Genomic DNA, 144,179 nt, shown 5'->3' on the forward strand with positions numbered 1-144,179 from the left:
TAATTCCAAAGATACATTCCATAGTGAAGAATATTTCTCTTCTATCACAGCGAAAGAATTTAAAAAAAAAAATTTTTTTTTAAGCTCTCCCGCCTCCATTATGACATCAAGTGACTCATCGGCAGTGGGAAAATCTTCATCCCTAACAGCCTAGCCTGGAGTCTTTCCAAATGAAGGACACATATTGCGCGAGGTTCTCCGTAACAGGTTTTTTGATTTCAAACTGCTGAACACAAAGATGCAAAATTGATCATGGCATTGTCGCATCCAATAATTTCTCTTTATTTAACATCATGTAAAAAAGATGCACTTACTGATGCCTCTAAACTAATATTTGAATAAGGAAATACTGCTAGATTCTAGGAAGGCAGTAGGATATCGGCGTTATTATCCTTCCCATTCAATAAAATGAATCTGCAATGGCAATGCGTCCTGAGTGTTTTTTTTTTTTTATATATCTATTGCCTTTCCTGCTATGATTTTTTTAGTATTAATTCCAGTCGCGGCCGATGAAATTTTTAAATGGGCATGCTGCATATACAAAATAAGAAAAATAATCATTTTTTCCTAATCAGTAACCAATTTATTAATAAGTAAATTTGCATATTAAAAAATCTGCTTTATTAAAACTATTATTTAAAAATAAATCTATTCTTCTATTTTTGCCTTGACAAAATTTTTCGATAAAAATATTTCACCCTCACCACGAACACGCACCAATAATAAAAGTTTCGTATCTCACAGAAATAACGCGCGAAATTATACAATTGATCTGTAGCGACACTGCTTAACGAGCAGTGTCGAATTCGCTTGTTATGTGCAGTGACAAGTGCAAACGAATATCGGCGAGTCTAGCCGAAACTGACACCGAACATGATAATTCCGACACTGCGTAGTACATTTGTTTTGTGATCTAAAGCGTTAATCAAACAAATTCGATTATTAACTATTCAATCAATAGTTAATAACTATTCAATCACTGTCGAAACATAAGCTGTAGCCTTTAACATGTTGTATTGCATTTATATAATGTTGTAAGCATTGTTATTATTTATAAACACAAACAAAATTTAATTTTTTCATTTTTTCCTTGAGGGTGCTGCAGTGTCGCAGTGCTTATGTACAAGCCGCCACTCATTAATTCAGCTTCGTCAAAATAAAATTGTTTTTGTAACTAAATCACAAATTTCTTGATGCCCTGAAGTACCACCACTTAAAGGTTTTGGTTGAATACTGTCCGACCACAGATCCGAGAACCTAGTCTGTTCTCGGGGGAGAAAGTAATAGGGCGATATACGAATTTGTTATCAACACGCAAATACGTGATTTATACGTAAAATTTTCCAACTGTTATACAAGGAAAATAGTTACCACTTTAAAAACTACAATGTTCATTAAAGAGAAGTTAATTTTCCAACGTATAATAATAAACAACTCATCCCACAAGACGGATTGGTTACCCTATTATCGGAATGGATTCTCCTTCTTCTGAGATGAGCATAACTGTCGAAGGTTCTCGTATCTGTGAGCGTACAGTAGTAATGTTTTCTGTTCAAAAATTTGAGGCATTTTAGTCACACATTACTCGGGCGTGCGCCTGCATACAAAGATAAAAGAAAGAAAAATTTAAATATTTATATTAAAACTTCCTCTCCATATGTTTATGCTTCTATAGTAATTATTACATTATACATGAATCCCGCTTTCTGTATAATCAACTTGCCCACACAAGTGGGCAAATGGTTATGCAAAAAGAAGGAATCTTCGTCTATTTCTTGAAATTGAAAATTTCAGACCTTGTGAAAAACACAATTCAAAAAAAAAAAAAAAAAAAAAAAAAGAAAGAAAGTTAACTGTTATTCATTAATTACAGATGTATGAAGAAGCATCGAGTCCGAAGGTATATTCCTCCTTGTCCAATTTATGAGGATGTTGTATTAAACACAGCACTGCCTAAGAGGAATACAATATAGCCTTCGGCCACTTTTTGGATTAGTTTGGCTAAAACTTACGACAACACTGTGCAGTTAAGTTGCAAGGTACATCATTTCTGTTGAACAGTAAACCCATCTCCGACTCGTTTCGCCACCTCATCTACGGTTTACCACTAATATAACTAGTTATATTAGTAGTAAACCGTTTATCTTTGTTTATTGAGCAGTTCGTGGTAATCTTCAACTCATGCTGCCATATTTTTCTTAACCTTTAGAAAAACGACAAATTTTGAATGTAGTCGCTAATCATTAGAATCTCATCTATCTTTGAAAATTTCAAAATATTAGGTACCTGTTTGATTGCCGTTAAGACACGAAACCAGTACTTGATGCCCGCAGTTTTGACGGAGGAGTTATATTAATTTTACATTGCAGTCAATAAAATATGCCACCACATAAGATTCATCTGGAAAAAACTAATCATGAAAGTAACGATGACTAGATATTAGATTATTGCAAGTCTTTCACACATTTAAACGTTATTTTTCGTTTCGATCAAACCGTACTGTACAAAGTGCATGTAGAATTTATCTCCACAAGAAAGCTCAAGTTAAATTTTCATCTGTCGATACCAACACAGTGGTTTTTAAGAACCTAACAACATCAAAACGGCACTAAATAAGTCATAAGATAACGGAAATATTTCTGCTATGACAACAGTTTGAAAAGCTGCTGGAATACAACATTGTATTAATAAAAGTTGACGCATTAGCAAGTGAGATTGCTTGGTACTGATTATTCAAAAATGTATCATATGGTGGTGATCATGTAAATAATTTGCATGTCGTTTAACTTATTGAAAATGTTAATGGTATAAATTTTTTAAAAATTTAAAAAAAAAAAAATCAACGCAGTTATTGGCTGACTCGTAGTTGTATAACTGCGGGTCAGCCAATGTTTTCTTGCATAAAATATGCAGGACAGTTGCAAATTTTATGCAGGACAACCGGATGATTTTTAGTGGATGGTGGAAATAATAGATGCATTTGTTTGAGATTTAATGAAATGAAAATGTTCAAAGAATATTTTCTCTTATGAAAATGTTCTGTGGACAGAAAAGGCAATCTCGAAGCTATTCTACAAATATGAATTAAGATTAGATTATACTGAATTTCAAAACTTTTGAAGACTGCCAAAATAAGAGAAAATGTACAGCGTAATGTTATTTGATGTGTTAAAGAAAATATATATTTGAATTATAGCTGTATATAACTCATTTCAGTATTTAATTTTATTAACATTATCTTCCTCCCCTTGTCCGGACGTGTCCTTATTTACAAGATTCGAAGTCGGTTACTCCAGTGTTATGATGGAATTAAAAGAAGACTAATCATGGGCTCTCTGCGGAGTCTCTAAAACAGTTTTGATATTCTCGGAATTTAAGACCACCAGCAATATCGGTTTGATCAAATACCATAATGAACCTCAGTAATCCCTTTTCTCAGCAATAATGTTATCTTATTGGTCATACAGGATTCTAAACTAATCCAACCATATCAAATACTTTGTGATGCTTTTCCTTCCGAACATAAAAATCTAAGTAGGAATTTTACATTTACGAGAACTGCACAAGCCAATCAACTCATTTAATAGATGGAAGAGAGGGTAAAGATATCTTAAGGTATCAACGTAGTTTAATTATTTCTAATGTAATTTGACGCTTCATTTTTGTCTGATTTACCTCGGATAAGCAATTACCACCCGTTGCTAATTGGTATGGTTCCGGGAAATGAATGCACATTCCTAACAAGTTAAAACAATCTCACTGAGGATATTCTACTGTGACGATATTTTCTAAAACACAGACTGGAGAATGCCCTCCAGCATGTTCTAACTGTTTTTAATTCTATAGTTGGAGCCCAAGTAGGATATTAGCAATTACACCTTTTGTGCAACACTTGGGGCTTAGTGGGAATATGCTGTGAGGAATATCTCAGTTCTGTGATTCATTTATAACATTTAGAGCCACAAACTTTTTGACGTTTTATACATGGACAGTGTTAAAATTTCGCAGCTGTCTTTTTAGCATATTCAAAAGAACATAGTATTATAATAGCCTTATCTTATGCTCTTGATCTAGTCAAGGTCAGAGGTTAAAAAAAAAAAAATCAAGGAAAGTCCGACCGAAAAACGCAAGCAATTAACAAACACGATACGCTGGTTTTATAACCTTAGTCGCCTTTTGATAACTGCATACAATCTCTTGACTAGCTTGCTTTCCAGTTTTTGCAAACGTAATTGTGATAAAGCGGACACTACTTGGTATTTGTTGTGGCGCAGTGTGTAGTTAAATAACATACAGTGCACGACGGCAAAACTTACTCGTTAGAACCACTTCTGGCCTCACTGTATGAGTAATTTTGTTTTTCATGGTGTAGGGCCATTTGTCAGCATTCCTCAGTTTATTTCAATTGTTCCTTGAAAGAGAGAAAATCCATTCCATGAAATTAAAATTCTGCATCAAATTAGTCTATTCGGTTTGTCCAACATGTTATAATAAATGGGCAGCATTGTTCCCAACCTCTGGTGAAAAACTCGACCTAGGACAGTTTGTTGCGGAAAATAGTCACTATATATTTATTTTGTGACTGTTTCGAAACCCCCCTCCCCACACACACACTGGTATTGTTTCTGTCAAGGAATCCATGCTCGAACTGATCAACTCCCATTTAATCTCCAGAGGTGATTTTTTTTTTCCGCCCCAGAAATTCTCAATCGGTTAGTACCTCTGAAGCTCATTCGCTGTCCTTCAGTTTGAAAGACGTAGCTTCAAATCCCGTCCAAGACAGGACACGCCTTTATACATGCATTTCAACTAAAGGCAAGTTAACTCTTTAGCACTGTATTAAGAACATCTCCTCCAATATGAGGCAGCCGTTAGAGCTTCTTTTGTCAACTGTCGGTCATAACATTGACAAACATGAAAATTATTGCAAACAGGAGGCCACATTATATGACAAACAAACCTCAAAACTGCGTTCTTTTGGGACAACAAACTCTTGTTCTAACTTTTTTTTTAAGGAATAACTCTCGTATAATTAATTTTTTTCTAAATCAGCACTCTTTTGATCAGGCGTGTGATGAGAAACAGACTGCTCTACCAAAGGGAAGTATAACATCACTCGTACTATTCACTCTTGTTTCAACGACTCTACTATAAAGAACAGTCTTTTAGATTAGAAAGAAATAAAACACAAAAATGAAATCATGGCTGGAATCAGTTTCCTATTGCACATTACAGCATATTGTGAAGTAATCCACTTCTTCTTGTATACTTTATATACACGAAGAAATGAAAAATTAGCTAACTACTGTAATTCCACTATAAGACAGTCTATTTTCATCATACCGTCGGCTGAAACTCAGTTAATCCCGAAGTAACATGGAGTTAGCTGCATTGTCTAATACTTCATGCTCCACTAACCTCGAGTTGACAAACAAAATTCCACGGAAACAAACACCATGGTTAACACCCAGTATTCCGCAATCATGATCACCCGTGTCCATCCCCTTCCAGTAACAGCATACTATTCTCCTCTCCCTCGGGGTATCGGGGCTATTGTGTTGGCGTGCCGACAGTTAATTATAGAGTGACAGTGACGTGTCTTTCTGTTCGGAAGAGGTTAGCTGAATGCCTCGTGACACCAGCAGATACACACTTAATGGCCAACACCGCATTGCTAATGGAAGGTGGTTCCTATGGAAGGTTAGAGATCCTCGGGTATGAGGGATCACTAACTCACTTGAAATCGAAGATAAATAAAGTGCACTCGGCGTGTATTTACTGTACGGATAGAGAATTTAATTAACTACTGCTATGAGGCTGGTATTTTAATGAAAAAGTTAAGTCAGCTTTATTTCCAAATTCTACGCTTCGTTCTTTTCAAATGTACTTTTTTAGATAAACGAAAATAACCAAAACTTCGGTTCATGTTTCCCATCCCTCCCTCTGTCATTCCCCTGATACAAAACATTAACTGGGGGAGAATTTATCTGTAAACTTTTTTTTTCTTTTTCTATCGATACTTAGAGCGTATCTCATTCTATATATAGTTTGTTATATTGTGTTGTTTCCTAACTCTGGTTGCTTATTTTCAGAGAATTTCTCTTCAAAAGTTTCGTGTATGTTTTTCATTCGAATTAGTTACCGCTAATAATAAAAAAAAAAAAAAAAAAAAACACAACCGCTTACGCAAGAAGCTGATGTTTTTAAAATACTGTATTTCTAATTGTGCGTTGCATTGTTGAGCACGTTGCCGTGTTTACACATTCGCGTCCATTTTCTGGTCGTCAGTTTTATTAGTATTTACTGTTTGTCTACTAGTTTGCGTGTTTACACCTGAAGAAATCCTGGATTTTTTTTCTTGGTGTCTTTAATTAAAATAATTGTTACCATCTTCCTGTTTTCTGCCTTTATAGACTTATGTATTAAGAATGTATGCATAGCACTTAATTGGTTTACATGTTTCATCTTTAGCACGTAGTTTAGATACACACACACACAAGGGAAAAAAAATGGATACAAATACCTTCTTTTTCTCAGTTTTAGAAAAGAATTCACAAATATAGCAAAAGCCAACCAGTCTCGTTGTTCTTCGTCAAATAAAAATGGTATTTTCCACAAGGTCTTTGGAATATCTTCGGCCTCCATATTCATATTCTATTTTTATCAAATAATATTAAACTATATTTTTATCAAACTATCAGAGAAATTTTATTGATAGTTTGCAGTTTATTTGTAATTAAATAGTCCACCATATTCGAAGAAAGCAAATCCGCCCAAAGAATGTTCATCGTCAATATTTGCATACGATTTTAGAGTTTTTGTGTGTGTGTGGGGGGGGGAGGAATGTAGTGCTTGTCCCTGCTTCCCTTTCTTGTTCTTCTTTATAATCGCTTTCTTTCTTTTTTTTTTTCTTTTTAATTTTCTGTTACTTACATTCATAATTACCAATTTGTAATGTTATAACTTCACGGTAAACTCCAATTCAAAACTAATGAAACACACACACACTAGCTTATTCATGTCGCTAATGATGTGTTTATGATATTTAAGATATATTATTCTATTTTATTTTATTTTAAAACCAACAATGGAGCAAAAGTAATGAGATGAGCAGCATGAGCTGTTTCCTTATGTTACGGCTTATTAATATTAGCGTTTAGCACTGACTTCACTGGTCGGGTACTCAGAACCAGTAACTCATATGCGACGGATTATGTCCTTCTCGATCCGCCACTATCTTCATTAAAACCAAGATTAAATCCCTTCCTTACTTATCGAATGCTGAGGAAAAACTAAAGTTCCTGATATTTATATGGGCATTTTCACTCCATGTGTGAAAATATTAGCTTTGAGAAAGGATATCCACTCTCTTTCACATGCAATAGCAAAGGGATAATTGTCTCTAGCATTAATTAACTGCCTCTCATTCAAAAGTAATATTAAGAGCAACTTCCAAGTAATAAATGCATTATATCTGTTTGCGAGTTGTGAAGCGGGGAAGAGTTTGTCTATCTTCACCCAGTAGAACGTCTATAGATCAGTTGGTATTGACGAAACCTTTGGAATGAAAAACCCTGATTCGAAGATGTGGCCAAGATTCAAGCCTAGCCAAGAACATCATTTGGTCTAGGACGCGGTTAACTCAATCAGAAAATGTACTTTGTAACTGAAAGCGAGTTTAAGCAGATTCATATGATAGTGGAAGGTTTTCTTGCCGTAAACAGCAGAAACAGCCAGCACAGATAATTGAGTGAGATAATATACTAGCCTCTAGTCTTAGTAGTAAAGACTAAAGGCTAGTATATTAATTCCAATTTCGACTGCAATTCCAGCCAGTGCAACTCAGTCCCACACACCAACACTTCATGATTTTGACATAATATATTGAACTGCAGAATGCTCTGATAACCCTAACACATTTCGTGTGAAGCAGTGCTGTTATATATATATATGCTGTGGAATCTATTGGCTGATGGAATGCAATATGATTTTGGTGTCAGTTTGGCAGACAACTATATGCGTTTTCCGAGACACATTTCGTCTTTCCAGTTAGAGAAAATTCGAGAATTCAGAAAAATAAAACCCCCAGCCCTGTCAAAACCTATTTGATTACTGAGCTTAATAATATATCGAGAATCTTTTCAGGCTACAGGTGGGTGGTATTTTAGGTTCTTTCCCCAATCAGGCTACGAGACCTGAGACATTCCAGCAATGCTAATTATAAGGGCATAATGACCAGCGTCGTGCCACAATACTCACTTCAGGGAAAAAAAAAAGGGGGGGGGGAAGGATTATGCGGTTCACTTCCCTTGCTGTTATTTTTTTTTTCAAATACGTCGATGCTTTTTAAAATTGGTGATGAATGCTGATAATTTAAGTGAATCACTGGTCATTTGTGGAAGTAATTTTTAGTTGAATCAAATTACTAACTCAACATACTTAATAAAACTGAAGCTTAATTCTTAATAACTACAATTCTTTATTTTTTAGCTCAGAAGATTTATCATATCCCTATGAATTCTTCAGTTAAGAATATAACATGCAGAGAGAGTAAGAGACAATAAGGTTAGTCACATAATACTTTTTCTCTCTTTATAAAGTAAATTCTGACAAACTTTGTTCCGATATTGCTTATAAAATAGACAATCGCAAATACGTTCAATAGAAAAGTCCCATTTATAGTTGGGTGAGCAGAAAAATACCCTTTCTAAATGTTATGATGATTTCGTATGTCTGTTCCTCCTTCATCACAGTTCATTGAAGTGCGCAGATGGAAAAAGCATGAAGCACACTACAATACACACACATTGCTGTCCCCTTGTCAAGCTCGCGCTAATTCAATGAAAGGGGTGGTCTAAGTGGATCCTCAGAATTCGGTGGCTGTACAATGCGGGCGTGAAGGGTTAAGCCACGACGATCCCATTGCGATTCGACAAGGGAGGGAAAGGTGTTCGTAGCTTTCATTTCAGGAAAAGGAGATACTCGAGAAGCCATTTTTGCCGAGATAGTCATTGGACACGAGAAAATTTAAAAATAGCTTTTAGTTTCTTCTTTCATTTCTTAGTCTGAATTATGAGAGCCCTATGTAAAGTAAAATCAACTTGGCTTTTGCTTAAAATTACTTTTGACCACATTTTTGTCGTATATCACAAAGAAAAAAAAAGAAACCCCCAATAAATGACTAAAATAAACGAAATAAATAAATAAAAGTGTTTAAGTAACACCTACGTTGATATATCCCAGTTGATGAACAGAGCGTTTTTATTGTTGTTGAAGTCTACTATTTGACGAGTAATTATATCGAGATAAGCACAAAATCGAGAAAAACCAACAATTCAAACTTGACTTCTTTGAAAAGAAATCAAAACTGCATTACTGCCATCTAGTGACAAATCAGAAAATTCACGTTGGCCTGTAGATGGCCAAACAAATATTTTAAAATGGTGCAATAGATCATCCCAACTATTTGAAACTGATATTGCTAAGTGACGTTAAATAAATATAGTATTAATTATATTATATACGCAAGCAACACCTGTTAGCGCACTTAGTTTAGTACTTTTCGTAGGAGAAGCTCTCCAGTATTATTGGACTAAATCAATCTATTCTTTTAATAGTTTAACGAGAAGAGAAAAAAAGTTCAAACAATTTCAACAGTAATTTTAGCCGCAGTGTAAGTGCAGAACTTGTAGAGTTCCGTGCGAAACTTGTGAGGCCCACAGTTCAACTGAAGGCACTTTGTCGCATTTGGTTTCGTGGCTGTCTAATATTGGACCCTAGTAACATGAAGCAAGATCGACTTCCCCTCCCATTTTCCCCCATCCTTTTTACCTTCTCATGTCGTTGTACAAGTATGCAGAACGACATCATGCAACGCCAAGTAATGCAAGCTGTTCGTAGAAGCTGCTTTTACTTCGTTGCGTGCATTCAGTAATGCTGCACAACCAGTGGCACTAAAAGCAGGCCAATCCTAGAAAAAAAGCACTCTCGTCGAAACGTGCATTTTAAAAGCACTCCGGGAAAAATAGCGGTCTGATTAATGAGCAGTACGGACTGTGCATGTATGAGAAAGACGTTAATAAGTTCGGAGAATTATAAAACTATTATAAACTAACCGACCCAAGTCATCGGCGACAACGTCGATACAATAAATCAGTTTTTTTTTTAAACTGATTTATTCTATCGATATATTGATGTTATTAATATTCCACTGTTGAATTGACACCCACCAACTTAACTGAACTGAGCTTCTAGACAGTGGCGAACCCAGGAAGGGGGCCAAGCCCCCCCCCCCAAAAAAAAAGGAAAAGGAAATAAACACTAGAAAATTCCAAAAATCTTTTATCTAATTAAAATTCATTTTTTTATTTATGTTGTGTCTTCTATTTCTATACTACTCTTATCATGTATTCGCGATCACTGCAGATGCTCAGTCATAGGTCGTATGCAATGCGTAGTGTGTATTCGTAAATCGTCTACTCAACTCGGCCCCCCCAAAGATTAAATCTTGAGTGCTCCCCCCCTAGATTAAATCCTGAGTGCGCCACTGCTTCTAGATATACGAGTTATAATAAAGTGGCTGATTCTTTACGTCTAAATAGCGTCTCAAAGGTGAATCTATAAATATTATGATCTATCACTTACTATTTCCAGGAATTACATTTTTTATTATTTCCGGGAATTACATTTTTTTTTTTTTTTTTACGAAAATTTGTTAATCAAGTTTAATCTATTCAAGATTACCTTTCGCAGAACGATAGCAACGACTGTATTTAAATTATTAAAATGCTGTTTTGATTTAGAAGGATAGTTTCGAAACCAATGCCATCTCCAAGATTCTGGGACACTTAGGAATAACGTTATTTGGAGTCCCCCCCCCTTCTTTTACTGTACAAGCAAATATGGAGTCAACCTTACTATACTTTACCCTGAGACGATCTTTTTATCATAAGGCAAGCATTCGTAAGGGCTGTTCCTCGTTAACAAATTACCTGATCATCTTATAGATAAGCTATCAGGACTGGCTTTTTATGAAGGCTTCTGTTAGTTTGAAATGCAAGGGGTGGGAAAAGCGCCTGGAAGTATATTGTATAATAAGGTAAAGAGTGAAGGTCAAATGCATCAGCTGCATCCCCTAGAAGGAATCATATAATGTGTCATCTTGCTATAACATAGAAGAACGACAACGTGCTCGTCAGTTAAAAAGATCGGGTTCGAATCTTGTTTGGAAATGTTTCTAAGATCATTTCAACTTAAGGTGAGTCGGAAGTGTTTATTCTTTTACGAAACTGTCTGACAAGTTAACTGGCCGAAGAACACATCGAAGACTTAATACATCCGCCTCACGGCTTGGGTTGTTTAGTCATCTTAATCCGCCATCCAAGCTAATCACGTTTAAATTGAACAGGAATATACATCTTCTCTTTAAAGAGATATGACAAAGAAATGCGTAAGTATACCAATCACAGGTGATTTATTTGCTCGATTAGCTTTAAAAGTTGATATAAGTGTTCACTGTGGAGTGTCATATTTAGAAAAACGAGTTGTCGGAAGTTAAAGCAAGTGCAGTCTGTTTTCTCGGTGATTAGGTGTTTTATTGTACGTCATAGTTGCTATTTGCAGTTAATGCAATGTGCATGTCGGCTAGAAGTGTGTGTATGCGTTCTCTCCTAATGGACTAGGTAATGTCACACACACGGACACTTAGAAAGCCTCACACTCTCCACAGTACACACTTGTATTATTTTTGAATTTTAATTTCTCGCCGTAAAATCTCGAATGTAAAGGGTGGAACTACTGTGGTGTTGTTGTTAAGATTGTATTTATGCTTTCAAGGTTGAAGTTTATTATGCACACCATGTTTTTATCTTTTCTAATGGATGGACAGATGTTCTTTCAGAAGGAGACATTTCCAAATGTATTTACCAGCACATGAAAATATGGTTTTGTACATAAGGTGGTCAAATTAATGGGAACACACGCATTCAAATCATGTGCCACAGAATATTTTGAGATGGAGTCTATCATCTGCGTAAATGATTTGGTGCAAGACATCAGCACTCAGCGTTAATTTGTTAGTCAAAGTCAAACATTTTCTGATACCTTTCAAAACATTTATTTAGACCCTAAGCGATCGTTAAACATTAGACACGAGTTAAGAAAAAGGATTCTGAATTTCTTCTTGGTCCTCAATGCTTGATACAATGCAATCGCAAATATCTGTTATGTCATGTGTATTGACGCCTGTACTGGAAAGTACATCGTATACTGAATTAAAACAAGTACAACATCGTTCACGTGGCAACAGAAGTTCTGCTTCAGCATAGTAATCGCTGAACGATTCTACTGTCAATCTGATGATATCATCGATAAAATTTATTTCGTTGTTTACTTCTGACAAGTATATTAAATAATGAGCTCAGAAAGAAGTGCCTTTCATTGTAGGCTCGTGATATCCCAAATTGCAGTGACTTGAACCAGCATTAATAGCCATTTCCACGTTGTTGGCCTGTTACTCCAAATTGGTTGAATTTTCATATATTAAAGATGAAATCTTTACGGTTAGTGATTTTTATAATTCTATCATTCGTATTTCATATCCTTCAGGAGTTTGGTTTTAAGATTAAGTACAAATAAACAGAGAAGAGACCTAGAACTATATATATGTTATTTTTTTTTTTTATTCCAATTAAGTATAATACTCTACACCTTGAAGATGTGTGAAAGTACAATACTGATGCATTCCAAAATACGATAATTCCCAATATGATAATCCCCCCCCCCCCTAAGCTTCTTATATTAGAGAATTAAATCACCGATCAAACTGATATTACGGCTTAGACTGCGTTTGGAATATTAATATCTCGAATCACGAGATATTAATTTTCCCCTATTTAATTTATTGCGATATTATGGGAGTAGAAGCAGTTCACGAAAAAAGAAGTGTGAAATCAAAACGATTACTGGAAACTTCGGTTGTCAATCTTAAATGCTTGTTTGCATTGGCAGAGGGTTAAAAAAAAAACAAAGAAGAAAAGCCTACTCCCTGTAAGGGGGAATAAAGGCTTTAGCTGATTTATTTTTTTTAAGAAAAGAAAAAGAGTAGAAAACATGAAGTTAATTTTTCTTCCTTTTATTCATGTTTATCTTTTTGTGTTGATGCATCCAATGTGCGATGATGCAAAAAATCTTGAGGAGACAGATCAACAGCTGAAATGAAATCATGGATCGCGCCTGACAACAGCATAAAAATAAATATTTTGTTTACTTATTTAACTGAAAATCAAAATTAATTTGTATTTTCAATACAGCATAAGGGAATTAAGTATAAACCACCGAAAATACATACCCCCCCCTTCTCACTTCTACATAAATACATACCTCACTTCTAAATGAACTCAGATTTATTATATTTTAAATGTTAACCTAGAAATATTTCTGAAACTTAAAATACGTATTTCGGGGGGGGGGGGCAGAAATAGTCTGTAACGTCAAATTACAACAGTTATATGTTATTTACATGGTCTCAAGGGCTTTGTAATATCATCTTATTGTCGGCCCTTTGCAGTTGGGTTGCCAATATTTCTCCTGTCGTTTGCCATGATGAGTGGGTAGAGTGCTGCCTAATGTTTCGTATATAAAAAAAAAAAAAAAAAAAAAACTTCCTACACTCTTGACTTACACTGCATAACCTTTTCCTCAAAAACATTACCGAGTATTCTTGTTGGATACTAGATGTAATCTTTTCTGCTTAGGGGTAGAAACGTCTGTAAGAACGAGTCTGTATAATTGCTAATACTACATAAATCACAAATCTTATTCTTTGAATGCTTGATACTATTCAGAAAAAAAAAGTTAACAGAAGACATTTTGCACATTCACTTGTCACTTTCCTATAGACGCTCTGTTTCTGAATTATGCCTTCTCCACAGGTATATTTTCATGAGCATTGCTCCATCAAACTTACACCGCTATACCTCCACGTTATTCTAAGCACGTGAAAACGTAAACAGCCGTTGTTCAACATGAATACGCAGGTCAGCTTAAATTTTACTGAACAGACTTTTATTCTCGTTTTTCTACCACTGTGGAGACTGCGTTTTGAGTATCGGATTAATTTTTTAATCACTTGCTCACACAGTACTCATATGTTGTAATTTTGTTTCAACCAATCGGCGTGTATGGATAATATACGCTAACCAGTCAAAATATTATAACCACCGACCTAATAGTTTATGGCTCTTGCTGCCAGAACTGCTGCAACGCGGCATTCTATAAAGCCTGTGAATGTTGCAGGGGTATGCTGCACCACGTCGAGGATTGCTTTCCGTAGATCCGAGAGTATCTGAGGGTGGAGGATTCAAACGCCAGTCTCTCGATCTGTGTAAGCCGAGAAACGTTCTAGAGATTCAAATCCGGAGAATTTGGAGGCCATGGTAATACCTGGAAGTCGCTGCCTTGCTCGGCGAAACACTTCCGAAGGATACTGTAAAAGTGGTACGGTGCGTTATCCTAGCGGAACACATCTGTGCCATTTGGGAAGATTGTTGGCATGAAGGGTTTTACCTGATTAGCCACATTGAATATGAGTAATCTCATTATTAAAATAAAAAGGTGTATATATTGTTGTAGACTTTATAAAAATATTTATTAAAAAAGATTAATTACTAATAGTGTTATTACATAAATTATTTGCAGTAAATTTTAGAACTTAAGTTTCAAATTATATATTTATTTATTATATGTTACTCAAATTCGCGAAGTTTTTTTTGGAAACCTATAATAAATTCGTACCGTGGCTAACAGTTTTTATTAACTTTGTTTATAATTTTTATTTATTTTTCACATAGTCTGGAAACTCTGCTAGAGAGACCAAACATGGAGCGTTTTCAAGCCACTTCAAATCTCCAATAAGCAAGGTGGTGGGCTTGTTGATTGGAGAACGAATACGCCAACCCCCCTCTGCCAACAAATATTTGCCTATGAATAAATAAACGTATAACTTAATAAACTTTCATATTGAAATGTTTTTATTTTGTTCCATATCATGAAACCAAGTTATTAAAATTACTGTATATCATTCACTTTTTATGAAATTTATGGGTCAGAGCTGAGGGAGAGGGATGTTTATGTATCTAATTTTAGACGGAACCTTGGGTGGATTTGGATGGTAACAAAAGGGAAACCAAGTCTAAAAAACCGGAAAGTGGCATTGCCTAATCAGAAACAATTAATAAAAGATTAATTGCACACAGCTGACCTGTTCTTGCGAATGAAAGTTTTGCAATTTAACGCTGTCGAATACTTTATTATTATGAGCCACCACAGAATAAGGTAACGACAGAACGTGATTTAGATTTCTCACTCGTTCTTAAAAAAGATCGACTCGTTTAAGAGTTCACAATTCGTGAACACTTTCTTCGCTAAACTTGCTGTCATTTCTAATATTTCCTTGCCGAAAGAAAATGCGATTTATTTATGTCGTATAATCACTTAACTGTAATTCGTTTCGAAATGCTAGGAAAACCTTTAATCTGGAATGGTCGGCCAATGGTTTTTAGTCCTCAGTTTTCATTATTTCTTGTACATTGTAACCCTTAGCCTATTCACCTCTTCTAAACACATTTCCAACCTTTCGTTGGTAGGGTTGACATTGCAAAAATTAATGATAAATATAACTATTTTCAAGAATGCAACTGCTGCTTGTGATACGCCGTATTCTTAGATACTAGGCATCACAGATGGATTATGTTGTACTGTAGGACTTCAGCCTTGGGTTGTGCATTGAAAAGCAAAATGCCTGAGTACTTTGAATAATGTCACTATCAGAACTCGAACAATGACTTTAATTTGCGAAGTAGTACTGCAACCCTTCACACGAAAAGTAAAAAGTGCCGTAGAAATGTTTCTAATTTGTATAAGTGAGGGCCATAAAGAGTTAAAAGTAAGCTGGCTTTATTAATTTTTTTTTCACGCAAAATTACTTTAATCGGGCAACTACGAAGAAAATTAGCTTCTGCACCGTACTATATCTCAGAGAACTCTCCAATGTACTCGCTAGTCATATATCACCTCCCTAATTAAGCTTAGAAGCAGCCTTGAACTGCTTAACGTTCAGTAAGAAATAGATGATCAAGTATCTCTAACGTTAGAATAACCTGAGACAACAGCCCGACTTCGTGGAATCCGATAATAGAAATGTTTTAATTACCTAACTATTTTTAACAGCGTGCTATTTTAAAAAGTGTTTTACCTTAATATTCAATCTTAGCTATGATTAATTTTAAGTACTGATCTCAGTAGATACCTTTCCACTGAGCCGAGAACATCGTCTTAACGACCATCGACAATTTTCCTAATCTGATCTCCACTTCCCTGTAGCCAACTATGGTCAGTTATTTCAGCTACTTGCAGATGTAAATGTGGGGTGATATTGTAACATCAGTTTTATCTACTGGTAAATTAACTTGGAATCCAATTTTAGATGACACAGTGGGGGAAAAAAGCAATTCCGTCTTTATCTTGGACTCCATTAGCTATGTTGAGAATTGGATCTAATTCATTGCATTTTTCATTACTCAATTTATTACTACGTTAAAGGTAGCGATAGCACACAACTTTGTTTAATACTGCGTGTGCTGACGTTCTATTTTAGTATAAAAAAAATAAAATAAAATACAAATCCACGATCTAACTGGAATTGTAGCGCACATAAAAAAATTCTTTCACCCCATTTTCGCATACGTAGTTTTTCTAATAAAATATCACGAGTTAGATCTGACCTGCATGTACGCAACAATTAAGATGACGTCATTGCACGGACTGAGTTAGGTGGTAACAGAGTTTTATGGGCAATAGAAATCAGCTATTGCGAAGGGAAAAAAAGCACGTGTCTTACAAAATACTTTTTGTCTTTCCAGTGTCTTAAATAGGGTGCAGAATAAGACGGACACATCCCTTTGTGTACTTTTCCGGCTCGTGCATCTGCCAAAGTCGTATGAGTGAGCGGCAGTGGTACATTGCATGCTACACTTCTCTCATTTCCTCGTGAATTGTTGCTAATTTAATATTTATAATTGCTCTGCCGCTTTAGTCACAGCACATCCATTTCTGCACGCCGTTACGAGTGGTCGTGTCAATTTACGGCAAGTCACGAAACGGCGAGCACTAAATAAACGAACGAACTACACAGATTAGGTACGGGTTAGGTTAAATGTTCGATAGTTTCCCACTCGCGTGAAAATACGCGGTTCATCCGTGGCATGCAATCAGAGATGGAACCTGCAGAAACTTGGAGAGAACAGCCAACCAATCCGGTTCTCTCCTCTGGGTAGGAGTGCTTTATGATTGGTTATTCTCTCATCCGTTGCCCAATTATGTGGCGTCATCTGCGATGGGAACGCGATGCTCCTCACCGCATTCTCCGTTACCAGGTGCACGAGAATAAACAGAAAAGACATCTAAGTTCCTCTAGGTGGATAAGACTGGGACTAAAAACTTTTCTTTTGTCACGATAATTTAGGACATTATTTGTATGCAGGTAATGGAATAATATATGAGTGCGGTTATTTTCTCCTTAGACGCATTGCTCATCGCGATAACAAAGCGAATCTTCCACTAGAAGGGAAGGGGTGAGCAATGCAATGAGTGCACCATTGATTTAATACGTAAAACAAACTTCATACGGAAACCCATCACTCTTTCTTTAGTTTTGCTACATTTCAGCACTCCCATAATATTATGGTGGCACGAAGGCTGCTTCATCCAAGCACGCCAAGTGTCTCATTCTTTTGTGTAATTTTATCTCCCCACCCCGCCTAGGTCTTTGTTGTTTCACTTTATTCATTTGTTTCTCTGTTCGTGCAGTGATTTGTTATTCTTGTATCTTACATTCGTTCTGTGTACATAGGCGGATAGGGGGTTAGGCACGCAGAATAAGTATTCTTTCTCCTCCTCCCCCCTAAACGGTTCAATATACAACATACCAGACTTCAGTCAAACTCCATGGTAACTGGAATTAAGTTCTGCTCTCTCGGATTATATTGTATTTAATTATTATTTATTTTGGCGTCATAATAAATGTTCATTCAGTATTTTCAGTTATCGAATAGATGTTTTTTCGTTTTGTAATTTTGCTCATAAGTTAAGTAACTGGAGTCTTCTTTGCTCACTTGGTATCGACGATGTTCTTCAGCTTCGAATCCCGTTTAGGAGGCAAAAACATTGATAAGGTCTTTTTTGACTGAAGGTGAGAGCCGGTCTCATGCAGGAAGTGAGGATTTATCACTCGGAAACTCTGGGGGGTAGGGTTCATCCTGCAAAACACACGCAGTTAACAAATAACACACTGACTTAGCTGCTATGGTCGTAAATTCGAAACAGCAAGTCACTTGAAACAACTTGTGAGTAGAACGAGACCTGAATCATCTGTATTTAGTGCTGAAATGATTTACGTATTTTTTTTTTTAAGAATGAGCAAAAAAAAAAAATCCAATTCACGAACTTTATGAAAATTCATCTGGTGCCTGTCATAGTCGAAGCAACCTGAAACATCAGCAAAGCAAAAGAATGCTGAAAAAAGACTACTACATTTTTGACAGTTTAGAAAATTTCAGTGTTTGAGACATCACTATATATAGTTACTCCCTCAAGTCGTCGAAGCCAACATGGCCACAAGCATTTTTATTTTGTTGACCAAACTTGGTTCTTTAAAGAAAACTGAGCAACATCAGCTTTATCAACATCGCAAGATCTATGACGTGAACAACTTCATTATAGCGCAGATTCCTGTAGAGACTTGTTCGCAGATCCATCGCGTCGAACATTCCACTAAACAACTATTATGAGTGCTGAAAAGTTAGCTTACTTTAATAATCCGAACACAAAATTAAATAATAAACGTGACTGAATCAGCAGTCTCGGTCCTGATAAGAACCCTGTTCTCGTCGATTAGGAAACACCGTTGTTATGTGTTTGGTGGGATTTTGAGTGCATTGTCTTCGCTGAGTTGATTTCATAAGGGAGCACCATCAGTGTCAATCCACCTCTAGTTTCAAGAATTAGAGCGATTGCTTGTTCTTCATGAGCACCAGCGCTGATCAATTATTCCTACAACAAGACAACACCAGAATGAGCATAGTACTTGGGTGGTAAGAGAAAATCAAGCAGCTGGAACGACAATGTCAATTATCAGAGTTTCCGAGTAGCTTACTAGCAGCACGGATGGTTTTAACTTTTATTCCCAAGTAAATTTCACCAACAGAAGAATAAAGCAAAATAAATAAGCCGCAAATGTCTTGAGCTTCAGAAATGAATTCTAAGCTACCTCGCGCTGAGAGGAAAATGTTTTTGCCGTTGCTTATTGCTGCAACTATCTCAGTGTTTGATATTATTTGGCATATATTTTCTCTTATCAAGAGAAACCCCAGTTGAGAATTTATGCTGTACATTACTCATGGAAAGCCTAGTTCTGAGGTTGTAAGAAGAAAAACGGGGAAGAATATCTATTTCTCACTCCTCTCTGACGAAAAGGAGGGTTTATGGTTTCAAACTTTGTACTCCACTTGCACCATCGTGATTAAACCTAATAGATCGCATCTAAATGCTCGTGGATTGAGATACTGTTCTTAAACTTGTTTATGTAACAAAATAATTAAATTTGTTGACGACTTAGATAGGTGTGATGTCATTCTTTCATATCTGAATACCAACAACAGGTTCTGCTTGTACACAAAATCAGCGTATGTTTCAGCAGTTGTCCGAAAAATCTCTTCAGATGTCATCTTTTTTATATAACTGTTTGTTACTGGAAGTTGACTAATTGCAAGTACATTAAATAATTATATGCTCAAGTAAATGAAGTAATTAATATTCTTTGTGGAGCGTATCTCTTGCTGAATGATATGGACGTTCTCATTCTTATAATAAGCAGCTTCTCTTTCTTGGGATGTATCGCACACACACACTCTAGAAAACTACCTAATGAGCAGCAGTGCACATCCAATATTGGGAGATAAAAAAAAAAGCTGCTTTCAAATACCTAGAATCTGAATATTCAGTGGAATTTATTACATGTGAAGTTCCTTTTATCAGCAACCCCTAGAGGTTCGAAAGCAAGTTTTATTTTGTACATGTGTGAGATAGATGTTTATATAACCTAATTTTCTAGTTATTCATCGACATGTGCCTGAAGTAGTGTATACAAGATGCTATTATGGTTTACATTATTAATAACTTCCTATGACGAACTTTCTCTCGCCGGGTTGGTTGACCGAGTGGTCAACCAACTGCGGGTTCGAAAAAATCACAACCACTGTATTAATATACTACAGGTTTACAACTGATCGTTGGTGGGAGTCAAAGAAAAAACCTCCGTATTAGTCTTATTTGTCAAGACTATAATATTGTCAAATCTTATATTTCGGTGTTGTAAAATATGATTCCTCCTGGCTCTTGGTCTTCCTTTGGATCTTTTGAACTGACATCAAGCACCTGTTCTGTTCACATATTCTTGTAGGTGAGCAGTGCAATGTTTGTTTCTAATATTTTAATTTTTAACATGGTTTCACTATTCATATCATCTGTTGAATTCTATAATTTTTCTCACAACTTTACTGTCTGCTTTCTAGCCTTTGATCAACTGTTTTTTTTTTTTTCTTTTTTTTTTTTTCAAAACCAATTCTCAAATTCGTAAGTTAAAACTACAGTACTTTTAACAGTGTCTTGTATGCCACTAGTTTAGTGTTTTGGCTGCGTTCTCATTTCCATATAAATTTATTGAAGTGGAGCTCCCACCATAATTCTGTTTTCTATTTCCACATTCAATTTGTTCTCTTCACTAAAAGTTGCATAATATTTCAGTAAAAATAAAATATTTCACATAAATAGCTAAAATAGTTTCCTTGTCCTATAGCCGTTTCATTGAAAATGCAATTGATATTTTTCATGTTCTGGAATATTTTCATGGTTTTTGTTGTTTCAACCAAATTTGTTACAGCAGTTTAATTTAGTTTATCTTGAAGACAAGTACCAGATTTACTTAGAGTATAACATTTGCATAAAAGTAAAGTGCTGAGTGGTATGTTTCCGTAATCCGATTGAATGCCATTCCTTTGTGATATGATCGATATGCACAATGAAAACGGGTGTATATTTTTATATAAACTTGACTTTACATGAGACTGTGTTCGTGAATCACCTTCAATTCCTTATTATATACAAGGAATTGAAGGTGATTCACGAGTTTTCTCAACTATTTTTCTTAAAGTAAATTTTATCTTGATAACCGCCGTTATTCTTTGAACTTTTTTTTTTCCAACTATCTCTTCAACAATTTCTTTCTTCCTAAGTATGCTTACATAAGTCTTATCTGGAACATTCAGTAGGAAATTTCTTCTGTAATTCTCCATTCAGTTTTATATCCCTTTTGTGCCATCATATTCCAGACTTTCTGATTGAATATCATCTACTCCAACTGCTTTCCAACATTTCAGGTTTTCAGTGGCTTTCTCTATCACAAGTTAGGGACTCCTAATTGCATTTCTCTGCAATATTTTCCGCTGTTGTTCTTTCACTCTTTCTTTCACTTTCATCATTAAGAATTAATGTTTTCTTTTGATATTTTTACTTGATCTGAAGTTTGGTTATTGTTTTCAATTTTTTTTTCTTGAATAATATTTGTACATTCAAGGAAGAAGAAAAATTCTAGAAAGTTTTTTTTTTTAAAACTTTCTTACATGTACTTCTTTTCAATATAATATTTTTATCCTACTGAAAAATTAAATGGTGATCATTGCGGTTTCAAGTACTCAGTGAACCAGTGTCGAAGATGTTTCTATTAAAGTCAATAAAACTTTTCTTATTTCTTGTGTATCTTCTCTCCCATTTGAATTTTGTAAACAAATAATAGTAATAACGACGAATACTGAATAGAAATTTAGCAGGCATTTACCGTTATTATTAGCTATACTTTATTTCCCTAAATTTCCCAAATAATTTCCATATATCTGGTATCCATTCCGTATCCTGCCGTTTAGATAACTAACAAGGATCAAATTTTTGTTTTTCTTTGTAAGCTGCCTTCCTCAATACAACCTTCTGTTGACCCATGCACACAATTCAGTCATATTGTCTAATTTTCCATTATGAAACTTGCCCACTCATTCTAAATTACTTGTCATTCAAACTCGTCCTTGTGTTGAATACTATAACATCTTCATCCGTTCCTTGATACTATTGCTTGAATATATAATCTTATATAGTTATTATTTTTTTAAAAAAAATAACGAGACCTGTGGTGCGATCATAATTAAAAGAAACACACATATTAACCACAGTGAAAATTATTTAATTGTAAATATTTCATCCGAAGTATCTTAGGACATCATCAGTACAGTAGTTTAAAACAATAATAGGAATAACATACAGTTAGGGCGCTTGATTACAATAGAATCTCATTAAACGTGCGTAACGTGCTACAGAAGTAAAAAAAAAAAAAAAATAATAATAATAATAATAAATTATTTAACACAATTTTGTATGACAATTTCCCATACTTTAGGAATAGTAAGAACGTCGTTGCGGTTTAAGTTTGGTCTGTGTAGTAGGGCTTCAGAACTTTCTTTGTATAAACGTTCATGTTTATATAAAGATCTATGTAAAAGTTTAGACTTTTCCCAATGGATCCTATGGTTTGGATTTTCAATTCCGTGTTGAGAAAGGCCAGATTTCTTGGATTTAAAAAAAAAAGGAATGTGGTCTTCGATTCGTTTCTGAACAGACCTACCTGTCTGTCGAAAGTAAAACAATTTGCATGAGCATGGAATCTCATAAACGCCAGGCAACATCAAAGGTGAGAGTTTGTCCTTAGGAGAAGGTAACAAGTTGTAAATTTGGTTGATAGGTTTGTAAGTAGTGGCAAAATTGTATTTCTTCATAATTTTAGAAAGACGTTCGGAGATGCCGTTGACGTAATGTATGAGAATCCTATGGACTTCTTCCTGTCTTCTTTGATGTGTGGAGAAGTGCCTGATGATTTTTTGAGTTGTTTTAGCATTATATCCAGACAAAATTGTGTTAATTTTTTTTTTTTTTTTTTTACTTCTGTAACACGTCACGCAAGTTTAATGAGATTCTATTATAATCATGCGCCCTAACCGTATATCATTCCTATTATTGTTTTAAACTACTGTATTGATGATGTCCTATGATACTTAGGATGAAATATTTACAACTAAATAATTTTCACTGTGGTTAATACGTGTGTTTCTTTTAATTATGAACTCACCACAGGTTTCGTTATTTTAAAAAGTTTTATTCCTTCACCGGGAAATGACGCAGAAGACAAACGTATTAGGAAAACTGATTAAAACAGGGTAAGCTACGAGCTAGAATCTCTTTTTTAATAAAGTGCAGACGTGATAATCTTATTCAAACCTTTGCAAAACTGAAGAAGCCATCAAATCTCCAGGTGCCCATAAAATCTATCAAAAAGCACGTTATTCCTTACTACTCAATCAGTTATGAGTTTCTAAGCATGAATTAGCAACAAACAATTTAAATATTACAGAACTAGAAACAGACTTGTCAAATATGTTAATTTGTTCTTGATACCAATTCATACCGAAAAATGAATTTACTTCTTCGAGATCCTAATACTTACGCCAAATTGGATTATGATCCTACAAAACGTCAACTCAGAACATTAAATAAGCTACTTAATGAAACTTCCTCCTTAGATGAGAAACAATCAAAACATTTAAGACATGCCATGCTAGACCTCCTAGAATTTATGGCTTACCTAAGCTACACAAAACTAATGTTCCACTTAGACCCGTCGTAGACTGTATCAGCAGTCGAACTTAGAAGTTATCAAGATTCTTATCTAACCTTCTCCGCCCTCACATAGGCCATTCAGTCTTTTCAATCAAAAATTCTACAGAGTTTCACACAAAAATGAAAGACATTCAACTGTCAAAAACCGACTTGTTAATCAGCTTCGACATTGTATCCCTCTTCACGAACATTCCCCATAAAGAAACAATAGAATTACTAACTCAAAAATTCCCGTCTAATATAGTTGAATTGTTTAAGTTTGTTATTGCATCAGGTTACTTCACTTGGAAAGGTTAAATTTACAAGTAAGAAGAAGAAGGAACAGCAATGGGATCTCCTTTATCACAAAACCTAGCAAACTTGTTTCTAGAACACCTTGAGGAAAAAATATTCATTTTTGAATATTTGAATTATGAATTACAACTGTTTTTAGATATAATTAACCTTCTTCATCATCGCATCAACTTTACGTTAGAAAACAAATCTCCACAGGGTATCTCCGTTTTGGATTTACACATCCAAAGAAAAGAAGACTGTTCCATTGCCACGTCTATCTTTCGCAAGCCTACATTCTCAGGTCGCTACATTCACAATTCTTCCGCTCATCATCCATCTCAGAAATCTGGCATTATTAAATCACTAGCTTCCAGAGCACACAAATTCTGCTCCTCTGAAGAATCTTTAAACCAGGAATTAGAAGTAATCAAAAATACAGCCATCCTAAATGGATATAATCCTAAAACAACCCAAAAAAATCAGTCACTTCTCCACACATCAAACAAGACAGGAAGAAGTCCATAGGATCCCATACTTTACGTCAAAGGCATCTCCGAACGTCTTTCTAAATTTATGAAGAAATACAATTTTGCCACTACTTACAAACCCATCAACCAAATTTACAAGTTGTTACCTTCTCCTAAGGACAAACTCTCACCTTTGATGTTGCCTGGCGTTTATGAGATTCCATGCTCATGCAAATTGTTTTACTTTCGACAGACAGGTAGGTCTGTTCAGAAACGCATCTCGGAACATCAAGACCACATTCGTTTTTTTAAACCCAAGAAATCTGGCCTCTGTCAACACGGGATTGAAAAACCAAACCATAGGATCCATTAGGAAAAGTCTAAACTTTTACATAGATCTTTATATAAACATGAACGTTTATACAAAGAAAGTTCTGAAGCCCTACTACACAGACCAAACTTAAACCGCAACGACGTTCTTACTATTCCTAAAGTATGGGAAATTGTCATACAAAATGGTGTTAAATAATTTTTTAAAAAATTTTTTTATTTTACTTCTGTAGCACGTTTAATGAGATTCTATTGTAATCATGATCCCTAACTGTATGTTTTTCCTATTATTGTTTTAAACTACTGTACTGATGATGTCTTAAGATACTTAGGATGAAATATTTAAAATTAAATAATTTTCACTGTGGTTAATACGTGTTTCTTTTAATTAGTTATTATTTAGTCGAATTTTAGCTGTTCTATTCTTTTTTTCAAGCACTAATTATACCAACATATTCTTCGAATTAGTGAAGTGTCTCCTTAGTATCAATTTATAAATGCGCTCTTAGCATAGATACTGTTTGAACATATATCTTCTTACTTTAAAACACACAATATTTTAAGTATTTAATGAAGAAAAAATTATTTCTCAGCCATAACACGAAATTAATTATTTAATAGATTGTTCAATCAATTGTTGAACAATGAAGAGGGAGAGCTGCTCGTTTATGGTATTATTTCCTGTAACTTCAGTTTCTGCCGTACAAGTCATTTGGTTTTGTTTGGTTAAGGAAGGTTGGCATCCCCCCCCCTTCGTGAAATGTTTGAGGTTTTTAAAGCGCTTATTCAAATCATTTTGCGATAAATCGTATTTTTGCGGTTATAAATAGAACGAAAGGAAGATTGTGTTTCTTCTTCTTCCCTGTCTTGATTGTGATGATAGAAATAATTTGCTGGCATTTCATTTATTTCAATTTGTTTAAATTTCGAATTTTTATTTTTACTAGTGGAGAATCATGAGAAAAACTTCAAAGTATACCCTATTTGATCACAAAAGAAACGAAGATATTATGAAAGAATTAAACCAAGAACCAGTAATTGAAAAAATTAAAAAATATAAACATAGATGGATGGAACACGTTTAAAGAATGAAAACAGAAAGATTACCAAAACAAGCCTTAAAGTACAAGCCATTAGGAAAAAGAAAACCAGGACGTCCTCTTAAACGATTCAACGATGACTTCAAGGCCGGAACAGGCCATACTAGGCCTAAATCCTTGATACGTATGATGATGATGATGACTAGTGGAGAATCTTTTTTGTGATTGATAACCATATTTCTGGCAATCTATAGCACGAATCTACTATAGATTGTGTGTTAAAAGTTTTTTATTACTAATTTATTTTCAGTAATTTTTGTTTATTTTATATAGAAATCTGCTGTAGAACCAAACATGGAATCTTTTTCAAGCCAATAAAGCGCCCGTCAGTAAGCGGTGTGCGTGTGTATATTTGGAAATAGTGATTTCCATAGTAAGTGTCGTGAAAATTTTGCTAATAATAAAAATTACATATTCATTCCGTCAATGGATATGCAAACTTTCAATCGCAGCATAATAAAACAAATGACTGCCAACAATAATAATCATTTTAAACTAGTGGGAGCTTTCACTTGCAGAGGCGTAGCTAGGGAGGGGCGGAGGGGGCGATCCGCCCCGGGCAGCACTTTGAACTTTTGCAGCAATTCTAAAATACACTTTGGGGAACTAATTTCCAAATATTGTAATACTACTGCAAATTTTCCTCATAATTGCTGTAAGTGTTGCTAGTTGTGAGAGGAGTTTTTCTAAATAAAATAGATTAAGAATTACCTACATTGCTGTGAAATAGACTTCGCTAATGTCATCGATGATTTTGCTAACAGAAAAGCAAGAAAAATAGCATTTTAGAATGATGAAGTTAAAAGTTTTATTTCAAAAATAAACATAGTGTTTTAATTTATTTCCCTATACGTTGTTTTGACTCTTTGTAGTATTTTTGGCGTATTGAGAGAGGCGGCAAAAGCTCTAGCTATACCACTGTTCACTTGCATAGCATTTCTCAATATGGCTGTTTTTGTTTTATTACAGAATACTTCTGTTTAATAACTGGTATAATTTAAAATGTGATAGTTTTTTATTACACAGTATAATTTATTTTTTTTAATGAAATATATATAAATTATATAATTTACTTTTTTAGTGATCTGAGTGCAGATATAATCGCATCAATATCTGCGACGCGAAACAGCGGAGCTGGGGTTCTACAAAAATATGATTTAAAGGTTTTTTTCATCTGGTGGTGGTGCGTTAGTTGATCTCATACTGAGATCAACTCGGAAACCGGAGTTTTCATCCCTCTAAATAGTTAGAAGAACACAAGCAATTAACAGACAGAATACACTGGCCTCGTAATATTAATTCCTTCGCCCATAATTCCAAAAACAGACAGCAACAACAACAAAAGTGAGTTATTCTTTTGAGGGTGTGCGTTCCCTGAAAAAATGTTTGGGGGGGGCGCTGCTATAAAATAAGAGAAACACTAAACAATTTTAGTCCGATTCAGTTGAATTTTTCGGCTTTAATATGATTAAGATGAAGAAAAATCTTGAATTGTTGATCGATTCGAGGTATGCAGGAGAACAATGTTAATTTTGTTCGGTGGGAGGCGGGGGGTAAGCGTGTTTTTCAGATTTGACTTTTCAGAATTTAAGCATGTTCTGTTTTGTTAGATACATCTTTCAAATGAATGCTATTAATCCACTAACTTTTAAACTTAGAACGGGAGTGACAACAAGTCTTTTGGGTCTTTTATAAAAACACCTCGGACTATCTACTTGGCGTCAGAATCATTGCTTTAAATAACCATCGAAATTTTGAAAGTTAGTTTCAGTGCACAAACATTGCGTTGAATCCAATAGTGATGAATATTTTTTATTCTCCTTATTTTTACGAATTACTTTTACCAGAGACATTTGAAAGAAAGGTGTCAACGTTTTCTGATTAGGATACTAGAAAAATCGTGAAATCATGATCTTTTATTATATATATTTAACAACAAAAAAAATATATATATATATATTGCATAAAGTGTAAGCAGCTCACATAATTTAATACAGAAAAACAATTTGAATATTAAAACGCATTTTAATATCAACATGTTCTCACTAAAGGATTTCGGTTTAAATCACTGTGTTTCACTTATGTTGCTCAATTAAAAAGTCAAGTAATAAAACTTGAACTGTCTTAGAAGTAGCGGAAGGATGGATAGTCAGTACCAACCACTACTATCAAACAGACTGCTCTTTGAAATTCAAATAACTGGCTAGCCCTGTCTCGTGCGGTTTCCCCATCAGTTTCATCGTGTGATGTGACTGCTTACGCTTCTTAAGAAATCATAGTGACTTATTGTTGTAGATGATAGGGGCGCTGCGTGGGTCATGATTAACGATGGCTAACCTTGATGTTTACGAGAGCTATTCTCATTTTGTAAACAACGCAGTATCTTCAAGGGTGTATTATTATTATTTTATTTTTTATTTATTTTTAAATCAACTCCACACGTTAAGGCTTGTCAATATACACATCAGTGCTATACGTCAGAAAGAAGGTATTTGTTGACGTATATCTTTGGAGAAGACAGAGTGAAGACTGTTCCAAGGAATGAAAGAGGAGAAGTTGGATTGTTTGGAATTACGGCCGAAGCAGCAGTAATTCTAAACCGCTGAAAGCCTTTAAATTGAGCGTGTTCTTGTAGCTGCTTTGCCTTTTTTTTTTTTTTTTGTTTGTTTTATTACGAGCTAGAGGAGGGCTATCCAAAATACGGCATGCGACCCGCGGTGCGATTTTGTGCGGCCCACCTGTGGGTTCTGGTTTTCACGAGCGAAAAAATAAAATAACAATTTGAACCGAATGCGTCTCAGATATTTCAATTCTATCACTCATCGATAATCTCGATGTTGTAATTTTATTTGGTGTTTTTACACCACTATATACCCACGAGTTTTTCAAATATTAGATGTATCAAAGAAGCGTTCTTACACTGTTTTGTTCTAACGCGCATGCACCGGACTCTCACGGGGAACGAGAGCGCGCAATTAGTGTTGTTCGTTTGTTCAGCTTTCGAGGTTGTGTCGCTGCTGCTCACCAAATTACTAGATACGCATTGGATGAGGCCCTCGGATTACTTAAGGTTGGACAGCCCTGAGCCAGAGGAAAAGAGTTGCTACCTCCAAGACTGGCTAATTCATCTTCAGATGAAAAAACCCTTGTAAAGATTCTTTACATCCTATACAGGAAAGAGAAGTTGTTTCGGTAAGTTTGAATCTGGACCGTAAATTATGTTGCCAGCATGTTTTTACAGCCTTGTACTTATAGAAGAGGCATAACGCAGAAAAAAAACGTCATTGAGAGAGTAAATCAATAAGAGGGGGGGGGAATGAATGATCAATTAATTTGATTGTCTTTTTCTTGATAGCAGAGTGACAACCATTCTGTGAGATATTTCAAGGTGAAATGTATGGACAGTGTTCCAAAGTTGGGTGGATTTGGTATTTACAGTGTGTTAGCAATTGTACATGTGAGAAGTAGCGTTTAGAGTAGAGAAGAATGGAGGCTGACGCTGTGGTTGAGATATGGTTTGTTCCACGAAAGGCTGGAGGTGAAAGTAAACTGAACGAGAGAACTCTTAACGTGTTTAGATCTGGATATTATCGAAAGAAAGGGGAAGTGAAATACGAACTTTCTGATGGGAAAGAGGACTAAAATTCACAAGGTTCACTTTATCTCAATAACGAATAGCATAATCAGAGTGGTGGAGCATAATATAATTGGCAAAGAGCTATGCACAAGAATTGAAGTCACTGAGAGAAGGGAATTTGCGTGCATTAGGAAGAAAGTGAGTGACGAACAATGAATGGACCAGAAAGGAAGCTAGCGAACCCAATTGTAGAGGATGGAATGCATAAGATGGAAATTTGCTTAGTAGGCATCTGTGCTAAACCCAAATTAGCCATGGGCCGAAGGTGATGAATTCATATTGCGAGTCAATAATTAGCTGGTGGCAAAGATATTGGCTGTCGATGATTCCCTGATTTTTGAGAGAACTGAAGATGAGCAGTTGCTAGACTATAGGTTTTATTCTTATCACCCTTTTTAAAATGGACTGAATATAGACTACTTTCCATGCATAAGTTTCTATGTTATGCAATGCTAATCCATAACGGTTAGGTGATTGGAAGAAGAAATATGACAGATACCAAGAGGGAAAACTGACATTTACTGCATAGTTGGAAGGATTTTTCAAAAAAAGATCGAGGGCATTTGTAGAATAATGAGGATTATTTGGTATTCTCTTAGATGAATGGACTATCAATGTTAGATCATTGCTCACAGCAAATACCAGCTTGATCCTTGGAATACGACAAGTAGAACTAGTTTCATTGTAGATGATGTAAAAGAGTTTGAAGAATTTGAGTCATCTAGCTGTGGATAGAGTGTGGTAAAGGATGGTGAAACAGGCATCGGACCCATTGACAATAATGATGATGATTAAGGCATCGATGAAGATAAATTCACTCTCTGGGTACTTGGACAGAAAGCAAGTTCTTCTGCTGGTTATCTGGAGAGCCATAAAAATGGCAAATAAATGTAACAAAGCCTAGCAAAGAAATTTTGAGTCAGAACAGATCAGGGCTTGGCCAATCTCTGATGTGGGATGCTCGAGCAAACGAGTATGTACATGAAACGCCCTTGTGACAAGACGAATTTTGTATAGTATTGTTTGGACATGTGAGGTGGATAATAGTTGTTGATGAAACTACCTGAAGAATAAAATCTGGTTTAGATAGCACATATTCATTCATATTCCTGTTAAGGCTATGAATATCATTCAATGTTGGATATGAAAATACTTTTTTTTTTTGTAAGTATTCTTTGATGTGTTTTTTAGTCGAGTTTGTGCTACTGTGGTATTTTGAATTTTTTTTTAATGCGACTCCCACCCACAAAATGTAAACCTGCAGTTCATTAGTAGCATAGGTGGACTAAGAATTTCCTCCTATTTTTTTATTATTATTATTAATTTTATGTATTATTTTTTTTAAAGGAAGTACATGATCTTGAGATCCTGGTTTAGAGACTCAACATGGAACTTTTTCAAGCCACTTGAGACCCCCAATAAGTAGAGTGGTGGTCTCACACCAAGCCATGAAATTCATATCCTACCCGAAGACAATTTCAAACAATATGGTCACCACAGGATTCGAACCCACACTCAGCTGGTTGGAGAGAAGATACACTAAACACGCGAGCAACCAAGCAGGCTTTTTACTATGTTGTGTACATTGTTGGTGTGGAGGTTGACTTAAATGAAGAGTACAGGCATACAGTAAGAGGTGAAAGACTCGGGAACTTGCTATCTACACAGAGAAGCCCATCTCTTATCCATCTGATTGCAGATTCAGTTGTTTGAATGCAGATTTGAATAATTTGTAGCCTCATAACTTCGTATGTCAGTAGCATTAGTCGATTTGGCAAACCCATCAAGGAGAAGCACTCCAATCCATTTGGCTTTTCTACTATTCATAAGTGGTCATTCATATAATTCATTTAGTTTTGAATACATGTCCGTTTGATTGGTGATGCATTTATCACTATTATTCTTATTGTTTAGTAGTTATATAATGACGATTCTTAGTATACTGTTTCTTTGCATTTTCACAAACTTCCATGGATCTTTAAAACATCCCTTTGTATTATTCTGAGATGGAAGTGAAATTGTCATTCCTTTCCAGTAATTTTGTCTTAACCGTAAACGACTAATCAACCTAAGAAGATACATGATTCCGTATGACCTCATCTGTTTCAACGATAACTCTAGCTAGCTAGCCAACCGACTAACCCAACAAAAAAGCAATGAGGACCAACTTCACCGGTTCTGCATGCCATTATTCTTCCAAATGATCACAAGTAGCCAATCGACATGGCAACCCTTTCTGGATCTTGCACTACTTTCAGTTGCCTAGAGAATGACTTATTTTACTGTTTAAAACTTCATTCTGGTTTACGCTATTTCTTAACATATAAATCCACTTAAATATACTTTATTATTTGGCCAGTCCTCACTATAATTAACTTTTTTTTTGCATCCACTACTACCCCAATTCACGCCGGAGTTTTCACAGGTATTTTTCATTACAGCCTAATTATTACACTTCATTCATGCCTTGAGATTAAAATTTATTACCCAATTTTATAAAGTTATTATATATTTGGTTACCCAAACAGTGTTTCGTTATCCATTGTTTCTTCAGATAAGTCCTGATGATGTTGCTTGGAATTACGATCAAAGCAACCAAGGCTTATAAGTCCATTGTATTTCGTCTGTTAATTAACTGCGTGTGTTTGTTGTGGCCAGTTGAAATGTAAAACTTTACCACCTCCGTACAAGAGGTCTGGAGAACGTTCATAAGCATAAGATACTAAATCCAAGGTCAAAAACATGATTTTTTTCACCCCATGAAGAATACCGTAGCTGCAATTTTTTTCTTTGAGTCATATCTCATACAGTTCATATGCAAGAAAGAATGAGTCACGTACTGAGGAAGCAGGCGGGTTAGCTGCAGTTTAGAATAATTATTTACTTTACTGACATTAATTTTGATAATTGTGCAACTATTTTGAGGATATGGTACTGTTCGAGTTTCGGCGTGTGTGTGTGTGTGGGGGGGGAGAATTTACACGCTGATTAATAAAACAATATCAGCAAAATAGCCGCTTCTAAACTGAAACGAACATGCTTTTTTAATACTTGGCTCAATTCTTTACATCTGAGATTTAAAAAAAAAAACGAGATATCACTTATTCCTTTTTTATTTTTAATCATGAAGCAAGAATGCTTCATGCCGGCAAAGGTTGGTCGATTGGTAGAGCCTCTGCTACTAATGGCTCAGTTAAGTAAGTTTGAGCGCGGTTAGTAGTTGGAAGGGATCCAATCGTTCGATGCTGTTGACACACTCTCCCTCGATGAGTCTTTGGACTCCCTGGAGGTGTCAAATAATAATAATAATAATCTGAAACAGCAGAAAACATTCAACTATTGTTTGCCTTCATCCCTCCTTTTAGATGTATCTAAAAGAGGACTACAAACAAACATTCTTCTCGAGATATCCAAGATAGACTCCACGATTGCAATAAATATCAAAAGTATAAAGCGGTCATGGAAGTAACGTCGTGGTCACCAAGAAGTTCGCCACCGAACTTAGTCTATTCGGTTTGTAGCAACGAATTCTCTGCCTTTTGTGTCGGCGGGTCCGTTTAGCAGACTTGGATAATTCCTCCTTCCTTCCCGACTAACAAGCGTTAAAACATCACAATAGGCTGTTTGGGATCGAGGTTTGGTTTCCACATCCTTAGAAGGAAAGGCCCAAGCCTTTGTGGTACTGGGTCCATTAAGAGGTGGAAGAATTTCACTGCTCTGTGTAATAACCCCACTTGATTTAATGGAAGCTATAAAAACATGTTTGGACTTTGGAATCAAGACCCAGTTTACTTTAACGCATTTCTTCCAATTTGTAACATGAGCGTTTCCAGAGGTTACCTGACATCACGAAGAGATCCAACATCTCTTTTTTTGATGGTGGTATAACTTTAAAGCTATTATTCCATAGATTGACGAACTGTGTATGTGTATGCACTGAACCTAATGGTAACGCTTTGGGTTTCCTGGTCAAAATATTTCGTTAGAAGTGACTTGCCCACTATTCTGTCAAGTGTGTGCTGTAGGACGGCCAAGTAGTAATACAATTAAAAATTGATTCATAAATAATCTGATTCAAATTTTCATACGCAGTTATAAATAATTTGCAACGTAAGCCGTTCCAAGATTGCTAACTCACCAATTCTTCACTTTCCGCAGTGGAATGAATTAATTTTATTTATATTTCTTGTAATGTATTCTTCTGATACAAACTACATAAAAAATAAAATTGAACCAATTATTTATTGATCGCGTTTGCTATCTCAAGTTGAAGGCTGTTAATCGTCATCAGCTGACGCTTTTACTTGACTTTTACACAATCTTAATCACAGCTGAGTCGCACCCTTCATTTTCTCTGCACAGAATCTCTTGAGCAGGCTAGTGTTCTAACTCCGTTGAAACAGTTCCAATGGGATATTTAAATAAGCAGTAAAAAAAAAAAGTATCGTACACCACTGTGGCATTTTGTTTTTAATTTGATCGTATTTTTTATTTATTTTTATTTTTCGGTCTAGTTTTGCTGCTACGAATTTATGAAAGTGGAATGAAATTGAAATCTTAATAAGATGAAAGCAAGTTTAGTCGTTCAGGAATCCGAATTGTTTGGTAGCTAATTTTATTGTTATCCTCCAAAAGATATTAACGTGGAAAAAATTCATCTGTTTATTTGTGGGGAGAAACTTATATTCCATATAATTACATGACTCGCCAGTTGCAAGTTTGAAAAAAAAAAAAAAAAAAATTGGTTTAATCAAGGTGTTTTTTTGTTCGCCATCTTTTTTCAGGAATTCATCTATTTGTAAATTGAGAAGGAATTAGTACGCCCATTTCATCCTGAATAGCATGCAAACTTTCAAACGTTGAAATATATGTTGCAGAATTACTATCTATTCTCACTCTCTTTCTCATACAAATTACGCTGACATCCGCTGAAGTTCATACAGAAAATCGGAAAAACTGATGTGGCCTCTCTGAGAACACATCTATTCAGTTTTCAAAATCCGTCCCCCTACTGGAAAAATACATTGTGTTGAATTGTGAGTTTCCAACTAAAGCTTTCGGTAATTTTTATAATTCTTTCGTCAAATGAATTGTACTTTCACACAAAATCGATGTAGCGCACCTCATTGGAAACAGATATGCAAAGGACGTAAGCATGCAGCTATGTTTTTATCATGGTAATCGCGAACTGAAAATTTTCGTTCCTCATGCATTAATAGGCTTATGTACGACAGAAAAATGTTCGAAAACCGCTGTCTTTTCTCCGAATGGATTAATGAACGCTGTAATAATACCAATGCTACCCCAAATCGGCTCTTTGGATAAAATAACTTGCAATGAATGAGTTTCAGGCAACTCCCACTTTCAGGTACCTTTTAGAATTTCCTGCGAATCTGCACCATTTTAACTTTTATTTAAAAAGGACAGATGAGCGGAGTGGATCTCGGGAATGGACGTGCAAGATTTCAAACGCCAGCAATTAATTTTGATAAGAAACGATATGTTTATTTCTCAAAATAATAATGTCACGCCCACGCAATTAGCTGAGTTGAGTTTTTTTCATATAAATCAGTTAACACCAGCTTGGTGTAACGTCGTGATCACCAAATATGGTTTAACATGCCAGAATACATTTCATAGAGTATAATTCAATTAATACATTCCAGTGTAAGCAGTTTCCAAACATTAAGTATTTTTATTTCTACAAAATGGATACAATATCATCTATACGCTTTCTTTAATGTGCTTAGGTATTTTGATGTTACTCTGAACAGTAATAACTGGGAAACTACGCTTCCAAGTGTACAATAGGCCTTATGTAATTAGTTATTTATTAATTTCAGTGACAATATTTTGAATCTATCATGAGGTTGAACGCTTTATCACGTGACCACAGTCGTATTTTCCACGTATTACTCTAACCCTGAGTCCTGGTACATCCTTGGTACGATGCTGCTCACACAATACAGTGTTATGTTCCTGCAAGTTATGTCCTATACCCGGGATGTAGGCAGCAGTTTCTCGCCCATTTGATAATCTTACCAATACACATTTTCGGTTTGCAGAATTAGGTTTCTTAGGTTTCTTTATGATAGTTTTCAGCACTACACCTTTCATCTGAGGACGATCATTCATCGGATGACGCCGTTTTTTCTTTGGTTTTGGTGGCCCAAGACGATGCAATTTGTGAAGAATACGCAAATCTGTGTGCCTCGGATCACCCGTATTCAATTTCCACCATTTATGTCGTACCATTTCATGTTGATATTTTGCAAAGTATTCTGTTGGTGGTTTTGGAAGAGCGACCTGCATACCATTACTTAATTTCGTTGGTGTTACAAGAAGTCGTACAGAGGGTGGCTGTACACCAGAAAACAGAACGGAAAGAAATGGGGAGGAGGGCTTCAGAAAGTTGTTGCTTTTACTTCCACATCCAGAAAGAGTTCTGTATGACGATATTCCTGTAATAAGAGACAATACAAACAATTAAGCTTTCATGAAAATTCAATAACAAATGCCAATATTAAATAGTGGCAATGCAATATATCGAAATAATCCACTAGTGTACTTTAAAAACCATATCAACAAAAGTATTCAATTTTTATTCCATTTCATTAACATCATTCTTCGTTTTCATCACATTGTGTATTTTCTAATTTGAACTAAAAATAAAACAAAACTAGCTAAAATAAAATTAAAGAGAGAGAAGGTAAACTATTTGAATATTAGGAAAATAGTGAATATTTTCTTAATATTCAAATCTGAATTCACTTATCTCACACGCTGAGTAGTATTACAATCCAAAGTATAGTACCGACTTCGTGGGATTACTGGTTTGGGAAACGTAGGCAGATAATGTCAATGTTTCTAAATAAAGTACGCAGAACCGTTCATCCATTTTAAAAGTAGGTTTCCGCATATGAATTTAGATAAAGAAGGCGTGAGAAAAGTTTATAAATTACGTAACGACAAAGCCTGGATTTTTACATCCCTCCACTTTCCCTTATAGCTTCCTCAAAAGTACCGACAACGAACAAATCTTTCGCCTGTAAATTTCACACACAAAAAAGCCAATGTTATTTTAATCTTATTTAATAAATTATTAGTAATTATTAAAATAGCATTACTTAAAGAATTTATATATAATTCTCTATTTTAATGTTTCCATCTATTTTGAAATGAAAATTCCAAAACCACTAACAGAATGCTTTGCATTCTGTTAGTGGTTTTGGAAGAACGACCTGCATATCATTGCTTAATTTCGTTGGCGTAACAGGAATCGTGTATACCAGAAAAAAGAACAGAAAGAAATGATTCCTCCATGGAACGTTTGGAAATACTACAAGGTTCACCAAAACTAATAAGTTCATCCCGGAAGATACTATTTGCATTTCATTATCCCCATAAGCAATAATAATTTTCATTTCTTTCCACACAAGATGATGCATTTCACAAAGCCATGATTATCCCAGGTTCTTCGGACATCATAAAAACTCGAAGAAAAAAAAAACAGTACTGTTAACTGCCTATTATTAGCCCAGCTAGTCTTCTGATGAAAAGAAGGAAGAAATGTTTATATCGTCCTTCTTTCGGCTCTTCTTCGCATTTATCATTAAGTGTACGTGGTTTGCAGTAAACACTATGCCTTACACCAGCTCTAAGTTATTTTAAAATGTGCTGCTGATATCACATATAAAAGGCTGATATAGTTGGTATTTTTTTATTTTTTCAAAAGTTTGGAGAGAGTGCGGTACACAACTGTCATTTCATATTCCCAAACCTTAATCGGAATGTCACTGTGTGAAATAGTACGTTCAATGATCGATATTTTTCGAGTTGCATGGTTAAAATTCGAGTTTACTGTGTCACAGTCAACTAATTCGTGAACTCTAAAAAATGGAATGCATAACGGTATTTCTTATGGCAATCTAGCATTATGGATGCGGGTAGCATTACTTGAACACTACATGTGCACCCATGTAGTGTGAGTGTAGTTACTTGATAGAGAAAGGTCGATGATTTAAAGAATAATGGATAATTTGTTGCTTTCTTGCCAGCCTGGCTGAGTGATTAACGTATTTGCTCTTCAAACCGCAGGCTGTAGGTTTGAATCCCGCCGTGGGCGTGCAAGTTTGGAAATGTCCATGGGAAATGAATTTCATCGACTGATGTGGGATCACAACTCTGTTTATTGAAGGCTTAAAAAATTTCATGTTCTTTCTCTAGAGCAAGGTTTCTGGAATATGTAAAAGTTCGTAGGAGATAGAAGCAAACTATCCAGCTTGTTGCTCCTCTTTAAGTTAAAAAAAAAAAAAAAAACAAATAAAAAAATCTCTTGCCCACCTCTGGTGCTAATCCCAAACTGTAAAGGTTTACAACCTTTCGTCTGCGAGCCACATAAAAAGTAATCGTCAACAAATTCCTGATATATACCCTCCAAGGGTGTACAGGATTTGATAGTACTACATTAAAAATTTACATCATTACTAACTTCCTATCTACGATTTTCCTCCAAATCAATCTGTTACCTGTCAAGACTCCAATATTATCAGGTCTTATACTGGATTTCTGTCTTCTAAGGCACTTTGTACCGTATCAATCCATCTATATCTTGATCTTCCACGGATTATTTTTCCTGCCAACCTGGCAGAGAACACTTGCTTTGCTAATCTTTCCTCTCACATTTTGTTTAAGTGACCAAACCACCTGAGATTAGCTCTGCTAATGCATTCCTGGATGTTAAGTTATTATGAAATAACTTGATAATGTCAAGTTATTTCTTAATATCCTCGTTTTTAATATGATATTGCCATTGAAGCCATCTGTTCATGCCCCTAATCTTTCTCAGGATTCTCATATCTGCGGTCTCTAGTCCGCAGATACGTGTTTTGCTTCTGACCCAGCTATCAGATCCATAAGTTAAATCGATTTGAACACTGTCTTGTATACATCTAATTTAGTGTTTTGGCTAATTTCTTTCTTATTCCATATAAATTTATTCAGTTGACTTCTTAACATACCAGCTTTGTTGATTCTGTTGTCTATTTCCATATTTAATTTACCATCTTCACTAAAAACCATGCCTAAGTAGCTGAAATGTTTTACTTGTTCTATAGGTTCTAAATTCACAATGCAGTTGACATTTTCAATGCTTCTGCCTATTTTCATTGTCATTTTCTTATTGCTGACCTTCATACCACATCTATTACAACAGGTATTCAATTTAGTCAGGGAATCTTGCAGACTTCTAATGGATTTATTTAGAAGTATAACATCATCAGCATAAAGCAAAGAGCCGACATTAACATCTCCAATTTTGATATCAGGTTTAATACCACTTTCCTTCATAATGTGATATATATATATATATATATATATATGAATAACAGAGGAGATAATGTACATCCTTGTCTGACACCAGATTTAACATTAAACCATCTTCCCGTACTTCCGTTAATTCTAACTACTGACTTACAACTCAAATAAAGACTAAGTATTGCTTGATATAATTCCCCACTGACAGTACACAACTGTAGCGTTTTGAATAGCTTCTCTCTTGGCACCTTGTCATAAGCATTTTCCAGATCTACAAAACTTAAATACAGATGTTTGTTATATTTCCTCTCAACTATTTGTCCTAAAGTGAAAATCTGAACTTGACAACCTTTATTTGGCCTGAATCCAGCTTGTTCTTCACCAAGCTTCTTTCCACAATCCTTCTCAACCGTTTCTCAAGTATACTGGCATAGATCTTACCAGGAACGCTCAGTAGGGAAATACCTCTGTAATTCACCCATTCAGCTTTATTTCCCTTTTTATAAAGATGGATTCTATGAGAGCTCTACTACAATCATATCTGGAATTCGTCCCTCTGAACTATGCAGTGCAGCCACTGTAAGACTTTTATACCTCCATATTTGAGCATTTCTGGTCGAATATCATCTACTCCTGCTGCCTTTCAACATTTCAGACTTTTATTGGCTTTTTCTACTTCAAGTATGGATATATATTCCTGACTGGATGCCGGGTCAGTGTTTTTTTACCACTGTGCTGTCATCACTGCTTGTTTCATTTAGCAATTTTTCGAAGTAATTACTCCACACTTCAAGGATATCTTTTCCCTCCTGTTTTCATGTCTGCTTTATTATCTCTAATTCCTTCATTTCTGAGCTTCTTCAACAATTTCCAGAATATCTTGCCACCTTCTTGATATTTATTTTCTATGTTCTTACCAAAGTCCTCTCATGACTTTTGTTCAGCCAGTTTTACACAGTGATTAGCTTTCTTACATTTGTCTCTGTCTGTATTCTAAGAGCATAAACTGACTTATTTGCCAGGAACTTTTGATATGCTTTCATCTTTTCCTTCACTGCCTCTTTAACTTCCTGTGTCCACCATGGAGTTCTGATTTTTCTATCCTTGCAGACAACCTCACCAAATGTCTCTCTGGCTGAATCAATTGATGCTTTCTTCAGGGCTTGCCACTGAATCGCCAAGGTTTGGTTCCTGTTCTTACTCGTTCAATTTTTCTTCAATAAGCTTTGTGTATTCTACTCTACAGTTCACATCTGAGAGCTGCTCAACTTTTATTCGCTTTAAAACTTTCTTACCTGTACTTCTTTTTAATATGAAATTCAATTTTATCCTGCTCAAGACTAAATGGTGATCACTTCCAATTTCAACTCCTCTGTATACTCTGGTGTCCTGAACCAAAGAGAAAACATCACTATCGACAATAACATAGTCAATGAGACTTTTCCTATTCCTTGCTTCTTCTCTCCATGTGAATTTGTGCACTTTTTTATGTTGGAACATGGTGTTAGTAATAACCAGTCCATGTCTTGAGCAGAAATACAACAGGTATTTGCCATTATTATTAGCTTTGCTATTCTCTCCAAATCTTCCCAAAATATTTTTGTGTCGGACAATCATTTCCTACTCTGCCATTTAGATTCCCAACAAGGACGAACTTTTCATTTTTCATTGTGCAGTTGCTTTCTCTAAATCCTCAAAATATTTCCCCGCTTCTGCCTTAGTAGAACCTTCTGTGGGGCCATAGGCACAAATAAGTCTCATTGTCCAGTTCCCCATTCTGAACATTTGCCCACGTGATTCTACTTGAGACTGCATTCCATTCAAGAAGGTTAGCCCATTTTGTATTTATTGCTCAGAAAGATCTCACCAGTGTTTGCCTTTTTTTTAATTTTTTTTTTTATTTCAGTCACCCCTATTATGTCGATCTGGTACTTATCGAATTCCTGAATGGCAAAGAAATGGAGCTAGCTCCATTTCTTTGCATTCAGGCTTCTTATGTTGATAGTATCGATCTTGAATTCTAGTGATGTTGAGTTGGGGTGGGTTTTAAGATTTGTTTCTAGTAGCTAACTTTTTGCTGTTTGTCCTAGTTCTCTGACGAAAACAATGAGGGCCTTGTTTAACCGGGCGACGCTCCAGCCGGCATGAAATTCTGTCATGTTGTACCATCATTTGAAATTTTGGTTTAAGCCAATAAGAATACAATTTGGTCGGCTAAATCCCAAATTGCCAGTCCAGGTAGATACCTAACAGGGTGCACCACGAGAAGGTGAGGATTGGACATTAGGTCAGAAGCCCTGGTCGGCTCTCCGCATTCCTTTAAAGGCTATGTGGAGGTCTTCTCTCAGTTATATAGCTTTGACCGTTGATATGCAGGCTAAATTGTAGTGGTCAGAAGGATCAGCATGAGGTCCTATTTGTATGTTTTGTTGAAAGAAACAGGTTTCAGAGAGGAGAAATTTTAACTTGGTCTAAGCCTGGTGGCATGACCAACCATGTCTCTCTCGTGGATTGCGCAGGATGAAGGGAGGGGATGTTTATAGGTATGGCATGAAAAACTTCTACGAAAGCATGAGACGAAACAAATGCTTGTTTCTGAAGCCCACAAGTTATAATTGTTCTGTCGGGGACGTGTCAACAAGGTAGAAACAAATGATCAGCAAGGAGATATTTGTATATCTGAATGGAGTGGTTGTTTTTAATAAACTTCATTTATTGAATGAAATTTATTTTCCTCCTGGTAAGTATGAGCTTGCAGTTGTTTTTTCACACTAGCTGTTCTCAAATTCAGATAGTATAAAAATTAAATAGTTAGATTAATTAAACCAAGTCAGAACTAAAGAATTAACTACACTTGTACCATTATACCTTCCCCCAATTATTTTAATTATATTTTAAATTCCGACTTGGTTTCGCCCATCCTAGCTCTGTAATCCTTTATTAAAGTTGAGTTCTTAGTGATTAGTATATTTATATTCACTTGGACATCGCTTTTCTTTCATTGAACGAACGAAACGTTTCATAATTGCGAGTTTGTCTAAACTGAAGGTAAAACGGCAAAACGGTGGCGGTAGAGTTCTACACCCCAGAAAACAGCACCTCCAGAGATAGAACACAAATTATTCTAGCTTCATTTGCCAAAACAACGTGGTTTTAGTTGTTATGGCTTTCATTCCAGGCAAACCATACTTCCCACCCTGAATGAACAAGTAGTAGTTAAACTGTAATTCACTCACGCTATGGTACAGTTTTTAATTTGCCGAATTTGGTATCGTTATGCATTTTACTTGCTTTAAATTTCAAAAGACTATTATATCAGGTATACATCGTCACAAAATATAATTCGAATATATCTTTTAGTATATTCCAATAAAATAGTTAATTTTATTTTTAACGATATTATTTTTCCTGTATATTTTTGGCAAAATCAGTGATCATGTATTATACATGTATCTATGACGTTCACGACAAAAATAAATATTTTACGGTTACGATTTTCAAAACATTTCATGATAACAACAGACAAAAAAAAAAAAAAAAAAAAAAAAAAAACATCTTAAAGAGAAGTAAATTCAGCATGTCTTTAGTATTTAAGTGGTCTGAATATTCCTAGGGCATGTCAGCGAGCAATATTTTTTGTTTGAGCACGTAGGTCTTTATTTTTGTGTTTAGTTCTGAGATAATCATTATGTTTATAAAAATCTTGCGCAAATAGTACAATCATTTTGTTTTATCTGGGGTTTCACAGAAGCGGCGAAAGCAGTTGTTAATAATGTTCATATGAATATTTCGCATGAAACTTTGCGATCGAGATAAATATGGAATACAACGGAGGAAATAACCCTTCTTTTTGTTATTCTGATGGTGAGGGAAACCATCAAGTATTTTCGCCCACCAGTCTTCTTCAGAGTTGCTTCATACAGCTGTTTCATCTGAATGAATATTAAACTTCCAGTGAAACAGAACAATTTAAGCATCACGATTCAGTCCCAGAGCTGAGAAATCCGTTTATTCAAGGGAGAGACGTCATGTTCTTGATACAGAATTCGTGTGAATTTGTTATATTTTTCTAAGAAAGATTCGTTAGTGTACTGGAGATATAGTAATATATTCTCACTTTTCTTTCTGAACGGGATTAGTAAATCCCTAATCACCTAATTAAGTGTTCGAGGAGCAGGGCGCCAGAAATCTCACTTCGCTGCATCCAAATAAAATTTTTCTATCACTTTATTTATAACAAAAAGGTAAACGAAGCAACAAGTCAAGGAATTAAGGTGCAGTGAATGCCTTTAAATACTTCTACTGTGATTTCAAATCCCATCAGATGTTAACCTCAAAGAAGATATTTTTGTAGGACCAAACATAAGCAAATCAAATGCAGACGCATGATCCGAACGAAAAATGACCCCCCCACAACATAAATGATTGCTTTCAAAAACAGCTGAAAATATGATCAAGAAATGCGAAATATTAGGTTCATATGAACTTGAAGGTTAATTTCTTACACTCTCATTTCGAGTGTTTCTGTGAGACTGCGGGAACAGCAAGCGAAAAACCCAGTGAAGGATTCAACCAGTGGAGAACCACTTTATTGGAAATTACAAAATGAATTCAAAATAAACATTTTCTTTTATATTAAAGACGTGTTTTAACACGTGTAGCAGAGCTCATCTTCAAGCTTCAAAACTTTTTCTTTCCATTTGTTTTCATTCTATTGTAAGAATTATTCTAAGCATTTCTTTAAAGAGTACAACCTTCAATTCATCAAATGCAACAAAAAAAAAAATCTCTTCAACTTTTTGCTAAAACACACTAACGATATAGGTTGAAAAACCTCACGTGTCTTGGATTATTATAAAAATATATGTACAACCCCTCCCCCAATCATTTTCTTCTGTTGCTAATCCATTTTATTCATAATTTAATAAAATAAAGACATGCCTGTTATATATTTTTCTAGTTTGTGAAAATTCTTAGGTGCTCCTATCCCGAAAAAAAAGTACCATTTTGAAAATCTGTGCAGTGAACTTAAACATAGTAAGTAATTCGAATGCAAACTATTCCGGCCAAGGCAGAGATAAGGCCTACTTAATTAGTTTCATTGGTCGTAACTTCTTCACACCGCCTAAACCAGGCTTGGCACAGATACTGATGAAAAATAAGTCACGTTTCAAAACTATGTGACGTCACTTAGATAACTACATTTAGTCATATATTTAAGTTACAAATTACTTCCTAAAGGTCAGGGTGTAATATAAATAATTATATTTCATAGTTAACTTTATTTCTGTCCATATCTTTTTTTTTTTTTTTTTGTTACGATCTGAACTATTACAAATTGCACCCTTTTTATTTTGCCCTATGCATAAAAAAAAAGCTACAGTTTCTGAAAGTGCAGATGAAGAGAGGAAAGAAAGAACCGGTGCCAAAGTCAACACGGTACTTACTGTGTGGACTTCAGCGTCTAAAATGCTATAATTTAAGTAAGGTTTCCGGGAAGATCGCAGCCTCTCACAACTAATGCCCTTTGGCCAGTCGCCTCTTCACCTCTCGTATCGGGTTAACCCTGATTTTAAATGAGCAAGGTACTGAATCATTTCGCTTGCAAAAAAAAAAAAAAAAGGGAACTATATCAATCTTATATTAATAACATTATCGGCTGCATCATATAACGGTCGATAAGCAGCAATGTTTAAACCGCATGGGAAGAAGTCGAGCAGAATAAATCAACTTATGACAGTTATCAACCAACTGCTTGATACTGGCAAGCTGTTTTATTCATAAACATTTGGAGGATAGCGCACTGTTTTCAGATAATCTATAACTAGGATTACGAGCACTTTTCTACTGCAATACGTAGTCTTCAATTTGGTTCTATTTACACTCATAATACTGACTCCGAACGAATCGGAGATTGGCACCCGTGTTTGTACTATGACAGTAAGCCTTAAATATATTCCACTGCTGTCTCGGAGGCCAACAGGTCAGTTCCCACATAAATGATAAAATATACTGAACAGTTGTGTTCTGCACGCGCACCACTAATGGGGTTTGCGGGATGGCTGGATAACACGTAGGCAATCGGTAGCAATGATTCTCATCGACTATGAAATTACATGCACTAACGCCAGCAGTCTTCCGGGAAATAAAGCAAACCGTGACACACGACATTAGCCAGGGCTACCTGGTGTCACTAGTAGCATTTAATTTATTTACAGCTAATGATACAACATCCTACACTCTTTTAACCTCTATAGAGTATTACAACTTGGAATACAGAGTATGATTACAGACAGCTTTTATTCAACTTTTCAGGATGGGGTGGCAACAGTACTGTTTTCTATAACAACACTGTAGAAACATGTGATATTATTCATAAGTTAAAAGTTTTTTTGAGTCATATATCAACAAATTCAATCTTTCAGCAAAATAATTCACAAAATGAAGGTTAAGAAAACAATAATTAATTGCGATTTAAATTATAGAACATATGTATTGATGGGTACAATTGTAGCAGCCAAGTACACACACGTACGAGATTTTTTTTTTATTTAAATATGACCAATTGAGGAGTTTTGCCCTGACGGGCAAAACTCCTCGATTGGTCGTATTTCTAAAGGCTATGTCTTCTTATACAGTAGCTATGGATAAGAGCTGACATGTTGTTTCGACTACGCTAATGGAGACATTAATACATACTCTTCATCTGATAAAAATATGCTCATCCACAATGGACAGTTTAGAGAGGAACAACGGATGTACACAATACGCGTGGCTGTTTGAACGCCCAACAACAATAACAACTTTATAAAAGTTTTTTTTTTCTCTTTCGATATACGAGGGGAGCTAGAAAGTTCTGATAACACCTAAAACAAAAATGATATTAAAACAACAGATATAACCACAAGAAAGAACATACTAGTAGCAGAGTTATGAAGGTAAATTATGTTTTTAAATCTTCATATATTCTATCTTGTGGTTATATCAGTTGTTTTAATATCCTTTTTGTCTAGGTGTTTATCAGAACTTTCCAGATCGCCCTAGTGCATCAATCGATCCAAGCTGCTCGATCTCGATCAAATGAAAGAATATTTTCCGAAGAAAGCGATTTAAGCGCTCCCCCCCCCCCCCCCCCCCCATCTCTGTCTTCAGTTCCAAGTTAGCATACACAATTTCATTGAATGAGTAAGAAACGTTGCTATAGTATGCGTAAACTGTTCGGCTTCTTTATATAGTTCGTATTTTGAAGTCTAAATTCGTGACAGTTTCGTTACCAAGAAACTTGACAAATACTGACAAGCATTTTTGAACTGATTGTTCTGCAAACTGTACTCCTGGCTAATTTGATATGAAAATTCAGTTTACCACTGGTATAGTTCTAACTGCGGACTCCCCACCTCATAAACAAAAGCCAAGATTTTAAAGAAAGATTCATGTAATGTGGTCCCAACGTACCTTGGATTTCTGATATGATTAATCAAATATTTATTCGTTAACTCAGTGCAAATTACTTGACATGGGCAACTCGCCAAAAGCGATTGTGGTTCGACAGCAAACCATACATTACAAACTGAGAGCACTTGCATGGAAACGAAAATCTGAACAGATCTTCAACATGTAGAGCCCTAGGCATCAATCTTGTATTGTCAGTTCATCTCGATACTGACCTGTTCGAATTAGTGCACAATAGCAGAGAGAAGGGGGGGGGGAGAGAAACAAGGATCTAAACATGCTACGACTTAAGCACCTAGTAATAATACTAAAGCACCCAGTTAAAATGTACGATATCTTGAAAACTTGCTTGTCAGTAACAAAGGCAATGAATGGAGAAAAATTCTTTGGATGTGTTTCAAATCTATTAAGTAACTAATGGAGGCTTTTACTACCCCTGTCACTGCTGATGGCAAAAGAAGCAAGGTGACAATGGCGTGCGTATACAACGTATGTGTAACGTACTTATTACAGCGTCACTTATTGCATGGAAGAAAACACCTACCTACCTCAGTCTTTTAATACCTTTCAACTAACTAAAAAGAACCTTTTAGAAAATTTGACTAACTTTCTATGCCATTTACGGTATTCACTTTCTCAGAAAAACACAACAAAAGGTCAAGAAATGACATCAATTGTTGTAATGACTTCGTGATTACACCTTTCACTTAGATTTTTTTGATGAGTGAGCCCCCCCCCCTTTCCCCACTACCACCTCATAAAATGAAGTTTTAACAGCACAAATCCTGCGCGATGCCTTCGGTGCTCAACGGAAAAGAAATTAACAGTAGGAGATCAACAAAAATAATAAAGATCCTCACAGTATACGAACATTACATTTCTGAGATAACGAAGGGCCCTGTTCTAAAAAGTGGTTTACACACACACACAGTTCTCGTATCAAAGTACAGCTGAAATTCTTGAGCGATAATCATATTGGAGTCAACCTACAAGTCTAGCAAATAACGCCCTGACTCCATTATCACAGGAACCATATCATTAACCACGTTATTACACAATATGAGACGTTATATAACTATCTTCGTTCTGTAATGTATTTTCTGTTCTCTCGCATTGAACTTAATTGTTTGTCTCCAAGACTTGTGTGTTTACTTAATGTACCTGAATTAAGTGAATTGGACAAAGCAAAGAGTGTTACATTAATAAAAAAATATTGCATGTCAATACACACACATGTATTCTAACCACACATGTGGTTAGAATTTCTTTAGTGTTTTATCGATTCGTTAAAAAATCATTCCAACTAAGCTTCCCAGATTAGCCTGCTCTTTGAAATTGGATTATCACTTTATTTTCTGGAAACACAAAGATTTAGATGCTTAAACTTCGCAGGAAAGGTAGAAGACACTAGTGCTCCTTATCTGAGTATGCTACACACCTCTGATTTCACAACACGTGCAGCTTTACAATCCTATCTCTAGCTTGTCAAATACGGCTCTTAAGACAATTTATTAGGAGGAATAAATAGTTTTATTAGTGTTGAAACTAATGAAATAACTATTATATTATTTATTTCGTAAAAAAAAAAAAAAAAAAAAAAAACAATTCTCTTCATTATATAGGCAAAGTGGATATTAGATCCAACATTATTTCAAAGCCAAATGTTTGTAGAAACTATGAAAGCTTCGTAAAAAATCCTTGGCATCGGCGTTACCTTACTTAATACGATCACAATACTAGCGATGGCTAACTGATGCAAACACACAAATATATATATTCAAAATAGAAGCCCCCCCCCTCTATTTTGAATATCCTGGTTTGGCCCAAGCCCACTGATCGAAAAGTATCTCTTTAGTATACGTAAGTTGATTTTTGCTGCTCTATACAAACATTTTTTTCAAGGTAACCTTAATTTCTGCCCTTTTTTTGCTTTAACATAACATGGGTATCATTTCTCAGGAAACATGAAACTTGGTTTTTCATTTCGCACCAGGCGTTACTTAACTTCTGATGAACTATTAACTATATAGATGTCACAAATCTAACCAATAACAGAATATTGTTATAATGACCATAACAATTCGTGATCTGTGTAGGAGAGAACAACTGACTACCTGTTCACAGCTTTCCAAACATTTAACCAGGGTTCGATTCTCTGAAATACGAGTAGTAGAAACAAACACTATATTGCCGGTCTAGATCTGCTGATCGAAGGATTATGTCATCACTACCATTCAGGTTGTGAATGTGAATAATAAAAAAGCACGTGAATAAAGCGCTATAAAATGGAACTTTAAAGTATTTTATTTTCTCTCTGACCCTAATGATTTTGTTCAGAATCGCCACAGTCATACAACAAAATTTTTTTCAAGAGCGTGTTCAAAAATTTATGACACATCAATAATGCTTTAAAACAGTCTTTTTTTCCCCCTCACTTTTCTGGCTTCAGCCCACTTGGATAAAAGTATATAACTCAGCGATCCACCAGTCCTATACCATACTCTTTACCGATAGATCATATTTTACCAACCTGAAGTGAGCTTTTATAGACAGCTGCCCCTAAGTGCAAAATCAGTCAGGAATGACTGATTTCTTTGCAATTTCTTTGCAAAGCAAGGTTCAAACCAATCAAGATCTGAAAATATTAGCTAGATATACCATTCGGTTAAGTCACGCATACGATCGGAGATGTAAAATTCTAGACTTCACTATCACTAAAGTAGATTTTGATCTCATCTCTCGCAATTCAAAGAACTTTTCCAAGAGATGGGACAAAATATGAGATAAAAGTTCAGTACACAACTTTTATTTCATACTGACTAAATTCACACAGTGGGTGATTTTATGTACCATTATACGCTCGCACATGGAGAGATATTGCGAGTTCCAAAATATCATGCATATTATTTGTATTGAAATTAAACGAATGACATAAAACGAATCATATTCTGTAAACTGTGTGTGAAAATTTACAAACAAAGATACAAATATTTATTTAGTAATAAAATTCTTTCGTGGTCCGCACTTTCAGAAAGGTTGCTTTAAAAAGATAAATAACAATGTACACAGAGTAATGTCCCTTATACGTCACACAAAACATGAGAGAGACCCTGTTAGGATCACAAAATAACACAAGTTTTAGTTTCATATAGAAAGAAAGAAAGCAAAGATAAATATGCTTTTTTTTAATTATCGACGAGATGTTTACTGTTGTACAAGGATGGTGAATATTTTATATCAGGTTGTATTTGGTTGTTTTGAGAGCCATACACGTAATGTTGACTTTCACTATCATTTAGACAAATATTTCTTACTTTTATTATTTTTTTTTTTTGTGACTGGGGTATTCTACATAAAACTTTCTGTTTCGCAGAACTCCTATAAAAATTTTAATAAAAAATTATCCCAAAGGAAATTATAACAATTAACGGCTACATGAAAATATTTTAATGTTTTTTTTTTATTAAAAAAACCCTCCGAACTATGGATGTTTATTCATATCAGTAGATGCATTTAATAAATAATTACAGTAATATTAACCGTTCACTGCATCCTACTAACTGGTGAGTAATGTCCCCTAACAACGATAGCAACCGAGATTCCCATGTCAGATCAAGAAACCGAATTGACTTCATTAATGAACGTGTTATTTTTAAGCACGGTCGAACCTGAGACGTGAAAGAAAGGAAAACTTAACAGTTCATGAAGGAACCCTAAATATAATCCCGTGAATCTATTTCTTCAAAATCGATTATAAGTTTTACCATTATTTTGCATATTATTATTCTGCTATTTAGCCTTTAAAAATTATTCCTACTGTGATGATATTACTAATACTTACATTAATAGTTTAAACTCTTTTAGTATAAAATTAATGGCCGCAATTCTTTTAAAAATCATGAAAGAGATTTTCCCGGAAATGTAAAATTATTAATTACTGTATTTACAAATAAGATGTCAAACTTTTGGAGGATCGATTTGGGAAAGAAATGTGAATAAAATATTCACATTTCAACTAAAATTCATAAATTAAAAAAAAAAAAAAAAAAAACAGTATCGTTGTATAAGAATTGAGCATATATATGCGCATAGCAAAAAAGCATAACTTTAGGGATATCTTATTGATTGCTCCCACCAGGACTAATACCATGACACCTTGGCCGATGAAAGCGATTGGTCTCTCTCCCTTGGCGACTGAAAATAATGACATAAATACCTTTTATGTTGGAAAATTATTTTCGACCTTTTTTGCTTTCTCTTTCTTATTCCCATTATTCCACAGTTCCTTATTTAATAGTGTTAAGTACATTATATTTTGTTTTTAATTCGGTTTTTCTGTTTCATGTTATATTTTTCAGTTCTGCAAAAATTGAATGGGCCCATCTCAATTATTACTGATAATTTTCTTGACAATACTCCGGCAAGGAGGGTGTAAGAATTTTTAGATCAGGAATTGGTTGGAGGGGGGGGGGGGAATTCAGAGACCGGAAAGGTTAACAGTCGCTGGGTAAATAATACTTCGTAGACATGGCCAAGTACGTAAAAAAAAAAAATGTACTGATGCCGCGAAAACTGCATGAACCCGATTGACGCACATCCAGAGAAAATCGTTAGGAAGCCAATTCACAGGGCGATGTCTCTCCTGCAATAACAGCATCACTAACTTACACGTATTGGAATAAAGGAAGCTTGCTTTATTTATTTTAAGGAAACCAAGCCGTCATCCGATTTTATTATAATTAGTATTCTTAATGCGAATACACTGTGTTATTATAAGTAGGTACGATATTAGTTTAACATCGCATTATTAACGAAGCGTGCTTTTCACCCACCGCTATTTGCGTCCGAGATTTATCTATGAATAGTCTGAAATATTTACAATGTTTGGAAGAAAGACAATCTCTTAAAAAGAAATATCCGATTTCGCCATTTGAAATAATATTTTTTTTAAGCACAAACACATCTATACAAACAGCTTCATCTTTTATATTTATACTAGGGGGCTCCGCCTACGGCGCCCCCCGTGTTCCGGTCTAATAGGCCAGTTCTCCTTGAATTCTGATGACTCGACCTCAGAGTAGCCCCTGGGTGTCGAATCTTCAAGAGGGGGTTTACCCCCCCCCCGAGTTCTGGACTGGTAGGCCAGTTCTCCTTGAATCTGATGACTCGAAAGGGTCCCTCCCCCCAGAGTTCCGGACTGGTAGACCAGTTCTCCTTGAATTCTGATGACTCAAACTAAGGGTAGCCCCTAAGTTTCAAAACGTTTCAAATAACTTAACAAAAAGGCGTTTCATAAAAAGGCTAATCATTTTATATTATAGAGTAGATATACATATAGTGAAACCTGTGGGGTATCAATAACTATAGAATAACACGTATGCCACAGTTAAATAACTTTTTTGTTATGTAATAGGTAACTATTTCGTCTTATGTATCATAAGACATCATCAGTACAACTATCGAACAACAAAAGGAACTGAATTCAAAAAACAGTAGTGGGCATGCTTAAATTGTAATCCCTCTACTACTGGGCTGAAATTAAAATTCTTCTTCTTCTTTAGTATTCTGCAATTGAGCGGGTTCTTCTTTTAGTAGCAGAAATTTTCCTTCGACTCTCTTCTGTTCTGAGCCTTCTTTCAAGGTTGTGTACCTGTCTCCATTGAGCATGTCATCTAGCATTGTTTTCCTTACTCTTCCTCTGGGTCTTTTTCCGTCTATTTTTCCTTCGATGGCATCTCTGATGATTCCATTCCCTCTCAGAATATGTCCGATCCAGTTTCCCTTGCTTCTTTTTATCCTCCTTAACAGCCTTCTTTCTTCTTCTACTCTTTTTAAGACCTCTTCATTAGTTATTTTTATCTGTCCATTTGATTTTTTCCATCCTTCTCCACATCTCAAAGCTTTCCAAAATCTTAATTTCTTCTTTCTTCAATGTCCAAGTTTCAGCTGCATGAGGGCAACACTCCACACATAACATTTTATTAGTCTTTTCTTTAGGTTTCTATCCATTTTACTTCTGAATAAATTCCATTTTCTATTAAAGGCATCTCTTCCCATCGCTATTCTTGCTTTTATGTCAATTTTACATCTTCCATCACCGCTAATAACACTTCCTAGATATTTAAATGTCTTTACTCGATTTGATTTTTCCCCATTCATTCTGATATCCATATTTGCCTCTTTCCTTGCTATTTTCATTACCTTTGTTTTTCTGATGTTAATTTTCATTCCATAATTGATACAGGATTCCAGTAATCTGTTCAACAGATGCTGTAGTCCTGTTTCAGTGTTTGATAGCAATGCCTTGTCACCTCCAATCTTATTCAAATATCTGTCTATCTCTAATCTTTATTCCTTCTTCCGAATTCTCCAGTGCTTCTTTTAGCATTGCTTCGGAATACATGTTGAACAAAATTGGTAACAGAGAACAGCCTTGTCTTACTCCTTATCCAATGATACCTGATTCTGTTGTACCATATATGTCTCTCACCATGGCAGTTTGTCCCATATATATAGTGAGATAATTAGCCTTCTGTCTTTCCAATCTATACCAATCTTTTCCATTACTTCCACCATCTTATCCCATTTTACATAGTCAAAAGCTTTCTCAAAATCTATATAACAGACGTTAACTTCTTGATTTACTTCTAGACTTCTTTCACTTACTATTCTTAACAGTCCAATCGCATCACTTGTTCCCCTACCCTTCCTGAAACCAAACTGATCTTCTCCAAGAAATTCTTCCACTTTAGATGTGTTAAGATTCTCATAAGTATTTTTGATGTATGGGAAATGAGGCTTATTATTCTAAAATCTTTGCAGTTCACTGCATTACTTTTCTTTGGTATAGAAATAAATATTAAGGTCATAAAATCTTTTGGTAGTTCTCCTTTGTTATAAATTAAATTTATTATTTTGGTCATTTCTTCAGTTCCTTTCTTCTAAAGTTGTTTCAGGAATTCTGCAGGTATTTCATCTATTCCTTCTGCCTTTCCACATTTTAGTTCTTTAATGGTTTATACTTCTGTCTTCAAAATCTCTGGGCCTAGATAACCTTCATTTACCTTCTTTATATCTTCTAATGGCAACTCATTTGATCTATTTTCCTTGTCATATAGATCTTCAATGTATTCCTTCCATCTCATTAGGATTTTATCTTCTTCAGTTATGATTTCCCCATTCTTTCTATGCCTCTAGCTCGAATTCCATTTCTCTTGTGATTCATGCTACTTGCTTTTTCATAAAAAAGATCATACCTTCCCACTCTCTCATAATTTTCCATTTCTTCACATTGTTTTTTAAGCCAATCTTCTCTACTCCTTTCTGCTCCCTTCTCAATTTGTCATTCAGGGTTCTATATTGTATTTTCTCTTCTGGGGTGTCTTTATTTTTCCATTTTCTTCTTTCTTCCATTACAGAAATCATCTCATTAGTTATCCAAGATTTTTTTTATTCTTTTAGCTCTTACATATCTAATTTCTTCTTCTGCAATCTTCTTTATTTTCTCTTTAACATGTTCCCATTTTTTTTCTGGATCTTCAGTTTTGACAAAACTTGTTTCCTCTAATTCTTTCTCCAATCTATTTCCAAATTCTTGGTATTTTTTAATTTCTCTAAGTTCCATTTTTTTCCTTTTCATAGCTTCTTTTATTTCTATGAATAGTAGGTTGTGATCAGAGTAAATATCAGCTCCAGGATATGTGCATGCATTTTTTACACTATTCTTGTATCTTTGCTTTACTATAAATACTTTACTATACTATAAATCAATTTCATACCTTTCCGTATCTCCTGGTTTTTTTCAAGTGTATAGTCTTCTCTTAGATTTTTTAAACCAAGTATTTGTAATTATTAGCTTATCATAATCAAATTCCTGTCATGTATCCTCAAGGGATGTACAGGATATGATAGTACTACATGAAAAATTTACATCATTACTAACTTCCTATCTACAATTTTCCTCCAAATCAGTATGTTACTTGTCAAGACTCCAACATTATCAGATCTTATATTTCTATCGTCTAAGGCACTTTGTACCGTATCAATCCATCTATATCTTGGTCTTCCTCTGGGTTGTTTTCCTGCCAACCTGGCTGAGAACACTAGTTCTGCTAATCTTTCCTTGCCCATTCTGTTTAAGTGACCATACCACCTGAGATTAGCTCTGCTAACGCATTCCTGGATGCTGACAATGTCAAGTTCTTTCCTAATATCCTCGGCTTTTAATATGATATTGCCATTGATGCCATCTGTTCACTCCTCTAATCTTTCTCAGGACTCTCATATCTGCAGTCTCTAGTCTTTGGTTAAGTGCTTTACTTCTGACCCAGCTCTCAGATCCATAAGTTAAAACTGGTTTGAACACTGTCTTGTGTACAGCTAATTTAGTGTTCCGACTAATTTCTCTCTTATTCCACATGAATTTATTCAATTGACTTCCTACCATACCAGCTTTGAAGATTCTGTTGTCTGTTTCCATATTTAATTTACTATCTTTACTAAAAATCGTTCCTAAATAGCTGAAATGTTTTACTTGTTCCACAGGTTCTCCATTCACAACGCAGTTGACATTTCAACGATTCTGTCTATCGTCTTTGTCTTTTTATTGCTGACCTTCATACCATATCTATTACAACAGTTATTCAATTTAGTCAGGGCATCTTGCAGACTTGTAGCAGATTTATTTAGAAGTATAGTCTGCATAAAGCAAACAGATGACATTAACATCTCAAATTTTGATATCAGGTTCAATACCACTTTCCTTCATAATATGATCCGTATAGATAATAAGAGAGGGGATAATGTACATCCTTGTCTGACACCAGATTTAACATTAAACCATCTTCCTGTACCTCCTTCAATCCTAACTGCTGATTTACAACTCAAATAAAGACTAAGTATTAAAATTAATTAAATTAAAATACAGCAGATAAATTATTGAATACAATTGAGGATAACAATTTCCCAAACTTTTGGAATAGTGAGATAGTCGTTCCTTCATAGTTAATCGGAACGACTGTCTTACTATTCCAAAAGTTTAAGAAATTGTTATCCTCAATTATATTCGATAATTATCTGCTGTATTTTAATTTAATTAATTTTAATTTCAGCCCAATAATTTTAATCCATGAACGAGCCTCCGTAGCTCAGTCAGTATAGACGAAGTCCTTTGGTCGGAAAGACCTAGGTTTGATTCCTGTCAGTCAGTGAGGAATCTTTATCTGGCCAGTTTTGACGAAAGGTGAGTTTGCCCGTCTCATACCGAGGTAGAGAGTTTTTTTCTTCCGGAAACCCGGGTTTTTCGTAGCTCAGAACAGGCAAACTGGCTCCGTGAACACATGCTGTTACAGTCAAAAATATATCCCCTCCCCCTTCCCTCACAGCGGCAAGCTCGGCGACAGGCCGGAAGTACTAACAAAAAGTCGCATCAAGTGTAACACATGGATCTTCCATTGGAAGCGGGATAAACGCGAAAAGAAAGAAGTTTCATGAACACGCGACTGTATACGTAGAGGGATTCCAATTTAAGCATGCGCACTACTGTCTTTTGAATTTAATTCCTTTTTTTGTTCGATAGTCGTACTGATTATGTCTTATGATACATAAGACGAAATATTTACATAATAAAAAAGTTTATTTACTATGGCATACATTTTATTCTATAGTTAGGAAACAACTTCATCATTGGAAAAGCGAATATTCGCTTGCGTTCTGAATGTTACGTTTCTTCTTAACAACTAATAATCCCAAATCTGTCTTCACGAAATATTGTTCGCACATTTGGGGATGGTGTTCTTGAAATCTTAAAAGTTACAGAATAATCCATGTCTTTTTAAGGAGGCACTGCTCCATAGTAGCGAGATACCCCCCCCCCCCAACCGTTGTGATTCGGTCCAATTCGAGGGATCTAATCAAATCCGAGTTACTATTTCTCTATAGGTTTTGAAAAAAATGCTACATGCTTACCGCACTTTATCACATGCACACAGTTTCTGCGGACCGAACCCGAGATGCAATTATAATAACAGATGACAGCTGTAATTCTTTGAAAACCTATTACAACCCGAGTATCACTGACGACCATCTATTCACGGTTTAACTTCACTCAACATCGAAGTATTTTTTCTCTGTCCTCCATTAATTCTCCCCTTCCAAAATCGCAATGTATTCCTCTTGTAAAACTATATGAAGCCTCACAGTAACATAAATGGACTAAGTACCCTTTCGAAACGCATAATTCCAGAAAATTTTAATGTTAGATCTTCGAATCCGGTCTTAATACATTTAATTCTCGCCTTTCAACTGACTCAATGTTAAGTCGCTACATTCAAACCAACCCTAAGAAAAACATGCAGATTTTTAATTTTGACTATCTCACGTAGTGTATTTTCTGAGGTGACCTTTCGGACAGACAGAATGGTGTCCGCTTTTCTTACAGAACAAAGAAGAAAAAAAAAAACTTATTTTTTCTTCTTTGTTCCTTTTAATAAAAGGAAAATAGTAATATAAGTTACCGAAAAAAAAAAAAAGATGGAAAAGTGAAAACATAGCATTTGTGATGACGCAACATTTCATTTCAGTATTTGCACAAATCATAAAGTAAACAGCATGGCTTAAAATGTTTAGGTGATGCCATACTATGTAATTTCAGTAATACACGAAGGCCTAAGAATGACTTTTAATGAAGCCATTATTATTTGTAGTCTTTGCGACAGTGAATTGTGAGAACTCTACTGTCTGGAGCCCACCTTACTAGCGGCAATAAAGCAAAACATTCGACTTTATATATTATAAGACATCACAAAAGGCATCATCCATCATATATGAAGTTTCGCAATAACGACCCCCCTCTCTCTAAAAGCAACATTTCGCTAGCCCCAGTACGGTGCGTGTCGGCAGCGGAGTCTAGAACAAGTATCAAAAGCTAACACGCAACATAATACTATACATGAGAATCCCGTGGCAACGTAAGCTAATGGCGGACCTTGTCAAACCGGGCACCACTTTCTGTCAAAAACATGTCACGAAACATCACGCTTTGGCATGAACGCATTAATGCAACGCAACTGTAAAAGTATCCTCACACTTCTCTCATGATCAACAGTTATGCCGATTGTTGAAGCATACATCAGCAACAATAAAAACACGAGTCATTATTAAACAAAATATAAAATTAATTTGAAAATAATTCACACCAGCGAATTACCAAGAAGGGTTTAGTGGGATGCAGGAATTCGTCTTGGTGCAATGATTTCCCGAGATTCTGGATGAGGGATGGGATGAATATATGGAAAAGGCGAGCTCGGAACTTACAGCTGGATGAAATGATGGAAAAGTTCTTCGACTCAATAGGTTCAGAACTCTGTATCCTTTCCCCTATTTATCACTCAATGGTAGGATGAACTAAAGGACGTAGTTTGATTTTCTGCCTAACAGTGTATTATGAATATTCTTCCTCACTCTGTCATTTCAATTCTAGAATCAAGTACGAAAGTCACATCACTGGAGCACATTTTTATTTATTTATTTCTCATCTGAAATGATCGATTCTCTTGCGAATGGTAGTGTATGCGCACTGATCTTGTTCGGAATTGAGCGATATCTGGAAACATGTATATTGCTTCTGCAACAGTTATTTTCATTGGAAATGGATGTCAGTCGCACTATTTTCCATGATTTCTATAATAATTCTTTGGCGATCCCAGATTTTCATGCTTGCAGTGGTTTTTGTCAATTGTTGGGCACAAACAATAATTAGGCCTTTCTGGTTGTCAGTTACATATAGGCAAAACATCAATATAACTTGATGTTTGGTTAATGCGCATGCAGCCTATTCAAGATCTCAGAGCTGTGATTTCTTTGAAACTCTGATTAAAAACAATATTATTATGGTCAATTCTGCTAGAAGAACACGCACAATTAACAGACATAATATTCTGTCTTCACCTGACTCGGCAGTAATTCCAAACCCGACTAACTGGAGCAGCAGGAAAATTTTCCAGAGAACGAAGTTTCTGACTTATCATTAGTAATAATGTGCTACAGCCTTTTCGTTGATAGAAAGCCCCCCCCCCCCCCCCCCAAAAATGTAAGTCTTCTGATTACGCCACAACCTCCACATTCAGCTAATGACTGGTCTGCTTTCTTTCAATTACCAGCAGTGAGATGAGAAATTGCACTATCTATTCTTCAATAGCAGAAAACCACCACCACGAGATGGATCGCCAGGAGTTATCTCACAAACACTTCGAAAGAACTGCATAAGGTGTACAATTCCCATATGACAATATGTCCGTTGTTGAAACTACGCATAAACGAAGTTTCTGACTTATCATTAGTAATAATGTGCTACAGCCTTTTCGTTGATAGAAAGCCCCCCCCCCCCCCCCAAAATGTAAGTCTTCTGATTACGCCACAACCTCCACATTCAGCTAATAACTGGTCTGCTTTCTTTCAATTACCAGCAGTGAGATGAGAAATTGCACTATCTATTCTTCAATAGCAGAAAACCACCACCACGAGATGGATCGCCAGGAGTTATCTCACAAACACTTCGAAAGAACTGCATAAGGTGTACAATTCCCATATGACAATATGTCCGTTGTTATGTTTCAAGCAAATCATACGCATAATCGGCAGTGTTAGTAATCTACATGAACTGACAACAAATGATGCTGTAGATCACTAACAACGATTCTTGCAGAGGTATGGTTTGGATCATTCCTACCAAATGACATTTGTAATCCAAACCATACTACTACTACTACCACCAATTTTCTCCCCTCGTATAAAGATAATTTCGAATTACAGAAACAAGCACGAAAACAGTTGTATTTACATTTATGCGATATATCAAATTCTCAAAGGCTTTTTTTTTTTTTTTAATTATTCTATGCTAAAGATGAATACTTATGGCTTTCGTGGAAGCGAAAATTCTGTTTTGATCTTCGAAAGACGTAGTTTCCTTAAAAGTAACTCGTAAATCAAATTTTATTTATGAGATTAGCTTTGTAAAATAAATTCGTCACTATGTTAATTACTGAACTGCAACTAGCGATTTTTTTTTTCACTCCTCTTGTAGTATTTGCATGTAAACGCACAGATGATAAAGCTCACTCATGAATACAAATAGTCACAAATTTACATCATGAAATGCTCCATAAATCTTCTGGGTTCCAGCAGAAGCAAACAATCAACAAAGAATTCCTTTCTATAAAGGCCTATCATATATGCACATTAATCTATGTGCAGACTGGTAGGCGATGGGTAATGAAAATCATCTACCACCTGAAGACTCAGGCAAATATCCATGCTACCTGAATTCGAACCTGCTAGTTGGAGCGAGGCTGCTGTGCGCTCTTCCACCCAAGGTTGGTATGAATTTAAGAACATGAGCGTCAAAAGTATTGCAGATTTTTCAATTACAAGACGATGTATGCAGCAGTACTTTCTTATTCCATAAATGTGAAGGTTTCAGAACAAATAAATTTGATTTAAATATTTAACGTCAATTGCGGAAAAACATACCATTAAATTTCAATTACTATCAGTGTCTTATTTCAGTTACTTCACAACTGAGATGCAGTTAATAGGCACAGTACACAATAACCTTAATTGTTTCGGCTGTAATTATAACTAAACTCAAAACTGTGATTTTTAAGCCATTCTACGGTCGTTCAATTCAATCTTAGTGATTGACAGATTCAGCTTTGCAAAACAGGAAATATGAGGTTCATTAATGTATTAAACTGCACGTTTCAAATGGATACAAAGATACCAATAGCGATTTGACTGTATTAACTGAGGCTCTGGGGAAAACGATTTAAGTCAAAAATGTGTTCAACGCATCCTTGAGGCGGTGCATACTTGTTCATCACATTTCACAAAATGAACTTGCATAAAATATTAACTGCTCTTCTCCACTTCCTCTTCAGAGGAAATTAAAGTCGCTTCACGAGGACCTGTTAAAATCTAGAATCAAATTACTTCCGTGATGAGAGTAATTTTATAACGTTTCGAGTGTTAAATTATTCGACCTAGATGATTTTTTTTCTCCAAGTCCTAGATTTTTAGCAGCAAATCGAATTTTTCTAGGCAACAGTTAAACAAACTGGCAAGTGAACAATAATGGCTTGCCTGCTGAGAAAAGGGTGAGCTGTTGGTGTTTATTTTTTAAAATTTATTCCCGCCCCCACTATTCATTCACGGTTATTCCGAAACGATTTACGTCCTAGCTTTGAGAGCCAATCTTATTCATTTCAGTATCAATGATTTTGAATACGAAAAAAACTTGATGTTGTTCAGGATGCAACATTACTGCTCGGTTTGAATGGCTTCAGTGTTTGAATCCTTAGCTTAGATGCGAGATAACTATAAGAACTCTTCATCTAAAGGTAAGAGTTTGCCAGTCTGATATGCAGGTGGAACGGTTTTTCTTTCTGGAAGCTCCATTGAGCAAATGTATTGCTCAATTGAGTAAATCTGCCAGAGAATACATACGTAGTTAACAAAATACATACAGGCCCATACATAATCTTAGTTGCTTCGGCCGTAATTTCAATTACTACAAGACTGTTAATGAAATAACAATCGCACCTGCCTTTTGTAAATGTTTTGTTTTTCGTAACTGGTTTTTGATATGCAGCGCATTAAAAAAAAAAAAACTATGCGTAAGTGATTTCTTCGCCATTTTTTATCTTTTTTTTTTCTCCCAACAATCTCATATAGAAAAATGTTTTTATAATACGTCATAACGTTAGTTAGGCCGCTTTAAGCAATTTTTACTAACAATTTTAAACCACAAAACAGGCCTGGTTGGCCGAATGGTTAGCGTATCCGCTCTCCAGCCAAAAGGTTGTGGGTTCGAATTCCGCCGTAGGCATCGATTTTTGTGATAGTCTTCCACCTTCATACAAATACAGTATATGTATACACTCTCCCAAGATGGCGTGGGTCACCATGGGAGAAGTAGACCCATCGCTCCTGTAATGGGATTTCAGGCGGACCCTGTACTAAACGGGACATAACGCTAGGAGGAAGAGGAAGAAGTGAGTGAACCACAATAAGCCTTTTTATGAGCATAATATTCAAATCACTCGCCTTTTTTTACACTCCGCTATGTTTCACAAGACTATCTGGTCATGTGATCCGTCGCAAAAGGTTCTAGGCAGAAAAAAAAGTAAAAAACGAAACGGGAAAGTGGAGAACAACAGTACTATTTCATTGTATTGGATAAGTCATTCTCATTAACATCCTTAAACTTCTTAAAGATGTCGTCATCGTTAAATACACATATTTAACGATGACCAGGAAACAGATGTTAGTGAATGGAAATGATGAACAAAATGTAAGAATAGGGAATTGAGGATATTTAATTTTTTTTTCTTTCTTGTGATCTGATTCATCGCATTCTAAAGCCAATATTAAATTTAAAAAAAAAAAAGATGCTGTCCACTTTAATTAATAGGAATCTACTGCATTTAATAAAGCAAGGGACATATAAGAAATACACCGGAGAGTTGCTATTCGATTATGATTACTATACATTAGTTTTAGCCACTCACATCTGTAAGATGTAAGTTTGATCTTATTTCAAATCATTATGCTTATGCCCTTTTTAAAGCTGTAATCAATGTTCCTTCTAAGGTGAGAAAGCAAATGCGAAAGTCATGATATCTTCTGAGTAGCAAGTGAATTGGCCTCGGCAGCCCTGGGGGAGGGATCTTGCAAATGACATACTTTATAACATTTATAAGCTCCCAAAATTATTTTAAAAAATTAGCTTTACCGAACTAAAAATATAACTGTACATAAAATATACGTAAACATATCATAATCTCTTTCAAAACTAACTCATTTAGCCAAGGTAACTTAAAACTTCCTGCAGCGTTAAGTTTCTTAATGTCACCGTGACTGTCTTTGACGCTTTGCAACATACCCTTTTTTAATTTTGACTGGGATCAAACACTTCAAATTTAAAAGTTACACTACTGCTGTGTTAATACTACGATAAGAAAATAAATTTAAAAAATCAGTGCGTCGTCTTTGATGGTGAGCAGTGTTGAGGTTGGTTCCAATGAAGGGGTCCCACAACAACCATTTCGTGTAGGTGCATAAGGTTATTTTAATGCCTGATGAAACACTACCATCACCTTGCTTACTTGGGGAACTGAAGTAGTCTTGTCCGAAGTATCATCTCACTACATGTCCTTAACTCTCTTTTTATCTATTTCCTAATCAAAAATGAAACGTACAATGATAGTGTCATGGGATTAAAATAAATTTACCTCAAAAGTAATCTCCACAAAAATGACAAATCAAACGAAATATACAACCTACCAAAATCTACAGAAAATAAAACCTACTTCAACTTCCGTAGCATAAACACCAACAAAAATGACATGTGCCATTATTTATAACCGTTTATCCAGACCAGACTAGACCACCTATTTTTGACAGAAACCCAAACTGCAGCAACAACCACTTTCACTACAGGGGTAGCACCTGTGCCTTTGTGAGATCAAGCAATGCTTGTCAGAGAATGCCACATTCAGAATCCTCTGCTCGACTTCCTCGGGGCTTAAGGTTTTTTTTCTCCACTGAGATAAATTCACCTACTATATTTACCGCTCTCCAAATTCTAAATGGTTCGTTTAAGAATACACACACTCTCAACACTAGAAAAACAAAACTTGTAATTTTTAAAGTGCAAAACGTATCAGTTATTAAAATCAGTTTCTTCCATGTGTATATTCTCACACATTTAGAATTGCAATATTAACCAAACTGTTACTACATGGAGATAGAAAAGGTAAATACTATATACTATTAAAGACTAAGCGAGAGTGATAAGTAACTTAACCTCATATTATAGGTGAAGCTAAAAAAGAAGGTTTATACGAAGTCTGGCGTTCTACTATGCTATTCCAAGCTGGAGCGTCGCTTATTCCGCCACAATAATACCTCTAATCTCTCTCTCTCTCTACAAAATAATAATATATATAACTTATTAAATATTTTATTATTTATAGACATTTATCTATTTATAGGTTGCTTCTAATAATGAATATAAAAACATCAGATATGTAACCCAGAAAAGTCCGAGTAGCGCCACCCCTAATACTAAACAAATAAACTAATTTAAGTTCAGGAACATAAACTACGGATTCAGAAATTAATAAATGTTGTGGTAATACTATACCAAAGTTGTTGTCTCTCTTAATCTGTAAAATATTGCATTAACGTTCTTTATCACTATAGCTAACTTCGAATTGTTATAAAAATAGAGACGCAAGTGAATAATTCATTATAACTGAATTAATAACAGAAACACGTTAATTTAAATCTTTTTATTTGAAAATGGCTATGAAACATAGCCGAAAATTTACAAATAAAAATATTTAAATTAACGTGTTTCCATTATTAATTAGTTGTAATGAATATAGTCCCCTTCATACTAAAAATGCTTTGCTGTATGGTACATGTATATATGCGCATACGTTTAGTAACCCTATCAGCTGTTGTTCTTCGACTATACATATGATGTCTTTAATATCTTGAAATATCAAAAATACTGAAAAATAAATCTGCTTCACTGTATAAACTCAAGTCTATTAGTCTTCCACCTATCCCCAAAACAAAACGAATCAATCTGCAGACGACAGCGAAGTTAGTGCCTTCCAACAAAACAAAGCAAGCATATGCTCTATGAACACCCAGAAAACCACAATGACTCAAGCAGTCTACTACGATCATACAGCTTCCCTTATTATCTCTATAGTTCCGTCCGAATATGTTGGACTTAAAAGGACCTAACAATAAGTCTTTTGATTTCTTCTTGCTTTAATGACATCCTCTCAACTTGGAAACGCTCGATAAAGCATAAATCATGTGCAAGAGAGCTATGAAATACTACTTTAGTTTAACCCTTTTTTCCCCCCAATACTTTTCCACTTGACTATTCATAACTGCTAACAAATTATTCATGGAAAAAAGATCAAGGTCGGAACTGTTTTCTATATATTGGTTCTTCTTTTAGTGATCCTGTTTTCAGATTGCGAAGTTATCATTCTGTTTTTATGACATGCTGTAAACGCGATCAACTGCCCTCAGAGACAATGTCGTGCAATTTTACTTCAAATAAGCAGTATCAGCACACAACGAAAATGACTGGTCTAAGGTAGTTCGCTTTCTAGTGGGAGTGCTTCTTCCTCTATGAAATCTATACAATAGCACTGTAGACTATATAAACTCCCTATCAATCACCGCCATCGTGTCCGAGAGTCACACAACAAAGGGCAGACCTTAGGAGATTTACTAAATAATTCACAAACTGGGACGATGCAGAGGCTTACGAAGGTCTCGCTTGGGCCAGGCTACAGGTGAGAACTTCACAGGTGGTATTCAGGTGATTGCATACATGTCTATCTTGACAATGCACCCAGATCAGTCGCCAGCCTAAGGGGTACGCCTGCGTGACACAAGTCCAAACCGTGACCCAACGCAACCTTTTTGATTACTGCCTTAGTATAAGGACTGCATATGCGAAGTGCATTTGCAGGACACACGCAACATGCATGCAATAAACACTGGATTTTACGGACCAAATCATGAAACGTGCTCAGAGAGAAAGCAAATGATTTATTTTTAACGCGATGCACGCAACGCATTTCGATCTTAAAATAAGCCGCTGTCCGTTTTGACAGGCGACAGTGGCGCCCTCACACGAACAAAAATACAAATGAAAATATAATTTATTTCCAAAAGTATCATTAAACTAATTCTTTTAAAGGATTGTTTCCTTAGTGTATCAAGAAAGCACATTTTTTTTATTCCATAAACTATTACATATCAATACCACACAATATAGAATAATAAAACTACACACTCCATCCATTTGGATTCACTTGAGGTTGTCAAAAATTCATTATAAATTCAGTCTATGGTATGGTGAAATCGCATTTTGAAATAAATATTAAAATGGCACTCACTTTCAACTTTAATATACATGAACATAATACTGTGGCACACCAAAGACATATTTTTAATTTTTGTGTAATTCATCATCATCATCAAATTCCTGACATTTACCCTCAAGGGGTGTACAGGATATGATAGTACTACATTAAAAATTTACACCATTACTAACTTCCTATCTACAATTTTCCTCCAAATCAATCTATCATGACAATGTTCAAGTCAAGGCTTGAACATTGTCAGATCTTATATTTCTATCTTCCAAGGCACTTTTTACCGTATCAATCCACCTATATCTTGGTCTGGGTCTTTTTCTGCCAACCTGGCAGACAACGCTTGTTTTGCTAATCTTTCCTCTCCCATTCTGTTTAAGCAGGGGCGGCTCATGCATTGAAACTGCGGCACCCCAATTTTTCTCGGTATATAAATATTTATTCATTTATTTATATATGCTTGTAATATTTAATTTTATCATCAACAATCCTATACAATTCTCTTATTTTGTATAAAATATAATAAAAATCCATCTTGTAGCACTTAGGAGGGCGAAGGAAGTTAGTAGCACTGCGTTTGCCACAGTGTCATAGTGAGATGCGAGCTATTAGCGTAATGCGACACTGTTCGTCGATCAGTTCCACTGTTGTTTATATGCAGTTTGCGCCAGTAGTAGAGTGTTCGTAGTGCTTATCGTGTTTACTCCGTCTCTTTAAATATTTGGACATTACAATTAAAGACAACATTTGTTATAGCTTTTATATTAGAACATTATTGGGGTTATAATAATGGATTTTAACTAATTTTGCATTATACCAAACTGAATAATTTTATCGATAATATTGTTTCATTTTTTTTTTAATTTTTTACCATAATTTTGATATTTTATCCAAACACGTATGTGTGTATGTATATTTCGAAAGTTGCAGCGCCCCCACGATTTCAAGCAAAGAGCCGCCACTGTGTTTAAGTAACCATACCATCTGAGATTAGCTCTGCTAACATATTCCTGGATGGTAACAATGTCAAATTCTTTCTTTTCCTAATATTCGTTTTTAATATGATATTGTCATTGATGCCATCTGTTCATGCCCCTAATCTTTCTCAGGACTCTCATATCTGCGGTCTCTAGTCCGCAGATATGTGTTTTGCTGCAGACCCAGCTATCAGATCCATAAGTTAAATTGATTTGAACACTGCCTTGTATATAGCTAATTTAGTGTTTTGGCTAATTTCTTTCTTATTCCATATAAATTTATTCAGTTGACTTCTTAACATAACAGCTTTGTTGATTCTGTTGTCTATTTCCATATTTAATTTACCATCTTCACTAAAAACCGTGCCTAAGTAGCTGAAATGTTTTACTTGTTCTATAGGTTCTCATTTCACAATGCAGTTGATATTTTCAATGCTTCTGCCTATTTTCATTGTCTTTTTCTTATTGCTGACCTTCATACCATATCTATTACAACAGGTATTCAATTTAGTCAGGGAATCTTGCAGACTTGTAGTGGATTTATTTAGAAGTATAACATCATCCGCATAAAGCAAAGAGCTGACATTAACATCTCCAATTTTGATATCAGGTTTAATACCACTTTCCTTCATAATGTGATCCATATAGATAATGAATAACAGAGGGGATAATGTACATCCTTGTCTCACACCAGATTTAATATTAAACCATCTTCCTGTACATCCTTCAATTCTAACTGCTGACTTATAACTCAAATAAAGAAAGTATGGCTTGATATAATTCCCCACTGACACCAGACAACTGTAGCGTTTTGAATAGTTTCTCTCTTGGCACCTTGTCATATGCTTTATTCCAGATCTACAAAACTTAAATACAGATCTTTGTTATATTCCCATGATTTCTCAACTATTTGTCCTAAAGTGAAAATCTGAACTTGATAGCCTCTATTTAGCCTGAATCCAGCTTGTTCTTCACCAAGCTTCTTTCCACAATCCTTCTCAACCGCTTCTCAAGTATACTTGCATAGATCTTGCCAGGAACACTTAGTAGAGAAATTCCTCTGTAATTCTCACATTTAGTTTTATCTCCCTTTTTATATATGGGTACTATGAGAGCTGTACTCCAATCATCTGGAATTCGTCCCTCTGAACTATGCAGTGCAGCCAGTGTAAGATTTTATACCTCCATACTTGAGCATTTCTGGTCGAATATCATCTACTCCAGCTGCCTTTCCACATTTCAGACTTTTGATGGATTTTTCTACTTCAGGTATGCATATATATTCCTGATTGCATGCCTGGTCAATGTATCCCTATTATCACTGTGATGTCTTCACTGCTAATTTCATTTAGCAATTTTTCAAAGTAATTACTCCATACTTCAAGGATGTCTTTTTCACATGTCACTTTTCATGTCATCATCTCTAATTCCTTTTACAACACTCTTTCCTCCATTTCTGAACTTCTTGAACAACCTGAAGAATATCTTGCCACCTTCTTAATATTTATTTTCTATGTTCTTACCAAAGTCTTCCCATGACTTTTTTTAGCTAGTTTTACACAGTGTTTAGCTTCCTTACATTTGTCTTTGTATTGTCTAAGAGCACAAGCTGTCTTATTTGCCAGGAACTTTTGATATGCTTTCTTCTTTTACTTCACTGCCTCTTTAACTTCCTGTGTCCACCATGGAGTTCTGATTTTTTTATCCTTACAGACAACCACACCACATGCCTCTCTGGCTGAATCAATCAATATTTTCTTGAGAGCTTGCCAGTGAATCTCCAAGGTTTGATTCCTGTTGTCCAACTCTTTCATTTTTTCTTGAATAATGTTTGTATATTTCAGTCTACAGTTCACATCTGAGAGCTGCTCAACTTTTATTCGTTTTAAAACTTTCTTACATGTTATTCTTTTCAATATGAAATTCAGTTTTATCCTGCTTAAGACTAAATGGTGATTACTTCCAATTTGAAATCCTCTGTACACTCTAGTGTCCTGAACCAAAGAGAAAACATCACTATCGACAATAACATAGTCAATGAGACTTTTCCTATTCCTTGCCTCTTCTCTCCATGTGAATTTGTGCCCATTTTTATGTTGGAACATGGTGTTAGTAAGAACCAGTTCATGTCCTGAGCAGAAATCCAACAAGTATTTGCCGTTATTATTAGCTTTGCTCTTTTCTCCAAATTTTCCCAAAATATTTTTGTATGTCTCACAATCATTTCCTACTCTGCTATTTAGATCTCCAACAAGGACCAACTTTTCCTTTTTTGTATCAGTTGCTTTCTCTAAAGCCTCAAAAAATTTCTCCACTTCTACCTTAGTAGAACTTTCCGTGGGACCATAGGCACAAATAAGTCTCATTGTCCAGTTCCCTATTCTGATATTTGCCCACATTACTCTACTTGAGACTTCCTTCCATTCAAGAAGGTTAGCCTCGTATTTTGTGTTGAATACTATGGCTACTCCTTCTTTTCCTTGATTATCATTGCCTGAATACAACATTTTGTATTTATTGCTCAGAAAGATTTCACCAGTTTTTGTCTTTTTTTGTTTCAGTCACCCCTATTATGTCGATCTGGTACTTATCCAATTCCTCAGCTAGTTCCATTTCTTTGCCATTCAGGCTTCTTATGTTGATAGTACCGATCTTGAACTGTTTTGTGTAATATGTTACTTTTTTTTGAAGCAGAAAAAAAAATCAATTTTGCTTACTTGAACTGAAAGTGTCCATAACCTTCTGAACAGAAAGATTATTATTTTTACCCCAGAGCTGCAAGCAATGGTGTTATTATAACCTTGCAAGCTGTTTTGAGCTGTCTCATAGCAGGAATTCGTTTTTTGTTCACGCAGTTCCATAATTTTATTTTCATCATTACTGTTATCTATTACTGCACAGTTAGTAACAATGACCTCAAGAGCTGTAAATTTGCAATAAATGCTGGGTCATGATAAAAAGAAACATTTTGATAAAAACCTTCGTCGGAATAGAAATAGAACACAAAGGCGCATTTAGATAATGTTTCTCAGAGTCAAAGCATGAAAAATCAGCAAAATAGTCCCTCATACGAACTTTGCCTGTTGTATCACGAGTATAATCCACCAACTTGTTACAATGAGTAAGTCTGGCTCTACTAGGTGTAATACAAACAAATGGTAAAATCAAGAATGGCCAACTTGAGCAGAATTTTTTTTTCTTTCATAAGCAGATAGTCACTAGTTGATTGTGCTGTAAATAAAATGACGATAAATTCATGTGGGAAAGAAGCACTACTTTGCATGCGTTAAATAAACCCCCTCCAGGATTCTCTAACTAAATTGAATAACAGCTGTAACAAATTTGTCATGAAAATCAGCAATAAATATAGACCAAAACTATGAAAATAGGCAGGAACATTGAAAACTTCAGCTACATTCTAAATGGAGATCCTATAGAACAAGTAAAATATTTCAGCTATTTAGGCACAGATTTTAGTAAAGAAGGCAGGTTAAATCTGGAAATAAACAACAGAATAAGCAAAGCTGGTACAGTGGATAGCCAGCTGAATAAATTTATATGGAATAAGAGAGAAATTAGCCAAAACACAAAACTAGTAGTATACAAGACACTGCTCAAACCAGTTTTAACATTATCTTAAAAACCCGACTCTCAGAAATTTGTCATGCATCTGAGAGTTGGGTTATTTCTAACCCGACTCTCAGATGCATAAGTTATGCATCTGAGAGTGGGGTTAGAAATAAAGAACTTGATCAAAGACTAGAGAACATGGATATGAGGGTTCTGAGAAAAATTAAGAGAGTAAACAGATGGCATCAAAGGTGGAATTAAATTAAAAATGAAAATATTAGAAATAACTTGACATTTTATAACTAAGATGAAAAGCCAAACGGCTATTTTTCTGGCGAGGTTGATAAGTTAAGGGGATAAAAATCCCTTATTGTTTTTCAGCCAGTAAGCGAAACTAAGATCGAAAACTACGATCGGAACGTTTCATGCTGACGAACTGTCAGATCCAAGCATAAGTGACCACTTGGTAGTGCCACACCAAGGCAACTCGTTGCAAAGGTGGAGCAAGTTCCCTCACTATTTTTGATATTTTCTCATAATGTAAAAACACACAGCTACTAGGAGATGTAGTACTGCTTTACATTATGAGGAGAGGTCACTACCCAGACCGGTTTCAACCTTTTTTGAGGTCTCATCAGTGAGTAGCTAGACCTAGAATATCAGAGTTTAAGTGAAAAGACTTTAACTTATCAACCTCGCCAGAAAAATAGCCGTTTGGCTTTTCATCTTAGTTATAATATGTTATAATATAATATAGTGACACACCTTTCTGGCATTCGTATAGCGAAAGTATGTAAGTTCTTTTCACTTAAACTCTGATATTCTAGGTCTGGCTACTCACTGATGAGACCTCAAAAAAGGTTGAAAACCATTATGAGGAGAGGTCACTATGTAAAGCAGTACTACATCTCCTAGGAGCTGTGTGTTTTTACATTATGAGAAAATATCAAGAATAGTGAGGGAGCCTGCTCCACCTTTGCAACGAGTTGCCTTGGTGTGGCACTACCAAGTGGTCACTTACGCTTGGATTCGTCGGCATGAAACGTTCAGATTGTAGTTTTCGATCTTAGTTTCGCTTACTGGCTGAAAAACTATAAGGGATTTTATCCCCTTAACATAACTTGACATTGTTACCATTCAAGAATGTGTAAGCAGAGCTAATCTAAGGTGGTATGGCCACTTAAATAGAATGGACGTGGAAAGGTTAGCAAAACAAGTGTTTGATGCCAAGATGGCAGGAAAGAGACCCAGAGGAAGACCAAGGTCTAGGTGGATTGATTCAGTCAGAACTGCATTAGAAAAACAAAATATTAGATATGAAAATATTGGAGTACTTACAAGTAATAGACTAATTTGAAGGAAAATTTTTGATAGGCAATTAATAATAATGTAAACTTAATCATGTAGTCATAGTAACCTGAACACCCCTTGGGGGTACATATCAGAAAGATGATTATTATTATTCCTAGTTTTATGTTGGGTGGTGGTAGGAGTCTGTATGTACAAACTGACTGGTATATGTAAATAATGTAATAAACACTAAATGAGAGGGCACCCTGATGGGGGCAAATCATGAGCATATCAAAGAACAGTAAAGAATTTTGCATTTTCTATTTCTATCATGAACTGCTTGTCATTTGCTTAAACGGTTGAGGAAAGAATTCAAGGTTTGGTGGCTGTGTGGCCAAATTATGAATTTAAGAGCTTTTTATATTCGAAAGTTTCCATAAAGAAGTGTGATGGGGGGGGGGGGGGGACGTTGGCACGTCCATGGTTGTTGCTTCTTTTTGAAGGTAGAAGCTGTTTTGCCACATGAAGTAACTGAGTGTAGTACATGGGCAAAGAAGGACCATAATGTCTGGGAGAAATTAATTTTGTAGAAAGTAAATTGTATCATTGATTATGACATTTGTAAGAGGGCAGTGATATCAAAGCTGACTAAGAGATCCTTTTTATCTAAAATATAGTCCTTAATTTTGGTAATAAAGTGTTGACTATTTTCTGATGTCCTATCTAAATTATTGGCTGGGTTAATATGTAAGACTGTCAGTTCCTTCCACTACAAGTCTCAGTGGTATGTTATCTTTGTGGATTTTGGAAAGCTGTAGATTCTTGGTGGTCTTAAATAATGTGGTATTAATTTTTTTCACAACATCAGGCAGCCAGGAAGTTACCTCTTCTTCAGAAGTAATTGACTGCGTTTTGTAAGTATTGGTAGCAGATACCAGTAGGTTCATCTTTTGTATGTAATCTTTTCTATTTAGGATGACCATTTTGTTATCTTTGTTGTCTTTTGTGATAAGTAGTTCCTTATTATTTTTTAGCGACATTATTGCTGCTTTATCTTCCTTGGTTAAATTTTTGGTAGGAGTTCTGATATTTCTTAATAGGATACTTGTATCCAGTCTGATTTTGCCAGCTATGTTACAAAGAAGGGATTTTAAACATTTTTTTTCAATATGATACAGAATGTCAAATTTGTCAACTGTTCAAGGAGCAAATGCAAAATGTAGGCATTTGTTGAGTAACAAAAGTTCTCCATTAAGATTATGGCTTGATAGGTTCACAACATGGTTGATTTTGTGCATCATGGTTGCACCAATCACAATGCGCACATGTTGATCTTTTGTTGTTGTAGTTTGCCAAATTTGGAAATGAGCCTGTCAGGTGAAAAGTGACCATGTGTTGGTAATTCTTTCTAGTATTTCCCATATGCCTGGATTAAGAAAATTGGCTAACATCTGTTGCAGTTCTTTTGTTTTGTTCTGGGTGGTTGCCAAATTCTTCCTTGTTTCTTGGAGCTGTTCTACTAATAGAGATTTCCCTGTGTGTGAACAAATCTGAAGGGCTTTGTCCGAGACAAATTTCTTTCTCAGCTTGATGCAATTTGGAATATGTTGCTGTCTTGGCATCCTTTTAGAAACATTAGTTATGGAGCAGAGAAACACAAATTTTTTGCTTATCGTAGTAGCTGCATTGCTTTTGAGTACTCATTCCATGGATGATGAGGATCCTTTCATTTAGTGGTATTAAATGGTGAACAGTTTTCATTTTATATATGATTCATGGAGTCAACAACTATTTGATATAAAAACTTAAACAATAAAATTCTATGTTTCGAGCTTCATTTCTTCTTTTATTTAATTATTATTATTTTTTTTTAATTTACCACAAGAGGTCATGCTAAGTGGGTTAAGTATCATAGTTTTAGATGTGATATAACTTTATGTGGTTATGTCACTAGTTGCTGTCATGTAGTTGTTGTATATAGATGTATTTTGTATATTCCTGAGGACGAATTCAATGTGAAGGTTGAAACGCAGAATTTTATTATTAACGTTACTTAATATCCCAAACAGTTGATGACTCCATAAATCACATATAAGTGCTGTTCACCATTTAATTCCAATGAATGAAAAGTCTGTAGAACAATCTAGCTTCCACTGATGAGATCATGTGTTGTGGTACACTAGTCATGTACCACAACAAATCATTTATGCCCTATAGATGGCCTGAAATTTGGTAAAATGTCAGCCACTTAATAAATATCTTATTTTCTTATAATATTGTGTTTAATACCCTGAAATATAAGATGAATAACTGCCAACACCTCAGCCTGTCTCATGTATCATAGCATAGCTTCATACATCCAAAATTATTCAAATTTGATTGGTTTTTAGCAACAGCTATCGATTTAAAAAAGCTGTTTAAACACTTGCTGTACTGAAGTATGGTGTTTCTCTCATCTGGTCTGTGTAAAGTGTTCAGGCCAGACTGTCCACAACTGTCAAGGATGTACTTTTTGTTTTTTATAAGCAAATGTTTACTCTTCTTCTGTCCCTAACAAATTACTGGTGAAAGGAACTCTGGAGTCAAACTGAGAAGGGAATGGATAACAAGTAGCTAGCTTGACATGGAGACTTGAAAATTATCGAGAAAATTACTTCAAATGGAGATTATATGTACTTCTGGTCTTCCCATTTTTTCTGTGGAGTCCTGAATACTGGGAATGGTAATTGCATCGTATCTGTGTGTTGTAGGAGAATTCTGTCTGTGTGTTGTAGATTGGGGAGAATAAACTGTTCTGTTAATTCTGATGAGATTGTAGCCACTGGCTCACAAGTTGGAACAAATTTCAATGAATGAACAAAATGTATGAATGAAAAGCAAATCCCACTTTTAGTTACTGATTACAGAAAAACATTTATCTAGATTTTTTTTCTTTTTCTGTCAGTTAATGAGTTAGTCAGGAAGGTAGCTTCCCCCCCCCCCACCTAGAAGAAACTTGAATCTTAATCTTTTAACTAAAAAAAGCAAACATAAAAACCTAATACCAGTTTATAATCACAAGATGGCAGCAGCTGCTTGCTACTTTCTTTCCTTAAAACATGGACCTCAATTGCCAATGTTTATGAAAATCAGAGAATTAATATCTTCACAGCCCACTAGGAAAAAAAACACTGCAATGACTAAAATGGAGTTTTTTTTTTTTATTTGGATTGAAGATTGTAATCAAAAATGTTGTCATAGTGCTGTATGTATTAAAGTGAAAGAAAATGGAACAGAAACAGTATTCAAGCAGTGGCACATTAACAAGTACCTTTACTTGTTAATGTGTTCTTCAAAAGCCAAGTAATCTTATGGGCTACCTTAGCGATATGTCCTCTAAACTTTATTTGTTTACCCCCCCCCAAATCTCTAACTTCATCTATTTCCTGGAGTACAGTGCCATCAATGCGATACACAGCTTGTAATCTATTTATCCCAAATTGCATAATTTTACATTTCTCAACATTAAACTGACACCCATTAACTTTTGCACATACTGACAGCCTATTTAAATCGTCCTGGAAGCTCTCCACATTGCCTTGATTAACTATTACTCTACCTAATATCACATCATCAGCAAACAACTGAATATTTCCTTTCAGTTGTTTAAAAATTAAACAGCAATGGTCCCAGGACAAAACCTTGCAGCACACCACTAGTCACATGTCTTTGCCTTGATTCTGCCCCTCCAAAAACCGCTTTTGATATCTGTCCAGCAGCCATCCTCTTACTGTCCTGACTCTGGGTATACAAGTTGATAGTGCTTTCTTCAAATATCCCTTGACCATCTCCACTGCACTGCACTGCCAGCACCTCTAAATTCTTATTCCATGACACTGCTGCAAGCTGATTTCTTAGCTTGTCATAATCACCTGCTTCATGATACTACATGTGCCCCTTCTTTAAAGCAAATTCTGCATATCTAGCAATCTCCCAGGGCAAGACTATATGATGCTGCTTCCTCGTGTCCCCCTCCATTACATGCTATCTCAGGTAATTATCTTAAAAGCTGTATAAATTTCATTTCCTTCTCCTTGTGACCATGCTTCCATTCAATCTATATCTCCATTGTTAAAATTCCCCATAATAATTACTCAACTTGCACTCATGTTAATTTGCTAATGCATCTGCCCTCTCTCTTTTACCCCCTACCCTATAGCAGCAACCAACTATATATAATTCATCCTGCTGGCCTCAATCTCACACCAGATAGCTTCAAATGGACTGCTCTCTGCATCTGTGTTCTCATGACTTCTATTCTTTTTGACTTCAGATTTTCTGCTATCATTAGCAAAACCACCCCTCTCACTCTCATTCTGTTCCCTCTGAAATATTATATCCTTATGGCTTTATTACCCACAGTCAACCAAATCTATCCATCAAATTCATTTCAAATCATTCCTCCTGCACAACCTGTGCACTGGCTCATTCACAATCACAACCTTTCATCTCAGCTCACCTCTGTCATCACGACTTCTACTTTCCCACTCTTCTTATGCTCTTGTACAAGCAACTCTTTCATATCTTCTTGCATGCATACCACACCTTCCCACCCTAGATTATTCATGCCAGCCAAAATAATCATTTTTTCACCTTCTTGCTCTGCATCCTTCTTTTCTTCTTCCTTGCTGAATCGCTAATGTGCTTAGTTGCATGTACCAACTTCTTCAATTCCTTTGTGTCTTGAGCTCTTTCATTCCAGTCCTGGATTTCCATCTCAGCTAAGTCTTTTTGAATATTATCTTCCCAGCACAGCTGTAGGTCACTTTCCATCAGGCTTCATCTTGAATGCTAGTTTAGCAATTCTCTCCACACCTATTCTTTCCGCAACTCCAAGCCATCTCAATCTGGAAGCTCTGATTTCATCAGCTAGAAGTGAGGATCTAGAGAGTTCATATAGTTCTTGATTATGTCTTCTCCATTCACCTATTGTGTTATCTTTTACAGATCCATAGACTTTTCTGAGGATTTTATTTTCAAAGATCCACAAAATTTTTGCACCTTGATCAGTTATGCTCCATATAAAACAATAGGTCTAATGATTGTCTTGTGTATTTCTGTTTTAACTCTGCTTGATAAAATTTTGGAAGATAGTAAATGATAAGATTTATTGGGGGTATGTATTTTAGCTTTTATTTCTGTACTAATTTTATTATCTTGAGTAATCAATAGCTCAGTGGAAGTGGCGCTTGTGTCCTCTGCGCTTGGCCGCTTGAAGTTAGACCTAGGTTCTAGTCTAGTCACTGACTGGAGGAACTTTTTCTAAGCCTATCTTCAACCGGTTCCCGAGTTAGTCGATCTCTGGCACAGGCAAGCGGATTTTTTCCTCCCAGAAACTCGGGTTTTTCATCCCGTAAACTCAAGAAAATCGACCCTAGTACCCACATTATTTCAGACAGTGACATATCTTGTTAGGGTTAGGTACCAAGAGATGGCAGCACTTGTTTGCCAGCCTCTTCATCGGCGGCTGCTATAATTAGTGATAGACATGGGCCAGCTATCTCTGATTGGCTACCGGTGGAGATTGAACTGCCCACTCAGTCTCCAAAAGCTAGATAGGGTATAAAGGCCTCACCTACTTCCTATTAGGGAATAAAAGGCGCTAGTTGATTTTTTTTTTTTTTTTTTTTTTTTTTTTTTTTTTTTTTTTTTTTTTTAAATCAATGTTCCAAGATTTAAAATATTTGAATATTTGAAGGAAGCAGCACTTTTAACTTTTAGGTCATTAATGGTAAGATAGTCATTTCCTTCTTAATTTTGATATCTGTATGATTTTAAATATTCAGTTTTATCTTGGTTGACTTGTGATCCTAGTTTTTCAGCAGCACTTTTGAGTTTTCTAAATGTTATTCTAATGTCTTTGGCATTTTCTCCAATGAGGCATATATCATCTGCACATCCTAATATTACTGTTCTTTTTGTGTTATCTCTTACAATTTTTCGAATGCAATTTTATAATGGATGGGCAAAAGGGCATCTTCTTGCTTCAATCTTGTGTTAATATCAAAAGATCCAGATCTAATTCCATTAGCCAATACTGTGCTTCAGCTGTCAGCAATGCACATTTTAAGCGTATCATTTTATGAGGTATTCCTAGTTCATCTAATACTCCCCAAAGGCCCTCTCTATGAATGCTGTCATGTGCTTTTCTAAAATCTATAAATAAAATATGGATTTGCAGATTCTTTTTATTTGTCTTTCCTCCCCTAGTATCTGTAAGTGTAAAAATCTGATCAAATGTCGATCTATTTCTTCAGAATGCTGCTCCATATTCGTATAAAAGATTATTTTTAGTATAATATCAGATAAAATTTTCTAGCCTGCTGATAGTAGCGATATCTCATTGTAATTTTCACATTAATTTTTGTTTCTCTTTTTATATACTGGAATGATTGACAATTGTTTCCATTCTGTGGGTATCTCTTCTTTTCCCATATTAAAGTTACCACCTTATTATATGAGTGGTTAATTCATTTGCCCCATATTTGATAAGTCTGACCTCTTTTCCATCAGTACCTGGTGCTTTATTGTCTTTGAGGTGCTTTATACTTTCTTCTACTTCAGCTAGTGAAGGTTTAAATAATTCTGGGTGACAAGTATGATAAGTATTCCATTTAAAAGAATTGATGAGTTCATCACAATTTTAGAAGTTTGTTATAAGTACTCTCTCCATCTGTTTGCTATTTCATCTCTAGTGGCTAATGTATCCATTGCTATTGTTGTTTTCATATGTTGACCTGTTTTCTGGTTTTTAATTTCATGGAAAATTTTTCTAGGATTATTTACTCTAAAGTATTTCTGGATTTCTTTAATTTGTTCACATAAAAATTTTATTTTCTGTTATCTGATTATTTTATTGACTTCCTTGCTGCTCTCTTTGTATCGCTAAGCAGCATGAATATCGGTTGGGTTATTAAGCCAAATGCTTCTATCTTTCTTCCTTTCACTGTCAGTTCATATTCTTTATTAAATCATTTTTTTATGCTGTATTTTACTTTGAATTCCAACTGAGTTTTCTGTTACTACTTTTATGCTATTACTGATACAATTCTAGATGTTTTCAATATTGTCATTCTCTTCCAGCTGCATATTTCTCAATTTTTGTTTTAAAACAGAAGAGAAGAAAATGAGTGTGAATTATCTGGTTTGTTAGTATTGTATCTCAGTTGATTTGCATGTGCTGAAAAATATTTACTATTTATTTTCATCTTAAGAATAGCACCAATTAGAGAATAGTCATTATCACACTCAGCACCTCTGAAGCTCGAGATATCTCAAATGCAATTTCTAAATTATGATTTATATATGATTTTATGATTAGGATTACTTTTATCAATTACTGCATCCATATAGCATTGCTAAAATCCTAAATCTTGGCTCCAGGGAAACAATTTTGTTACACATACACTCTCCTCAAGCACTTCTTTTATCATGAAATCACTATAAAAATTTAATCCTTATTTTCTCCTTTTGCTCTTTCATACTCTGCTTTCTCTTCACTTCTGTGTCATACCACATGGCAGGCATTTCTTCAGCCATTCAATCTCATGTTTTGTTCTATGGAGAACATGCATAGTCTCTCTCATTATTATTATCCTCACTATTGCTCTCTCTCTCTCTCTCTCATTATTATCTGGTAATTTTCTTCATTTTCCATCTTATTGTCACTCTTGCTGTATGCATACTGGCCACCAACCTTGCATTCAGAATAGCATCTTTTTCTTGCATTCCATCATTCAACTCGCTAAGAATGCTATCATTCTTACTCTCCCCACACTTTACATAGTCAATACATGTAAACAGTACCGTCGACAGGGTGTAGCATAGAGGCAGCCTGCCTCACAGCACGGCTTAATAAGGGCGCTCGTTCAGCCATATTGCAGTAGGCACCGTTGCTATGCTAAGCTAACAATTTCTGTTAGCAAGTGCAGAAAGAAGTTTTTCCAAGCTTAAACTGATTAAAAATTATTTGCGAACAGCAATGAACCAAGAAAGATTGGTTGGTCTAGAAACTATATCGATAGAGGCGGACATAGCTTATAATTTAAATTTAGAAGAGCTTATAAACAGTTTTATTGTGCGATATCCCCGTAGAGAAAACATTTAATTAATATTATTATGTAATTGTCATGCATTAATGTTTCTCTTGTAATGAAAACAGAATAGCAATTGGAGATTTTCTTATATTTTTGTGTTATAATTCAGGGGCGATATTTAATTGTTTGCCTCAGGGCACGATCTAATCTGGCGACGGCTCTGCATGTAAAGAATAACCGAATATATCAGCTCTCCTCTATATTTCTCCCTTGTCACAATCACAATAAATAACAAAATCAGCAATGAGAGTCAAGAAGACTGGTAACATTCAAAATAGACTTGAGGTAAGTAGCACATTTATTTTCTCATGTCTCAATCAGAGCTGAATAAACAGGAGAGTACAATATTAATATTCAAGAAAAACGATGGTTAGGTTTTGTAATTCAAATATATGGTTACACAACTCGTTCCTTATTACAAAAAAACAGTTCATCATGATTATTTCCCAAAACTGTATGATTACCTCAAAGATGTGGTAAGTAATCACAATTAAATGTTTTTTGGTTTTTTTAAAATAACAAATTAGTTATATAACCAAGTATTCGAAATATAAAATAAATATATTTACTCAGCTGTGACTGAGACATGAGTAAGTAAACACATGCTATGTGACTCAAGGCCAGCCTGGTTGGTTAGCATATCCACTCTCCAGCCAAGAGGCTGTAGGTTCAAATCCCACCAGGGACATGGATGTTTATGATCATCCTACTAACTATTTACCATATGTACTGCTGTAACCTGTGTCGTGGTGCGGTATGAACTTTGCACCATAAAAATCGAATCAAAATCAAAATTCTTGTAGATAGACTTATCTGTTGGTAACACATAACTATTAAATTATTTAAGGAATTTACAGCATATACTGGAATATTAATTAAAAGAAACTTTAATAAATACCTCCTATATTTCAGCAATATCACATTGCCATCTTCATGGGAACATACAACAACATGTGCACACAGGCACTACAAAAAAGCAAATGAAGCAGAAGAGAGAAAACTACTGTTGTTCCTAGAGTCCTAAAGGTGCCCCCTAGCAAACTATATTGGGTTGTCTTGGCTGTTGGGCTGAAGTTCTCAAGATGCAATCTTCCCAAATTTGGGGCAGTCTCATGCACCCAAATTTGTTGAGGTTTGGAAAGTTTTTTAGATCTGAGGCTGATTCCGCAAACATCTTTCATGTTTAAATTTGCTGCGGTGTATTAACGTGGCTTTCTTCCAACGTATTCTATGGTGGGTATCCAGAGCATGGTCTACAAGCCCAGAGTGGCTGTACTGGTGAAACTGGATGTAGTCTGTATTCTGAAATCCTGACATTTGCTGCCTTGCCTGTTTGGCCAAAGTAGGACAGTTGACTGCAAGGGACCTGGTATACCCCAGGTGGGTCTAGAAGTGGTTGTTCTTTGGTGGAGCAGATAAGGGATGCCAATTTTTTATATGGTTTATAACAAGTCAGATCATATTTTTTTATGATTTTGGTTAACTTTTCAGAGGTGCCTCAGATATAGGGAATGGTGATGGATTTAGTGTAATCTTTGGTATGAAGGTGGGGGGGGGTTCATCATCAAATTCCTGACATGTACCCTTAAGGGGTGTACAGGATATGATACATGAAAAATTTACATCATTACTAACTTCTTATCTACAATTTTCCTCCAAATCAGTCTGTTACTTTTCAAGACTCCAACATTATCAGATCTTATATTTCTATCGTCTAAGGCACTTTGTAGCATATCCATCCACCTATACCTTGGTCTTCCTCTATGTCGTTTTCCTGCCAACCTGGCAGAGAACACTTGTTTTGCTAATCTTTCCTTGCCCATTCTGTTTAAGTGACCATACCACCTGAGATTAGCTCTGCTAACGCAGTCCTGGATGCTGACAATGTCAAGTTCTTTCCTAATATCCTCGTTTTTAATATGATGTTGCCATTGATGCCATCTGTTCATGCCTCTAATCTTTTGCAGGACTCTCATATCTGCGATCTCTAGTCTTTGGTCAAGTGTTTTACTTCTAACCCAGCTCTCAGATCCATAAGTTAAAACTGGTTCGAACACTGTCTTGTATACAGCTAATTTACTATTGCGACTAATTTCTCTCTTATTCCATATGAATTTATTCAAATGACTGCCTACCATACCAGCTTTGTTGATTCTGTTGTCTATTTCCATATTTAATTTACCATCTTCAGTAAAAATCGTGCCTAAGTAGCTGAAATGTTTTACTTGTTCCACAGGTTCCCTGTTCACAACACAGTTGACGTTTTCAACAATTCTACCTATTTTCATTGTCTTTGTCTTTTTAATGCTGACCTTCATACCATATCTATTACAACAGTTATTCAATTTAGTCAGGGAATCTTGCAAACTTGTAACGGATTTATTTAGAAGTATAACATTGTCCGCATAAAGCAAAGAGCTGACATTAACATCTCCAATTCTGATATCATGTTTAATAGCACTTTCCTTCATAATGTGATCCATATAGATAATGAATAACAGAGGGGATAATGTACATCCTTGTCTCACACCAGATTTAACCTTAAACCATCTTCCTGTACTTCCTTCAATTCTAACTGCTGACTTACAACTCAAATAAATACTAAGTATTGCTTGATATAATGCCCCATTGACACCATATAACTGTAGCATATTGAATAGCTTCTCTCTTGGCACCTTATCTTAGTCTCGATTATATATATACATCTGAACTACACATGAAAGGTCACAAGACCCATAGCATATTGGTGCCACATGTGAACAATGTAAGAAGAAAGGAGAAATCTGTTAACTTTTTTTTTAAAACAAATGAAGGTTGTATTCTTTGAGAAAGGCAGAATGAGAGAGGCTGTCCCAAAGAACAGAGGTAGATGAAAGCAGAGAAGTTGGTTTTGCAAGCTTGGATCTGGACTATAAATGGATATTAGAAGTAATTCATGTTCATACAATTTTAGAGGGAAGTGGAGGAATGATAGTGGCCAATTGAGCAGAGCGCTGTTCATGAAAATATCGGTAGACAAGGTATAAAGCAGAAACTGAACATGTATCAGATAGAGAATGAAGTGGATCTTTGAGATAGGGATCATCATCGTCAAATTCCTGACATGTGCCCTCAAGGGGTGTACAGGATATGATAGTGCTACATGAAAAATTTACATCATTACTAACTTCCTATCTACAATTTTCCTCCAAATCAATCTGTTACCAGCCTCATTATCAGATCTTATATTTCTGACTTCTAAGGCACTTTTTATTGTATCAATCCATCTATATTTTGGCCTTCCTCAGAGTCTTTTTCCTGCCAACCTGGCAGAGAATACTTGTTTTGCTAATTTTTTTCTCTTCCATTCTGTTTAAGAGAACATACCACCTGAGATTAGCTCTGTTAACACATTCCTGGATGCTAATGATGTCAAGTTCTTTCCTAACATCATCATTTTTAATATGATATTGCCATTGATGCCATCTGTTCACGCCCCTAATCTTTCTCGGGACTCTCATATCTGCAGTCTCCAGTCTTTGGACAAGTGTTTTACTTCTAACCCAGCTCTCAGATCCATAAGTTAAAATCGGTTTGAACACTGTCTTGTATACAGTTAATTTAACGTTTGATTAATTTCTCTCCTATTCCAAATAAATTTATTCAGTTGACTTCCTACCATACCAGCTTTATTGATTCTATTGTCTATTTCCATATTTAATTTACCATTTTCAGTAAAAATCATGCCTAAGTAGCTGAAATGTTTTACTTGTTCTATAGGTTCTCCATTCACAACAGTTGATATTTTCAATGCTTCTGCCTATTTTCATTGTCTTTGTCTTGTTATTGCTGATCTTCATACCACATCTATTACAACAGTAATTCAATTTAGTCAGGGAATCATGCAGACTTGTAGCAGATTTATGTAGAAGTATAACATCATCTGCATAAAGCAAAGAGCTGACATTAACATCTCCAATTTTGATATCAGGTTTAATACCACTTTCCTTCATAATGTGATCCATATAGATAATGAATAACAGAGTGGATAATGTACATCCTTGAATGACACCGGATTTAACATTAAACCATCTCCCTGTACTTCCTTCAATTCTAACTGCTGACTTACAACTCAAATAAAGACTAAGTATTGCTTGATATAATGTCCCACTTATATCATACATCTGTAGTGTTTTGAATAGTTCGTATCTTAGTACCTTGTCACATGCCTCTTCCAGATCTACAAAACTTAAATACAGATCTTTATTATATATCCCCGCGATTTCAACTATTTGTCGTAAAGTGAAATTCTGATCCTAACAGCCTCTATTTGGCCTGAATCCAGCTTGTTCTTCACCAAGTTTCTCTTCCACAATCCTTTTCAACCGTTTCTCAAGTATACTTGCATAAATCTTACCAGGAACACTCAGTAGAGAAATACTGAGTGTTCCTGGTAAGATTTATGCAAATACCTGTATAATTCTCACATTCAGTTTTATTTCCCTTTTTATATATGGGTACTATGAGAGCTCTACTCTAATCATCCAGAATTTGTCCCTCTGTCCAGGCCCTCTGAACTATGCAGTGCAGCCACTATAAGACTTTTATGCCTCCATATTTAAGCATTTCTGGTTGAATATCACTACTCCTGCTGCCTTTCCACATTTCAGGCCTTTGATGGCTTTTTCTACTTCAAGTATGGATATGTATTTCTGACTGCATGCCTGTTGAGTGTTTTCCACCACTCTGCTATCACTGCTTTTATCTTTTTTTCCAGTTTTCATATCACCTTTATCATCTTTAATTCCTTTTACAGCACTCTTTCCTCCATTTCTGAGCTTCTTCAACAACCTCCAGAATATCTTGCCATTTCCTTGATATTTATTTTCTATGTTTTCACCAAAGTCTTCCAATGACTTTTTTTTAGATAGTTTTACACAGTGTTTCGCTTTCTTACATTTGTCTCTGTATTCTCTAAGAGCACAAGCTGACTTATTTGCCAGGAACTTTTGATATGCTTTCTTTTTTCCTTCACTGCCTCTTTAACTTCCAGTGTCCACCATGGAATTCTGATTTTTCTATCCTTGCCAACCTCACCACATACCTCTCTGGATGAATCAATCAATATTTTCTTGAGAGCTTGCCAGTGAATCTCCAAGGTTTGATTCCTGTTCTCCAACTCTTTCATTTTTTCTTGAATAATGTTTGTATATTTCAGTCTACAGTTCACATCTGAGAGCTGCTCAACTTTTATTCGTTTTAAAACTTTCTTACGTGTTATTCTTTTCAATATGAAATTCAGTTTTATCCTGCTTAAGACTAAATGGCGATCACTTCCAATTTCAAATCCTCTGTACACTCTAGTGTCCTGCACCAGGGAGAAAACATCACTATCAACAATAACAGTCAATGAGACTTTTCTTATTCCTTGCGTCTTCTCTCCATGTGAATTTATGCACAATTTTATGTTGAAACATTGTTTTAGTAATAATCAGTAATAATAACAACCTGACAATCATTTCCTACTCTGTTATTTAGATCCCCAACAAGGACCAACTTTACTTTTTATTTTCCATTGTGTCAGTTGCTTTCTCTAAAGCCTCAAAAAATTCCTCCACTTCTACCTTAGTAGAATCTTCTGTGGGACCATAGGCACAAATAAGTCTCATTGTCCAGTTCTGATATTTGCCCACATCACTCTACTTCAAATTGCCTGCTATACAAAAAGATTAGCTTGGTATTTAGTTGAATATTATGGCTATTCCTGCTTTTCCTTGATTGTCATTGCCTGAATATGACATTTTTTATTTACTGCTCAGAAAGATCTCACCAGTTTTTGTCTTTTTTGTTTCAGTCACTCCTATTATGTCGATCTGGTACTTATCCAATTCCTCAGCTAGCTCCATTTCTTTGCCATTCAGGCTTCTCATGTTGATAGTACCAATCTTGAATTCTGGTGATGTTGAGTTGGGATGTGTTTTAGGATTTGTTCCAGTAGCTGACTTTTCACTGTTCACCCTGGTTCCATGGCAAAAACAATAGGGGCCTTGTTTAACCAGGTGATGCCCCAGCTGGCATGAAATTCTGTCATGTTGTACCATCATTTTATATTGTAGTTTAAGCTAATAGGAATACAATTTGGTCGGCAAAATCCCAAATTGCCAGCCCATCCTCATTTGTTCAGTATCCAGGTAGACACCTAATAGGGTGCACCACGAGAAGGTGAGGATTGGACATTAGGTCAGAAGCCCTGGTTGGTTCTCTGCATTCCTTTAAAGGCAATGTGGAGGTCTCCTCTCAGTTATACAGCTTTGATCCTTAAGTACCCCCTAACGGGGTCATTAATTAACATAATTATCCTTGTCTGGATGGCATTAAACAATCTTAGAGAGGATTTTGGTGTACCATTCCAAATATGTGAGCAATATTCCATGGTTCGATGAGTTTGGTATCTGTACAGAGTTATCTGCTGTAGAGGTGTGAAGTAATGTATTGAGAGTGGAAAAGTACATCAGTTTTTTGGTGGCTGCATATGCTATGGTCAAGATGTGTTTGTACCAGGAAAGGTTGGTGGTGTAGTTCTGTCCAAGAAGGTAAATCTGTGTTTGGAATTCTGGGTATTAGTGAAAATTAGAGGAAAGAACATGAGATCTTTCTTGTGAGAGAGAGAGAGAGATTACACAGGACTGAATTTTGGTGGCAATGAAGTCTACTGTCCTTACCCCCTGAAATATACATATAGTTAGGATATCAGCATTCAGGACATTGGTCATAGTGGATATTGAGGGTTCTAACAAATGAGCATTACAAGATTTGTCAAACAGAGTGTACTCATATGCAAAGCTATAAATAGCATTTGAAGTTTGTGAGAGAGCAAGCCATTTATAAATAGGAGGAAGAGAGTAGATGAAATTACAGAACCCTGGAGTACTCCTGCAATGGGAGAGTAATCTGAGGAGAGGAAACTATCCACCCTGACCTGTAGTGAGCAATCAGTGAGAAAGCTGGCAATCAAGTTGCAGAGGGTTGAAGACAGACAACAGAATTGCAATTTAAGTATTATATAATGCAATATGACTCAATGTTAAGGGATATGTTTTGATATGCTTTTGCTAGCATATCCATCTTACGAAAAATTATTAGAAGTAAGAAAAACAAGTGGATCAATGCAGTGAGTAGAAAACAGGCAATAGTTCTAAATTCTGATGGCAAGCGAATGCTAGAAATCTACCAAATCACTGAAATAGTTTACTGACATATCTCTTTGTTGATGCTTACTCAAGCTCAGTTAAGTGTCTGGTGTAAATATTTATTACTGATACTTGCCACAAAAGAGTTTTCTTATTTTACAGTTAATTGTAACTATGGCAAACTTAAGACCAAAGGAACAGTTTAGAAATCATTAGAAGGTAACATTTGCTGGAATAGTTTATTAGAAAACTTTATTAGGAACTTTTGCTAAGAGTAAATTTCTTTTAGAATAGCATTATTGTTGCCATGGGGCTTTGGCTGAGACTTTTTGAAGTATGTGTTAGTGAGTGAATTTGCTTCCTCCTCAAATGCAAATAGTGTCTAAAAGATTTTGTGATTACATTTTAATTCAAGGTCATTGCTCTCCCTACTCCCTTCAAATTTAAGCATTACTCTCGCCATTATATCTTTAACTGACTAGCCAAAATGATTTCTCATTGCTAATGGATGATTAGGAGATTGGTTTCTTTAATATGAATAGCATGTAAGTAGTATATAATGCAAAACTCCTCATTTGCAACCTAATAAGTTTATTCTCAAACAGCTATTAGGATTGATTTTGTGTTTTAAACTACTGACATTATGTAATTTTACTATAATATACTTGTTTTTAATAATATTATCAATGAAGTTTTTGTGCTTTCAATATTGCTACTGTATGTTACAAAATTATCTATCTCTTTTTAATATAGCCATTCCTAACACCATTAGAATCCACTAGCTTATAGAATAGATTTCACTGACCTGTTATCAAGAGAAGTAATGGTATTTTTCTTTGGATATATATGAAAGTATACTAAACTATGTATTAATCAGTGAGAAAGTATTAAATATGCAATTCAAAATGTATGAAGTCTTTAAGAAAGAAACTTACCAGTTCTTGTGAGATTCCAATTATTGGATAAAGTAGTAAGGCCTATTCTTAGGAAACTAATCATTGCTACTCTCAAGAATCTGAAATAAAAAATAAAAAAAAAAGAAAAAACTTTCAACATTAGCATTATAGAAGAGTTATGTAATTAGTGGATCAGTTTTTGAATATTTCCCTCATAAAATGTTTAAAATAAACATGCTTATCTTCAATTAACCTTTATTTCAGCTAATTTCAGGTCACTGGAATTTGATTCATGAATTAATTGAATTCAGTAATGTTAGGAGTGTTGTATTACAAAGTGATAAATTCCAAGAACTGTCATAATCTGCATTTTCTCCTATCCTTCTTTTTCTCTTATTCATAATTTGTCTTCACTTAGGCCATTTACTAACTTGTGTGTGCAATTAATGTAAAATGTTTTCATTCTTCTGCATTTTTCTCTAGGTTCTATGGTTATCCTGATAATTTAAGAAATTTTAATTATTGCTGTTACCATAGGTGCAACATTGTTACTGTACAACTATTGGAAAAATATCAGTAGCAGAATGTTAAGATGCAGAAACATCTTTGTATTCTGCCAAAGTATGAAATAAATGCATATCCAATAAGAAGTGTGCCAGTTTACTAGTTATGAATGTGTGTATTTTACCTTTAACATTGCCTTACAAGCCCCTTGTTATGGGATATAATGATCTGAGGACCATCTCTGGTTGACATACATACTTAAACAATTCTCTTCATGTAACATGTGAAGGAGAATATTACTTATTATTCCTTATTCTGCACTACTGAGACAAATTACTCTTGTTATTCTGCAAATGAATATGGTTCCTTGATGCTCATGGAACACAAATGACCAAGAACTGCAGATCCTATTGTTGTTCAAATAAAAGTTATCAAATCTATTCATCTGTTGAAATCTATGCAGCATATTAGCTAACAGTGGCCAGGTATTAAGCAATATTTGCACTGCATTCTTTTGTAGTTTATCCATGTGATACTTGTTTTTAAGAGTTTTCTTCTTTTTTTTTCTTCTTTTGCTTCTACTATATTTTAGATTTTTCTGCTGTTCTGTGCTGTGTATTTGTTCTTCATATTGCACACTTTATGTCCTGTGATAATTCAGGACAAATATTTTGCAATTCCTTAGCAACTTGATATGTGCACATCACGGCATAAAATATTCCTCCACAGTTCAGCCGGTATCGATGATACCCTTTGGTTGGAAAGACCTGAGTTAGAATCCCATATAGGATGTGAAGAACCTTTATGAGGTATTTTTATGAAGAATTAAAGTGAGCTAGGTGATTTTATGTGGGATGGCTGGGTTTTCTCCCAGAAGCTCAAGTTTTTTTGTATTACAAAACAGCCAAACCAGCCAGAAGACTACATGCAGTTTACTAACAATTCATTGACTGTAAATCCAGTATAACCAACCAACAAAATATTGAAAATAGGCCTTTAATTATTAATAAGCATATTTCAGGTTGATAAGAATTCAATATCCATTTAAAAGAGACTGCTACAGCTAACTTACTTTTTGGGTGAAAAAGGCTTGAAAAGTTCTTCCATGCATTCTTGACAATTAAAATCAACTTGGCAAGCATGTACTCACACTATGAGTGTTATTCATACCAACTCATGCAAGCGCAAACTCAGAAAACAAAAGGAATACTTTGTTATAATGGAAGATTTGGACTTGACTCTAAATTTCCTTTAGAGTTAAATTGAAGCTGTGTGACTTCAGTGAATTCACTTTGGTGAAAGCTGCATTATTCTATTTATTTTTTAATCATCTCTTTCAAAAAAGCAAGTATGGCAAGTACTTGTAAATTCATCCCTTTTCTGAGAGCTAAGAATAATTCAGTCACTGAATTCTCTCACAATCCATCATTAAATATAGACCTTTGGAATATACCTTCTAAAAATTTTTAGGAAGATGATAACTTCTATAAAGAATATTGAGAGTTTGAAATCTGACTTATATACTCTTGACCATATCCCTGTCATTGTTACAATAAATGTTTTTTAATTATAATAGGTTTTTTACTGCAGCAATGACTGACAGAGCAAATTTACTCACTATTCTAAACTCCTAGTATTTCTATTCTAAAGGAAATTCACTATAACACTTCACTGCAATAAATTGAAGTATTCCTTTGGTTTCCTTATAAGTTTTCTATGGTGAGAGTTACTGTATATCACCTCAGATTAATTCCATGTGCACACTTTAGAATGAATGAATGAAGAGATTCTTTTTAGTGTTTATTTTTTAATATGGACCTGCCATTGATGCAATTTGTAAACTCCTCTAATTTTCCTTATACCTCATATCAGTAATTTTCATTATCTAACTGTTGTTTTGTTTGTAACCCATTTCTCCAATTCATGTTAAAAAAAGTGATTTTAATTATCATGTTTACTGCTCATTTGATGTTTTAACTAATATTCTCTTATTCTATATCAATTTGACATGTTGTCACTATAACATACAACTTATGATTATGCAACATTATCCATAGTGACATACTCAAAACAAAAGAGGAATACTTACATCCGAATGTACACACTGGTGAAATGTGTAGCATGTTATGCACAGCAGAGATTTATGGTCAATCATACCAGCTGACAGTACTGTCATTTTTTGGAGTATCATCCAGCAGTCTGATATACTCATCATGTAATCATCCTTGCACATAATCATTTCATTAAATGTCACCTCTATGAACTTTATTTGAATAGTTTCTTAAACCTATATCTGGTAGTGTAATTTTTTGCATAGTAGCCTGCATTCATCTCATCATCATCCTGACATGTACCCTCAAGGGATGTACAGGATATGATAGTACTACATGAAACTTACATCATTACTAACTTCCTATCTACAATTTTCCTCCAAATCAATCTGTTTGCCTGTTAAGACTCCAACATTATCAGACCTTATATTTCTATCTTCAAAGGCACTTTTTACTGCATCAATCCACTTATATCTTGGTCTTCCTCTGGGTCTTTTTCCTGCCAACCTGGCAGAGAACACTTGTTTTGCTAATCTTTCCTCTCTCAAAATTATATATATACTTTTAATCCTTGCACCAAATGGTTGCTGAACATCCTGTTTGGCCATAAATATGGGAAATAAACAAGAGATCATATAAATTCCTGAATGAATTATTAGGTGATTGTTAGGGAAAAGTTAAAATTTACTAACTTATTCTCATTCATTAAGAATGAGTACATATCCAACAAGAGGCTGCATCTCACCTTAGTGAGATAGCCATTGGGTTTGAAGCATCAGTCAGTGCAATCAATTCTTCACATTTTGGGTGAGACAGAACTTACACAGCCCTCTCATCTTTTTTTTTTTATTTTCATTTGGTTTCTTTTTTGTTACTTTTGTATTCAAGGTTATATATATATATATATATATATTCTTTTAATTGATTTCATTCCATGGTTTTTAATCTTTAGTGACCTAGTAAAAATGAACTCAGTCTTCATGATCAGAATATGATTAAACTGGTAATTCTGAATATTTTAACTTAATTCAGTTAGCAATAGTCATTTTTTTAAAATGATTTCCACCCATGACTGTAAACCTATAGGAACTATTTTGTTACTTTTTCACCATTATTATTATTATTTAGATAATCAAAAAACCCTGTTCTAGAACTTGTAACATTTTCAAGCCATTTCAGGCTCATAAGTGGAGCAGTGGTCTCGCATCTAAAGATATTTACAAACATCCATGTCCAGAGCAGGATTTGAACTTATACCCTGTTGGTTGAAGAATAGGTATGTGAACCACTGACCATCAATGCTAGCATGAATTTAGAAGCTTTTTTTTTTTTTTTTTTTTTTTTTACCATATGCTGTTTTAAGTTAATATTGTACCACTTTATTTTAACTATCTTTTAATTTTCAAATAACTATGAATTCAAGAATAACATTCAATAAGTTCCTTCGCTTAATCAGGATGTGTCAATAACTGAATAAAGACAGAAGATGGAAAAGTATTTACCTCAAAAGAAAATAAGTCAAGAATAAAACTTTTTTTAACATTATTTTTAAGTATCTTGTTCATATCAGGATACACATCCTTAACATGAAAAAATTGTAAGGACAGTTTATCTAAAACCATTTAATTAATATCATCATATTTCTTTCTTTGTTAAAATTCATGTAAATTATATCCAGGTTTAGAATTAATAATAGAAAGACCAGACCAAATCAAAAATAGACATAAATTAATATAAATGGACAAACAAAGTGAAATAGATTATATTTTATCATTTGATGTAAGAATATTTAAAGATGTTTCAGTCTTCAATCAAGTAGACATAATAAGTAATCACAGATAGTTAGACAAGAAAAAGAAAATTACAAGATGAAACTGAATAAAACAAAATATGTAAAGATAAATAATGATACATTAGTAACCAACAAAAAAATTATACCGAGAAGAAGAAATTCCAAAAAAAAAAAATAATAATAATAATATATATATATATATATATATATATACACAGGTAACCCTTGTATAACGTGGTACTTATACAACGTGGTTTCGATATAACGCGGTCTACAATTGTAGTATCCCTTGTTCAATGCGGTTTCAATATAATGCAGTCTACAATTTCTAGTAACCCTTTATTTATTTATTTTTTTCATATTTTTCACCGCGCGACTTAAAAATCAAATTTTATCTTCGTTAAATTTGTGTCTGCTCGTATAGCACAAGTAGTTATAAGTATCAAATTTAGTTTTATTGTATCACTGAATAAGGTACTGTACAGAGGCTTTTGAAGTCTGTGTCATTCTCAACAAATAGTGCAATTAGAGACAGATGGAATAAAAACGGCGCTAACTAATAAATCACATGTCCCATCTCACAGAAACTATGCTGTATAGACTTAAGCAAAACCATATGTTGCACCAAAACACAGTATCTAACTAAAAACTATTGTCCAATTTTTCAATTATGAAATAAGTGTTTGTTTTATTGCATTTGAAATTCTCGATGTCATTTATGACAGATCACAAAGGCTAACTTAAAATAAAAGACTACCAAGAATTGAAATATGCCATATAATGAATGTGTGAGTTTGTCTGCCAAGAAGCTGTAAAATTCAACCAAGGGTTGAAACGTTTGTGCGAGTTCAGCCAGTCAGTAATGAGTAGGTCCATTGGAACGATAAATGACACCCTGTTGTGAATGTGTTAAAACTAATAGTGAATGTTGTTATGACAGTTTCAGATGTTATGGAATTCGACTGAAGAGAATTAGCATTTCAACTCAACACTTGTCGGTTCCTTTTGTCTTTGGGTCGGCGATCTTTTGTTAATACCGCACTAATCATATGCACGTCTTTATAGCTACTGTCTTGTGTAAAACAAAATTCAGCTTGTACGTATTGTAACAATTAAAAAAAAATTTAATAATTTATAAGCGTATAAAAGGATATCACCTGTAAATCGTTGACATGCCAGCAAAATTCTCAGATGAGCCACCTCTGGCATGAGTACCATAGGTTCGCCATCTACGGTTTACTGTATAAAGTGTTTATTGTTGAAAATTGTCTTTGTTTTCTGCCAGGAAAGCGCATTTAAAATCATAAGTGTGTTATTCTCAAGCTGAGCAGTTTATTTTCTGGTGAGTTACATACATATGTAATGCTTTTCTTTTTATGTAAAAGTTTATTTGTATTGTAATGGCCACTAAAACTGCAACGAAAGGGAAAAAACCAGCATTGAAGAGGAAATTCATTTCTCTAGAGTCTAGAAGAAAAAAATTAAAATCTTGGATCGGTTGAAAATTGGAAAAAAACCAGGAGTTGTTGCAAGGACTCTGAATTTAAAATGAACATAAAATCCGAGAAAGTGTTATTGCTGGGTCAACGGTAAGTGCAAAGCACGTTTCTCGTGTTCGCGATATTCTAATAGAAAAAATGGAGAAATCTCTAATGATTTGAATAGAAGATTGCACTCAAAAGAAAATTCCTTTGGATGGATATCTTATTAAGCAAAAAGCTGTCAAAGTTTATAAACATTTAAAAGAACTCGATCAAGATTCTTCAGAAGAAATCTCTCAGCATGGATTTTGTGCCAGTAAGGGTTGGTTTGAAAACTTTAAAAAGCAGTTTTCTTTGTATAATCTTAAAATCCAGGAAGCATCAGCAGACATTGAAGCTGCCCGGAAATACCCAGTATTTTTGTCGCCCAGCAGAACTTTTAAAAATCATTAAGTGCAGACCAGGTGTTCAATGCAGATGAATCTGGGTTATATTGGAAAAAAAAATGCCAAAACACACCTATATTTCGAAAAATGAAAGATTAGTTACCGGATTCAAAGTTTCTAAAGATAGAATAACTCTATGGTTTTTCTAGTAATGCATCAGGTGATTACATGACAAAATCAATGTTTATTAACTGATCCGCAAATCCTCATGCAATGAAAGGGCTTGACAAGTCCAACATATCTGTTTATTGGTGGGCCAACAAAAAGGCATGGGTTACAGCTAGCATGTTTGAAAATTGGTTCTTCAAGTGTTTTGTACCCGATGTAGAAAGTTGCACGAAAAAAAAGAATATGGACTTCAAAATTCTACTAATTTTAGATAATGCACCAGGCCACCCAACAAATTTAAGCCATCCGAATATTAAAATAACTTTTTTGCCGCCTAATACTACTTCACTTATTCAACTACTCGACCAAGGAATAATATCAACATTTAAGTCATATTATATTCGGCAAACATTTCAATTAATTTTGGAAAAAATGGAATCTAATCCAAACACGACAATGCCTCAAGCGTGGAAAGAGTTTTCAATATTGAATTGTGTAAACATTATTTCTCTGTTCATTAAGGAATTACAACCCTCTATGCTGAATGCTTGCTAGAAAAAAATATGGCTTGAAGCCGTTCTGAAACAAAATTTCGTACCTCCAGTGGATGCCGAGCTACGTCGTATAATAAACGTCGCACACATTTTTGGAGGAGAGGACTTTTGCAATATGGTTGAATACGAAATTAGTGAATTAATTGATGGAGAAACAGATTTAAATAAGGAGGAACTGGTACAATTAATAGATGGCGTCGAACCAAATGGCAGGGAAAGTTCTGCCAAAGATTATGAATCCATTAAAGAATTCAGTTTAAAGAAATTAGCATAAGGATTGGACTTGGCAAGAAAGTTAGGAAGTTATTTTACGGATAATGATCCCTGAATGGAGCACTCGGGAAAATTCACGGGACAATTGGATATTTGTTTAGCGCCATATTATGAACTTAATAAAAAACTGCAGCATAGTGGAAAGCAAAGTCTTATTACTGACTTCTTGATGACTAAACCAGCCGAAGTATGCAATAAGAATTATACAAATGATGTCCAAGAGATTTCAAGAGGTGACGACCTCCGGCCACTTAAAGAACATCTACAAAATGTTATTTCTGAAGACAGTGATGACGATTAAAATAAGAGCTTTATTTCATTGGGTCTAAAACATTTATGCATTATGTGCAATGAAATTTATGTACAATTTGTAATTTTTATAATTTTTTACTACATATTTGTCTCATAGTTTATGTTTTCTTGCATGAATTACCTGAATTAAATAAAAATATTGTTTTTGTTGGATATGTCATTGCTGTTTATATAATTAAAAAAAAAAAAAACGATTTTGGAACCTAACCCTACCTTTTCTATGTGATCTAAGTCTCATATAACGCGATTTATACAACGCGGCATTTCTATGGAACCTAACATCCGCGTTATACGAGGGTTACCTGTATATATATATACACACACATAATCGAAGAAATAACATGGGAGGATGATGTTGTCAGTGATAATGGGAGAATGACAAACACAGGAGGATATAGTAGAAGTGTTTAATGAGCTAGTGTGTATATGTTTACAAATGCTAGAAGTATTCAAAACAAGGGGAATAAAACTGCAGCATTGACTGAGTTCATTTGCCCAAAAATTGTTGGTATAAGTGAGACATGGTTGAACAAGGATGACATTCTGACAGTAATAGAGTAGGAGGGATATGTAGTCTTTTGTGAAGATGGACAAGACAAAAAGGTATGAGGAGTATTATTGATGATGACAGAGGAGTGTGCTCATCTAGGGTGGAGATGCAAAGAGCAAATACTGACAGTGGTTTTGAAGCAGTAGGTGTGAACTGGAGTTGGGTAGGATGAAATGTTTAGTAGAATGTTGCTATAAACCTGGTAATGTGGAAGGCAGTGAGATGGAAATGCTTAGACAAACTGGTCTGGCTAATAAGAAAAAGGTGATCATTATGGGCAATTTCAATTATGGCAATATAGACTGGAATGAAAAGACAGCATTAGGAACCAAACAGAATGAATTTCTTGAGTTTTTTTGGATTTCTTGGATGACTACCTTAAGCAGTAGGTAACAGAGGCCACATGTTGATTATCTCATCACAAGATATTGTTGTAAATGAAGTGTCACATATTCCTCCAGTTGGTGAAAGTAACCATGAAGTGTTCACTTGGGTGGCGGCTGCCCTTACTAGGATTTTTGGGAAAAAGAGTTATACGTGGAATTATAAAGCAGGTAATTATGATAAACTCAGGAGGCAGCTTGCAGCGATATCATGGAATGAGGAATTGCATGGAAAGGAAATCAATACTACTTGGTCTCTACTCAGGAAGTGTCCGCGCGGTTAGCCTAGTGGCTTTGCGCTTCGCAACCATATGCCTGGGGAAGGAGTGTCCTAGGTTCGATTCCTGTCGTCGACATGAGGAGCTTAAGGATCTTCCTCAGCCATAGCCAAGTTAGCCGGTCTTGGGCGTGGACAGCAGGGTTTTTACCCCCAGTTTATCTGGGGGTTTTCATCCCGCAAGCAGACAAACCGGCCCCATCAACACACGGATCTACAGCCATAAATACTTAACCCCCCATGAGGGGGCTCAACTCGCCCCAATAGGGATGGGAAAGAAAAGGGAGGGAACTTCATACAAATAAATAAATAAATAAACTCAGGAAGTATCTGGTGGAGACAATGACTGAGTGTATTCCCAAGCTCAGGAGATTAAATAAGGTAAGTTTAAAATGGATGACTTAAAAGAGGTGAGGCATGCAATCTGGAAGAAAAAGGCATTGTGGAGGTGGCACAGGATGAGTGAAGATAATCAGTTACATGAGGAGTACAAAGAATAAGCAAGGAAAGTGAATTCACTTAGTAAGGATAGCAAAAGTGTGATATGAGCAGCAGTTAACAAATGATACTAAAAGAAATCATTGGGAGTTTTTTCGATATGTGGCCAGTAGAAGGAAGAATGATTATCGGAGGATCATGTTGGTCAGTGATAATGGGAGAATGATAAACACTGCAGAGGATATAACAGAGGTATTTAATAAGCAGTTCATTCCATCCTTGTAATTGTAACATAACACAAAACACTTGAGTGCAGTAGAAATGGGGGGTAGAACCAATAATAGTGAATGAGCAAGAAGTATATGAGGATTGAGTAAACTTGATGTCAATAAGGCCATGGGACTTGATGGTATATCACTGTGTGTCTTGAGGAAATGGTCCAGGGAGTTAACAACAGCTTTAACTTACACTTTTAACATGAGTCTCAGATTAGCCCAAGTTCCAAATAAGTGGAAAGATGGCGAAATTGTCCTGCTTCATAAAGGGTGATAAGTCTAAGGCTTTGAATTATAGGCAAGTCTGTTGTCTGGAGTTGTGGTCAAGATGTTGGAGAATCTAGTGAGGACAAGGATTCAGAACTGTTGACAATAGTAGAATTCTCTTTAATGGACAGCATGGGTTTGCTAAAGGAAGATCGTGTTTTACTTATTATAACAAGGTGACAAATGCACTGGACAAGGGGGATGCATATACAGTAGTATATTTAGATTTTGCAAAGGCTTTCGATAGACTGCCATGACAAACTAGTAATTAAATTGGAACAGATGGATCAGATAGTAGATGAGTACTCTGGATTGGAGATTGGCTGGCTGATAGGTATCAACAGGTTGTGTATGGGAGCATGATATCCCAGAAGAGCAAAGTAACTAGTGGTATGCCCCAGGGGGTCTGTTTATTATTACCTTAAGACCCCCATGGAGTCAAAAACTCATCTAGGAGGTCCTTTTGTCATACACACAGCTCATCATAACACACCTTAAACACACTCACATTCTCCACACTCTAAGGCAAGGCATTCCAATCATTCACAACTTTGCACGCAAAAAACCTGCTTCTCACTCCCTGTTCACACTCTCCTTATACAGCTTCCAGGGATGACCTCTTGTTCTCCCACTGTTTTCTGTAAAACCTCTTAAACACCGATCCTATAACAATCCCTTACTAACTTGCAGGCCTCCATCATATCACCCCCTCTTCCGCTTATCCACTAGACTTTATAGATTGCATCTTCTCAACCTCTCCTCATATTCGATATTCCAGAGATCAGAAATTACCTTAGTCAGTCACCTCTGGACCCTTTCCAAAATATCTTCGTCCTTTTGACAACCAGGTGAGCAAATCTTTGCACAGCAGTCCACGTGTGGCCTAATCAGAGCCTTAAACAATAGAACACTGACTTCTGCAAGTCAGTGTCCTCTGCATCATTATTCCCAGAATTCGTTGTGTTTTCCTCACAATTTTGGCAATGTGGCCTCTAAATTTTAGATCCTTATCCATCATCACCCCAAGATCTTATTTCCTCCACCTCTCAAATCTCCACCAAGCATAAATTTTACATCCCATCTTTGTTTCCCAAATTTTAAACCTTACATTTTGCAACAGTGAACTGGGATCCCCACTTACATGCCCATTCACTTAATCTATTCAACTTTCAATTCAATTCAAAATATACCTATTTTGGGGCAATTGTTTAATTTTCATGTAAATGAAAATCGAAAGGGCTTAAATGGTGATATAGTTGTTTGCAGACAATATAAAGTTGGGGAGAGTTATGAGAAGTATAGCAGATGTTGTAGCTTTGCAACAAGGCTTAAGCAGACTGTCTGAATGGGCAAGTGTGTGAGGATGTTGGTTTAATGTTGCAAAGAGTAGGGTTTTAAAATTTGGGAGCAAAGATGGTATGCAGAGTATAGGATTGGTGAGGATATTTCAGAGGAGGTGGAGGAGATGAAAGATTTGGGAATGATAGTGGATAGAGACCTGAAATTTCGTGGACATTTTGCTAAAATTGTGAGGTCAACAGTGGATTATGGGAATGATGCAGAGAACACTGACATATAGAAGTAAGGATATTCTGGTTCCACTGTATAAGGCTTTGATCAGGCAGAATATGGATTACAGTACACAGATTTGGTTGCCAGTTTTTCAAAAGGATGATGAAGATGTTGGAGAAAAGAAGACAACTAATAGGAGAAGAAAAAATTCAATAGAACTTACAGATATAATATTAAAGATAAAAAGAAATTAAAAGATGAAATGATACAAAAAACAATAGATAATAAAAATATGAAAGTGCTATGAAACAATCTTACAACAGGAAAAAAAGAAATGATAACATAAGAAGATGAAAATGGATGAGATATGAAAGATAAAAAAAGTATAGCAGAAAGGCCTAAATAGTATTTTTCAGAATTGTCAACACCATAAGCATTGTTGAAAACATTATTACAAGGAAGACACAAGAACAAGAAGAAGAGGAACATCTTCCAGAAATACAAAATTTCAAAATAGAAGAAGCAATGAAAGATATGAAACATAAAATGCCAGGAGAAGATGGAATTACAACAGAAATGATAAAACAGCAGGAGAAATATTAACAAAGAACTAAAAAAAAAAAATCCATTTAGTAAATGCCCAATAGAGAAAGATATACTATACCAAACAGCCTGAACAATGATACTCTTGTACAAAAAGTGTGATAAGAAAAAGGCAGAAAATTACAGACTATAAACTGTTTATAAAAATTAATGACAAACAGAATCACCAGATTATTGGATGAAGCTCAGTCTAATGAATAAGCTAAATTAAGAAAGGGGGGTTTAGCACAATTGACCATCTGCAGATATTTAGTAATCAATAATCAACTAACAGAAAAATGCAGAGAATACAACTTATCATTGTACTTAGGTTTTATAGATTATAAAAAAAAGCCTTTAATTCAGTTGAAAAATTAAGTCAAAATTATATATAGCTAAGAAACAAAATATATGAAAAGCAGCTACTAATATCCTTATATATGAACAAATAAATAAAGGAGTAAGCCAAGGGGATACTATTTCACCCAAATTATTCAATGAGTATTGGACTATGACCTAAATGAACTAGATTAGAGTGACAAAGGGATTAATATCAATGGTAATAAATCAAATCATTTACAATACACTGATATCATAGAAATAGCAAACAAAAGGAACTACACCAACTGATGAATGAATTAAATACAGTATAAAAAACAAGGTAGGATTATACATAAACCACGATAAAACAATAGACAATAATAACATAGAGCAAGTACATGCACTGCTTGGAACGAAGTCAAAAGACACCATAGTGAGGAACAAACAGTCATGACATCCCCCCCCCCCCTTTAATAAGATGTAGGACCTCCTTTTGCTGCAATGCTACAGCAATCTTACAGGGCATACTTTCCACAAGCATACAATAGCGATCAATGGGAATTTTGAACCATTCTTCCTGTAGGCACGTAACGAGGTTCTGAACTGTTGTAGGTGGGCATCCTTGACTTCACCCGATGCTCCAGTTCATCATTTCACAGATGTTCAATATGGTTGAGATCAGGGCTCTGTGGGGGACCAGTCAAGCGTGGTAATGTTCATGTCCAAAAACCACACAGTTACAGCAACAGCCTTATGACATGATACATTATCTTGCTGAAAGAGATAATGGTCAGTTCTGTAGAAACACCACAAAACAGGATCCATTACATTGTCTACAATGTTCAGATGCCTCTTGGAGCTCAATTCTGGTGGCACCTATGCCAAACCAGGAAAATTAGGACTATACCATCACACCACCCCTCCAAATTTCATAGTTGGGGTTATGCACTCTGGTAAGAGATGTTCACCGGGCATCTGCCACACCTACATCGACCATCTGATTGGTAGAGGGTGTAGCATAATTTATTGCTCTATAATACAGCTTTCCAAACTTCTAAGCCCCCATTTTGGTAATGTGGGGCTTGCATATTGCTGTCCAGTCATGGAAATGCATGTTGGGAGCCTTGGTTTCTGCACAATTCATGTTCCAGTTGCACCTGGAACTCTGCATTAAACACGACGGTCGACGAATGACGTTTTTTATGTATTATTCTTTATAACACCCTACAGTCATATTCAATGACTGTGGTGGATCATCCACTGTGGCTAGCACTTGCAGTTGACTCCCTGTGCTTTCATCTCATTATGGTATCACTGATTGTTATCCATCCTAGGACAACAATCATGTTTGGAATATTATTTGCCAATAATATGCCATACAGATAGACCTGCAACATGGCATCCTAACACAACACCTCTTTCAAATTCTGTCAGTTCCCTTTGTTCACCCAGACACAAGTGCATTGACTTGAGAACATTTTAGAATAAATATGAGGAAAAATGATTTGAAATTGTAGTGTGTATATATATATATACAGCAATCCCTCGATTAATGCACTTCGGATTAGTGCGTCATTTTTTTTCGATACCGAAATTCGATTAGTGTGCCTATATACATCTTAAAAATAAATGTTACACTTTTAAAAAATTTTCAATCTATACATTTTTTATGGCTAACTATTTTAAAAAATCACTCACCAGGATGAAATAATTTAGTTACCGATTTGAAACATTTTACAAAGTTATTTTTCAATGGCATACTACACTATTTCCATGTACACTATGTTTCAAATTTATGGCCAAAATTTATGTCGTCTGCTTTACATAGCATTTTGCTGATTATATCTCGTACAATTGTTTTCCTTACTTTTTTATTTTAAATTATTTTCCTAACCTTTAATCATGAGTAAAAGAATTAGTAAGCAAAAAACACAAGTGCAAAAATAATTCGAAAAGTAATCTGATTGGAAGAAAAACTTGAAATAATAAAGAAAAATGAACAAGACGAGTCCAGAGCAAAGATAGGGCAAGAACACAAAAATGGGTGAATCAACTGCTGAATACAAAGAGAAAGGTAAGGCTGCTTCAAGTTCATCATGCATGCACTTGAAATCAAAGTATTATAATGATTGAATTAGAGAGACTTCTTTTTACATGGATCGAAGATTGTAACCAAAAACAGATCCCGCTAAGCACTGACCTTATTAAATCAAAAGCATTAAACCTCTTTGCAACCTTAAAAGAAAGAGCCAACAATGATGGAAAATGAAGAGAATTCCATGGTACTTCTGGGTGATTTGAGCGTTTCAAAAAGAGAAATAGCCTACATAATGTTCTAATCACAGGTGAAGCTGCAAGTGCAAATAAGGAGATATCCAGAGATTTTGAAGAAAATTGTGTAGGAAGGGGACTACTATGATCAACAAATATTTAATGTCGATGAAACCAGCCTTTTTTTTGGAAGCGAATGCCTTCCAAGACTAGCCAAATCAAAGAAATCTCAGCCTGGTTATAAAGTCGCAAAGTCGAATGAAATTACTGCTAGCAACATGCGAGCCATTAGGAAGCACATTCTTCCACATTGTGCAAATGATTTTGGAGGCTTTTCAAATGAATCTAAGTTAATTAAATCTCATTCTGAGAAGTTGAGTGATTCCAACCTGCTAAATTTAGATGCACAGCGGGAAGATCCTGAAGAATATGAAGAAAACTTAATCACTGACAAGCCCAAAGAGGTTTCACAGAACCAATTTGAAAATAGTCTTCATACAATCAAAGTTTTTAAGCATCAATGCTTAGAGACCGACCGTCGTGAAGAGAGAACCAGTAAAATTTTCAGAAGAGGCAATAGGGCCATACCATTAGTGTGTGTGAAAAAAAAAAAAAAAAAAAAAAAAAAAAAAAAAAAAAAAAAAACAGAATGCCTGCCAAACTACGTTAGCTCAATTCTCTGTTAAGAAGCAGAATAATAAATTTATATTCTGAATATGTTTATTGTCTTTCAGCTTCATGGTTTTCCTTTAACTAGGCCCTGAGACATACCCTAATTCTTTTATAAAAAAAAACTTACGGGTCAAAAAAGAAATCTGAGGAACAAATTATACATTTTCCCATAGGTTACTATATTCGATTAGTGCGTTTTTGATTAATGCGCCACCTGTTTTAAAGAATGTGTTAGGTGCATTAATTGTATTATTAACAGTTTGGGACTCCCACTTTGAGTCTGAACTCCATGGAAATTTCTATATTAACAGTAATAATAATACATATATATATATATATATGTATTATTATTACTGTTAATATAGAAATAATACATATATATATATATATATATGTATTATTATTACTGTTAATATAGAAATTTCCATGGAGTTCAGACTCAAAGTGGGAGTCCCAAACTGTTAATAATACAATTCCTCTCATACTTTTCCTTTAACTAATTCACTGACAATACACTGAGTCTCTTGGTCTCTTCCTTATTACTAATACTATAATTATAGTTGCTAATCTCAATATTGTCAGCCTTACAAATTCAAGTGTTTCTATCCTTACAATTCTCATTTCTTTTACTCATCACAACCACTCTCTTACAGAGCACGTAATTCAACATCCATTAAAAATAACTCATTTTGCTGATACAGATCATTTTGGCCATCAAAATTCATTTAAACATCCATATACTAACAACCAGTTCTGCTATCACAATTTGTTTTTTTCAGTTCTCACAGCACCATTCACATTGAATCTTGCCAACCTGGTTAGTGTACCTGCTCTCCAGCCAAGAGGCTGAAGGTTTGAATTCTGCCAAGGGAATGGATGTTTGTGATTGTCCTACTAACCAATTACCAAATGTGCTGCTGTGTCCTGGTGTAGGATGACCTTTGATGTCTTTGCACAATAAAAAATCAAATCAAATCGACTCTTTAATCAGGAAAGCATTATGCAGTGCATTCATTATCCATTCATAAGCATACCTATAAACATGGAATCTCCATATTAATGAATGTGAATGAAAACTAATTCTTATTCTATAGCTTTCTCAAAACATTTAACCACCATTCATATTTAAATACTCTTGATTTAATTCTGGTCCTTTTTCTCATCTTATCAAGTCTTGCCAGTTTGCATTTTACAGATAATCCATTAATCAGTTGGTTTCAAAATACACAATTACATAATAAGCATGCATTATTTAATTCCATTACTTTTCTGATGTAGCGATCGTTTTCCAAAGAAGATGCTTTACGCAGAAGAAATATATTATTTAGATTGCCTAAAGCAGGTAGAAATTGTTTCTTCATTGCAACGAAATTAAAATAACCTAAAATGTATTTTTTTTCAAGATCCATGTTATCACGATAAGTGATTTTTTTTTTTTTTTTTTTAAATCCCATGACTTAGAAATTCTGTTTCTAAAGTCTGATCATGTTTTAGTTCAAGCAAGCAAATCTTCAAGCATTTGTAAACATGCTTCAGTAATGTCAAAAACTTTATAATAAATTATTTTATCATATGCTTCTGTACTGAGCATTGCTAAACAATTTATTTTTATTTATTTATTATTTTTATGTTGAGCCCATAAATGAGACGTCGGTTGATCAACCCTATAGTACACTAGTACCATATGTGGGGTAGTGGGTTGGGAAAGGAGGAACTTGTTTACATTTGATTTAAAAGACTGTATATTGTATTCCTTGGGAAACACAACAAGGGAAGACTGTTCCACAATACAGCAGTTGCAGGAATGGAGGAGGAGGAAAAGAAACCTGTTCTATGGGTTTCAATGTGCACTGTGAAGGGATGTTGGGCAGCAGCTGCATGTGTTCCAACGAGCTTAGTACTAAGTAGGGGAATTATTAATGCTATTTCAGCATTTCCCATGGAAATATTTGTAGAATACACATAATGCAGAAACCAAACGTCTATGTGAAAAGATAGGACAGTAGCTGGATGGCAGTGACTTGTCGCCCTTCTTGGGAATACAGGCCAATTTCCAGGCTGTGGGATATCCAGGCTGTATACACTCTCCTACCAATGGAGTAGGAGAGTGTATACAGGCGACAGAGGATAGGAGTCAGTTCTGGCGCACAAATTTTCAGGACAACTGGAGGAATGCCATCAGGATCCAAAGAACTTTTTGTGTCTAATTTGGACAGTATTTTTCTGATCTCTTTCTGGCAAAAGGAAAAAGGATATAGGGGGACATTGTATGTTGAGCATCTGGAATGGTTGGGGGGCATTTACCATTGTCAATTATGCATGCATTGGAAATAAAATGCAAAGCCAGGAGATTGGCTTTTTCTGTGAGCGATGATGCAATGGAGCCATCTGGGTATGATAGGAGTGGGAATAGTGTTGGGCAGAAGTTACAACCAATTCCTCTGGTGGGACACCAAAAGGCTCGGCTGCCGTTTGGACATGATGCTAGTTTCCTGCATTTTGCTCTTTCAAACTGTTTTAGAAGCATTGATTTTTTTTTTTTTTTTGCATCTATTTCGGGCTTGAGTATAAGCTCTAAAGAAGGATGGAGTATAATTAAGTGCAAATTAAATTTTCATCACTTAAAATTTACTTACAAATGTAAATTTATTTAATCAAATTATTTTCAAAAAAGGAAGAAATATTTTAGTTTATGAAATAATTTTTGTAAAATGTTTTAGATTCAAAGTCAGTCTCAGACCCAACATCTAAGTACCTTGGGCTTGTTTATTCTTGAAACACTGAGTCCTTTCACACTCTAGTAGTGGTAGATTTAGTGCGCGAGGGATGATGCATGTGAAAGGCATATAAATTAGTTCAAGAGTATGAGGCAGGCAATCTTTATCAACAGTTTAAGTGAGGAAATATAGGTTGAAAAAAAAAAAGAAGAAAGAGAAATAAGCATGATGGAAAGGTAAAGGTTAATTAACTCATCATCTTATAGATAATGAGAGTTAATTTAGTTAACCTATGATGGAAAGCTCAAGGTTTAAGAATATGGGATCTTGTGATAGCAAGAATGTGAACAGAAATCAAATGGACCTTTAGTCTCAATTTGGTGAGAAAAGAGATCGTGTAGTTCAGACAGTTTCAGTTAGACCAGGGTAAATGTGGAACTAGAATTTGATAACCAGGTATCCCTGATCATCTTTTTAATATGACATACCCTTAATTCATGAGATGTTTAATCTTTACTGAAAAGTTAGACAAGCAAGAAAATAATTTTACATTAAGGAATTTTGTAACAAATGCTGATATATTTTATTGCTTTTCAACAAGGATATGTGATATGCCAATAAGAGAATATAAGTAATAAACATAAATCTTGGAAATGACTGGACCTGATGCCTGAAAAAATAATTCTATTTGCATGCATAATTGAAATACTAGTAATGTTAAGCTTCTGACTCCTGTAGTTCTCATCTCTCTCCCAGAGGGTTTTCAAGCATGTTAGACTCATACTAAATAAGCCACCACCTTGGTTGCGTGCTCTATTAAAGGACCACTTGACATATATCTGCAGCTTTTAAGAGATATTTCAAGTTTCCTATGAGACTGGGATCCCAGATATTGAGTTTTTATCTTTAGATTTATTATCTTTAGATAATATCTCTTTGTGTGCTTTATAATTAACTCTGTCCATTTTGCAAGCTTTTTGCTGTTTCTATAAAAGTCAAAGAAGTTCAAACAAAATTCAGATTATGCAATACTAGTTGGAAAATGAGATAAGGCTAAATGGGATTTTTACTTAGGACAAAGATATTTATATACGCTGTATATAATACCATCATTTTATATCGTGGTTTAAGCCAATACAATTTGATCGGCTAAATCCCAAATTGCCAGCCCATCCTCGTTCATTCAGTACCCAGGTAGATACCTAACAGGGTGCACCACAAGAATGTGAGGATTGGACTTTAGGTCAGAAGCCCTGGTCGGTTCTCCACATTCCTATGTGAAGGCAATGTGGAGGTCTCTCAGTTATACAGCTTTGATCCTTGTAGATAGGAAGTTAGTGGTGATATAAGTTTTTCATGTGGTACTATCATAATATCCTGTACACACCTTGAGGGTACATGTCAGGAATTTGATGATGATGACTGTATATAGAAATATTGAATACATGGCCAATGAACATTCCACAAAATGTGTATGCCATCAAATTAATCTGTGATTGCAGAGAAAAACTGTTGTGCTATACATTTAATATTTTATTCTTGACCCTTAAGTATATACTACTTGTCTGCTTATGTATTTGAATTTTGCTTTTAGTATAGCTCCTCATTGTATATGAACTAGGGCTCTTTTCAGTACCTTCAAATGATGTTTTCTATGCATTTTGTTTTCTATCACATATGGTCTCTTCATACAGGTTATATTAATATCTCTAAATAGCATTTTCCAATGTCTAATAGACAAGTGGTTTGTATGTATGAAAGTTTTCTGCTGTTTGCTTGAGCAACAGCATCCGCTTTGGAGATTCTGCTCCGTGTGTGTATTATGCTGAAGCTTTATTTACTTACAAAATTATTAAAACTGCTGTTAGATATTTTTAATAATTGTACATGTAAATTCAATAACCAAATAAACCTAAGTCTTTAAAAAACTATTTTTAAGCTTTGAATTCTATTTGTTAAGACCACAACTAAAAAGTCTAAAAACAGAATTGTATTCACTGGATATTTATAAAACAAATCAAAAAATAAATCTTAGTATCTAAAGCTCAAATTTTAACACATAACAATAAAAAGCTTCAAGTTGAGTGGTATGTATATTTGTGTCAGAAATTAAGAGATCTGAGTGGGTTAAATACATCCCATGAATTTATTAACTGCTCTTCATCCATCTGTTTATGCAGGGTGAGGTGTGTGCATATGCATATATATATATATATATATATATACATACATACACACTGACAGTGGTGCACCCAGTGGGGGCCAAGGACCCTTTCCCCCCTAAAGAAAAAGAAAAAAAAACACTAGAAAATTTTACAAAAATCTTTTCCAAATTAAAATTCTTTTTTTTTATTTTTTTATTTACATTGTGTCGTGTCTTCTATTTCTATACTACTTATGAATTCGTGATCATTACTGGAAGTTTTTTCCCACTTGGTTAGACTATAATAAATTTAGTTTAATCCTTTATCTAAGTGTAAGCAAACAAAGTTTGCACCTGAAGTATCTTCAGGACTGAGGTAACTCGTGGTAAAGGTGGACTACTAAGTTCTCATCACCTGCCTTAGTATCTCCCATAATGCAAAGCACATCTCCTTGGGGACACGTATAATGCTATATATATATATATAAAGGATTAAACTAAATTTATTATAGTGTAACCAAGTGGAAAAAATCTTCTAACATCTTTCTCTAATCCAGAGTAATTTAATAATAAAGTGAGACACCTTTTGGCAACTCGATTAGGTAAATATGACTTCTCCATTACTTCCACCTTAGTGTTACCACCTCTGGATCTAGTCCCACTGACAAGACCTCAACAAAGGTCGAAACTGGTTGGAAGATTGGGTGATGAATGGCAATGCTGTAGCCCGTGAAGTTAACTGAGGCACAGCTGTTGCTGTTACCCCTCAGATGACATATGAACAAATGAGTGGCTCTGCTCGGTGGTGGGGTGAGCCTGCCATGGTGTAGAGCCAACCGGTTCTGAGAGTTCTTCTCAGTGGCGGAGTGAGCCTGTTACTTAGGGAACAACACTGAGTTTTTGGAGTTTGACCTGTACTTGTAACATTCAATAAAGATCAAAACAGGTCTGGGTAGTGGCCCTTTCCTTAATGCATAGCATTATACATGTCTGCAAGGAGATGTGCTTTGCATTATGGGAGATACTAAGACAAGTGATGAGAGCTTAGCCCTAAAGATACTTCAGGTGCAAACTTTGTTTGCTTACACTTGGATAAAGGATGTTGCTCAGTCATAGGTCGCATGTGATGCATAGTGTGTATTCTCAAATCGTCTACTCAACTCAACTCAACTCCCCCCCCCCCCCCAAGATTAAATCCAGAGTACGCTACTGCACACTGAAATTGAAACCCTTTCAATAATGGAATGTACAACTGATGCTAAGAAGTGCAGGAAGGTGTTTGGAAATTGCATGACATGAAAATTTAGAAATTTCAAACATTTTATTCTCAGCTTCAGTAGTACCTCCTTCACATTCTAAAGAGGATTTAAACCCTAGTCCTTTCGACCACAGGGGAGTATAATCTGTACTGAACATGCCCTCTGGTGGAAAAAAGCATTGGAGGATCAATTGTCTTGGGATGCATTGTGAAAAATATCTTATGACAGCTGTTTGTAAATAATGCGTGAAATTAATAACATGCGAAACTGTATACTTTTTTCTTGAAATTGATCCATGTTCTGAATAGTTAACGACTTGGGAGAAGAAATCAGATATGCAGCGAAAGTGTTCACAAGCCTCAATGGGAAAAAAAAAAGAAGAAGAAGCTTATTTAGGGAGAAATTACGATCAATGCATACACAAGATGAAAGTTTATACTAAATGAATACCAAATATTCTACTGCGAAGTAAACACCAGGGAATACGTTCCACAGACGCTCAATAGCGTAAGCTTTAAAGCAATTAGAAAATAATGTAAGCTGTGAGATACTCTAGTTTTAATTTCTATCTTACAGATGACATAGATCTTATTTGTAATAAAATTTTCCTGAACGCCTTGAAACAAATTTTGATTATAGATATTCTTGAAATGCTAGATGATGTTTCAATACATACCAAATATACGGCCAGACAGCACTCGTTTCCATTTATCTTTTAAGCCACCAGATGGCGAATTTAAAGAAATTGAATAAACCGAATAAGAAAATCCAAATTAATAAATCCAAATAGAATAAGAAATGATAAGATAAATCAATAATTGAATTGCTTGTTATAAAGAGATAAATAAAGCTTTATTTTTCATGATGGAAGTTATATTTGGTCTTTTTTTTAAAGATTAACACATACTATTTCGATTTTAATCGCTCGCAAAAACTTAAGTTTGAGCGCGGTTAGTAGTTGGAGTGAGATCAATCGTTCGATAGTGTTGGCACACTCTCCCTCGATGAGTCTTTGGACTCCCTGGAGGTGTCACATAATAATAATAATTACAAGACCATAGGTTTTAATACACATATATACAAAAACGTCTACTAGTTTCGCTAGCTGTAACTGACTAACTTTGTCAGTTACAGCTAGCGAAACTAGTAGACGTTTTTGTATATACGTGTATTAAAACCTATGGTCTTGTAATCCAAATAGTATGTGTTAAAGCTTTATTTTTATGGTGCACCGTTAGATCAGAACGTGTTTTTTGACTGCAGCTGTTATTATTATACAGGTATCTCTATGGAGTCAGACGACTCATCATGGAAGATCCATTTGTTCACATGCTTGCCAGCATTCATAAAATACCTGTCGTATATCTCCTTAAACTCATTCACTAATAAAACACCCACAACCATCTCTGGCTACCCATTCATCACCAACTAAAAAAAAAACACGTAGCCTAACATCCTTGCCAACCACACTGTTATACAACTTCCGCTGGTGACCCCTTCTCTGCCTTCTTGCCAAGTACTGAAAAAATTGTTTGGTATCAGTCCTATAAAAACTCCTTTAATGACTTAAATGTTTCAATGACTTTAATGATAGATTAAAGCTAACTTTTGAGCACATAGACCATGAATCTATTCTCATAGGGACATTCCACATACTTGCTGCAATCTTTGCCATTCATCTCTTCTGGATTCTCTCCACAACTTTTTTTTTCACCACCAAGGAACCCCTGAGTCCAGATGTGGCCTTATTAAAACCTTATATAGAGCAGCAATAACCTCTCTATCCTTGTTAGTGTGTTCTTCAATAACACAATAATATGATGTGCTGCTTTGGTTACCCTCACAATATGCCATCTAAACTTCAACTTCCTGTCCACAATCACACTCAAGTCCCTGGCCTCATCAGTTTCCTGCTGTTAAGTTTCTTTCTCAGTATAGTAGACAGCTTCTGATCTCTTCTCAATGTGCATCACCTTACACTTGGCCACATTAAACTGGCAGTCATTTACCTTTGCCCATACTGCTAGTCTGTTTAAGTCTTCCTGCAGGATTTGTGCATCACCTACATTTACCATTGCTCTACTCAGTTTAACATCGTCAGAAAATAACTGAATGTTTCCTGTCAGATCATTTCCTATACCATTGATATACAAATTAAACAACAGAGGACCAAGTACTGAGCCCTGTGGTAGACTACTGGTTACTTGCACTCAACTCCTCCATAAATGACTCTTTGATATATGTCCATTAGCCACTCTCCAGTCCAAATCAGATTCATATCCATCCCCATTTGTTCTAATTTATGCAATAGTGTTCTATGTGGAATTAGCATTTTCCTTATCCAACTCCACTGTCGCTTGAATATGCAAGTAAAAAGTAAGCAAATTACTAAGGCTAGCCCTACCTTTCACAAAAACCATGTTGCCCTTTATAGAGGAACATCATAGAATATGATATTCCTATCACTCCCAGTCCTGAATTCTGTCTTTCATATAAAATAAATTTCTCCATATCTTAACCACCACTCCTGATATCCTCACTGGCCTATAATTTGCTACTTTTTTCTTGGAGCCTTCTTTATGCAAGGGGACTATTTTGTCCTCTTTCCCTTCATTGGAACCTTCTCAGTACCGAAGCTTAAATTACACAGTTTGGTCAGAAGAGCTGATAATTCTCTTCAGAATTCTCGTAATACATACGGTCGATATGCCATCTAATCCCATGGCTGTGTTCGTATTGAGGTTCTATGATATTTTAAGTACCTCCATTTCTTCAATTTCTATTCTCCTATAAGTTAGTGTCACATCTGGCATTGCAATGTCACCACCTCGATAGCATACCATTGCAAAATGTTCACTCAGTAGTGCAACGGTTTAGTTTGGTTCTGTTACTTCCTAGTCATCAGCACTTTCTTATTTCATCCTTCTAGTTATTCCTCTTTTTTACTTGCCACATAGCAAAAGAACTCCCTAGAGTTTTTTGGCCTCATCAGCTAGCTTTCTCTCATAATTAGCTTTGGCTTTCCTTACCATACCGGTCATCCTTCTTGCCTGCGCCCTAAACTGCCCATGGGCATGCTGATCACCTTTTTGTGTGCAACACCTACTTAATGAAGCTATTCATCCATCTAACTCCGACCTGAATTATCCTTCTAAATTTAAGTATACAATCAAATACTGCTTTCTAAACACCCCTTCAGTACCTCATATGCACCAACAACAAGAATAAGTTGCTCGTGATATTTACAAAATGAAAATAATTTCTCTAACGCTTTGGCATTGACCAAAGAATGGGCGTAACTCTTTTCACCATAAATTTTGAAGATCGGTAGACAACCAGCCAGCCAGCTCCACTCTAAATCGTCACTGAGAGAGCTCATTTCTACTAATGTATTACAGATATGCAAGTAACGAATGTTGTGTACTAATTCCACCATCTCATGTTCTTAACCCTGTCTGGTATTCTTAACCCTGTGGTGATTTATTGAGTTGCTGGGTTAAACACCTGACTTAGAGAGAAAAACCATCTTCTGTCTTCCTAAGACCAACTAACTCCAGAAAGAGCTAAAAAGAAATAAAATGTAACTTCTGTTAATCTAGATCATGCTTCTGTTTAAGGTGCAGCTCTTATTCCTTCGTTTTTTGCTAAAAAAATCTGTCCATTGTTTGATTTTCTTTCTAAGTTATGTTTCTCATAAACTGGCAATTAAAATTCTCTTTCATACTCATGAAGTTCTTTATTCCATATTCCCTCAATCAATATATTCTCATTGCCAGCATTCTCACAAACTGAAAAAATTGAATAAATAAAAATTTTACGTATCCTAATCTCTCTTAAATGTGACATTTTGCATAAGGGCGCACGTTAAGTGTTATTGTGATCTTTTACATAAGATACAATTTTCAGATGTAAGTGCCTGCTTCATGAGAGTTATGGAAATTATTCTCACAACAATGAGCCTTGGCACCTGTTATTAAACCATAGCATCGATAGTAGTGAACTTTTTAAATGGAATTGAGGAAAGATTCTTATTTACAAGAAGGCATTCTCTTCGATTCGAAATTTTCCCCCGCTGTCCATGCTTTATAACAAATGTGCCAAGCGGCCCAAGAATAAATGAATAAATCAGCTTATCAGAAGTAGTTTGAGACAAGATCTCCAGCATCATTCATATACTAAAGTATGCAACAAATCGACAACAATCATTAATGAATCTGACTTTGAAATTGTCAAATTCTATAAATTCGCAAGCTGGACAATGATGGTCATTCCCTCTGGTGCAACTTCTGTTCATCTCCGTTTTCACCTCTTTCAAATTGCACCACTGTCACGACGCTTAAATCAGGTCTCCCTGCCTCTCGTTCTCTCCAAGTCCTGCATATATGACCATATCAGTACAGTGCACCACATGCTTTCTGTGGCCCTTGGCTCGAATGATATGATGATCTTAAACAACCAAGGAAACAATAAACTGAAATTAATATCACTCCTGCATTGTCTATATACTCTTTTATATTTATCTGGTATTCAATGCACAATATGAAAGCAAAAGACTATAGTCACCCCATTCTGAAAAAAAACGGAAGATAAGTCTAATGGCAAACTACCGATCCATTTTCTTCTCCCCAGTCCTCTCTAATTATGGAGAAGAAAATCAATAGTCAAATTCTCCATTTTCTAGAGGTGCACCGATTATCAGTGTTGAAGAAAATGACCTCCACAGGCAACTTAAGTATGAGAGAGTACTTTGTGTAATCAGTATTTTGCGTATCATCTTGGGGACATTAGCAGCATGCTGAAAGACAACTTTGATAAGATGTTCATCTGCTCAAAATTGGCTTCGGTTAAGAACTTTTGTGAATATACGTTATAGTATGAATAGATTGACCAACCAAACTTTTATGGTGTCAATATCCATAAAAGTCGATTTAAGAAGTGTTGTTCCATACTCATGTTTTGAAGCAAAATGTATTACATGAGCTTCAGGTAGACAATTCCACCTTTATCGTCAGCCAATTCTTTTATAATCCCAAGGAGAAACGGTGATGTAGAAGATTTTACGATAAAACAACATAAAATTTACATAAACGTAACTCTCTGTTTGAGAAATTTTCCCCAATTATTCTGCAAACTGTCAAGACACAAATATTGTCAAATCTCATATCTTCCATGGAGCTTTTAACTGCATCAATTCATTTAGATATTTACTTTCGTCACTGTCTTTTTCCTGGAATCATGGCAACACACGCACACACATCACTATATACTCACCTGTCCTCTTCTATTTTGTTCAAGCAACCATACTAATATCTCAGATTAACTCCTAATCTGAGGTAGGAGTATGGTCGGTGTTCATTTACTAGTTTCCCCCATTTAGAATTTTTCTTAGCCTCTTGTTAAGTATAAATCTTATCTTAGTTCTGTTGGAATTACAGAAAATTCTATAATTCCAACCTCTGTTTTTTCCTCTAGTCGATGACTAGAATTGAATTTACGGCGCCCTTTCTTTGGACAGTCTAGGACCGTGGACGGCATACACCACTGAGCTATACCAGAGTTAGTCGATCTCTGGCATGGAGATTTTTATCCTGGAAACTCGGGGTTTTCGTCCCGTAAACTCAAGAAATACGACCGTAGATTCCACCCTATTTTCAGAGAATAAATATAGTGTTAGGATTAGGGACTACAAGAATAAAATTTTATTAAATGCCTATGTGGCTGACAGCTCGCGGTCCTATTCAGATGACTAGGTTGCCTCGTTCTAAGGCTGGTTCTGGATAAATTGTCAGTTCCTATAGCATCCTCCTTTTCAGTAATAGAATAAATATGGAGCACCATTTTCTTTTATATATGTTGTCTCAGAAAGTGACATTTGCCTATTCCCTGATATAAGAGATGACATGGAAATTGTTAGAAGTGTATACTCACTTGTGTATACTAAACTTTGAGAATGCCATTTAGTGATGGCTTGTCTGTGCTTACAGACTTCTTGATATTATCTAACTGGAACAGCATGTATCTGTATTGAAATCCCGGTTTTACTATAAGAATTTGGGATCCTTCTTTCTCTGTAACTGAGAACAGTAACAAATCTGCCAGCGTATTTTGCAGTAGCAAGCATCTCTATGTAATGGTGTATCTGATTATCTCAGTGTGCTATCAAAATTCTGCTATATAAGATTAGTTTTTTTTAGGCATTTAAGTTTTTTAAATATATAAAAAAAGTTTAAACGCTTTTTTTAAATAAAGTAAATCTTTTAACGACGTTTTATGCCCAATGACAGTAGGCATTACTCTTTTAACCCTAACTTTTGAAAACCAATGGATAGCTAATGATGGAATCATTAGCTATCCATCGACAGGTATCACCGATAGCTGAATTCACGACTTTAATGGTTATTATTATAGCATCAGGGTACGGCAGACAACTACCACTGCAACCTCAACCCTAAATCCTAATTCATATAAATATATATATACCTCTTAAAATACCATTAAGAGGTTTTTGTTCTGATATTATTTTTAATACACGAACAGACAGGCAACCGTAACAATAACATTGGGCGAATTAGACGAATTTTAAATCGAGAGTGATTCTTAATAATGACTTCAGTTGTGGCATAACTTTCACTTTGGTTCTACTAGATGGCAGCACATAACTAATAGCACACAATAGTATGTAATAAGACTATATATTCACATATTAGGAATTATATATCCATAGGAAATGCATTTGGATCCTTTAGTACTCTGGTTATCTGATAAGCATTAGGAATCCAAAGATTGCATTGTATTATTCTGATTCATACCACAATGTTTTAGGGGGGAAAGTGGGGGAACTCGTAGAGCATGAAGAAATGGTACATTAGAGCAGATGGCACTAGAAATAAACTAACTCATATTGTTAGAAATATTGAGTTCTTTAGATTGGAAATGCGATACGATAATTTGATTTAAAATTACGAAAATCAGCAGTTCCCCCCCCCCCAAAGTATTAAACACGAACATTTCAATTACTATTAGTATCTAAAATTATGATGTTATTATAACCTTAAATTATCCAAATTAAATAAATAAAAATCAATTTATCTGGAAAAATCTTAGATTTTTTAAAGTAAAATAGTTTGCATTCGTCTCAGTGGATAAATAAACCAACGATACAGAAAGCATGAATCATACAAGTAAAATGAGTCATCACTAAAAAAATAGGCAATATTGAAATTGAAAGAGGAACTTCGATACATTGAGAGGGCGCTGTTGAATCTCGGTAGCATCTCATGATAGAAGAAAGAGCCAAAGGAGGGGGGGGGGGGTGAAAAAAAAGGAAATGTAGTCACCTTGAACGTAGATAAAAATACTAAAGAAAAATATCAAAGAAGAAAGAAAAAGAAAACATATTAAGGAGATTTATTGGAGCAGATCTAATTGGATGTGCTATACGTATGTATATGATAGATCAAAGATTGGGAAGAATTAAGAGAATTAATAGTTCCAAAAAAAAAAAAAAAAAGCTTATCTCATTATTTCACTACTTGATTCATAAATTTCCTTTTAAAGACATTCAATTCGATGCAAATTAAGTAATGCATATACGAATAATTATTTATGATATTTTAATAGGATTAAATATTTAAAAGAAAAAAAAAAAGGTGCAGTAATTCTGCTCCTGCTGATTTTCCAATGATCTTTTTTCTTTTTGAAGTAACCCTAAATATATTTCTATCTCAGGAATAGTTCAGAATTTCACAAAAAAAGAGGTGCAGATTTTTTTTTCCTCTTTATTTATTTATTTATTTTTCGTATAAAATAAAAGATTTAACGACTAATTGACTCTTGTCAAAGGTTAATATGCTATATGCATTTTCGTTTACTTCTTTTCATCATATAGTTGGATTTAGTGAGTACAGCGGGGGGGGGGGATGTATCACCAAAAGACGATATTTCGTGTTTTTATTGTATAATTTAAAAAAAATCATATAACTTAATGATGCGAATATATTATAAATAATTTTAAATTGATTATTATACATGTGTAATAATTACTCATTTATGCCTAAATGAAAAAGACACGCGCCGACTAAATGAATGAATGTTCCAAGACAAGTCCAGCTCTACTTATATTCATGCATTCATACTAAAACGTCATTTTTGTAGCTATAAGCAGTGATGGTGTTGTGACATGATTTATTTGGGACACAAATAATTCTGACAAACCTTATCTGAAAACAGAAGTTCAGAGCAAGTTTAAAGTGAAAAAAAAAAAAAAGAAGTGGACACCTCGATTCATGTGAAAAATGATTTTGACGATACGATGGGAAGGAGAACATTATTTCATATATTCCATCTTAGGCCAAATGCCTGTGAGTAGTTTTTTTGTTTTTTTTTTGCTAAACCTAAATTTTACTGCAAAAGCGAAGTTCGGAAATCCTGACTACGCTAACGCGATGTAACGAGATATCGGGGGGAAAAGAAAAAAAAAATAGATATTTTTTTGTTGAAGAATGGTTAGGTAATTCACAATGGAAGAGATAAACACCAGGTATAATCTAAATTACGTTTACAGCAGAGCAGGATTATTGACGAGTAGAAGACAGAGCGTTCAATGAACAGGTTAAGTTATTTGGTATTCTAGTAGGCAAGAGAATAATTTGTGTTAGGTCATTAGCGAGAGCAAATGCCTTGGTGGAATCTCTACCTGTGTTGGGTCATTAGGGAAAGTAAATACATTGGAATATCTACCAGCTAAGCCAATGAAATCGGAGGTTGTACTGAACAATGGGAGACGTTTCAATCGAAGTTATGAACTTGAAATTCGCCAAACAAAATGACTCCAGTGATTGCAAAGTTAGATTGGTTACACACAAAAATAGCTTACAATTATCTTTAAATTAAGAAAGTGGCTGAGGGAACACGTGAGGTTTGATTGATTAAGGAGATTTGGAAGTCAAAGAAATTCTCAAAAATGAATTTCTATTTTATGATCTTTATCACGAAATATCAAAAGAAATTTATGTGCAAATATTGGCTTATAAAAACAAAATGAATGATAGGAGTAATTACAGATTCTCAACATACATGGAATTTTTAGTCCGGTAATTCGCAGTGGCTTAACAAAACCTTCAGGTCCCCACATTTATTGGCGAAGAAGATTTGGAAGATTTTACAAGGTTTAATTTTTTTCTACATCTAAGCTTGTCCATTCATTTGCATTTCATGATACTTTTATGTCAAATGCGAGTGGGAGATATGGTATGTTCTTACTTACCTATGTCATTTATCAAGTAAATGCTAAGAATACTTAATAAAGTTTTCGCTTTGTTGGTTTAATATTCTTTTGTCATCAATAAAAAACAAAAGAGTGCTTCAATGTGTAACAAAACCGTGTTTTAGTTGCTTCTAGCTAGTGTTAAATTCCACAATTGCTGCTATAGTATGGCAGAACAATTTACACTTAGCAATGCTAGGCGAAAAAGACGCCCAACTGAATGATTTTAGATGAGATAGTAAAAATTGTACAATACGCTTAGTTTTTATTTATTTATTTTATTTTATTTTTTGAGGGAGGATGACTAAAGCTATGAAGCCAGTGAATTCTGTTAAATGCATCCCCAGGTCTTTTTTTTTTTTTTTTTTTTTTTTTTGGTGGAATTAAAACCCGAGTTTCCAAGAAGGAAAAATTCTTGCTACTCCTTTTATAAGACCGGCTAATTCACATATGGAGTTCGTCACCACCGAAACGGGATTCGAATCCAGGACATTTCCATCCATTGTTGGCTCTAAATGAGACACAGAGGTTTGCAGTATCAATAATAAACAAGGAATTGAAAACATGAGATAATTCAGCAGGCTAGAAATTTCATTCGCAATGTTCATGAAATTATCATGTGATTATACATTTCGTAAAAAGATCGAATGAAGCAAAGTACATTCACACAGAAATTCTTAAAGAGATAGCTCCACGTTATGCATGACAGGGTTTAGTGTTTAACTACTAGATGGCAGCACCTAGTCTGTAATGCAGCAAAGGTTCTCAGTGTTTCTGATAATGAGTACCACCGTTATTTATCTATTAGAAATTGTAAAGCAACTCAAACCAAGCGTTTTCGAGGATGCTACGAATTGTAATACACTCTAACAATTGAAACAACAATTGAAATCTTTGTGCGTTCTCTCACACTGCGTTTTTCTATTGTAAAAACTCAGGAAAATAACGCATTCATTAACTATTATTATTAAACGGCTACATTTAATAATAATAGTTAATGAGTAAGGAAATATTTGTTCCGTTTTGACTATTCATTCCCTCTTTCGTGGTCAGTGTGTCAAATGAGTGTGTTTATGATTCATGAATCCATTTTTGGCTAATGGGAATGACACAACAGATTCTAGCGTAGGTGCAGACACATATTACGAAATGCATCTAAAATAAATACTGTTTTTAATAATGATAATAATAATAATTTATATTATTTTATAACACTATTTTATTTATCTTAGAGATTGTTCAAAGTTCGTGATGAAAAGTACTTCATGTTTAAAATTTTTAAATAAATTTAATTAAACATGTTTAAAATAAATAATAATTTAGATAATCGAATTATTTAAGTGGATCTCAAAAATTATTTTAGTTATTATAAATTATTATAACTTATAATCATCATTTTAGTTGCACAAAAATCTTGCCTTCGTTTGTGTGAAAAGTGTTACTGATTAGGATTAGGAACACAAGATGGCTACAGTTATGCAGCCATCTTCTGTTCTAGTCTAGTATTATATAAGTAATTGGGTGTATATTCTATGGTTAGTTTTGTAAAGTGGTAGATTACAAACCCAAGTTTCTCCAGAAAAAAAATCTGCACCAAAATGAACTTCGTAAAACTTTGTAATCAGCTGAAAAAAAAAGTCTAGAAAAAAGTTCTTTCAGTTTGAAGTTCTCAGATTCCAGCAGTATTGATTGCCTTTTATAAATTCTGTTAGCGAATTCCGATGGCATCACCATCGATAGTATTTTTCCACATTTAATTCAGGCAGAATGTTTACTAATAGTCTTCGGTAACATTGCTTGATTCGGTTGACTTCAGCAATGATGGATTAAGCTATGTTTTTCAGTGCTGTCAGAAAGGGCTATTTTGAATTACTGATGAAGTGTACATAAGAAAGGATAAACATGCAATGAAAAAAAAAATGCCTAAATAATACTATGCAAATTTGCTTTGCGAAAGAAGTAAAAAGGATTAATTAGACATATGATGATAATATAGTTGTGGTATTAAAAACGCATGGAGCTTGTGATGCCATCTCTCGGGTGAAATATGTACTAACGATTTTTTAAAATTCCATGAAAGGTATAGTTATTTTGTGTAGTGGTAAATTTGTTTCGTATTATTAAATAGATTTAATTAAATTTAGTTTAATTAATATTAAACAATATTGATATAAAATGCTATTCTTACTATCTTTCCCTCTTTTTTTTACATATACATATAGCGCAGTTCACTGATCCCCCCCCTTTACCAATGATAATCTTAATATAAATTTCGACTGTAGTTTCCTTTTGAAACTATAATATTTTTGGATTATTATAAGAAAAATAAATCCACCTTAGAAAATAATGGCGTAAAAATTCGTATACTTAATTTGGTTCTTTAGCTGCTGGAACCTTGAATAAGTTATAGCGAATTCTCCGAATATTATGTACGACAGGCAGGAATAGTGTGGGTACTGTCAAAGTTTAGATTGGGATTAGCGTACGTGGTGTTGGTGTACACACTAAAACGGAAACAACATATGGTATGCCAGCAACATTCTGTGATTGTTGAACTGTTATCGCAGAGAGGAGACACCAACACATGTCCTGATGGATGGCACAACTCTGCATAGCTGCACTTTGTTTACAAAACTATGATCGTAGTTGCAAAACAGGAGTTGAAACCCGACCTGAAACTATTTTCACGATTACAATAATATAAAAATTGTTCAAGATCAGCGATAGGTCGTAAAGAGAGTTTAATTTTTTTTTAATGTTATAATAAAAATGACGTCGCAAGGATTACATTATATTATATTATTTCAGAGTTTACCGCCAAAAGAAATGTTAAATTATGTTAAGAATTTGTCTTTTTATTATAACACAATAAAACAAAAATCGAATCAAAATTGATTTCAATTTTATATAATGATTTATATTTAGAATCGAAAGTCCTCTCCTTGCATATTTTATAAACGACTTACTAAAGCAGCTCCGACTGTGAGAATCGTGACATTCTCGAAAGTATACAAAATGTCATTGATTTCTCAGAAATGCTATTTATTAATAATCTTAGTTTCCACTTATTCTGATAGATGGCACCACATGTTGCTTTATTATTTTTTACGTCTTTTCATAATTCTTATTGCTCTAGTCATTACGCTTTACATTACTAGGTCTTTCAGTAGGATAATGCGTTTTGACTTTTCTTTACATGTATAAAGAAAGGAATTTAACTGTTGCCACATAACACTACAAGCGATTCTGCAACAGTTTTAAACCTTTTTTTTTTTTTTTTGAAGTTCGGAAGTGCAACATAATATCTCGTTCTCTTCCAGCAACCCCGCTTACATTTTTTTTTTTCTATTGTAACAATTCTATCTCACTGTTGCAGAAGACCGAAAGGGCCTAGAATTTTAAACTGAACTCGGCTCATAGTTTGTTATGCATCAATAGTCAGTATATTATCGCTGCCTAACGGACGAAGATTCGCCTCTGTCCTGTCACATAGAACAAATTCGCCTCCAATTGTTTCTACGACGTCAATATTGAGTTTTGTCAGTCACAAAGAGGTTATAATAAATAAATGCGAAACATCTGCGTATGAAATTCATTTTGCACACCTTTTTATGGCTTCTATCCAAGCTATTCTTAGGCCGTTATGTAAATACACCGCTATAACGTGTATGCGGATGATTTGTATATTTTCAATGCAAGCTGTTAGTTTAACGGAAGTTTATCCTAATTTATTGCTTTTATTTAATTAATAATATATCCTTTTTAGCATTCGTTGCGCTCTCTCTTTTATTTCCATTTTTTCTTAGTAGATCTTTTTTTTTATTATTCAAAATGCATTGCGTGCATTTGGAATAAAAAAAATGCAATTTTTTTAAAAAAAAGTGCATTGTTACAAATCCAAAATGTTATTTGTTACAAATCCAAACAATAGTGCACTTTAAAAAAAAACAGTGCATTGTTACAAAATGAAAGTGTTATTTGTTACAAATTCAAACAATAATGCACTTTAAAAAAACCAGTGCATTGTTACAAATCCAAACAATAGTGCACTTTAAAAAAAACAGTGCATTGTTACAAAATCAAAGTGTTATTTTTTACAAATTTAAAGTATTATTTGTTACAAATTTCCAGGTCTTTTTTTTTATTTTTTAATCCCATTCAGATACAACAACAAATAAGGTAAAAATGTCAGCATTTCCTACTTGCTTGACTATTATTTATTTATTAATGGTAATAAGATATGCTATAAGTTAAAAACCTGAATGTTTTACGATTTTCGGTTATGGGGTTTCTTGAGGATAATATGCAAACGTGATGAAACACCCTGGGAGAACGAGTAGTCGTCACCACGTGTGCAATGGAAGACAGCCTTGTCGAGGCGACAATTTGGATATTATCCTCAAGAAACTCCATAACTGAAAAGCCTAAAACAGTTTTTAACTTATTTTAACTACTCTGTGCAGATTTAACTGCGCAGGGTAGCAACGACATGAACTATGCGAATCACTCAATTCATAAGCAAATAATGCTGGCCCAAAAATTGGGTTGGAGAATGGTGTTAAGTGTCCGAGGAGAAACCGGAGCATCCGGAGGGAAACTAACCGTTACCGGAGACTGCTTGTTTCAGTGACAAAGATCATCAGAGGTCATCATACACCAACTAATCATGTGTAGTTCAATACGAGTTAAATTAACAGAAAATTTAACTAATTTAACAGAAAAAGATTCTGAGTATTAAGTGATTTTGAAGAACGTAAAAGAATTTAACTTTTGACCTCCAATTCAGCCTTTTTGAGAAACCCCATTTTTCGAAGAACTACTTTAAATTTTGGCTATTTTATGTTGTTCCCTATGGGGGGGGGTTAAACTTATAAAAGTGCTACTTTCGTTGTTTTCTAGTAGCACAAAAAGATTGTGCAAAACGCCTTTGTACACGTCATCATCAACGCTCTTTACATGCTAAAATTTCTTGACAAAATTTGATGAAATTCAGTATAAAAATTCCCTTACAGAAATAGATCTCTCGATTAAGTTTTTTTTCTTCTGCCCAAAACTGAATTTATTTAAACGCCCAAACAATGTAAAAGTGTCACTATTATGTGGCGGCGAATAAGCACTCTAAAACCACTTATAAGTAGGGTGGGTTGAAGTATTTCCCGATCCACCGGTAACTAATCTTTGTAAGAACATCGTAAATATAAAGCTCAAGCGTTCATTTATATGGGCAGACTGTAGACCATCCGAAAAAGAAGAAAAGGACACTGTAGCGGCTTAACGTAAATAATGGTCTTCATTGTGTTTGTTTTCTGCAAAGAGCTAGGCTGCCACGTATCGGAGATTATGAGACCTACATAAAATTACTTTATGATAATTACAAAACTGCAATAATGTATATATTATATTATATATATGTATATATATATATTTTTTTTTGGGGGGGGAGAAACTGCATACCGTAAATAATCATCCGCATTTGCAGACATTAAAAATGTCCCTACTTCTCTGTTATCTGTTTGAATATTATAAAATAAGAGGGGAAAAAATCACATTAATTCTTTAGATTTAAAAATACATTTTCTTAGCATTCGATTAACTGTCTTGTAAAAGAATATATAACAGACTATGCAAACATCAGTGTTTGTTTTTCCCATCTGTTAGTTTATTTCGGCCAACTTTGCTCCTCATTGTGTTAATATAATTTTGCTATCTGAAAGGCTAGCACACGTATTCCATTTACAAAGAGGACTCCACTTCCATTTAAAAGGGGACTGCTGTGTTTTGTCCTTCTTTTCTAGACTTAAGCAATCGTAAATTCCTACCTTAACTTGCATATGTATTATAATATTCATTTAACTTTTTTTTTTTTTTTTTTTTGCAGTGACTTCCTTTTGAATGAAACAGGCTCCAACAGTAGTGAGCTTAACAAAGGAGCTGAAATCCATTGTTACAAATCCGTTGGTTTTACAGAGACTCTGAGGGCCATTGTTGAAAAAACAAAATAAAAATATTCCATTGTTGAAAAGGGCAACAATGGGAAGAGAAATAAAAGAACTTATTTATTATATAATACTAAATACAGAACACTTTTTTGCATCAGTAGCACCTTTTTTTGCACGAGTGAGTTCTTCACAAAGTCTGTTTTAATTCCAGAGGCATTAAGTGAGTAGGTATTAGCGGATTACTTGATAATTAATTTAGAATATCAACGATATTCATTCACTGGATATTAATGTTTCTAGAGTTAAATTTTCTGGATCGCTCGACTTATACATCTTTAATTAGTTGTAGATATGATCTGAGTTCATTAATTTTCATTAGTTCACCATTAGCTAATGTCTGACTCTGATTTCTTTAGATTTAAATCCTAATTTCCTTAATTTCTTGAGCAAACTATTCAACTTTCGATCCAATCATTCTGAAGGGGTCTCTAGAGATTTAAAATCTTAAAGAAAACTTCGGTTTGTAGTCGTTTACGAAGACTGCTATTCGAGCAGCGATCAATAGATGGATTCTTCGATTATTTATCGATGTACATTAATCGAAGAACTATTATTTGGGCGTCATTCAACGTTAAAATAATGTTTGATGACGTCACCGAGCTTTGGTTCTCGCATCAGTACTAATGGGGGGGGGGAGAGAAAGCATTCAATTTTTTTTTTTATTATTCCGGAAGTACTCAAAGCGACACCGTAGAACTTTACTGATATGTCATTTGCACGTGCGTGATAGCCGTCCTATAATTATTTGTAAAGCGATCAATTCAAAAAGACAGAGGGAAAAAAAAAAAAAAAAAATCCGGGTGAGTTATACATCGTTTTGGTTAACAATAAATGAATGTCAAGCGCTGTTTATTGGGCTCGACTACGTGGAGATCTCTGGAGAGAACTCTGCTGTTTGCATTTTGGGTGTTGCTCTCGCCTGACGTAAACAGTGCTGTCTGCAAATGTAATATGATCTATTGCAGTTGGTTACGAAAGTCACCGATTTTATTCCTCATTAAACGTATTAAGCTTCTAAGTATTACTCCTCCCCATTGAATATTTTATTTGCGACTTCATTTCATCTGACAGCCGATCTTTTGCAATTGTCCAATTGCAACTTAATACGCGGAGCAATCCTTCTACTTAAATTTGTTATGGAAATTAACAGGTGTAGGGTGGCCCTCACTAGTCAGCCTATTTGTCTGTTTTTTTAGGAAATCAGAGTTTCCAGGAAAAACAGACAAATCGACCAGAGAACGCACGCCTTTAATACACTCTCCTTGTAGCCGTAGTTATTTTGGAGTATTCAAAACAAGCATTGGAAAAGTACCGAATTTCCTTCCTAGAAAAGGGTTCTCGGATTGTGTAACCCTCAACCTACCGTATTTATTCTGTACGTATACAATCTCTTCCGGTTATTATTATTATTGAGCCTCCGTAGCTCAGTCGGTATAGACGAAGCCCTTTGGTTCTGGGTTCGATTACTGTCCAAGACGTGAGGAACCGAACCTTTATCTGGTGTCTCTTTCGACTAAAGGTGAGTTAGCCGGTCTCATACAGAGGCAGAAGGTTTTTTTCATCCGGAAACTCGGGTTTTTTGTCCCTCAAAACAGGCAAACCAGTCCCGTGAACACATTCATCTACAGACATAGGACACACCGGGAGGCTAACGACCTTATCCTCGGGACGGATAAGCTTTGAAGGGTTAAGGACAGCTCCGTAACAGACCACTAGGCCTAATACGTAAAAGGAAAAAGAAGATTATTATTATTATTATTATTCTAAAAAAAAGCTTTAATATAAGTCTCGTTCGTTGGGTTTTGCAATTGTATTTAAAAATGATAGTCCGACATGTTGCAACGATGGGCCGAGACTTCTATTAAAGGCGGATTTGTGTTACGGACTTCCAAATGTAGTCGGTCGTCGTCCATCTCATTTAAACCACCTTTTTTTTTATCATCCCGTTGCCATGGCAACGTGAGGTAACTATACTGCTGAACCTTTTATTTTGACAGCCACAATTCCCAGCTTGGTTGCAATAAAGTAACCTCTCAAATGTTTTGTCTTTTCTTCAAATCTTCTGATCATACTCGGCGTATTCTTTAGTTTGCAGCGGATATTCTCATCTTTTAGCCCTTAAGTTTGTTAGTTCACATTTCCATTGAACCTTTCATCGAATATATTTGAAGAAAGTTTTCTTAAACTTTCTACCCTATGCGATGGAAGTCTTAAAGAAACGAAGAAACAAATAATACGAAAGAGAAAAATCGCAGTGTAACGCGACTAATTCATTCGCTGCTTCTGACATCAGGATGACGTTTAATTCTTGTCCAAAAGCAATTTTGAGTTAATAATGTGCTCTTTTTATTCGTAGGAGGAATTTCATTTATTTCTATTTTTTTCAATTCATTTTTATTTTCATATTTCATATTAGTAAGACGCTTCACTGAGAAATTATTTCATACACGTATGCAAAATGGTCTCAAGATTTTTAACAATTTCTAGAAACTTTCCAACTTTTATTGTAATTACTTAACTTCTGTTTCAGTGAATCTTCATATTATTACTACGTATCTCTCTCCCTCTCTCTCTCTCTCTGTCTCTTTCTAAAATGTTAATTACTGCCAAATGCATTCAGTAACAATAGCGAATTTGATGTCTTAAAAATTACTCAACTTTAAGACCGTAATTTTAACTCATATTGTAGCTGGCTGTATTTCCAATGAAAATGAAGTCGAACTAAATTTTTAAGATTTGTATATTTTATACGAAAACAGCTGGTTTCAAGTGTAGTGGGAACTGTGGGCGCTGTTAAAAAAACTGTAAGAGAATATGATCTCTCTCTCTCTGTCAACAAACAGATGGGGGAGGTGGATCATTGATATTGCTTTTTAAGCCGATAGGTAATATAAAATGACGATGAGGAAGATGATGAAGTGATTCAAAGAAACGTTTTTAGACATGAATGACTTACAGTAGCTATCTAATCAATTTTTTTTTTTTACCTTGAATGAGACACCTTTTATATCTGATCAAGATGTCATGCAAACGAAGGACAAATAACTGGAAATTTAGTTTCAGAAAATAATAATGGAAACCCTCTTCTAGCTTGATGAAGGTTCCAACTATTGAGGGGGCTTTGTATCTCAGTACTAATTTTATTATATCGAAGAATATGTTTCAAAATATTTGAACTGTCATTTTTAAGTTTCAGATGATTCTTTCCATTCTGAGTGTATCTCTTCGTTTATCCATATTAAATTTACCCATTTTTTTTATATAAAATTTTTACGTTGAGTCGATACACGAAAGTCGATTGATCAACTTACAGTAGCTTAGTGCCGCGTATGCATTTCTGTAGTAAATTCACTGCCATCATTGATTGGTTCGACTGCTATTCCATCAGAACCTGGTGTTTTGTAGTTTCTGAATTGCTTCATACTTTCTTTTACTTCGGTTATTGAAGGTTTAAATATTTCTAGGTGAGTGGTATGATAAGTTTTCTGATCTAAAGTCTAAGCAGTTTCATTGAAGTTTTTTTTTTCTGCTAAATTTTGGTTTGGGTAGATGATCAAAACGTCAATATTTTTACAGCTTCATAGTCGTATACATAGTGCTGCTTATTATTAAATTTCTACATGTGGCCAAATTAATTAGTATTTAATTTTTGCATTGGAGATTTCAATGCTAAGTTTTGCATTGAAATCTTCAATGGGATACTTACATTGTTATGTGAATTATTTTATTTTATTTTTTGTTGTTGTTGAGGATTAGTTTCAGTTTTCCATATAATTAAATTTTTATTTCCTTCGACGATTGCATTCTAAAAGGTAGAGTGTGTGGATTGATTTTGCTCATTATACTTCACAACTAATGTTCTTTTAACTGACCATGCAGTGCCGAATTAAACCCTGTGTAGGCCCCTAGGCAGTTGAAATCTCGGGGCCCCCTTCGCAAACTATCTCCAATTACTTTTTTTTAATTTTACCAACCAACAATTTTAATAAACCAATTTTATTATACAAAACAAACATTAACAATTATTAATGTTATTAAACAATAATTATTAATTATTATTATTATTATTCGTTTCTTTGAGTTGATTCATTTTTCTGTCTTTTTGAAACAATTTAAGAAATCTTGATTGTAATTTTCTTTCAAGCGTCAAATCAATATTATTTTGATCCGTTGTTGCGGGGCCCTTAAACACCGTGGGGGCTCGATAAAGGGATATATTAGTCAGCCTTCGATAAAATCTCACTACGTAATTAACAACATTTGATGTAGTCAAGTACTCCTTATTTGTATGCAATCAAACCACGTAAGGTAAAGCTGTTTACTACCTTATTACGATAACCGGGGGAAGTGGGGGGGGGGGGAAGAAACACCAACAAAAGTTGCAACACTCGAGTGAGCTCATCGGGGAACATTCCAAGAATTTAATGTTTGAAAATGTGTCTGAACGGTGAATTATATTTGAAGATTTCGGATGTGCACATAAATTTTGTAGCTTTAAGAAGAAACGCTGACAGTGTTGGTCGAGGTAATATACGATCGCAGGTTTCATAAATGTGTTATTGTGATTTATGTTGTCATTGTTCTATGGCAGCAGAGAAACGTCCGTTTATCACCATCTTCTGCCGGTTGGGTACGTATACAGTGTTTTTTTTAGGCTTGTATTGTGCGCGACTAGAAACAAAATGTAACTGCCATATAATAGCATTACTTGTGTGGCAGTGAGCGATGGTGGAATACTTCATAAAACATTGGCAGTTTGGAAAATCGCCCTCTCTAAGAAGACGTTAGTGTAGATCTAATATGGCCCTGCAGTTTTAAGAGTTTTCGTTGGTCGTTGTTTCAAATGTATCTCTCGTTTTGATTTGGTAAGAAGTTGCGCAAGTAACGTACCGTATACGAGTCGCATTTCGTAAGGTTCAGTTGATAAGGGGAGAGAATGTCGTGGCTTTGGCTTCTACATTAGTTTCGTTGGGAGAGATATTAGCGGATGTTGAACGACTTTAGGCAGCAAGCAGTGAATGAATGGTAAAAGAGCACCCTTTAATGCTAACGGGGGTGGGGATTCGGCGTTTGTTTCCAAGTGTCTATCGAGTTACACGACCTCTAGTGTAAATGGCTAGAAACATTGAATAATGTTTCTAGTCGATGTGTCCTAAATGGTTACAGAAAGCGGAGGATTCATTCTGTTGGAATTGGAGGGAGGAAAACAAATAAAAAAAGATTGGTTTTTTATGGACTGACGTTTATCCTTGGAAGCCCTTTTTCGTTTTCTGTTTGGCAGTTTAATAACGATGATGGGGTTTGTTCGGAGAGGAAACAGGGCTTGGAGTAATTTTGATACTGGAGATTTCTTGCGCATTGCATAAAATGTAAAGTTTTTCTTTTGGTGGGGGGGGGGGGGTAAGTGGAGATAAAAGGAAAAAAACAACAACTACGTATCTCATTAAAAACAAACAAACAAATATGCGATGATTCTTCTCATTGTTCAGTTTTCTTTTTGTATCTTTTTATTTTTATATTTACTAGTTACACCAATGATTCCAAACCTAAGCAACAATTCAGGGTCATCTGTGAGCAATGGATGAAGGAGAAATTGGGAATCTATTGATGATGTTCTTGAATAGCTACAGAGACTGTCATCGAATGAAGCTCTTCCAAAGAACAGAAAGAATGATGAAAGATGATGAGGGGTGGCTGCAGAAGTGTGAAGCTGCACTCTATATGGACGATGAATGGCAGGTCCACTTTTTACATTTCTAAATGAAAGTGCAGAAATGCTAACGCCCATGAAAAGATCCATAGTGAGAGAGGATCGTCTGTGAAGAGGACTGCCTTTGTTGGACAGCATCAGGGGGTTTACTTATGGAGGTTTTTGGTGCAACATCTCCAGTATGAAAACAGTATCCTAAGGTCTCTTTTGCACAACTCCTCTTCTTCCCATTCTTGAACGGAAGAGGTCACCAGGTGTTTTTTTTTTTTTTTTTTTTGGAGGATGAGGATATTAAGGATGTAATGCGTTTGGATCAGGAAATCAGACCTGATCTTAACTGGAGACCCCATTATTACTAAAAAAATAAGGTGGGAAGTGTGCCCATTTTTACGAGAAATAACGCAGGACTGTTTTGATAGCATTGAAGAATATCTTCGGCCCAGCTTCCCACATATAAATATACATGTGGATATTTATGTTTATCCACATGTATGGTTATACATGTGGATAACCATAAAATACATGGTTACCCACATGTATTTTATGTGGATAACCATCCCTCAAAACTGATGGTTATCCACATCAGTTTTGAGGGATCTTGACGCATGAATCATTTAAGTAAGGCAAGGTCTGTTGACTAAAGAAAAGGAATGGAGCATACTGTCACTTGCAAAACTGTGAATAAAATTCGAAGTTATTGGATAAATAATGTAAAGGATGAAGAGCATGGGCGAAACTACCTGGGATAAGAAGGGAAATCTAAAAGAAAAAAAAAAGATTCACGATGAAACGCAATCATTGACCAATGAGGAAACTAGAGACCAGATGGCATTCCCTATGTCAGACTTGATCATTTGAGCAAGAGTACATCTTAAAGAGGACTTCTAGGTTTAGCAGATTTTGGCATCTTACAGTAACGCAGTTGCATCTTACCCAACGTAACACATAAAATCTATTTTTAACTTATTTGCATCGTAGCAGTCTGATAGTTGAAACTACTATTAGCTGTACGATATCTTAGCAAAGCATACTGTATCTACCAAACAACGAAATATCTGAGCGGCTAATTCCACCATGAAGATACCACTGTTCGTACTGAACTTTACGAGGGGCCCTTGTGCCATCTAGCGAACTGACTATTTAACTTATGGATTTCCCCAACAGCACTGAAATTGATTGTTACTCCACCCGGACATCCTGGAGGCAGTATACAGGTTTTTGTTCACTGTGCTGTATATAAGTAACTGGGATACAATTGCAGGTTGAAGTTTACTTATCTAGACTTTGATCTTAATTCCCGAAGACCATTAATCATAAAATAACTGCGTAAGACAACCATTGTTAATCGGAAAATAACTCAGAATCGATATTATGTAAAGTTGAGTTTTGTCCAACCTCCACAAAATCTATTTTTTAGACGTTTTGCATTTGTGATAATAGTGAAGAACAGACAAGTTAAGATATTATTATTTCTGTCCTCCCTGTAGAAATTTATTTTCATCCTATGAGCTGAGAAAAGAGATTTTTTTTTTTAAAAAATCATTTTCAACAATGCGTCATTTGATTTCAACAAACAGTAGTTTCCTGACAATGGACTTTGTAATGTACAATATCGTTTGTAAACGGATTAAACAAATGGAAGTCGTCTTAACAATGCACTGCAGCAGTAATTGTTTGAAAAGAAGAAATTGTTAAAGTTGAATAGCACTTTTCAACAAAAAAATTAGCAAAAAGACAACATTTTCCCATAACAACGTAATAGCGTCTCCAATAAATAAACGAAACAATGAACAAACTCTTACAGAAAACTATTAGAAATAAAACCAAATGAGACAAATGGATATTCTCATCAAAAAAGGAATAAAGTTTTCCAAATAAAACCTGCACAAAACTGATTTTCAGCGGTTCTTGTCTTAGAAATATGTAAGTTTTCAGTCCGTTTGATTTGAGATTTTCTTTCAATATATTAAATGGTTTTAATGAATTATTGTGGTCTCTCTTTGTAGAATTGATTATACAAAGTTTTCTACTGTCAAAATAGCACCAAAACATAAGGAAACTGTGCTACGTTTTCTGAGAGTTAATCTACCGTTATGTATAAATGAACAATTGGATACTTGATCACCGGTTGTAACAAATGGTTATGTGAATTCTCTGACATGAAAACAACCGACCAGAAAAATCGATTTCATAAACTGAAGTTCAATAATAAAATTGAAATATGTGCATACGGAACAAGTAAATCAGTAGGCATGTGACATGATTAAAATAGCTGCAGCCGAAGTGGGAGTTAAATTATTGTCAGTTTCCTGAAAGGAACAGATTTATCCACAGTTAAAGAGGTGGATTCATTTTGCAGTTCTTCTGTATTCATATTTTCAAGAGTCATCCAAGTAGACAAAATACCAACCTACCGTTTGGAATCCGATATTTTTAATCTCTATCGATCCATAGAGCAACTGACAATGCAAAACGCGAACGTAGGAAGTATTCGAGATAGAGGGCGTCCTATTAATTGATGGGTTCGATTTGTGGAATGCAAATATGTATCATACCTGCGTTTCACTAATAACAATGGTCGCAATGATGAAGCCAAGATTTAACAATAAGTTCGGTGAATCAACCAGGATTTAACAATGATAAACAAAGCAATACTTACAATGAACTTAAACAATAAGGTAGCTTTGAGTAATGGATATTTGTGAATAATTAGTCTCGTATTGTTGCATGTATGTATTACTGTTGTCTTTGCAGTTAAAGGTTTTAGAAATAAACGTGTTATTTACATTTACAATACAATACATTAGTCCTTGAATACTGACTTCGTTTTTGATAGCTTTTATTGACACATTAAGTTTCTGTAACATTTGCAAATGAATTGCTTAATGAGTCGACATGGTACTGAGAGGAAATATAGAACTGCTAAAAAAAACTTTCTATGAGAATACCCTAACCGCAAAAAAAAAAAAAAAAAAAAAAATCTGTTGATTCAGCATTCGCGTAACAGGACGTTAGCGTAGCTATTCTCTGAGAGTTACAGTTGGGTCATAGAATATATGACAATTCTAATTTCTGAAATTCTGAGTGAGCGATTTGAATATTCTGGCAATTCGCTACCATTCAAAGGCTTTCGCGACCCAGATCAGGAAAGAAACCCTAATCCAGAACAGTAGCTCAGGATTTAATCTGGGGTGGTGGTGGTGGGGGGGGGGGGGGTTGAGCAGACGATTTGAGAATACAAACTACGCATCGAATACGACCTATGACCGAGCATCTGCAATGATCGATAATTCATAAGTAGTATAAAAATAGAAGACACGACACAACATAAACAAAAAAAAAAAAATGAATTTTAATTCTTTTGGAAAATTTTCTAGTGTTTTTTTCCTTTTTCTTTGGGGAGGCAGGGCCCCGTTGGCCCCCCTCTGGGTTCGCCAATGATCCAAAATATGCTATAGAACCCAAGAGAAGTTTTAATCCTGTGTATGTTATTTTATTTATTTAATATTGTGTACGAAGCTAACAATAACATCAGATGTTTGAATTTTTAATAGATTAAAGAATTCTAGTCCATTTTCAAACAGATGCTTTATGTAACAATAATGAAACACGGGCACGCGCGCGCACACAACGAGTTTTAAAGATAATTGAAAAATAAATAAAACCGTTAATTATTTAAACTGAATACATTTGTATTGTCACTCCCATCAGAGCCATTTCTCTTATTTGAAGCAGTTTCCTTTATTTCCAAGCATCCTCTAGCTTAATTCAGAACGCTAGATTTCCACCTTAAAATTACTGCAATTACTAATCAATTACCCGAAGTCGAGTTTCACATTAACATCACAAACCCCCGGCTTCATAACTAAAGGTTTAAAGTCGTTATTAGGTGTCCAAAGCACTCTGTAAATCAATACATAGGAAAACGAATACGTCCCCCCCCCTTCCCTAACACACTTCTCCAACGTACTTTTATCGCCCTGTCATTGCATTCATTACTACCAGGTGGCGTTGTACAGTAAACCACGTCTCTGATCGCATTATTATGCAACGTCACGCTGCTGGTTTAATTAGCTGTCATTATATCTTAGTGAGACAGCTCCCCGTGTCAGCTGCACCCACCCATCGAAAGAAGTCGCAAGTCACCAACAGAATTCATTTTATTCGTTTGACTTGCTGCTGTTTTACTGGAATTTAGGCAGTCCTTTAATGACCTGAACGCGTACAGAGTTGTTTACTAAGAGAAAAATGCTGCGAAAATGTAGTTAGTAAACGTTCAATTGTTAAAAAGGCAGAATAAAAACATGGAAGTGAATAATTTTAAGTGTTTGTATAATTTGCACGTCCTAAAAGAAACCATGCGTATGCAGGCGCATATGTTGCATTTTACACAATGAATAGAGCCGTGTATAGGAAAATTAATACACGTTTAATATTTGTGTACACTGTGCAACCAAAGTTAGGGATAACGGCTGAAGAAAATCAAATTGTATATAAGGAATAAAAGGGACATGATCCATTACAAAATGAACTGATAATCATTGATAAACACATCTTAGCACCGCCATCTGGTGAGCTTACAACGACCTCTTTTTATATAATCATATTTTATATTCTTATCATATAAAATATAAAAATTAATTTAAAAAAAGCAGAAACTCCTTAGTCCATTCACGATACTAAGGTTTACATTTTTTTTTTTGGGGGGGGGGGGTTCTGTTTTTCGCTTTCTAGACAGGATTCAATCCCAGGTTTGAATCTCGAGAGACCAACCCAAGAATGTCTTCGAAACCGACAAAAAAAAAAAATAAAACATACAAAAAGACATCCCTAAAAGCTAAAAGAAAATTATTAAATAAACGTTATCATACTAATTTTGAGCAATCTCACCGAATTAGTTTATACTCAGTAATGTCTATTGTTACTTAAGCGATATACTGTGCGACCCCAGATGCGAGACCCCTCGACACTTCTGCGCATGGCAGAAGAAGGCGAATCCATTCCGATAATACGGTAATCAATGCGTTTCATGGGATGAGTGTTTATTATTAAATGTCGGAAAATTAGTTTTTCTTTAATAAAAATTCTTTTTAAAGTGATAACAATTTTACTTGTACAACAATCGGAAAATTTTACGTATAAAGCACGTGATTTCGCTTGTTGGTAACGAATTCGTACATCGCCTACTTGCTTTCTCCCCTTCAACATGAATGGACTCTTCTTTGCATATTGACAGCCGCGGATCTCGCATCTGTGGTTGGACGGTAAAAATTTTTTTTAACGATATGATTAAAGGGGGGGGGGGAGCTGGGTTCAAAATATTGCTTTTAAATTTTCTTTCTCTAAATAACTAGATTGTTTTTCACCAGTAAAAGAAAATGAAAAGTACACCTTTCATTACAAATGTTACTGATGATTGTATGTTAACACCGCCATCTGATGAGCACATTATGAAATTATCTGCAATTCAGTAAACATGACGTAAATTAAAGAAAAATACAAAGAAAAAAAAAAGAGGAGAGTTTTTTGAAGTTCCATGAAATTCGAATGCATAATAAGAATCCATTTCAGGTGTAATTTTGAAAATAATTAGTTTCTTTACTATCATAACTAAATAGTGTTTTTTATTTTTATTTTTTCGATTGATCATTACACAACTGCCCCGCCCCCCCCACGCATACATGGATGGTTATAACTACAGCTCTTAGGTGATAAAAGCTTGCTTTATGTAAGTATACGCTATTTGGACAAATAATAGACCGCGTAAGGAGTCATTACCGAATACCAGCACACAGACGTAATGAGAGAGCGAAAGAGAAAAGAGAAAATGTCTGGGGGAGTGTGTGTAGATGGGAAATACCCTCACGATTTATAGCCTATGTATAATTTATGGCCTCAAATGACATCTGGTCGTGAGGAGTGCCTATCTCAGCCACGCACCTATCGTTCAAACTCCTATGACTTTATTATTGGTAGGGTGGTTGTAATGGCAGAGACATTCTTTCCTAATGCGAAACATACGGGTCTCGTGCTCTTATGGCATCCTGAAAGAGCGAGCCAGTGCAAGCCTCTTTTATTACTTTGTTATTTCGAAATAGCCATTGGGATCTAAGTTCTGTTGTCTGTGAGAAATGTTTTGACTTTTTCCCCCTTTCCGTCCCCCTAGTTCCCTCATCCATGTAAGGAGAGAGTGCGAGGGAGAAGACAAATGTTTCAATGCGGAACTATATAAGAGAGGTTTCTTGTGGAGGAATATGGATATAAAACCAAACAGAGAGAGAGAGAGAGAGAGAGAGAGAGGTACTTTACTGTTGGTTATGTGAATGTTTTTTTTTCTTTTTGTTTTTTTTTTTTCTTCTTCTTTCTTTCACGCATCACTGAAGGTTTCAGTAATGTGGAATTTTACAAACTGCCAAACCAAACGACAGATAGAAAGAAAGAAAAAAACCTATTTCCGCTGTTGGCTGCATTAAACAACTATGTCTGTGCAGAGCATGAAGTACCCTCAGAGACACTTTGACCCATACTCACACATTCCGCTGTTAACATTCGGATGATGGATGGAGATGGAAATAATGTGGTTTTGTCAATGACTGAAATGTTTTCACGCAGTCATAACATTCATTTACATCCATCCACCACATCTGAACGGATATTCACTTGTATGAATACGGCTGTTGTATAGAAATTATTACGGCAGGAATGTGTTAGTTGTAGTAAGTATTTGTAATTACCGAGAATATACGCTTTAACTTAAAATGTAGCGATATTAAATGCATTTTTGAGGAACTTGTTAAAGAAGAAAGTGATATCCAGTATGAAAGTATTCTATCTCACAACAGTATCAACATCAGTACAATTCTAGTGTTTTTTTTTTCTTTTGCAAGAGTTTGCCTACTATTCGAAATATCAATATTCACTCCCTCTAGAAGCCTATATTTGCTATGATTTGTGCAACATTAGGATTCTCCACACTCCTGAAAGGAGTGCCGAAGGTGATTTGTGCATTGTTTCCAGGTTGACAAATGGTGATTTCTTCTTACATTTCAGTACTATGAATGAAGATTTATGCATTCGTTCCAATACTATAGGTGATTTTTGCATAAGACTGAAAAAAATTTGTGCATCATTTCCAGGATTGACAAAGTGATTTCTGCATCCGTTCCAGTACTGTAGGTAATTTTTGCATAAGACTGAAAAAAGGTGTGCATCCACCCATGCCACAGGTGATTTGTGCATCATTTCTGAGACTGAAAAAAGTTTGTTCATTCACCCATACCATAGGTTATTTGTGCATAATTCCAAAAACCGAAAAAAATTGTGCAACAAATTTGTCCAGACCACAGGAGATTTGTACATCATTTCTAAGACTGAAAAAAATTTGTGCATTCACCCAATAACACAGGTGATATGTGCATCATTTCTAAGACTGAAAAAGAAAACAATTTGTGCAACAAATTTGTCCACACCACAGGAGATTTGTGCATCATTTCTAAGACTGAAAAAAATTTGTGCATCCACCCATACCACAAGTGATTTGTGCATCATTTCTAAGACTGAAAAAAAAACAATTTGTGCAACAAATTTGTCCACACCATAGGAGATTTGTGCATCATTTCTAAGACTGAAAAAAAATTTGTGCAACAAATTTGTCCATACCACAGGTGATTTGTGCATCATTTCTAAGACTAAAAAAAATTTGTAATCCACCCGTACCATATCACAGGTGATTTGTGCATCATTTCTAGGAATGAAAAAAATTTGTGCAACAAATTTGTCCATACCACAAGTGATTTGTGCATCATTTCTAAGACTGAAAAAAAATTTGTGCAACAAATTTGTCCATACCACAGGTGATTTGTGCATCATTTCTAAGACTAAAAAAATTTGTAATCCACCCGTACCATATCACAGGTGATTTGTGCATCATTTCTAAGACTGAAAAAAATTTGTACATCCACCCATACCATACCAAAGGTGATTTGTGCATCATTTCTAAGACTGAAAAAAATTTGTGCATCCACCCATACCACAGGTGATTTGTGCATCATTTCTAAGACTGAAAAAAAAAAAACAATTTGTGCAACAAATTTGTCCACACCACAGGAGATTTATGCATCATTTCTAAGACTGAACAAAATTTGTACATCCACCCATACCATACCAAAGGTGATTTGTGCATCATTTCTAAGACTGAAAAAAATTTGTGCATCCACCCATACCACAGGTGATTTGTGCATCATTTCTAAGACTGAAAAAAAAAACAATTTGTGCAACAAATTTGTCCACACCACAGGAGATTTGTGCATCATTTCTAAGACTGAAAACAATTTGTGCATCCACCCATACCACAAGTGATTTGTGCATCATTTCTAAGACTGAAAAAAAAAACAATTTGTGCAACAAATTTGTCCACACCATAGGAGATTTGTGCATCATTTCTAAGACTGAAAAAAAATTTGTGCAACAAATTTGTCCATACCACAGGTGATTTGTGCATCATTTCTAGGAATGAAAAAAATTTGTGCAACAAATTTGTCCATACCACAAGTGATTTGTGCATCATTTCTAAGACTGAAAAAAAATTTGTGCAACAAATTTGTCCATACCACAGGTGATTTGTGCATCATTTCTAAGACTAAAAAAATTTGTAATCCACCCGTACCATATCACAGGTGATTTGTGCATCATTTCTAAGACTGAAAAAAATTTGTGCATTCACCCAATAACACAGGTGATATGTGCATCATTTCTAAGACTGAAAAAGAAAACAATTTGTGCAACAAATTTGTCCACACCACAGGAGATTTGTACATCATTTCTAAGACTGAAAAAAATTTGTGCATTCACCCAATAACACAGGTGATATGTGCATCATTTCTAAGACTGAAAAAGAAAACAATTTGTGCAACAAATTTGTCCACACCACAGGAGATTTGTGCATCATTTCTAAGACTGAAAAAAATTTGTGCATCCACCCATACCACAAGTGATTTGTGCATCATTTCTAAGACTGAAAAAAAAAACAATTTGTGCAACAAATTTGTCCACACCATAGGAGATTTGTGCATCATTTCTAAGACTGAAAAAAAATTTGTGCAACAAATTTGTCCATACCACAGGTGATTTGTGCATCATTTCTAAGACTAAAAGAAATTTGTAATCCACCCGTACCATATCACAGGTGATTTGTGCATCATTTCTAGGAATGAAAAAAATTTGTGCAACAAATTTGTCCATACCACAAGTGATTTGTGCATCATTTCTAAGACTGAAAAAAAATTTGTGCAACAAATTTGTCCATACCACAGGTGATTTGTGCATCATTTCTAAGACTAAAAAAATTTGTAATCCACCCGTACCATATCACAGGTGATTTGTGCATCATTTCTAAGACTGAAAAAAATTTGTACATCCACCCATACCATACCAAAGGTGATTTGTGCATCATTTCTAAGACTGAAAAAAATTTGTGCATCCACCCATACCACAGGTGATTTGTGCATCATTTCTAAGACTGAAAAAAAAAAAAAACAATTTGTGCAACAAATTTGTCCACACCACAGGAGATTTATGCATCATTTCTAAGACTGAACAAAATTTGTACATCCACCCATACCATACCAAAGGTGATTTGTGCATCATTTCTAAGACTGAAAAAAATTTGTGCATCCACCCATACCACAGGTGATTTGTGCATCATTTCTAAGACTGAAAAAAAAAACAATTTGTGCAACAAATTTGTCCACACCACAGGAGATTTGTGCATCATTTCTAAGACTGAAAAAAATTTGTGCATCCACCCATACCACAAGTGATTTGTGCATCATTTCTAAGACTGAAAAAAAAAAACAATTTGTGCAACAAATTTGTCCACACCACAGGAGATTTGTGCATCATTTCTAAGACCGAAAAAAAATTTGTGCAACAAATTTGTCCATACCACAGGTGATTTGCACATCATTTCTAAGACTGGAAAAATGACTCGGGCATCCGTTCCAATACTGTAGAAGATAATTTTTTGCATCCATCCCAGTACTATAGAAGATGATTTGTACTCCATTTTATAGATCGCAAAATATGTTTAAATATTGGAGACGACGAAGGTCGAAGAAAATTTTTGAACAAACAGATCCACTTAATGGACTGTTTTATCTGGACTTCCTGGTCGATACATCCTCCCGAAAATTTCTGCGTTGTAAACAGCTGCGAAGCTTCTCTTTAAAACATTCATCGCACACCTCGTGCCAACCCATATAGTAAATAACCCATGAAGGTTGTTACGTATAATTACGGTAATTATGACTTGAAAGCCGCAGTAAACGCCACTGCTGTGACCCACTTATTTCTCTTTGAGTGTACATGTCTTATTAAACTCTGGATAGATAGAAGACTGCCACCGCAAGTTTCCTTTTTGTATGGTGGATGTTTATTGGCAACAAATTAATTCTGCGGTTTATTCATTTAAATTATTCTTTTTAAGTACCAGAAACTGTTTATGCGACAATAGAGACTTTCTTGTGTTCTTTGAAATAGATAGCAGCTATATTCATAGCTGAAACATCCGTGATTATATGATCTTCTTTCACTAGCTGTGTAAAGAACTTAAGTCGGTATTTTCTGTTTTCTTTGGTGTTTATTAACAAGATTATTAATGATCGAGATAGGAGAAAAGAGACTTCCGTTTATATCTGTTTTTCAAACAACTTTAAGTAACTGGAGATTGGTTTCTGTACCACGTTTCTGTGATTCTGGCTTTCCACAAGCAAATCAGTCTCAGAACACATGCGATTTTCAGATTTGGATAAACAGAATCCAGCCCAGTTTTTTTTTTTTAAAAAAAAAAAACTCTTGGACAAGAAATCTATTTTGGCCTTCTTTGAAGTTAAGTTTGAAGTGTATTTTTTATTTAGCACCTGAGGCAACTCGTCCCTTTTCAGTGCGTAGAGCTGACGTGAGACACTCTTATCCTATTAAAAAATTAGCATTTAGGAAGCCATTGAGGTTTAAAATATTCTCAGTAGAGCAGATATCAGATAAGGTTCATCCCCTGAGGTGTGAAATGTGTGACCTGTTAGGGAAGGACGAAAGACAAGAATACTGAGCGCAGTTAACAGTATAATCCCTGCTGTTGTCATGAACTCGATATAACTTACTTGAAAATTTCTTATTCATCTTTTAAAAATTGGGGAAATTCGATTCTACACCAGACAAATCAATGAAAAAAATTATAAAAAGAACAATTGCTGTAATGTTCTAAATCTACAATAATGTTAAGGCTTATTGTTCCCGTAGATGCACTATTTGTGTTTAATATATATATATATATATATATATATACACACACACACACATATTTGCATATGAGTATATATGATTTCTGCATTACTTCAACCTTGGTATCTCTCCCGGGTCTGACTCCCCCCTGAAGAGATCTCAATAAAGGTCGAAACCGGTCTGGGTAGTGGCCCTTCCTATTATGCGTTGTATTATACACGTCTGAAAGGGGGGGGGGGTGCTTTGCATTATGGGATACATACTAAGGCAAGTGATACGAAGTCATTAGTCTCTATATCCAAGTAGCTTAGACGTGAATATATTTCACGCGCAAAACTTTGTTTTGCTTACTTGGGAAAAGATTAAAACCAAGTATAAAATTTCTTGGTTTCTTTAACGTATTTTATATCCAAGGTAAAAGACCTTCTACATACATATATATCAAAGTTGGCATAGATTTTGGTAACAGTATATTATATTATATTGATGTGTTCTGCATTATGAGAGACTTCATAATGCAGGGTGGGAAATAATTGGCTGAACGAACTTAAAAAACGTTTATATAGACTAAAATTTTAGATGTTATTAATGTTGGTAGCAGTTCCACAACACCACAAAATGTTTATTCATTCCATTTGCTTACTCAGAATTATCTTCTTTAGCACCTCCTGTAAACATGCATTAGGTTGCATACAATTAAATATTTTGCTCGATGTTTGCAAAGAACTTGCATTTTTTTGTAAGTATAGTAGTTGACTTTTCTTCCTTGGTGGCGCCATCTAAGACATTTTCACTTAATGCTATTTTGTGTGGGTGGGTTGTTTTTTTCTTCTCTCTGCTTATGCTAAAGTTGTGCGCGTTGAATCCTCTATGTTAAAGTGAGACAACTTTATTCGATTCCAGAAGGTATGTATTGGGTGTATTTACGAAGACCGGAAGGAAAACAAGCTCTCCCAAGAAAGAATTACAGAAATAAAGAGAAAGAAAAGGAAAGTTATTTTTATACCTTCGTATTTCTTCATTTACTAGTATTAAGTTGGTATGAAGTGTCATGCAAAACAATATGGTAGATAAAGAAATGTTTATCAATTTTAGAACCGCTTACCATTTGAAAAGCGAGGGTTACCGCTCTTTGACTTCCTGTGATGTGCAATTTCAATCAAGGTTCCCTTAATCTTGAAAAAAAAAAGGGGGGGGGGAGAATGTGCTGTTTGTTCTGACACGCATTTAGGAATTGTTTACATTTTATAAAGAACAAAAGACAGGTTTGAAACAAACCTTTTGGAACGCCTTTAATTTAATTTTATTATATTTTAAGAATTGAAAACTAAGTAATTTAAGTTAGTGAATCTGTAAAAGAAAAAAAAAATTAACAAATTCTTGCTTTTTTTTCTTTTTTTGTAGTTCTGTTTGTCTAGTAAAACATTTCTGATAAACCATGACGTTTAGCAATAAAAAACGCGAGATAAAAAAGAGCCCCTATTGTTGCGGGTAGTTTAATGTTATCTAAGTTGCAGCTATGATCGACGGAAGTAAGTAGATAATGACAGCCGATTGTGAGATGAACTTCCTGTATGCATGTTACACCGGCAAACAAAACTGTCTGATGTTCGTTAGCTAACAGACACACACACAAGTGAGGTTTGGAAACAGGGGGAGATCGTTTTGTTGGTCCTATCAGATTGTTACACTCAGTGGGGGGTGGATCTATTGCATGAGAAGCTAGACAGCAGATTGATTCGGCCTCTCTCATTCACAGAGGAGGAAATACACCGTAAATAGAAATGTAAGTCACCACAGAATGATGACACACACACAATTTAATTAAGTCTTAGTCGGACTGTAGAGAGGAGCTCTCGTTCACACTCACTCTACTATCTCGGAATAGCAGGCGAAAGCCCATCACTGCACTGCCTTCACACACAGGATTAGCAGATAATAGGCGTGTAAGTCCGAAGAGAAATAATCCTACCTCTGTTTACGGTATGTCGCGTGGCTGTTGAACACACCGTGCAGTAATTCTCACCATCAGGGAGTGACAATTAGCTAGACAAGTTCTGCGATTTTGAACTGGAATTACCACGCGCTAAACAAACACTAACTAGTACGGATACTTGCTTTTGACCTTTTCGAGTGCGATATATAAAATTTCTCTTGATGGTAAGTAGGGGTGATCACTTCCAACCCCTCCTTTCCCAAAACATCGCTAGTAAGACATCACAGATTGTCTTGCTAGCGCGAAAGAAAATATCTAAGCAATCGCACGTTATTTAAGTTAAGGGATATTACATCCCATATTGTTTCTTTGCCGAATATAGAAACTATATAAAGTTCAGCGATTCCAAGCATAAGCAACTACCTGGATAGTGCAACACCTGACCCATTTGGTAGTGCAAACTGAGGCAACTCATAGTAAGGGTGGAGCAAGATCCGATCATTATTCTTGGTATTTACCCATAATGTGAACTTAGCTCCTAGGAGCCGTATTACTGTTCTACATTATGAGAGAAGGTCACTACCCAGACCGGTTTCAACCTTTATCGAGGTCTCATCAGTGAGTAGGTAGACCTAATTAATACCAAGTTTGTAGCGAACAGAACTTACATCCCTTCTATGAGAATTGCCAAGAAGTTGTCCTAATAAATTACTAATTCTTCAATTCGGACTAATTAGTAATCGTACGTTATTTTATTCTCGCCCTTTTCCTGCGTTCATTTAAATCTTAAACGAGATATGATTAATCCAGTGACCCACGTGAGGGCTTCCCTCTTTGTGCGAGTTTTACATAATGGACAAATTAGCCACTGAAAATGTTTCTGCTAACTAGAAGTTGACAAAGACTACTAAGGAATGCGAAACCGATAGTGCAGAAAAGAATGCACCCAAAATATATTGAAATCGATTAACCATTTACTTTAGAACATGTTTTGGACAAAGTTGAAGGAAAGACGAGACCACAATATTGATTGCACGTATAATCTGTATAAGTAGCAAAGTTAAAAGGAAACGCGACAACAGGGAGTTATGGTTGAAGTAGCCGAAAGTAGCAGCGGTTGGCCATAATTGAATGCTTTTTCCAGAATAGAGATGAAAAGCAAATGTGCAACAATAACCCGCTGTAATTAGTTGGTCCATTTTGCTCTTAATGTATTCTAAATACTTCAATATTTACGAGACAGAACAAAAAAAAAACATTCTAGACGAAATATTCTAAAAATTCTAAATATTCTAAAACATTCTAAACATTTTATGCTCAAGAGTGAAGAATAATAGGGGAAGCCACCATAGATTAGAAGTAGAGTCTAGCGTTTCAAACGATCGTGCGA

The 144,179-nt window shown here is 35.1% G+C and overlaps 1 protein-coding gene across 1 annotated transcript; it reads right to left on the reverse strand.

Annotated features, from left to right (window-relative positions):
• Window positions 1-35,312: 35,312 nt before the first annotated feature.
• Window positions 35,313-109,319, reverse strand: tko (30S ribosomal protein S12 technical knockout). Its single transcript, XM_090399343.1, has 3 exons — window positions 109,279-109,319; window positions 87,454-87,533; window positions 35,313-36,103 (listed from the first exon to the last, which is right to left on the reverse strand). Exons 2-3 carry the CDS (start codon window positions 87,515-87,517, stop codon window positions 35,505-35,507), a joined length of 663 nt encoding a protein of 220 aa, XP_090255469.1. The 5' UTR covers window positions 87,518-87,533; window positions 109,279-109,319; the 3' UTR covers window positions 35,313-35,504.
• Between the last annotated feature and the right edge of the window lie 34,860 nt (window positions 109,320-144,179).

Source organism: Typopeltis vanoorti, chromosome 10, assembly GCF_054136105.1.
Source record: "Typopeltis vanoorti isolate ZY-2024b chromosome 10, IOZ_Tvanoo_1.0, whole genome shotgun sequence".
Classification (NCBI taxonomy): domain Eukaryota; kingdom Metazoa; phylum Arthropoda; class Arachnida; order Uropygi; family Thelyphonidae; genus Typopeltis; species Typopeltis vanoorti.

Bases quoted from the DNA above. Each gene is read 5' to 3' on its own strand.
- tko (XM_090399343.1), bottom strand. From the start codon at position 87,517: ATGATTAGTTTCCTAAGAATAGGCCTTACTACTTTATCCAATAATTGG. The intron at 36,104-87,453 runs GTAAGTTTCTTT...CTCTTATTACAG, and splicing joins TTGGAATCTCACAAGAACTG to GAATATCGTCATACAGAACT.